The sequence below is a fragment of the Anolis sagrei genome, chromosome 13 (genome assembly GCF_037176765.1).
Source record: "Anolis sagrei isolate rAnoSag1 chromosome 13, rAnoSag1.mat, whole genome shotgun sequence".
NCBI classification, from domain to species: Eukaryota; Metazoa; Chordata; class Lepidosauria; order Squamata; family Dactyloidae; genus Anolis; species Anolis sagrei.
The window spans coordinates 1,554,115-1,687,678 of record NC_090033.1 but is presented as its reverse complement, the minus strand read 5'-3'; the positions used below and the strand labels follow the sequence as shown (position 1 = coordinate 1,687,678).

At 43.2% G+C, this 133,564-nt stretch overlaps 3 protein-coding genes across 3 annotated transcripts in view; 1 reads left to right on the top strand and 2 right to left on the bottom strand.

Moving 5' to 3' along the window:
- Nucleotides 1-5,483, bottom strand: part of NADK (NAD kinase) — a 54,888-nt gene extending 49,405 nt beyond the window's left edge. Inside the window, exon 1 of the mRNA XM_067472953.1 lies at nucleotides 5,306-5,483. The gene's annotated coding sequence lies outside the window, so the exon portion shown is untranslated. The remainder of the gene's footprint in view (nucleotides 1-5,305) is intronic.
- A 6,460-nt stretch (nucleotides 5,484-11,943) lies between these two features.
- Nucleotides 11,944-107,043, bottom strand: GNB1 (G protein subunit beta 1). Its single transcript, XM_067472952.1, has 11 exons — nucleotides 106,654-107,043; nucleotides 46,796-46,903; nucleotides 43,284-43,322; nucleotides 41,316-41,422; nucleotides 37,801-37,864; nucleotides 34,304-34,466; nucleotides 26,218-26,284; nucleotides 22,881-23,082; nucleotides 22,568-22,784; nucleotides 19,612-19,727; nucleotides 11,944-16,986 (listed from the first exon to the last, which is right to left on the bottom strand). The coding sequence occupies exons 2-10, from the start codon at nucleotides 46,850-46,852 to the stop codon at nucleotides 19,621-19,623; spliced, it is 1,023 nt and encodes a 340-aa protein (XP_067329053.1). The 5' UTR covers nucleotides 46,853-46,903; nucleotides 106,654-107,043; the 3' UTR covers nucleotides 11,944-16,986; nucleotides 19,612-19,620.
- An 11,917-nt stretch (nucleotides 107,044-118,960) lies between these two features.
- On the top strand, nucleotides 118,961-129,160 carry CALML6 (calmodulin like 6). Its single transcript, XM_060759042.2, has 5 exons — nucleotides 118,961-119,069; nucleotides 122,080-122,254; nucleotides 124,421-124,565; nucleotides 127,099-127,199; nucleotides 128,844-129,160. The coding sequence occupies exons 1-5, from the start codon at nucleotides 119,067-119,069 to the stop codon at nucleotides 128,888-128,890; spliced, it is 471 nt and encodes a 156-aa protein (XP_060615025.1). The 5' UTR covers nucleotides 118,961-119,066; the 3' UTR covers nucleotides 128,891-129,160.
- Nucleotides 129,161-133,564: the final 4,404 nt, after the last annotated feature.

Genomic DNA, 133,564 nt, shown 5'->3' with positions numbered 1-133,564 from the left:
AAATACGCAAGAATACGCAAGACTATTGCTTCACTTCTCTTTTCCTTCCTCAAATGAGAGGAATTCCAGTTAGGCCACGAGATCTGCAGAAACTTATTCGGATTATAAACAAGCTACGTTTTCGGAATTGGAGAATAAACATTATTTAATATCTTACTCTGTTATTAGTATTATTTTTATTACATGTATTATTTTACTCTATTTATTATTATTATTGCATTTATTATTTTACTCGTTGTTATTACATTATTATTTTACATTATTATTGTTATTATTACATGTATTATTTGACTCTATTATTGTTATTATTACATGTATTATTTTACTCTATTATTGTTATTATTACATTTATTATTTTACTCTATTATTACTGTTATTATTACATTTCCATTATTTTACTCTATTATTATTATTATTATTACGCTTATTATTTTAATCTATTTATTACGGTTATTATTACATTTCTATTATTTTACTCTATTATTATTATTATTACATTATTATTTTACTTTATTATTATTATTATTACATTATTATTTTACTTTATTATTGTTATTATTACATTTATTATTTTACTGTTATTGTTATTACTACATTTATTATTTTACTCTATTATTACTGTTATTAATACATTTCCATTATTTTACTCTATTATTATTATTACATTTATTATTTTACTCTATTATTACTGTTATTATTACATTTCCATTATTTTACTCTATTATTATTACATTATTATTTTACTCTATTATTATTATTACATTTATTATTTTACTCTATTTATTATCATTATTATTACATTTATTATTTTACTCTGTTATTGTTATTATTACATGTATTATTTTAATCTATTTATTACGGTTATTATTACATTTCCATTATTTTACTCTATTATTATTACATTATTATTTTACTTTATTATTGTTATTATTACATGTATTATTTTACTCTATTATTGTTATTATTACATTTATTATTTTACTCTATTATTACTGTTATTATCACATTTATTATTTTACTCTATTATTGTTGTTATTATTACATTTTCATTATTTTACTCTATTATTACATTATTATTTTACTTTATTATTGTTATTATTACATTTATTATTTTACTCTATTATTATTACATTTATTATTTTACTCTATTTATTATTGTTATTATTACATTTTACTCTATTATTACTGTTATTAATACATTTCCATTATTTTACTCTATTATTATTACATTTATTATTTTACTCTATTATTACTGTTATTATTACATTTCCATTATTTTCTATTATTATTATTACATTATTATTTTACTTTATTATTGTTATTATTACATGTATTATTTTACTCTATTATTACTGTTATTATTACATTTTCATTATTTTACTCTATTATTATTATTACATTATTATTTTACTTTATTATTGTTATTATTACATTTATTATTTTACTCTATTATTATTATTATTATTATTATTACATTTATTATTTTACTCTATTTATTATTGTTATTATTACATTTACATTGTTTTACTCTATTATTATTATTACATTTATTATTTTACTCTATTATTATTATTACATTTATTATTTTACTCTATTTATTATTGTTATTATTACATTTACATTGTTTTACTCTATTATTATTATTACATTTATTATTTTACTCTATTATTATTATCACATTTATTATTTTACTCTATTATTACTGTTATTATTACATTTTCATTATTTTACTCTATTATTATTATTACATTATTATTTTACTTTATTATTGTTATTATTACATTTATTATTTTACTCTATTATTATTATTATTACATTTATTATTTTACTCTATTTATTATTGTTATTATTACATTTCCATTATTTTATTCTATTATTATTACATTTATTATTTTACTCTATTATTATTATTATTACATGTATTATTTGACTCTATTATTACTGTTATTATTACATTTCCATTATTTTACTCTATTATTATTACATTATTATTTTACTTTATTATTGTTATTATTACATTTATTATTTTACTCTATTATTGTTATTATTACATTTATTATTTGACTCTATTATTGTTATTATTACATGTATTATTTGACTCTATTATTGTTATTATTACATTTCCATTATTTGACTCTATTATTATTATTATTATTATTATTATTATTATTATTACATTATGTTACTCTCTTTATTCTTATTGGAAGGATACATAAATATGGTGTATTACATTACATTATATTATAAGCTATATAAAAATTTGGTACCAGACTTTTAAAATAAAGCACCACATGAGGATAACGGTTACCAAAACCTTTGTCTCTACAACCATCCGATGCTCCGAAATAAATTCATGCCACAAAGGCAGTGAGTCATAAGAAACAGGAGGAAAATAAACTTAGATAAACACACTTGTGTGGCTCTTTTCCACGGCTCTTGATTTATGTAACTTTGATTAATCCACCCCTTATGCCCAAAGTTAAAAATAGACAAAACTCTTCCACATTCGAGGCCACCGGGCCCACTCAATCTATTGCAACTTTCCTTTTACATTGCATGGTTATAATCTATATAGATAAAAAAAATGTAATGTTAGTTTGTGGGATTCACATAACTCCAAAACCACTGGGCGAACTGACACCAAATCTGGACACAAGACACCTCTCAGGCCAAGGAGTGACCATCACTCATCAAAACACTGAAAAACACAACAGAAGGGATAGGTAGGAACACTGATAGATTAGACAGGATAGATAGACAGGATAGATAGATAGATAGATAGATAGACACATACATACATACATACATATATAGGTAGGAACATAGATAGGTAGGAACACTGATAAGATAGATAGATAGATAGATAGATAGATAGATGATAGGAACAATGATAGACAGATAAATAGGAACATAGATAAATAGGAACAGAGATAGACAGACAGATAGGAATACTGATAGGTAGGTAGGTAGGTAGATAGATAGATAGGGACATAGGTAGATAGGAACATAGGTAGAAACATTGATAGGTTAGACAGACAGACAGACAGACAGACAGACAGACAGGAACAATGATAGACAGATAGATAGGAACATAGATAGATAGGAACAGTGATAGACAGATAGATAGGAATACCGATAGATAGACAGACAGATAGATAGATAGATAGATAGATAGGGACATAGATAGATAGGAACAATTAGAAAGGCAGACAGACAGATAGAAATACCCATAGATAGATAGATAGATAGATAGATAGATAGATACCTAAATAGATAGGAACATAGGTACGAAAACAAATAGGTTAGTTAGTTAGATAGATAAATAGATTGATAGATAGACAGACAGATAGATACGAACATAGATAGATAGGAACATAGGTAGGAACACTGATAGGTTAGATAGATAGATAGATAGATAGGAACAATGGTAGATAGATAAGAACATAGATAGATAGGAACAATTAGACAGGCAGACAGACAGATAGAAATACCCATAGATAGATAGATAGATAGATAGATAGATAGATAGATAGAGACATAAATAGATAGGAACATAGGTAGGAAAACAAATAGGTTAGTTAGATAGATAAATAGATTGATAGATAGACAGACAGATAGATACGAACATAGATAGATAGGAACAGAGATAGACAGACAGATAGATAGGAACATAGGTAGGAACACTGATAGGATAGGTAGATAGATAGATAGATAGATAGATAGATAGATAGATAGATAGGAACAATGATAGACAGATAGATAGGAACATAGATAAATAGGAACAGTGATAGACAGACAGATAGATAGGAATACCGATAGATAGATAGACAGACAGACAGAAAGATAGAGACATCTATAGATAAGAACATAGATAGATAGGAACAATTAGACAGGCAGACAGATAGATAGAAATACTCATAGATAGATAGATAGATAGATAGATAGATAGATGGATAGATGGATAGATGGATAGATGGATAGATGGATAGGGACATAAATAGTTAGGAACATAGGTAGGAAAACAGATGGGTTAGTTAGTTAGTTAGATAAATAGACAGATAGATAAGAACAATGACAGACAGACAGACAGGAACATAGATAGATAGGAACAGTGATACACAGACAGATAGATAGATAATAATACCGATAGGTAGATAGATAGATAGATAGATAGGAATAGTTAGACAGACAGATAGGAATACCCATAGATAGATAGATAGATAGATAGATAGATAGAGACATAGGTAGGAACACTGATAGGATAGATAGATAGATAGATAGATAGATAGATAGATAGATAGATAGGAGCATAGATAGGAACCGTGATAGATAGACAGACAGATAGACAGATAAGAATACCCATAGATAGATAGATAGATAGATAGATAGATAGATAGATAGGACCACGGATGGTAGGAACATATAGATAGGAACAAAGATAAGATTGGTATATAGATAGACGTATGTGTCCAGAGGAGGGCGACTCAAATGATCAAGGGTCTGAACAATCCCTATGAGGAGCGGCTTAAGGAGCTGGGCATGTTTAGCCTGAAGAAGAGAAGGCTGAGAGGAGATATGATGAGAGCCATGTATAAATATGTGAGAGGAAGCCACAGGGAGGAGGGAGTGAACTTGGAGACTAGGATGTGAAACAATGGCTTCAAACTACAAGAGAGGAGATTCCACCTGAACATGAGGAAGAACTTCCTGACTGTGAGAGCCGTTCAGCAGTGGAACTCTCTGCCATGGAGTGTGGTGGAGGCTCCTTCTTTGGAGGCTTTGAAACAGAGGCTGGATGGCCATCTGTCAGGGGTGATTTGAATGCAATATTCCTGCTTCTTGTCAGGATGGGGTTGGACTGGAAGGTCCCTTCCAACTCTAGGATTCTATGAAAGAAATCTGTGAAGCATACTGATTGTGGTGGAGGCTCCTTCTTGTGAAGCTTTTCAACAGAGGCTGGATGGCCATCTGTCAGGGGTGCTTTGAATGAGATTTTCCTGCTTCTTGGCATTCTATATAGATAGATGGATGATAGGCAGGCAGACAGACAGACAGGGAACACAAATAGATAGACAGAAGGCAGACAGATAAACACAGATAGATAAACACAGTCCTGCCATGTAGGAAGACACCATCCAAGCCCTCCCGACAGATGGCTCGCCAACCCAGCCAGGCCTCTCCCTCTCCCTAGGCCTCAGGCCTGCCCTCCCAGATAAGGGACTCCAACTCCCATCAGCCCCTGCCGAGGCAGCCAGCCGCGAGGGACGCCGGGAGATGTAGTCCAAGCTGGGCCCGCCCCGCTCACCGTGGGCCTGGCTCTCTCTCCTCCTCGCTCTCCTTCCCGGGCCTTTTCAGAAGCCTCCCGCCCGCCGGCAACTCCTCCAGCCGGGCCAGGTGAGCCGGCCTCGGCCTGGGAAGCCACAACACTCCGGCCCGCCTCCGCCCTCCATCCTCCGCCCTCTGAGGGAAGGGACCGGCGCGCCCACTGCGCATGCGCGCCTCCCTCCGAGGGCGGGGCGCCTCCTCACGCCACCCCCAACGCGCATGCGCACCGCTGCCAGGGCTCAGCGCGGTGGCACCACGGGAGTCGTAGTCTCGGCCCTCATCGACGCAGAGGGAGGAAGCGCGGGGCAAAGACTACATCTCCCAGGATGCCATCGCGCCTGAGCTGTGCCACTCTCCAAGGGGGAGTCAAACTGCTCCCAGGAGGAGGGTTCTTCCTCTCTTCGCCTTCAGGCATTTCCTCCCTCTTTTTTCCCCCTTTCTTTCCTTCTCCTCTTGCCTTTTCTGATACACCTTTCCCCTCTTCTTTCTTTCTTTCCTTTCTCTTCCCTTTCCTCCCTTCCTTTTCTTCCTCCCTTCTTTTCCTTTTTCTTCCTTTCTTTCCTTCCTCCCTTGTTTTTCTTTCTTTCTTCCTTCTTCCCCCTCCTTTTCCTTCCTTTCTTCTTTTTCTTTTTTTCCCTCCCTCCCTTTTTCTTCCTTGCTTCCTTTCCTTTCTCCTTTTTTCTTCCTTCCTTTCCTCCCACTTTTATTTTTCTTCCTTCCTGTCTTCTTTTTTTCTTCCTTCCTTTCTTTCCTCCCTCTCTTACTTTTCTTCCTTCCTTTCTTCCCTCCCTCCCTTATTTTTCTTCCTTCCTTCCTGTCTTCTTTTTCTCTTTCTCTTTTCTTCCTTCCTTCCTTTCTCCTTTTTTCTTCCTTCCTTCCTTCCTTCCTTCCTTCCCTCCTTTCTTCCTTTCCGCCCTCTGTTATTTTTCTTCCTTCATGTCTTCTTTTTCTCTTTTCTCCCTTTCTTCCCTTTCTCCCCTCTTTGTCTTCCTTCCTTTCCCTCCGCTTTTATTTTTCTTCCTTCCTTCCTCTCTTTTTTCTCTTTTCTTCCTTCCTTCCCATCATCCCTTTTTTCCTTCCTTCCTTATATTTCTTCCTTCCTGTCTTCTCTTTCCTTCCTTCCCTTCTTTTTCTTCCTTCCTTTCCTCCCTCCCTTATTATTCTTCCTTTCTTCCTGTTTTCTTTTTCTTTCTTTTCTTCCTTCCTTCCTTTCCTTCCTATGTTTTTCTTTTCTTTTTCTTCTTTTTCTTTTCTTCCTTCCTTCCTTTCCTTCCTACGTTTTTCCTTTCTTTTTCTTCTTTTTCTCTTTCCTTCCTTCCTTCCCTTCCTCCCTTCTTTTTCTTCCTTCCTTCCTTTCCTTCCTACGTTTTCCTTTCTTTTTCCTTCTTTTTCTCTTTCCTTCCTTCCTTCCCTTCCTACCTTCTTTCCCCTTTTTTTCTTTCTTCTTTTTCTCTTTTCTTCCTTCCTTCCTTTCTCCACCTCTTCACAATGCCTTCATGTCAGCATGGCTCTCCAACCAACCTGCATACATACTCTGAAAGCTTTTCCTTCTGAAAACACAACCGATGGAGCTTCAGAATGATGCCAATGAGGCCCGACAGCTCATCGGGCCACGAAGGCCTATTTTGAGACGGCTCAGCCGGTCGCTTCTAAAGAAAGCGGCCTTGGCCATGAACTCCTTCAGGCTTACTTTCCAGGAAAGGATCAGCGGCTTGCCAGCTGTCTTTATGCAGAGGCTTGGATGGCTATCTGTCAGGAGGGTTTTGATTGTGTCTTCCCAGCAGAATGGGGTTGGACCGGATGGCCTTTGGGGGTCTCTTCCAACTCTATGTGTATGTGTAATATACACTATATATTATGCATATACATATATAAATGAAGTTATGTATGCTACGTATGTATGGGGTGCACCTTTGAATTGGGGAGGGTGATTAATACACAATATATACATACACACACACATATACATATATATATATATACATATATAAATGAAGCCATGAATGCTATGTATGTATGGGGTGCATTTCAGAATTGGGATGATTAATACATTATATATATATATATACACACATACACACACACACATATATACATACATATATAATTGTATATACATATATAAATGAAGCTATGTATGCTATGGGGTGCATCTTAGAATTAGGGAGGGTGATATATATATATATATATATATATATATATATACACATACACACACACATATATATACATATACATATATAAATGAAGCTATGTATGCTATATATGTATGGGGTGCACCTTAGAATTGGGAAGGGTGATTAATACAATATATATATATATATATACACACACACACACACACACACATACGTAATATACATGTACATATATAAATGAAGCTATGTATGCTATATATGTATGGGGTGCATCTTAGAATTAGGGAGGGTGATTAATACATATATATATATATACACATACACACACATATATATACATTATACATATACATATATAAATGAAGCTATGTATGCTATATATGTATGGGGTGCATCTTAGAATTGGGAAGGGTGATTAATACATTATATATATATATACACACACACACACACATATATACGTAATATACATGTACATATATAAATGAAGCTATGTATGCTATGTATGTATGCGGTGCACCTTAGAATGGGGGAGGGTGATTAATACATATTTATATATATATACATATACATATATATGTGTGTGCGTATAATATACATTATATATTACACATATACATATATAAATGAAGCTACGTATGCTATGTACGTATAGGGTTCACCTTAGAATTGGGGAGGGTGCTTAATATATATACATATATATATATCTTATACATATATAAATGGAGCTATGTATGTATACATATATATATACATATATAATATATAAAATATACATATACATTACACATATACATATATAAACAACGCTGTGTATGCTATGTATGTATATATGGATAGATCTATGTTACCCAATCTCGGTGGCACTAAAACCAATGTGCAAGACGTTGGATAAGACGCCCAGCGAGAACTCTCCGGCCCCGTTAAGCAGGGATTTATTTCCGAAGGGCACATTCCCAAGAGCCGTTCTAAGCAGAGATTTGGCCAAGGCGGCCCAAAGCTGTCTCGGGAAGGTCAACAAAAGACGGGGCAGAAAGCCACTTCTGAGAAATGTCTCGTCGTAATAATAGTCCAAGGCGCTTAACTAGCCCGAACAAGCCTTGAGTAAAGAGTGATTTCGCCATAGCACAAAGCATCGCTGTTAGAGCGTAGCAGCATTACAGCATATTGCTTCTCTTCCTCAGAGTAGCGTATTGCTTCTCCGAACTGTATTCTAAAATCCATACAGTTATACCCCAAACATGCTGGCTGACCTACATTACCAGCTGTACAAAATAATTAACACCATAAGGGTTTTCTTTAATGCACACTTGATCCTGCTACGACTTACTGTAATACATACTTCGCACTTTAACAACACAATCGTTCGATACTAAGGCTGCGCCAAAATGGAACTGTAGAGGAGAGTCTACAAAACTAAAGTTCTGGTGGTGAAAATTTCAGAACTCTAACAAAACTTTCAAAATTCAATTATTATTATTTCATTATTGGTGATTTTTATGATAGAATCAATTAGGAACTACCATTTAGAATGAAATTTTGAGAGGTTTGTTAAGAGTTCTGAAATTTTCACCACCAGAACTTTAGTTTTGTAAGTAATTTAGAAACATTTAGAACCATGGATTGACCAGGCCTAATATATATATATATATATATATATATATATATGTTGTTCATTTCTTCAGTCGTCTCCGACTCTTCGTGACCTCATGGACCAGCCCACGCCAGAGCTCCCTGTTGGCCGTCACCACCCCCAGCTCCTTCAAGGTCAGTCCAGTCACTTCATATATATATATATATATATATATATATATATATATACACACACACACACACATACATCGTCTCCGACTCTTCATGACCTCATGGACCAGCCCACGCCAGAGCTCCCTGTCGGCCGTCACCACCCCCAGCTCCTTCAAAGTCAGTCCAGTCACTTCATATATATATATATATATATATATATATATACACACACACACACACATACACACACACACACACACACACACATCGTCTCCGACTCTTCGTGACCTCATGGACCAGCCCACGCCAGAGCTCCCTGTCGGCCGTCACCACCCCCAGCTCCTTCAAGGTCAGTCCAGTCACTTCATATATATACACACACACACACACACACACACACAATATATTATATTATTAGCCTAGTACAATATCAGTCTTATATATTACTATATTGTACTATACCATTATATTGTAATGTTATTAATAATATTACATGAAATACAACTATATTATTATTATTATTATTATTATTATTATTATTATTATTGGCATGACCCCGCCCACCCTTTCCTACTTTTTCCAATTCTGGGCCCTTCCACACAGCTGAATAACATTCCCCATTTTCTGCTTTGAACTGGAATATATGGCAGTGTGGACTCATCTTGAACCCAGTTCAAAGCAGATATTGTAGGATCATAATCATCTATTTTTCTAATTGTCGCTTCGATAAGGAATAGCAAGGCGGATATCAAATAAAGAAGGAATGATGTATTTTTTATTTTAATAGCCTCCCATTCCAATGCTAAATGCAAGCATCTTGCACTGGAGTTTGACACCACTATGGCAGAATGCTATGGTATCCTGGGAGTTGTAGTTTCATTGAACTTGAAATTCCCTTTGGCACAATGTTATGCAATGCAAGGTCCTGCAAAGCATTGAAGGCCAAGAGGGACCTTGAACTTGTGAACACAAGTCAATAGGTGGAGATTGTACAGCACCGCCACCATGTGTCCACGCCTGGAACTACAAGAAGAATGTGAATAATAATAATAATAATAATAATAATAATAATAATAATAATGTATTGTCGAAGGCTTTCATGGCCGGAATCACTGGGTTGTTGTAGGCTTTTTTGGGCTATATGGCCCAAATATGCCTCTAGACCATGGGCATATAGTCCAAAAAAACCTACAACAGCCCAATAATAATAATAATAATAATAATAATAATAATAATAATAATAATAATAATAATCCAATGCAACAGCCAGCAGAGTGATCTTGTCTGCTGTGGACTCATCTTGTTGTGTTTCAAATAATAATAATAATAATAATAATAATAATAATTCCAGCATATAGATCTCGTTTGCTGTGACTTGCTGGGCTTTTGTATCAGTAAAATAATAATAATAATAATAATAATAATAATAATAATAATAACAACAACAATAATCCAATGCAACAGCCAGCAAAGTGATCTTGTCTGCTGTGGACTCATCTTGTTGTGTTTCAAATAACAATAACAATAATAATAATAAATGACACAATCCTAGACACTTGGGAAGTGTTCGACTTGTGATTTTGTGATACGAAATCCAGCATATAGATCTCGTTTGCTGTGACATACTGTGCTTTTGTGTCAGTAAAATAATAATAATAATAATAATAATAATAATAATAAACACAGTCCTAGAAGCTTGGGAAGTATTCAGCTTGTGATGTTTTTATACAAAATCCAGCATATATATCTAGTTTGCTGTGACATAGTGTGTTTTTGTGTCAGTAAAATAATAATAATAATAATAATAATAATAATAATAATAATCCAATACAACAGCCAGCAGAGTGATCTTGTCTGCTGTGGACTCATCTTGTTGTGTTTCAAATAATAATAATAATAATAATAATAATAATAATAATAATAATAATAGCATCACACAGTCCTGGACACTTGGGAAGTATTCGACTTGTGATTTTGTGATACGAAATCCAGCATATAGATCTAGTTTGCTGTGACATAGTGTGCTTTTGTGTCAGTAAAATAATAATAATAATAATAATAATAATAATAATAATCACAGTCCTAGAAGCTTGGGAAGTATTCGACTTCCGATATTGTGATACGAAATCCAGTATATAGATGTCATTTGCTGTGACATACTGTGCTTTTGTGTCAGTAACATAATAATAATAATCAATAATCCATAATAATAATAATTTATTATTATTATTATTATTATTATTATTATTATTATTATTATGGATTATTGATGTTGCAATCCAAAGAGACAGCAGGATTGAAGAGAAACAACTGTAATCACCCTCCTCTGGACACATTCCAGCTTAGATTCTGCCCAGCTCTTTCAGCCACTCCTCATGGGGCTTGTTTCCCAGATCATTTTAGTCACACATTCCAGCTTGTCAACATCTCCCTTCAACTGCAGTGCACAGAATGGGACACAATGTGATTCCAGGTGTGGTCTGACCAAGACAGAATAGAGGGGGGGGGGGGGGGGCATGACTTGCCTGGATGTAAACACTAAATCCAGGCCTAAATCCCATTGGCTTTTTAAGCCGCCGCACGGCATACCTGGCTCATGTTCACCTTCCCATCCAGGTGTGTTCGGCATGATGTCATGGGTGCCTGGACAAGCTTTTCCAGACGCCCTGCTGCCGAGCCAGGCATCGTCCCCCATCCTGTCCCATCGAAACAAAAGGAGCCACCACCGACCGACTCATGTCAAACTGCTTTATTACATCTTAAATAACAGTACATTTTAATATAATCTATCTTGCATCCAGCTTTCTTGAAGTACACTGACTTTAAAATTAAATACAAAAAAGGGGGGAGTGAAGGGAAATACAAGGGCGTGGAGGAGAAGAAAGCTCTGCGGGGATCCGTTCCGCGAAAGGAGGGAGCAAGGAACGGGCTTTGAAAAAAGGCAGAATATACGGTGTGTTTGGCCCCCGAATCTCGGCCGCAAAAAACCCGAAAAGGGACCGAAGAGAAGGGAAATTGCCGTTTGCTGCCTCAACGAGTGTTTTTCCTCCCTTCCTCTTCCGTTCGTTCGGTTTCGCTGCTCGTTCAAACCGAATCGGATCAAACGGGGGAATTTAAAGCCTGACTCCTCTCCCTTCCTCAGGAGAAACCCACAGCGATTGTTGTTATAGTTTTCATACAGTGTTCCCTCGCTTATTGCGGGGGTTACGTCCCTCCCGCGAAAAGTGAAAAACCGCGAGGTAGGGCGCTATGCTTATTTTAATATTTATACATTATTTTAGTAGTTATACGCTATTTTAGGTCTTTGTAAACTTAAAATAAAGTGAAGAAAAGGCCCTTCAAGGATGGAGGGAGCACTGAGGAAGGAAAGCGGCTCGGAGAGCGGTGGCGACAAAAACCCGCAAAACAGCGAAAATACCGCAATATATATTTTAAATCAGTATTTTTTGAAAACTGCAAAACAGCAAAAATACCGCGATATATATTTTAAATTAGTATTTTTTTTGAAAACCGCGAAACAGCGAAAATACCGCGATACATATTTTAAATCAGTATTTTTTGAAAACCGCAAAACAGCAAAAATACCGCGACATATATTTTAAATTAGTATTTTTTGAAAACCGTGAAACAGCGAAAATACCGCGATATATATTTTGAATTAGTATTTTTTTGAAAACTGCGAAACAGGGAAAATACCGCGACATAGATTTTAAATTAGTATTTTTTTGAAAACCGCAAAACAGGGAAAATACCGCGATATATATTTTAAATTAGTATTTTTTTGAAAACCGCGAAACAGCGAGTCCGCTAAAAGCGAACCGCGAAGTAGCGAGGGAACACTGTATACGCATACTTTATTTTTTGTCAAAAGAGAATTTATTAGATCATTCCAAGATTTGCATCGCTGGGGTGTTAATCATCGTTATTATTACTTTCGTAGGTTCCGCACTGAGGAGTGACAGGAGATCAGCAGTGGTTACTTACGGCTTTGTTTACATATACAGTAGAGTCTCGCGTATCCGACGGAAGCCAGCAGAACGTCGGATAAACAAAAATGTCGGATAAACAAAAATGTCGGATAATACAGAGTCATCCGACGCGGTGTGAGAGAGAGAGTTGGGGAGCGCTCCTTTAATTGAAGGGGAAATGATGGAGGAAAACAGGCAAATTAGATATTCTCACAGAATCCGTGAGTAGACCTTGAAGCCCAGGTGTGTTCGGCATGATGTCATGGGTGCCTGGACAAGATTCAAGCCTCTCAGAGGCGTTGGATAAGAGCGTAAGACAGAATGTCGGATAAGCGAAGGTCGGATAAGCGAGATTCTACTGTATATTCCGTTTTTTGTTGTTGTCGTTATTTAAAAAGAAAAGAACAGGTTATTTCTCGAAAAGGAAACACATGGAAAGGACGCGTTGAGTCTCAGATGCACTTTGGAGCATTTCTACAGCATGCGATTCTAAAAAGAGTAATCCAACCGAAACAAATGTATGTGTATTCCCCCCTCCCTTCTTCTTCTTCTTCCCATTGTTCTCATTGAAACTTAAGAAGGATCATTATTATTTAAAAAAGGACATTTTTTGTACACGGTTTCATACACAAAGATTCGATGGAAACAGCCAAGCTTCTGGGCAGGTTTTCCTCTCTCTTTCAACTTCCAATTCTTCTGGGCTGTGACGAGTTTTCCGGGCTGTACGGCCATGCTCTAGAAGCACTCCCTGTTGACGTTTGACAGGCATCCTCAGAAGTTGCGAGGTTTGGTTTGCTGTAGGTTTTTCGGGCTATATGGCCATGTTCTAGAAGCATTCTCTCCTGACGTTTCGCCTGCATCTATGGCAAGCACCCTCAGAGGTGGTGAGGTGGTTGTGACCTCACCACCTCTGAGGGTGCTTGCCATAGATGCAGGCGAAACGTCAGGAGAGAATGCTTCTAGAACATGGCCATATAGCCTGAGAAACCTACAACAACCTAGTGATTCTGGCCATGAAAGCCTTCGACAATACATTGTGAGGTTTGTTGGAAACTAGACAACCAAGTTCTCCAAGAAAAGCTTGGAGAAGACAATGATCCTGGGGAAAATGGAAGGAAAAAGGAAGAGGGGCCGACAAGAGTTCTTTCTCCCACCCTAGACATTATTCCACAGATATATCAACCTCACTTGCTTTGTTTCCAACAGACGTCACAACCTTTGAGGATGCCTGCCATAGATGTGGGTGAAACGTCATGCATTTTCTCCTGACGTTTCGCCTCCATGATAGCGCAATCTCCAAGGGGGTGTTTTTTTGCACTACAAATAAGATATGTTCAGTGTGCATAGGAATTCATTCGTGCTTTTTCCAAATTATAATCCGGCCCTCTAACAGTTTGTGGGACTGTGACCTGGCCCTCTGTTTAAAAAGTTTGTGAATCCCTGCTATAGATAGTCAAAGTAGAGAGAGCAGCGGAAAGAAGGAACTGAGGCGGTAGCAATATTGGCGGAAAGAAGGAACTGAGGCGGTAGCAATAGCGGCGGAAAGAAGAAACTGGGGCGGTAGCAATATTGGCGGAAAGAAGGAACTGGGGCGGTAGCAATAGCGGCGGAAAGAAGGAACTGAGGCGGTAGCAATAGCGGCGGAAAGAAGGAACTGAGGCGGTAGCAATATTGGCGGAAAGAAGGAACTGGGGCGGTAGCAATAGCGGCGGAAAGAAGGAACTAAGGCGGTAGCCTTTCCCACAGGTTATATACCATCAAGGGGAGACTGGGCAGGACATCCACCAAAATGTATCTCATACGAGCTTCTAGAGCAGTGGTTCTCAACCTGTAGGTCCCCAGATGTTTTGTCCTTCAGTATTTTCTAGAGTTCTTTTAAAATAACAACAACCTACTTGCCTAGCTTCTAACAGACCTCACAACCTCTGAGGATGCCTGCCATAGATGTGGGCAAAAGGTCAGGAGACAATGCTTCCGGAACATGGCCGTACAGCCCAAAAAACTCACAACAACCTACTTGCCTAGCTTCTAACAGACCTCACAACCTCTGAGGATGCCTGGCATAGATGTGGGCGAAAGGTCAGGAGAGAATGCTTCCGGAACACAGCCATACAGCCCAGAAAACTCACAACAACCTACTTGCCTAGCTTCTAACAGACCTCACAACCTCTGAGGATGCCTGCCGTAGATGTGGGCAAAAGGTCAGGAGAGAATGCTTCCGGAACATGGCCGTACAGCCCAGAAAACTCACAACAACCTACTTGCCTAGCTTCTAACAGACCTCACAACCTCTGAGGATGCCTGCCGTAGATGTGGGCAAAAGGTCAGGAGAGAATGCTTCCGGAACATGGCCGTACAGCCCAGAAAAATCACAACAACCTACTTGCCTAGCTTCTAACAGACCTCACAACCTCTTGAGGATGCCTGGCATAGATGTGGGCGAAAGGTCAGGAGAGAATGCTTCCGGAACACGGTCGTACAGCCCAGAAAACTCACAACAACCTACTTGCCAAGTTTCTAACAGACCTCACAACCTCTGAGGATGCCTGGCATAGATGTGGGCGAAAGGTCAGGAGAGAATGCTTCCGGAACACAGCCATACAGCCCAGAAAACTCACAACAACCTACTTGCCTAGCTTCTAACAGACCTCACAACCTCTGAGGATGCCTGGCATAGATGTGGGCAAAAGGTCAGGAGAGAATGCTTCCGGAAAATGGCCATACAGCCCAGAAAACTCACAGCAATGAATGCCTTCGACAACACTTTTTGTGTTTTGTCGTCTCGCTTGTTGGCATTATGGGATATTTTTAAATGACTAAATGATGCAAAGGGATGGGTCATAAAAGGCAAAGTAGGGTGGGAAAAAATAAAAATAAAAGACCGTTTTGATTCGCCTAAAAAAACCAAAAACCCAAACAAACCATGATACCATGTACAGCATGTGCTCGTTTATCTTACGTCTTAACATTATTCTATATATGCGACATTTGTGTGTGTGAGTGTGTGTGTGTGTGTGTGCAACAGTTTGTGACACCGACAGAAATTCGTTTGGAAAATAAAAAATAATTCAGGGACTAAATTTACAGCATTAACAACCCCGAACGGGGCTCCGGACACAACTCCCTTGTCTTGGCTCAACAACCAAACCGGAAAGCAAATCGTATTGGATTAAAAAGAAAAAAAAGAAAGGAAAGAAATGGCAAATATGGACAAGGAATTCGATATCGATCCTGCTACAAACACGACTCCGAAGTTGGAAAGTGAGATTAAAACGAGGCCCCTCCCACCCACCCCAAAACGCAAAAATGCAGTAAAACCAATGCTTTCCGCCATATTATTATTATTATTATTATTATTATTTTAAACTACAGTGAAAGTTAAAAGTTTGCTTCACAATTTTTTTTCCCCGTTTGTTTGGACATGCTTTTTTTTTTTACACAAGTGTGTTGTTGTTTTTCTCTTTTAGTTTCCTAGACGAAAAAAGTGGTCCCCAAAGGAATGCACAATTATGATTATTATTAATTTTTTTCCCCCTCGTAACTTCGTTTGCTATTTTTTGTTTTGTTTTTTTGTATATAACCACACAACTTTTTTTTTTCTTCCGTAAATAGAGATAAATTGTGCTCTTCGTTTCAGCAACGGGAGGCGTGAAAGATCGCACCCTTCGGTGGCCGGGGAGGGACGAGGGGCGGGGCGGGACGGGTCAGGACGGGGGGGTGTCCGAGTTAGTACAGTTGTAGTCGAGACAGAATTGGAAACTTTCAACCCTTGGAAAAGTCTTCTAGTCGGCGCAGAGTCCACTGCCATCCTAATAAAAGAACACACACATAGGGAGTTCGGTTTGGCTTTCAAGATATCACAATGCCCTGAAAAAAAATCTTATCCTTTCATTTTTTTGGGAGGGGAGGTGCTATTTACTCCTCTCTCCCTTCCTTCCTTCATTATTTATTTATTATTTATTTATTATACAGCAGATTCTCGCTTATCCGACCTTCGCTAATCTCACCTTCCGTCTTATCCGACGCCTCCCTTTTCCTCTTTCCTTTCCATAACTTTTTCCCTTGTTTCTCTTCCTTCCTTCCATCCATCCTTTTTCTTTCTTATCCTCTCTCCCTTTCTTTATTTTTTATTTACAGAATAGTAGTCTCGCTTATCCGACATTCCATCTATCCAACGCCCCCCTTTTCCGCTTTCCTTTCCATAACTTTTCCCCTTGTTTCTCTTCCTTCCTTTCTTCTATCCTTTTTCCTTCTTATCCTCTCCCTTTCTTTATTTTTTATTATTTTTAGTATAGTAGTCTCACTTATCCGACATTCCATCTTATCCAACGCCCCCTTTTCCGCTTTCCTTCCCATAACCTTTTCCCTTGCCTTTCTCTTCCTTCCTTTCTTATATCCTTTTTCTTTCTTATCCTCTCTCCCTTCTTCCTTTATTTTTTATTTACAGTACAGTAGTCTCGCTTATCTGACATTCCGTCTTATCCGACGCCCCCCATTTCCTCTTTTCTTCCCCTCATAATTTTTCCCTTGTCTTTCTCCTTTCTTTCTTATCCTCTATCCCTTTTCCCTTCCTTCTTTCCTTTATTATTTATTTACAGTACATTAGTCCCGCTTATCCAACCTTTGCTTATCCGACATTCCGTCTTATCCGACGCCCCCCTTTCCTCTTTCCTTTCCATAACTTTCTCCCTTGTTTCTCTTCCTTCCTTTCTTCCATCCTTTTTCTTTCTTATCCTCTCTCCCTTTCTTTATTTTTTATTTACAGTATAGCAGTCTTGCTTATCTGACATTCCGTCTTATCTGATGCCTGTTTCCTCTTTCCTTCCCCTCATAACTTTCCCTTTTATCTTCGTTCCTTGTTCTATCCTTTCTTTCTTACCCTCTCTCCCTTCCTTCCTTTATTATTTATTTACAGTACAGTAGTCTCGCTTATCTGACCTTCCCATATCCAACATTCTGTCTTATCCAATGCCTCCCTTTTCCTCTCATAACTTTTCCCCTTGTCTTTCTCTTCCTTCCTTCCTTTCTTCCTTCCTTCTTTTTTCTTTCTTACCCTCCCTTCACCCATCCTTTCTTTATCATTTCTTTGCAGTACAGTAGAGCCTTGCTTATCCAACATTCCATCTTATCTGGCACTCTTACCCAACCCCCCCCCCCCTTTTCCTCTTTCCTTCCCCTCATTACTTTTCCCCTTGTCTTTCTCTTTTCTTTCTTCCATTCTTTTTCTTTCTTACTTTCTCTCTCACGTCCTTCCTTCCTTTATTATTTATTTACAGTGTAGTAGTCTCACTTATCTAACTGTCACTTATCTGACATTCTGTCTTGTCCAACACTCTTATCCGACCTCCCCCTTTCCTCTTTCTTTCACCTCATAATTTTCCCCTTGTCTTCCTTCCTTCCTTCCTTCCTTTCTTTCTTACCCTCTCTCCGTTCCTTCCTTCCTTATTTATTTACAGTACAGTAGTCTCGCTTATCCAACATTCCATCTTATCCGGTGCTCTTATTTGACACTCCCATTTTCCTCCTTTCTTCCCCTCATAACATTTCCCGTCTTTCTCTCCCTTCCTTTTTTCCATCCTTTTCTCTTTCTTATCCTCTCTCCCTTCTTTTCTTTATTATTTATTTACAGTACAATAGAGTCTCGCTTATGCAACCTTTGCTTATCCGACATTCTGTCTTATCCGACACTCTCATCCGGTGCCCAACTTTTCCTCCAGCATTTCCCTTCAATTAAAGGAGCGCTCCCCATCTCTCTCTCCATTCCCAATAAATGAAAAAGGCAAGACAAGAAGGAGGAGGAGGGAGGAAAGGAGGAAAAGAGGAAGGACCGGAAGTGGAAGTGTCCTCCCTCCTTCCCTCTGTGATTTCCATGCTCCTCTTCCGCATCTGGGCACTTCTTGTTGGTCCTCTCTATCCCCGAGACATTGCCTTGCCTTAACTCTTTGAGTCCCTGTTGTTAGTCTTCTAGGTGTCTAGCGCCGCGTCGGATGGGTAACAGTAGGAGACTCCTGATTATCCGACATTTTTTTATCTGATGTTCTGCCGACCTGTTTATGTCGGATATGCGAGACTCTACTGTATTTTTATTATAATATTTGTGGCTTTCTTTTATTTATTGATTTATGTAGAACATTTGTATCCCGTCCTATTCTCGACCTCCGAAGAGGGATTTTTCCCCGTACGCCTTCTTCCCCCTCTGTCTTTTCCTTCCTTCTTTCCTCCTTTCCCTTGCTTTCCCTCATACACCTTCCCCCTCTTTCTTTCCTTTCATTCCCCCCTTTTTTTCTTCTCTCTCCTTCCTTCGTCCCTCTTTCTTCCATCCTTCGCCCATCCTTTCTTTCTCCTCTCCTTTCTCCCTTCTCCAGCCCTTGTCTCCAGGGTGACGTGCCCACATCCCTCCACCCGTGCAAAACGAAAGAAAGAGGGAAAGGTACCCAAAGACTTTAATTCCAGATCTTGAGGAAACTATCCCACGATCCTGTTGCCACCGCCATCCCGTCGTCAGTGACGCCTAAGCAACTGACACGATTATCGTGGCCAGCTAAGACACCTGGAAATCAAACGCACAGAAAGAGAAACAATAGGAACAAATTTTAGATTTGATAGGACCCAATTTGGCACAAATATGCCTAAATTTGAATACTGGTGGGGTTGAGGGGGGATTGATTTTGTCATTTGGGAGTTGTAGTTGCTGGGATTTATGATTTATTTAAATAAAAAGAGCATTCTGAACTCCACCCACGATGGAATTGAGCCAAACTTGACACACACAACTCTCATGACCAACAGAAAATACTGGAAGGGTTTGGTGGGCATTGACCTTGAGTTTGGGAAGAGGGAGGGAAGGAAGGAAGGAAGGAGAGAAAGAAAGAAAGAAAGAAAGAACAAAGGAAGGAGAGAAGGAAGCATGGAAGCAAAGAGCGAAGGAAGGAAGGAAAGAGGCAGAGAAGGAAGAAAGGAGAGAAAGAGGAAAAGAAAAAGGGGAAGGAAAGAAAGGAGTAGAGAAGGAAGGAAGGAAGGAAGGAAGGAGAGAAGGGAAGAAAAAAAGGAAGGAAGGAAAGAGGGAGCAAAGGAAGAAAGAAGAGACAGAGGGAAGGAAGGAAGGAAGGAAAGAGAGAAGGAAGGATGGAAGCAAAAACTGAAGGAAGGAAAAGATGTAGAGAAGGAAGGAAGGAGAGAAAGGGAAGGAAAAGAAAAAGGGGGAAGGAAAAGATATAGAGAAGGAAGAAAGGAGAAAAAATGAAAGGAAGGAAAGAGGGAGCGAAGGAAGAAAGGAAAGAGGTAGAGAAGAAAGGAGAGAAAGAGGGAGGGAGGGAAGGAAGGAAAGACAGAAGGAAGGATGGAAGCAAAAGTGAGGGAAGGAAAGATGTAGAGAAGGAAGGAAGAAGAGAAAGGGAAGGAAAAGGAAAAGGGGGAAGGAAAAGATATCGAGAAGGAAGAAAGGAGAAAAAATGAAAGGAAGGAAAGAGGGAGCGAAGGAAGAAAGGAAAGAGGTAGAGAAGAAAGAAAGGAGAGAAAGAGGGAGGGAGGGAAGGAAGGAAAGAGAGAAGGGAGGATGGAAGTAAAAACTGAAGGAAGGAAAAGATGTAGAGAAGGAAGGAAGGAGAGAAAGGGAAGGAAAAGAAAAAGGGGGAAGGAAAAGATATAGAGAAGGAAGAAAGGAGAAAAAATGAAAGGAAGGAAAGAGGGAGCGAAGGAAGAAAGGAAAGAGGTAGAGAAGAAAGAAAGGAGAGAAAGAGGGAGGGAGGGAAGGAAAGACAGAAGGAAGGATGGAAGGAAAAGTGAAGGAAGAAAAGATGTAGAGAAGGAAGGAAGGAGAGAAAGGGAAGGAAAAGAAAAAGCGGGAAGAAAAAGATATAGAGAAGGAAGAAAGGAGAAAAAAATGAAAGGAAGGAAAGAGGGAGCAAAGGAAGAAAGGAAAGAGGTAGAGAAGAAAGAAAGGAGAGAAAGAGGGAGGGAGGGAAGGAAAGAAAGACAGAAGGAAGGATGGAAGCAAAAAGTGAAGGAAGGAAAAGATGTAGAGAAGGAAGGAAGGAGAGAAAGGGAAGGAAAAGGAAAAGGGGGAAGGAAGGAAAAGATATAGAGAAGGAAGAAAGGAGAGAAGGAAATAAAAACATGAAAGGAAGGAAAGAGTGAGCGAGGGAAGAAGGGAAAGAAGTAGAGAAGGAAGAAAGGAGAGAAAGGGAAGAAAAAGAAAAAGTGTGAAGGAAGGAAAGAGGTAGAGAAGGAAAGGAAAAAAAAGGATGGAAGGAAGAGGGTGAGAAGGAAGGAGAGAAAGAAGGAGGGAAGGTTGGCCACAGCAATGCATGGCAGGTACAGCTAGTATATAATAATATTAGATAATAATATCTAATAATATATCTAATATATTATTATTATTATTATATTATTATTATCTAGTATTATTAGAAGTATTATATACTTATAAAGTTATATACTTATAATATTACATATTATATATATATAATATTATATATATATATAATATGTAATATTATAAGTATATAACTTTATAAGTATATAATACTTCTAATAATACTAGATAATAATAATAATATTATTATAATAATATAATATATTAGATAATAATATCTAATAATAAATAATACATTTATTACCCATATAAGTATAATATTATAAGTATATAATAATATACTTATAATAATACTAGATAATAACAATAATATAATTATAATATAATATAATATAATATTAGATAATAATATCTAATATTTATTTATTTATTTACTTTGCTTGTATACCGCAGTTTCTCAGCCAATGTCAATGTTGTACGATTGACTTTTTGCTCTTGTTGTGAACTGCGTTGAGTAGGCGACTCAACGCAGTTCACAACAAGAGCAAAAAGTCAATCGTACAACATACAATATTTAAAACCATTAACAGCATAATATACAAAATAATGACACATCAATAACAACACATTAACGTCTCGTAACTAAAATCGTGATCCAATTCGTCATCCATAATTCCCTTTCCTATATTCATCGTTCAATTGCACTATTTATCCGAACGCCTGTTCAAACAGCCAGGTTTTTAGTTTTCTTTGAAACACCATTAACGAAGGGGCTGATCTAATGTCCATGGGAAGGGCGTTCCACAGCCGAGGGGCCACCACAGAGAAGGCCCTGTCCCTCATCCCAGCCAGCCGTGCTTGTGACGCAGGCGGGATCGAGAGCAGGGAATTAGAGTCCTGGTGGGTTCATAGGCAGAGATACGTTCGGATAGGTAGCTTGGGCCAGAACCGTAATAATAATAAATAATACATTGATTGCCCGCTGCTCCTTGCTGCTCGGGACTGGGAACAACATTATCAAAACAAAGCGATGAAGCGCTATGAAAACGCAAGCTCCGCAGAGTTAGGAGGCTGACCTGCTCTATCTGCTTTGAGCGTGTCCCACACGTTGCAGTTGAAGTCGTCGTAGCCAGCGAGGAGGAGGCGCCCGCTCTTGGAGAACGCTACCGAGGTGATGCCACAGATGATGTTGTCGTGGGAATAGACCATCAGCTCCTGGTCGGCGCGGAGGTCAAAGAGTCGGCACGTGGCGTCGTCGGAGCCGGTGGCAAACGCATTGCCATTCGGGAAGAACTGGTGGGAAACACAGAAAGGTTTCGATTGTGTAGTAACGCACGAGAAAGGCTTACAAAGAGGCTTCTACCACCGAGTTTTAACGTTGGCACATACACAAATGGCATTGATGTCTGACTCGTGGCCGGTGAAGGTTTGCCGGCACATTCCTTCTCGGACATCCCACAGCTTAGCCGAGGCGTCGCAGGCGCCGGAAACAAAACACTTGGAATCCGGAGCGAGGGACAGGCTCATGACGTCGCCGGTGTGGCCAGTGAAGGTGGTCGTCTGCTGGCCCGTCTCGATGTCCCAAAGGGCACTGCCAGGCAAAAAAAAAAAAAGCAATTTTTAAAAACAAGAAGGGTGTAATAAGCACACAAGTTTGCACAACATCCAAAGAAGTTGTCTTCTTTTTTTGTTTTCTTTTTGAAAAAATGTTATGTTTAAAACTTAAAATAATTCGATTGGTGAGTTGTTTTGAAACTTGGCAGGCCTGCAGTTGTCAATGGAGCCTACAACTGAGGTACCGTATATACTCGAGTATAAGCCGACCCGACTATAAGCCGAGGCACCTAATTTTACCACAAAAAACTGGGAAAATGTATTGATTCGTTTATAAGCTGAGGGTGGGAAATGCAGCAGCTACTGGTAAATTTCAAAATAAAAATAGATACCAATAAAATTACTGTATATACTCAAGTATAAGCCTGGTTTTTCAGCCCTTTTTTTAGGCTGAAAAAGTCCCCCTCGGCTTATACTCGAGTCAAGGTTATTTATTATTTTACTCTGTTATTATTATTTTCATTTCATTTATTAAGCTTGTTTTCTGCTTCCTTGGAGACTAGGGCGCAATGGAACAATGGCTTTAAACTACAAGAGAGGAGATTCCATCTGAACATTAGGAAGAACTTCCTGACCGTGAGAGCCGTTCAGCAGTGGAACTCTCTGCCCCGGAGTGTGGTGGAGGCTCCTTCTTTGGAAGCTTTTAAGCAGAGGCTGGATGGCCATCTGTCAGGGGTGATTTGAATGCAATATTCCTGCTTCTTGGCAGAATGGGGTTGGACTGGATGGCCCAGGAGGTCTCTTCCAACTCTTTGATTCTAGGATTCTATGATTCTATTATTTTATTCTATTTATTATTATTACATTTATCATTTTACTCTATTATTATACATTTATTATGTTACTGTATAATTGTTATTGCTACATTCATTATTTTACTCTTTTTATTATTATTATTATTATTTTCATTTCATTTATTATTTTATTCTATTTATTATTATTACATTTATCATTTTACTCTATTATTATACATTATTTTACTGTATAATTGTTGTTATTGCTACATTCATTATTTTACTCTTTTTTATTATTATTTTCATTTCATTTATTATTTTATTCTATTTATTATTATTACATTTATCATTTTACTCTATTATTATACATTTATTATGTTACTGTATAATTGTTGTTATTGCTACATTCATTATTTTACTCTTTTTTATTATTATTATTATTATTATTATTTCATTTATTATTTTATTCTTTTTATTATTATTATTATTATTATCATTTCATTTATTATTTTATTCTATTTATTATTATTACATTTATTATTTTACTGTATAATTGTTGTAATTGCTACATTCATTAATTTTCTCTTTTTATTATTATTGTTATTATTACATTTATTATGTTACTCTATTATAATTGGAAGGATACGTAAGCACATTTACATTGAAGAAGGTAAATAATCGTTTAATCAGAGTTGGACAGTCTTATCTTAAATTACCTTTTTTGTAAATATTCAAAAATATATAACCTACTGATTCCTCAATTAATGTAATTTAATTGGTATCTATTTTTATTTTGCAATTTACCCGTAGCTGCTGCATTTCCCACCTTCGGCTTATACTCAAGTCAATCCGTTTTCTCAGTTTTTTGTGGTAAAATTAGGTGCCTCGGCTTATATTCGGGTCAGCTTATACTCGAGTATATATGGTATATTAATTTAGGCATCAGTAGGTTGAATGTTTTTGAATATTTACATAAAACTGTAATTCAAGAGAAGACAGTCCAACTCTGATTAAACCATTATTCTAACCTTCTTCAATGTAAATATGCTTACATGTCCTCCAATAATAGTCCAGGACTTTGAGATCTTCCGGGGAGACCCTGCTCTCGATCCCGCCTGCTTCTCAAGCTCGGCTGGCGGGGACGAGAGAGAGGGCCTTCTCGGTGGTGGCTCCTTGGCTGTGGAACGCCCTTCCTACGGACATTAGACTGGCACCATCTCTCATGGCATTCCGCAAAAAGGTGAAGACCTGGATGTTTGTGCAGGCGTTTGAGTAATTTAGTGCAATCTGGGAATGGAACATAGGAATGGAACAATGGACGACGAACCTGGACTACGCTTGGATCATGAGAAGATTGGGTACGGTTGTTTTTTGCAATAATTGTGCATTGTAATGGCTTATTGGTAATTTATGGATCATGTGTCAAGTCAATTGTTATATGTTGTATGGAACCACTGCTGTTTCTACTGTTTTTACTGTTTGTGAACCGCTGTGAGTCGCCTTCGGGCTTGAGATACAGCGGTATAGAAGCAAAGTAAATAAATAAATAATAAATAAATAATAATAAAGAGAGAAAATAATAATAGAGTAAAATAATGAATGTAATAATAACAACAACAATAAAATAATAAATGTAATAATAATAATGACAACAACAAATAAAAATATATATAATATTGACTCGAGTATAAGCTGGGGGAGACTTTTTCAGCTTATATTCGAGTATATACAGTATGTTTCATACAGATAGGCCTTAAAATGGCTGAAGATCGAGCCTTTAAAGTTTCCCATTGTCACCAATGGGCCGAATTTCCATGGAATGAAATGGAAAACACCCTCCCCTTTCGGGCAACTTTCTGGTAAACGAGTCAGATGGAAACGGACCCGAAAAACAGTATGCCTTTTGGCCCGAATTCACACAACTACTAAATACTGTAAATAAACAAACATGGCTCTCTTTATGGCCCTTTCCTTCCTCCTTCCCTCTCATAAACATTTCACCTTTCTCTCCCAGTGACATGACATGACAGAGGGTCACTTCACTTAGCAATGGCCAATCTAGTGACGTGACAGAAGGTCACTTCACCTAGCAACAGCTTTTGTAGTACAGACAGACATACTTTGAAATTTCTATATATGATAGGTGGACAATAATATAATTCTTTGGGAATTCTTTGGTGACCTCACTGTTGCTACTGTTATTTCCCTTGTTCATCTATGAGAACGCATTCCTATCCCTTTACTATCGGAAATGGCACAGCACTACATGTTCCCTCGCCATCTCTGGGAGATGCAGACCCTAAATGAGTCCCTGCAAAGGGAATATTCTAATTTACAGGACAGCCTCGTGACCTGGGCTTCGGTGCTCTGCTTCTTACCAAGTAGTATCTCCAGAACTGGTAACGATTTGATTATCGTCCACAAAACGGCAACATGACAAGTAGCCTGCGAAGTAGAGAAAAAAAGAGAGAGTGAAATACAATTCAGGAATATTGATACTCAAAGAGCCGTTCAGAAGCTGTTACCCCAAAGGAGATTCATCAGAGAATGCAAGCTGTTTATAGTGATTGTGTTGATGCGAGTACTGTGCATCGATTGGCGAGTCGCCCTAGGGCTGAGAGCGGCAGTTAATAAATGCAAATGCAAGTAAGTTTAAAGATGTTGAGATGACACCTTCTGCTGTCAAGAATTTAATGACAAGTCACACTGACCGACCGTCTGCGCAAGGTTCCATACTTCACATTTTAACAACACAACCGTTCAATAATAAGGCTTCCCACCAAAATGGAACTGCAGAGGAGAGTCTACTGAACAAGCCAGTACCTGCCACATACCAGTACTGCCATCTGTTGAGGAGTTACGAAGGTGGAGGCATTACTTTTCACTTTAACAACACAACCGTTCAATGCTAAGGCTTCCCACCAAAATGGAACTGCAGAGGAGAGTCTACTGAACAAGCCAGTACCTGCCACATACCAGTACTGCCATCTGTTGAGGAGTTACGAAGGTGGAGGCATTACTTTTCACTTTAACAACACAACCGTTCAATCTAAGGCTTCCTGCCAAAATGGAACTGTAGAGGAGAGTCTACTGAACAAGCCAGTACCTGCCGCATACCAGAACTGCCATCTGTTGAGGAGTTACAAAGGTGGAGACATTACTTTTCATTTTAACAACACAACCATTCAATCTAAGGCTTCCTGCCAAAATGGAACTGCAGAGGAGAGTCTACTGAACAAGCCAGTACCTGCCGCATACCAGTACTGCCATCTGTTGAGGAGTTACGAAGGTAGAGGCATTCCTTTTCACTTTAACAACACAACCGTTCAATGCTAAGGCTTCCCGCCAAAATGGAACTGTAGAGGAGAGTCTACTGAACAGGCCAGTATGTGCCGCATACCAGAACTGCCATCTGTTGAGGATGGGTGGAAGGTGGAGGCATTACTTTTCATTCAACCCTCATAGCAAAATAATAGTCTCTCTACTTACAGTATATTCTGGTGTACTTTTTAACCCAAGAAAATATTCTCAAAAGTCAGGGGTCGTCTTATATGCGGGTGTAGTCTTATGCATGGGAATTATCTTAACTCTATTTTAACTGGAAAAGTTGGGGGTCATCTTATACGCCCAGTCATCTTATATGCTGGAATATATGGTAGTTATCAGTAGAATGTCCTCATCTTGCCATAAACAAGCAGTTTCCTGGGCACTCCAAACAGATTCAGTACGCTGCATAACCGCTCCCAGCAACAGCCAAAGGTTTCTACAGCTCAAACAAGCCACCAAGCTAAGCCAAATGAAAAGCTCAAAGCTTGCCAACCTAGTGCCTTGTTATATGCTGAAGCAGATAACACACCCAATTAACTTTATATTTTAATGTTATGTTGTTTATTTTATTGCAATTTGTATTGTTATATTGTAATTCTTGTTCGGGCTTGCCCCCATGTAAGCTGCTCCGAGTCCCCTTTGGGGAGATGGTATTTATTTGTCGTGTCAGAACAACCAGTCAAATTATATTACATTTCTAACAGAACAACGCAACCAAGCAGATTACAAAATTTGTGAGTATGAGAGTTGATTAAATGTCCTTTGACCAGTATCTGGCCCCTTGGAGTGCCTCTGGTGTTGCTGCAAGAAGGTCCTCCCTGGTGCATGTGGCAGGGCTCAGGGTGCATTGCAGCAGGTGGTCAGTGGTTTGCTCTTCTCCACACTCGCATGTCGAGGATTCCACTTTGTGGCCCCATTTCTGAAGGTTGGCTCTGCATCTCGTGGTGCCAGAGCGCAGTCTGTTCAGCGCCTTCCAGGTCGCCCAGTCCTGTGTGCGCCCAGGAGGGAGTCTCTCGTTTGGTATCAGCCATTGGTTGAGGTTCTGGGTTTGAGCCTGCCACTTTTGGACTCTCGCTTGCTGAGGTGTTCCAGCGAGTGTCTCTGTAGATCTTAGAAAACTATTTCTAGATTTAAGTCGTTGACGTGCTGGCTGATACCCAAAGAGGGGATGAGCTGGAGATGTCTCTGCCTTGGTCCTTTCACTATTGGCTGCTACTTCCCGGCGGATGTCAGGTGATGCAATACCGGCTAGACAGTGTAATTTTTCCAGTGGTGTAGGGCGCAGGCACCCCATGATAATGCGGCATGTCTCATTAAGAGCCACATCCACTGCTTTAGTGTGGTGAGATGTGTTCCACACTGGGCATGTGTACTCAGCAGCAGAGTAGCATAGTGCAAGGGCAGATGTCTTCACTGTATCTGGTTGTGATCCCCAGGTTGTGCCAGTCAGCTTTCGTATAATCTTTATTTATACCCCGCCACCATCTCCCCAAGCTGACTGGGGAGATGGTGGCGGGGTATAAGTAAAGATTATTATTATTATTATTATTATTATTATTATCTTGTGGCAGCTGTAATAAAAAAGGTTCTGATCCCCTTTGTTACTTAGAAAACGCCTGTTGTAAACCTCTAGTAGCAACCTTAACATCTGGCAACCAATATTGGGTAAAAAATAAAAGAGTAGCACCTTAAAAAGTATACAGTTGTCCCTCTGTATTAATGGACACTCTGTCCATGGCTTTGATGCCCCGTAGAAAACCACCATTGTTGTGGTCATCAGTAGTTATCAGTAGAATGTCCTCATCTTGCCATAAACAAGCAGTTTCCTGGGCACTCCAAACGGCTTCAGCTTCAGTACGCTGCATAACCACTCCCAGCAACAGCCAAAGGTTTCTACAGCTCAAACAAGCCATCAAGCTAATTTATTTATTTATTTCTTTGGAAGTTTTGTATCCCAGTCTTCTCATCTCCATTCGAGGGACTTAGGCCGGTTTCCAACATCAATATTACAGACCGTCATTAAAACATCATATTCTAAATCACACTAAAACATTAAAACAGCAAAATACAATGATATGATTACAGTGGTCAGTCGTCATCGAAGACATTATTCGTCGTCCTCCATCCATATCACAGGATCATGGCTCATTCGTTGAATGCCAATCCTCAAAGCCAGGTTTTCACCTGTTTCCTGACCGTTAAGATTGAAGGGGCAGTTCTGATCTCCAGAGGAAGCGAGTTCCAGAGTCGAGGGGCCACCACCGAGAAGGCCCTCTCTCTCGTCCCCACCAGCCGCTAAGACAAATCCCCAAAGCCAGGTCTTCACCTGTTTCCTGAACGTTAAGATCAAAGGGGCAGTTCTGATCTCCAGAGGAAGCGAGTTCCAGAGTCGAGGGGCCACCACCGAGAAGGCCCTGTCTCTCGTCCCCACCAGCCACTAAGCCAAATCCCCAAAGCCAGGTCTTCACCTGTTTCCTGAACGTTAAGATCAAAGGGGCAGTTCTGATCTCCAGAGGAAGCGAGTTCCAGAGTCGAGGGGCCACCACCGAGAAGGCCCTGTCTCTCGTCCCCACCAGCCGCTAAGCCAAATGAAAAGCTCAAAGCTTGCCAACCTTGTGCCTTGTTATATGCTGAAGCAGATAACACACCCAATTAACTTTATATTTTAATGTTATGTTATATTTAATGGCCCATAGAAAGCTAAGCAACCATAAGACCGTTGTGGTCCTCGATGGAGATGGGTTTGAAACCCTTGCTGAAGGAAAGAATAGATAGAAAGCAGGAAAGAATAGGCTGAAGGCGTCTTAACATAAACGGTTGCCCCCGCCACAGTCCTGGGTGGCTGGTGCTCTCTTTGTTTCCGTCTCGAGCGCAGAGGCTTCTTCCTCCCGAGGTGGCCAGCTTGGCTCCGGAAAGACCTTTCCCGGCGCTGAAGAGGAAGCCTTGGGGGGGCTCTGTGTCTTGCTGGCTGGCCTCTGCCGCACGGCTTCCCAGGCGCAGACTCAAAGGCATGCTCCACGCACAGCGCACAGGAGGAGGCGCAGGTTCCCCGGCAATAGGCGGCTATTTATAATCCAAGTTCGTGGCTCTCCGTTCAATGTAAAAGGTAGCAGATCAATGCATTTTCAGGCTGGCATTTGGGGTGGGAGGTGGTCCCATGCTTCTACGGGTCCAACCGAAGCAGATCCTTGGTGACAACCAGGGCAGGTTACGATTTCCATAAAATACGGTATTCCTACCATTCTACGATTCATAAATATATCTGAAAATGAGGACCGGGACATCCGTAGAGATACCAAGGTTTATAAAGCCATTGTCCTCCCAACCCTGCTCTATGCCTGTGAAACGTGGACTGTCTACAGATGTCAACATTGAGACTAAAATACAACACCACCTGAGCTCTGCGAGTGCAGCATTCTTCCAAATGAAGCAGAGAGTGTTTGAAGACCGGGACATCCGTAAGGATACCAAGGTGCTTGTTTATAAAGCTATTGTCCTCCCAACCCTGCTATATATACGCCTGCGAAACGTGGACTGTCTACAGACGTCAACATTGAGACTGAAATACAACAACACCTGAGCTCTGCGAGTGCAGCATTCTTCCAAATGAATCAGAGAGTGTTTGAGGACCAGGACATCCGTAGAGATACCAAGGTGTTTGTTTATAAAGCCATTGTCCTCCCAACCCTGCTATATGCCAGCGAAACGTGGACTGTCTACAGATGTCAACATTGAAACTGAAATACAACACCACCTGAGCTCTGCGAATGCAGCATTCTTCCAAATGAAGCAGAGAGTGTTTGAAGACCGGGACATCCGTAGGAATACCAAGGTGCTTGTCTATAAAGCTATTGTCCTCCCAACCCTGCTATATATACGACTGCGAAACGTGGACTGTCTACAGATGTCACATGCAACTCCTGGAACAATTCCATCAGCGCTGCTTCCGGAAAATCCTGCAAATCTCTTGGGAAGACAAGCGGACAAACATCAGTGTCCTGGAAGAAGCAAAGACCACCAGCACTGAAGCGATGGTCCTCCGCCATCAACTCCGCTGGATCGGCCACGTTGTCCGGATGCCTGACCACCGTCTCCCAAAGCAGTTGCTCTCTGGATGTAGGTGAACTACAACTCCCAAACTCAAGGCCAATGCCCATCAAGTCCTTCCAGTATTTTCTGTTGGTCACATGGGAGTCCTGTGTGTCACCTTTGGTTCAATTCCATCGTTGGTGGAGTTCAGAATGCTCCTTGATTGTAGGCAAACTATACATCCCAGCAACTACAACTCCCAAATGACTAAATCAACTCCCCTCCCACCCCCACCATTGTTTGAATTTGGCCATATCAGGTATTTGTGCCAAATTTGGTCCAATGAATGAAAATACATCCTTCATATATTGACTACACATGAGCAACCACCAGGAGGCAGTGTCACTCAATTTCTATCTCTTTGTGATGTGAAATGCACAGCATGCTCCTTTTATGGGCACAGAAGTTGCCTCATCAATCTTTCAGTCTTGCAATTGCAAAAACTGCCACATGATTGGCAGGTCTTGAAAAAGTCCCAATCATTCCTTTAGGATGACCGTTGCCGGCATCCCGCAGTTCCTTTCCCAAGCTTTGGTCGCTCTGTACAAACCTTACTGCAAAAGCAAGATGGAGACACTGGGCTGCTGTGAGTTTTCCCAGCTGCATGGCCAGGTTCCCGAAGCATTCTCTCCTGACATTTCACCCACATCAATGGCAGGCATCCTCAGAGATTGTGACCTCACAACCTCTAAGGATGCCTGCCATAGATGGGGGTGAAATGTCAGGAGAGAATGCTTCGGCAACACAGTTATACAGTCTGGAAAACTCACAGTAGCCCAGTGATTCAAAAGTCCCTTGAATCCATGGATGGAGAATCCGCGGATATAGAGGACCAACTCAGAGATTGTGACCTCACAACCTCTAAGGATGCCTGCCATAGATGGGGGTGAAATGTCAGGAGAGAATGCTTCGGCAACACAGTTATACAGTCTGGAAAACTCACAGTAGCCCAGTGATTCAAAAGTCCCTTGAATCCATGGATGGAGAATCCGCGGATATAGAGGACCAACTCAGAGATTGTGACCTCACAACCTCTGAGGATGCCTGCCATAGATGGGGGTGACATGTCCGGAGAGAATGCTTCTGGAACACGGTTATACAGTCTGGAAAACTCACAGCAACCCAGTGATTCTGGCCATGAAAGTGTTTGACCACACAAGATGGAGACAGCATCTTCAGGAGACGGTATAGCTCAGAGGTATCAACCCCATTTTCCTTGAGTGCCCCATAAGTCTCAGGGTTACATTCAAAAGGCCCTTGAATCCATGGATGGAGAATTCACGGATATAGAGGACCAACTGTAATATTGTTTACATACTGGAAATTACAACTCCCATCGCTTTTGCGAACTGGGGATAATGGGAACTGCAACCCTCCAGAGTTAAGGGGAACGGTCAAAGGACTGTCTGCAATCCTTGTATCTCAATCCAAAACCATTATCCTGGCTAAACAGAACAAACAAGAGGGAGACAGCATCTTCAGGAGATGGTATAGCTCAGAGGTGTCAAACCCATTTTCCTTGAGGGCCCCATCAGTCTCAGGGTTACCTTCAAAAGGCCCTTGAATCCATGGATGGAGAATCCGCGGATATAGAGGACCAACTATAATATTGTTTACATAGTGGTCAGTGCTCTTTAGAGTTCTGACCCAATTTGGGTACCCAGATGTTACTGGATGAGAACTCCCATCGCTTTTGCGGACTGGGGATAATGGGAACTGCAACCCTCCAAGGTTAAGGGGAAAGGTCAAAGGGCATTTTAAAGTCAGACATCCTATCTGCAAGCCTTGTATCTCAATCCAAAACCATTATCCTGACTAAACAGAATACACAAGATGGAGACAGTTTCTTCAGGAGACAGTATAGATCAGAGGTGTCAAACCCATTTTCCTTGAGGACCCCATCAGTCTCGGGGTTACCTTCAAATCCATGGATGGAGAATCCGCGGATATAGAGGACCAACTATAATATTGTTTACATGGTGGTCAGTGCTCTTTAGAGTTCTGACCCAATTTGGGTTCCCACATGTTACTGAATGACAACTCCCACTGCTTTTGCGGACTGGGGATAACAGGAACTGCAACCCTCCAAGGTTAAGGGGAAAGGTGAAGGACATTTTAAAGTTAGAAATCCTATCCGCAGCTCTTGTATCTCAATTCAAAACCATTATCCTGACTAAACAGAACAAACAAGATGGAGACAGTATCTTCAGTAGACGGTATAGCTCAGAGGTGTCAAACCCATTTTCACTGAGGGCCCCATGAAGAATCCGCGGATATAGAGGACCAACTATAAGATTGTTTACATAGTGGTCAGTACTCTTTAGAGTTCTGACTCAATTTGGGTCCCCAGATGTTACTGAATGACAATTCCCATCGCTTTTGCGGACTGGGGATAATGGGAACTGCAACCCAAAGGACATTTGAAAGTCAGACATCCTATCCGCAATCCTTGTATCTCAATCCAAAGCCATTATCCTGACTAATCAAGAACAAACAAGATGGAGACAGTATCTTCAGGAGACGGTATAGATCAGAGGTGTCAAACCCATTTTCCTTGAGGGCCCCATCAGTCTCAGTGTTACCTTCAAAAGGCCCTTGAATCCATGGATGGAGAATCCGCAGACAGAGAATCCGCAGATATAGAGGACCAACTATAATATTGTTTACATGGTGGTCAGTGCTCTTTAGAGTTCTGACTCAATTTGGATCCCCAGATGTTACTGAATGACAATTCCCATCGCTTTTGTGAACTGGGGATAATGGGACCTGCAACCCTCCAAGGTTAAAGGGAAAGGTCAAAGGACATTTTAAAGTCAGACATCCTATCCGCAAGCCTTGTATCTCAATCCAAAACCATCATCCTGACCAAACAGAACAAACAGCAGCCTTCCAGATGTCCCTGTATTCCAACTCCCATCAGCTACAATCATGATGTCTCATGATGAGGAATAAAGGAGTTGGAGTCTAATATGTGCAGTTGACACACGTGGCATACATGGAGGAATCCTTGCATTAATAATGGGGTTCGTGGAACCAAATCGTGCTCACCTGTATGGCCAGCCAGTTCGCGGCTTACGCGCACATTGCCTTCGCGTGTTTTCAGGTTGTAAATGGAGCATATGTTGTCCAGGCCGCCACAAGCCACGTAGTTTCCAGACGGGGCATAAGCGCACGTCATTACCCAGGAAGAGCGCAAGGGGATGGCATGGACCTAAACCAGAGGGGGGAATATACACGTTAAGACAAGATGGCTTCCTCAGACATGACACTCTTGAGCATAAAGCGGAAGAGATACAGGATGAACTTAAGGGGATCCACCCAAATACTATCCTGTACAAATCCAAAGTTCAATCAAGCAAGACAGGGGCGACATAGAGTTTATGAATCATAGAATCCTAGAGCTGGAAGAGACCCCAAGGGTCTGTGGGAAATACTAAAAATTAACTGGGTATTTTTAATTACGAAAGTGTGAGTCAAACACTGAAAGGGTTAAATGGATGCAATTAATCAGCAAAAGCCAAAGTTTAATATAAGCAGGCGTGTCTGTAGCTTAGTAGCCTCAGTCTGTGAGAGAAGGGCCTCAGAATGGTAGTAGGCCTCAGTCTGAGAGAGCCCTCAGTGTGAGAAGGCCTCAGTTGGCCTCAGTCTGAGAGAACCCTCAGTGTGAGAAGGCCCCAAAGTATTAGTAGTCCTCAGTCTGAGAGAGCCCTCAGCGTGAGAAGGCCTCAGTGTGTTAGTAGCCCTCAGTCTGAGAGAGCCCTCAGTGTGAGAAGGCCCCAAAGTGTTAGTAGTCCTCAGTCTGAGAGAGCCCTCAGTGTGTGAAGGCCCCAAAGTATTAGTAGGCCTCAGTCTGAGAGAGTCCTCAGTGTGTGAAGGCCCCAAAGTATTAGTAGGCCTCAGTCTGAGAGAGTCCTCAGTGTATGAAGGCCCCAAAGTGTTAGTAGGCCTCAGTCTGAGAGAGCCCCCAGTGTGAGAAGGCCTCAGTAGGCCTCAGTTTGAGAGAGCCCTCAGTGTGAGAAGGGCCCAAAGTGTTAGTAGTCCTCAGTCTGAGAGAGCCCTCAGTGTGAGAAGGGCCCAAAGTGTTAATAGTCCTCCATCTGAGAGAGTCCTTAATGTGAGAAAGCCTCAGTGTGAGGTAGGCCTCAGTGTTAGTAGGCCTCAGTATGAGAAGTCCTGGTGTGAGAAGCTTCAGTGAAAGAAGCCCCAGGTTATAGGCCATCATTTGTGAAGCTCTAGTATGAAGGCTGCTGTGTGTAAAGCTACTGTGTGAAGCTCCTGTGTAAGTTCTGTGTGAGAAGTGGCTTCTCGCACATTTGACCATTTTAGTTGCCCTTCTCTGGACATGTTCCATCTTGTCCATGGGATTCTTGAACTAGGATTCCAGATTAAGGATTTATTTCCATTATCTGTTCTCCGTCCAGCTATGGCTTTCAGTTACCTCTAATGCGTGCTTATCAAAGCCAGGGGTGCTTCTCACAAGCAACACCTTGACTCACTTCACATACTTCTCTCTCTCTCTGTAACTTAGTACACTTCAGTGTTAGTTGCCCTCAGTCTGAGAGAGGCCTCAATGTGAGGTAAACCTCAGTGTTAACAAGCCTTAGTGTGAGGTAGGCCTCAGTATGTGAGAGGCCTGATGTGGCAAGGCCTGGTGTGAGGAGAGTCTTTTGTTAATAAGCCCCCTCACCCAACACCATAGACTTAAATTAGATAAGGTTTATTGTGTGAGGTAAACCCGTTAGCAGGTCTCAGTGTGAGGTAGGCCTCAGTCTATGTTACATGGCATCATCAGGTTTGTGTCCAGTACATATTTCCCTTTTTTTCAATATAGTGGTGAAAGACCCAGAAGCAACACCTTGACTCACTTCACATACTTCTCTCTCTGTGTAGCTTAGTACGCCTCAGTGTTAGTTGCCTTCAGTCTGAGAGAGGCCTCAGTGTCAGGTAAACCTCAGTGTGAGATAGGCCTCAGTCTATGTTACATGGCATCATCAGGTTTGTGTCCATTACATATTTCCCTTCTTTTCAGTATAGAGGTGAAAGATCCAGAAGTAACACCTTGACTCACTTCACATACTTCTCTCTCCCTGTAGCTTAGTACGCTTCAGTGTTAGTTGCCCTCAGTCTGAGAGAGGCCTCAATGTGAGGTAAACCTCAGTGTTAGCAGCCCTCAGTGTGAGGTAGGCCTCAGTATGTGAGAGGCCTGATGTGGCAAGGCCTGGTGTGAGGAGAGTCTTTTGTTAATAAGCCCACTCACCCAACACCATAGACTTAAATTAGATAAGGTTTATTGTGTGAGGTAAACCCCTGTTAGCAGGCCTCAGTGTGAGGTAGGCTTCAGTCTATGTTACATGGCATCATCAGGTTTGTGTCCATTACATATTTCCCTTTTTTTCAGTATAGAGGTGAAAGACCCAGAAGCAACACCTTGACTCACTTCACATACTTCTCTCTCTCTCTCTGTAGCTTAGTACGCCTCAGTGTTAGTTGCCCTCAGTCTGAGAGAGGCCTCAGTGTGAGGTAAACCTCAGTGTGAGGTAGGCTTCAGTCTATGTTACATGGCATCATCAGGTTTGTGTCCAGTATATATTTCCCTTTTTTTCAATATAGAGGTGAAAGACCCAGAAGTAACACCTTGACTCACTTCACATATTTCTCTCTCTCTGTAGTTTAGTACACCTCAGTGTTAGTTGCCCTCAGTCTGAGAAAGGCCACAGTGTGAGGCAAACCTCAGTGTGAGGTAGGCCTCAGTCTATGTTACATGGCATCATCAGATTTGTGTCCAGTACACATTTCCCTTTTTTTAATATAGAGGTGAAAGACCCAGAAGTAACACCTTGACTCACTTCACATACTTCTCTCTCTCTGTAGCTTAGTATGCTTCAGTGTTAGTTGCCCTCAGTCTGAGAGAGGCCTCAGTGTGAGGTAAACCTCAGTGTGAGGTAGGCCTCAGTCTATGTTACATGGCATCATCAGATTTGTGTCCAGTACACATTTCCCTTTTTTTCAATATAGAAGTGAAAGACCCAGAAGTAACACCTTGACTCACTTCACATACTTCTCTCTCTCTGTAGCTTAGTACGCTTTAGTGTTAGTTGCCCTCAGTCTGAGAGAGGCCTCAGTGTGAGGTAAACATCAGTGTGAGGTAGGCCTCAGTCTATGTTATATGGCATCATCAGTACATATTTCCCTTTTTTTCAATATAGAGGTGAAAGACTCAGAAGTAACACCTTGACTCACTTCACAAACTTCTCTCTCTCTGTAGCTTAGTACGCTTCAGTGTTAGTTGCCCTCAGTCTGAGAGAGGCCTCAGTGTCAGGTAAACCTCAGTGTGAGGTAGGCCTCAGTCTATGTTATATGGCATCATCAGTACATATTTCCCTTTTTTTTCAATATAGAGGTGAAAGACTCAGAAGTAACACCTTGACTCACTCCACATACGCTCCTCTCTCTCTCTCTCTCTCTCTCTCTCTCTCTCTAAAGTATTTTCACCTCCAGCTTTACTTCTCCTCTTGCCGCCAAGATGCAGTTAGAATTGTTCTCACCTTATTTGTGGTGTAGCTGTCCCAAATGATCAACTTGCCATCCTGTGATGCACTGACAAGAAGCCTGAATGGGTGGGGTGGGAAGGAAGGAAGGAAGGAAAAAGAGAGAAAAAAAGAATGATAAAGTACATATCGGCCATTCCTTTCAATTTGGAGGTTTTCTTTGCTTGCAAATATTCTGTCAACCAAGGACAAATGCGAACGTTACTTTTGCTTTACATTGCTCAATTCCTTTAGTATTAAGAGTGCAGCGCTGGGATGAGGAAACTTCCTCTGAACTAATTCCAACTGTGTTTACCTTCACGTAAAGGGGGATATAGGGAGGGCACAAAGGGAACTAAATGACAGGGTGGCCACATGGTGAGAACACACAGGGCCACAAATGTGTGCTATCTTCAAAGGGAGCTCCAAATATAGGTCAGCCATCTATTTGAGGAGACCTTGCATTGCTGCTGCAAAGGGAAGAAGAACGATCATCCCTTGCTGCTTCGCCCATGGCCGCCTCCGTCTCAGGATTAACAAACTACGGGTGGTGGTTTCCCCATTTTTCTCCTTTCATTACTTTCTTTCTACTGCCTTCTAGAACACTGGCCAAGGCACAGGTTGGTGTCTCAAACGTTAGCCCTGTTTCAGGGTATATTTGACCCACTGGTTACAAACATGGCCTCTCTCTCTCTCTCTCTCTCTCTGTACATTTATCTATCTATATCTCTATCTGTACATCTGTCTGCCTCTGTCTCTGGTTGTCTATCTGTATCTCTCTCTATCTTTATCTGTATCACTCTATCTGTACTTCTATTTATCTCTCTCTCTCTCTCTCTATCTATATCTGAATCTACCTCTCTGTGTACCTCTCTCTCTATCAGTCTATACCTGTAGCTCTATGTATCTATCGATCACTATCTGTTATCTGTATCTATATCTCTATCTGTACCTCTCTCTCACTATCTCTTCTGTCTGTCTGTACATCCCTATATCCATCCATCCATCCATCTATTTGTATGTCTATCTGTGTGTGTACCCCTCTCTATCTCTATCTATCTAGTATCTATCTATCTATCTATCTATCTATCCATCCATCCATCCATCCATCCATCCATCCATATGTCTATCTGTGTGTGTGTGTGTGTGTGTACCCCTCTCTATCTCTATCTATCTGTTTCTATCTATCTAGTATCTATCTATCTATCTATCTATCTATCTATCTATCTCTATGTGTACCTCTCTATCTATCTATCTATCTATCTATCTATCTATCTATCCATCCATCCATCCATGTCTGTGTGTATGTATGTGTGTGTGTACCTGTCTCTATCTCTCTCTATCTCTCTATCTCTCTATCTCTCTATCTCTCTATCTCTCTATCTATCTATCTATCTATCTATCTATCTAATCTATGTGTACCTCTATCTCTCCATCTCTCAGTGTTCCTATCTATCTATCTATCTGTCTGTCTGTCTGTCTGTCGGTTGGTCTGTATCTCTCTCTCTCTCTCTCTCTCTCTCTCTCTCTCTCTCTCTCTCTGTGTACCTCTCTCTCTCTATATATATACCTACCTACCTATCTCTATCTGTACCTCTATGTATCTACCTCTCTCTCTCTATCTGTACATCTATCTGTCCGTCTCTACCTCTCTGTCTATCTGTATCTCTATCTATCTATTTATCTATCTCTATCTGTATATCTCTATCGTACCTCTATTTATTTCTCTCTATCTCTCTATGTATATATCTATCTATCTGTCTGTCTGTATCTCTATCTGTCTATCTATATCACTATCTGTATATCTCTCTGTGTGTGTCTCTATATATATCTGTACATCTATCTATCTAGCTATCTTTTTTATACTGATCATAGATGTGTTTGGATTGGCTTTTTACATGATTTTAATATGTTGTAAGCAATTTTGGGTCCCATGAGGAAGAAAAGCAGGATATAAATCATCATCATCATCATCATCATCATCTTTATCTGTACCTCTCTCCGCCCTCTCTGTCTATCTGTAACTCTATCTATCTTTTTTTATACTTATCATTGATGTGTTTGGATTGTTGTTTACATAGCTTTAATATGTTGTAAGCCACTTTGGGTACCAAAGTGGCTCACCTGTCACCAAGGAGGCTGTCCAGACCTTGAACTGATGTTTAGCTGCTGTATCGGACTGGATGAGAGCTAACAAATTGAAACTGAATCCAGACAAGACAGAGGTCCTACTGGTCAGTCGTAAGGCCAATCAGGGTATAGGGTTACAGCCTGTGTTAGACGGGGTTCCACTCCCCCTGAAGACGCAGGTTCGCAGCTTGGGAGTGATCCTGGACTCTTCGCTGAGCCTGGAAGCCCAGGTCTCAGCGGTGGCCGGGAGAGCTTTCGCACAATTAAAACTTGTGCGCCAGCTGCGCCCGTACCTTGGGAAGCCAGATCTGGCCACGGTGGTCCACGCTCTTGTCACATCCCGGTTGGATTACTGCAACGCACTCTACGTGGGGTTGCCTTTGAAGACTGCTCGGAAACTACAATTAGTCCAGCGAGAAGCAGCCAGATTGCTCACCGGGGCGACGTATAGGGAGCACACCACCCCCCTCTTGTGTCAGCTCCACTGGCTGCCGATCCAATTCCAAGCACAATTCAAAGTGCTGGTCTTGACCTATAAAACCCTATACGGTTCCGGCCCGGTGTATTTGTCCGAACGGATCTCCCTCTACATCCCACCTCGAAGCCTAAGATCTTCTGGGGAGGCCCTGCTCTCGACCCCGCCACTCTCACAAGTGAGGCTGGCGGGGACGAGGAGCAGGGCCTTCTCAGTGGTGGCCCCCCACCTGTGGAACTCACTCCCCGGGGAGGTCAGATCGGCATCCTCCCTCATGGTGTTTAGGAAAAGACTGAAGACCTGGATCTGGGATCAAGCCTTTGGTCATTCTGAAGGTTAACTGAAGGATCTGATGATAGACAAGAACAATTGGAATGGAATGGACATATGGACTCTGAACCCGAGCATGAGATTGTTTATGTTTTTTATTATGTTTTCATTATGTTTTTATTATGTATTGATGTTTTAATTAATTGTTGTGATGGTTGTATTTGTATTGCTGTAAATTATTCTGGGCATCTAATTGTGCCCCCACTGTAAGCCGCCCTGAGTCCCCCCTGGGGTGAGAAGGGCGGGGTATAAGTAAATGAAATAATAATAATAATAATACCATGAGGGATAAAAATGGGATATAAAGAATTATTTGCTGCTTTCACACAGCCATATTAACTGAGCCCTGTAAAGATCTCAAAAACCTCTACCCACTCCCACAATTGTATACATATACCCTAATACCACTCCATACAACATCTGAAGACGTGGCTTTATATCCAGGATAATTCATGGTGAAATGAAAGAGCAATTAACCTTAAAGGTGCTGCCAAATCCCTGCCTTCCCCCTCTGCTTCCCTTTCTCTTGAGCAGTTACAATAGAGAGGCTTTTCTCAATCCGAGGGCTGGGCCTTCTCGGTGCCGCGGTGACACTCACCTGGAATCCGTCCCCCAGTGCATTGCATAAATTTTAGCCAAGTGTCCTCTCAGTGTTCTTCTAGTGCGCATCTGAATACGACCAACGGGATCGATGTTGGCGGTGATCTAAATGGGAAGGGGATGGTATAGGGTTGAAAGCGGCAGGCACAAAGATGTCTTCTGGCAGAAGAACTCACAATTAAACTACTCTTCTCGACAACAAACAAAATGAAAACACATTGTTGTGGTGGTCATAGAAGCCTAGAGTGGGAAGAAACTCCAAGTTGAATCCTAGAATCCTAGAATCCAAGAGTTGGAAGAGACCTCCTGGGCCATCCAGTCCAACCCCATTCTGCCAAGAAGCAGGAATATTGCATTCAAAGCACCCCTGACAGATGGCCATCCAGCCTCTGTTTCAAAGCTTCCAAAGAAGGAGCCTCCACCACACTCCGGGGCAGAGAGTTCCACTGCTGAACGGCTCTCACAGTCAGTTCAGATGGAATCTCCTCTCTTGTAGTTTGAAGCCATTGTTCCCTTGCGTCCTAGTCTCCAAGGAAGCAGAAAACAAGCTTGCTCCCTCCTCCTCCCTGTGGCTTCCTCTCACATATTTATACATGGCCCTCATCATATCTCCTCTCAGCCTTCTCTTCTTCAGGCTAAACATGCCCAGCTCCTTAAGCCGCTCCTCATAGGGCTTGTTCTCCAGACCCCTGATCTGCTCCCTCCTCCCTGTGGTTTCCTCTCACATATTTATACATGGCCCTCATCATATCTCCTCTCAGCCTTCTCTTCTTCAGGCTAAACATGCCCAGCTCCTTAAGCCGCTCCTCATAGGGTTTGTTCTCCAGACCCTTGATCTGCTCCCTCCTCCCTGTGGCTTCCTCTCACATATTTATGCATAGCTATCATGTCTCCTCTCATCCTTTTCTTCTTCAGGCTAAACATGCCCAGCTCCTTAAGCTGCTCCTCATAGGGCTTGTTCTCCAGACCCTTGATCTGCTCCCTCCTCCCTGTGGCTTCCTCTCACATATTTATGCATAGCTATCATGTCTCCTCTCATCCTTTTCTTCTTCAGGCTAAACATGCCCAGCTCCTTAAGCCGCTCCTCATAGGGTTTGTTCTCCAGACCCTTGATCTGCTCCCTCCTCCCTGTGGCTTCCTCTCACATATTTATGCATAGCTATCATGTCTCCTCTCATCCTTTTCGTCTTCAGGCTAAACATGCCCAGCTCCTTAAGCTGCTCCTCATAGGGTTTGTTCTCCAGACCCTTAATCTGCTGTTTGAGTCCACAGTGCTCTCTGGATGTAGGTGAACTACAACTCCCAAACTCAAGGTCAATGCCCACCAAACCCTTTTAGTGTTTTCTGTTGGTCATGGGAGTCCTGTATGCCATGTTTGGTTCAATTCCATCATTGTGGGGTTCAGAATGTTCTTTGATTGTAGGTGAACTATAAATCCCAGGAACTACAACTCCCTCTGCGCATGCTCTGTTTGTTTCTGTGATTGTGAGTTTGTTGTAATGTTCTTTTGAATTGTGATGAGTGTTGTGCATACCTTGTGGTTTGAGGTATGTGTACGGCAAGTTTGGTGAGTTTTCGTCCGGGGTTTTTCGCGTTTTGCGGCCCCTAAGGATGCCCTTTTGCATTTTATATATATAGATATTATACTAATAATGTATATATATCAGGCATGTGTTGTGTTTTAAAATTTGACAGATGGGCCAGGCCAGTGGCAGATGTATGGAGAGTGTTTGCGTGAACTAATTGAGAAACAACATGAACAAATTCCTACGCACACTGCACATCTTGTTTACAACGGGAACACTACAATAGTGTGGAAGGAGGGAATTGCAGAGACTCCAAATGCTCCGCAGAGAACACTTTGAGAACCAACCACTGCCTTAAATCATTGTCTTCCCTGCTAAGCAAGCGAAAATAGCCACAAATCGATCCATAGCTTTCAAAACCAAAGAGGATGCACACTCACCTGGGCCAAGGTGGCATCAGCGCATGCTTTCCTTGCATCCTGAGGAAAGAAGAAAGGAAGAGAGGTGAAAAAGGCTCAGGAAGTACCTTAACACCAATTTATTTATTTATTTATTTATTTGGGGTTCTTGTACCCCGCCCTTCTCACCCCGGAGGGGACCCAGGGCGGCTTACAACAGCAAAGGCACGCTTAGATGCCTGCCACGCAAAACAATCATCACAGAAGTACAACAATTCATAGTTACCACAATTCAAGCCATTATCTTGACTACTGCAACGCTCTCTACGTGGGGCTGCCCTTGAAGACGGCCCGGAAGCTCCAGCTAGTCCAGCGCGCGGCAGCCATGTTACTAACAGGAGCGGGACGCAGGGAGCACACAACGCCCTTGTTGTTCCAGCTCCACTGGCTGCCGATCTGCTACCGGGCCCAATTCAAGGTGCTGGTGTTGGCCTACAAAGCCCTAAACCAGTGGTTCTCAACCTGGGGGTCGGGACCCCTGAGGGGGTCGCGAGGGGATATCAGAGGGGTCACCAAAAACCATAAGAAAACACAGTATTTTCTGATGGTCATGGGGATTCCATGTGGGAAGTTTGAGCCAATTCTATCATTGGTGGCGTTCATAATGCTCTTTGGTTGTATGTGAACTATAAATCCCAGCAACTACAACTCCCAAATGTCAAGGTCTATTTTCCACAGACTCCACCCGTGTTCACATTTGGGCATATTGAGTATTCGTGCCAAGTTTGGTCCAGATCCAACATTGCGTGAGTCCCCAGTGCTCTCTGGATATAGGTGAACTACAACTCCCAAACTCAAGGTCAATGCCTATCAAACCCTTCCAGTGTTTTCCATTGGCCATGGGAGACAAGTTTGGTTCAAATCCATCACTGGTGGAGTTCAGAATGCTCTTTGATTATAGGTGAACTATAAATCCCAGCAACTACAACTCCCAAATTACAAAATCAATCCTCCCCCAACCGCACTAGCATTCACATTTGGGTGTATTGGGTATTTGTGCCCAGTTTGGTCCAGTAAATGAAAATACATCCTGAATATCAGATATTTACATTATGATTCACAACAGTAGCAAAATTGCAGATATGAAGTAGCAATGAAAACAATATTATGGTTGGGGGTCATCACAACATGAGGGACTGTATTAAGGGGTCGCGGCATTGGGAAGGTTGAGAAACACTGCCCTAAACGGTTCCGGCCCAAAATACCTGTCTAACCGCATCTCAGCCTATGAGCCCACGAGGACCTTGAGATCGTCTGGGGAGGCCCTTCTCTCGATCCCGCCTGCCTCACAGGCACGCCTGGCGGGGACAAGGGAGAGGGCCTTCTCGGTGGTGGCTCCCCGGCTGTGGAACACCCTCCCTGTAGACATCAGACAGGCGCCCTCCCTTATGACATTCCGCAAGAGACTAAAGACGTGGTTGTTTGAGAAGGCGTTTGAGTAAGTGCTACAACAATTGGCAACGACGATTGGAACGGAATATGGATAACGAGATTGGATTGTGATTCTATGATGAGACGTCGCGAATGATTTAGTGTAATTGTATTATTGATAGTGATGTTGTTATCGTGGTTTGTGATATTGCCTTTATTGTAAATTGTTTTTTATATGTTGTACACCGCCGTGAGTCGCCCTAGGGCTGAGAACGGCGGTCTACAAGTACAGTAAATAAATAAATAATAAATAAATAAATAATAAATATCCCAATAAAAACAATAACAAATCGATAAAATCAATAAAATCAATACAAACCTAATTCTTCCTCCTACCCTATCAGTGTACACTAACTCATAGATCTGTTTTTGATTCCACTTCGACAATCCTGCTGATCTTGCTCGTCTGATTGTCTTATTTAATTGCCTGGTTGCCCAAAGGACTGGTTCCACAACCATGTCTTCACCCGCCTCCTGAAGGAGAGGATGGTGATGCTCTGATTTCCCCCGGGAGTGAGTTCCACAGGTGAGGGGCCACCACTGAGAAGGCCCTGCTTCTCGTCCTCACCAGCCTCACTTGTGACAGTGGTGGGGTCGAGAGCAGGGCCTCCCCAGATAATCTCAAACTCCGAGGTGGGACGTAAAGGGAGATACGTTCGGACAGATACACTGGACCGGAACCGTACAGGGTTTTGTAGGTTAAAACCAGCACCTTGAATTGTGCTCGGAATTGAACCGGCAGCCAGTGGAGCTGGCATAGCAGTAATACACCAAGCTAGTATTACAAGAGGGTTCAGTTCATCTTGGAGGAGGTGGCGTTCGCAGATTCTTTTTGCTACCAGCATTAAAAAACTCTAAAATTAGAACAGCACAACAACAGAGAGGAAGCAAACAAGGATACCTAATTACCTCTCAACAAAAGATTGCCCCAGGCACTGCCAGGCAATCAAATGCTAATCAAGGTGGTCAGTTGAAACATTCACATCTAGCTCCAGCAGACAAGAGTCCTTTGTCCCACCCTGGTCATTCCACAGATATATAAACCCTTTTTCCTAGTTCCAACAGACCTCACTACCTCTGAGGATGCTTGCCATAGATGCAGGCGAAACGTCAGGAGAAAATGCCTCTAGAACATGGCCATATAGCCTGAAAAAACCTACAACAACCCAGTTTTCTAACTGTTACTATCACTATTATTGTTATACTTTAAATTATTGTGATACTTAAACTTATTGAAAAGTCATTCATGACAGGCGGATCTAATTAAGTTGGTTAGGAAGTTCCACAGCCAAGGGGCCACCACCTAGAAGGCCCTGTCTCTCATCCCCACCAGTCGTGCCTGCGAAAGGGGTGAGATCGAGAGCAGGGCCTCCCCGGACTATCTTAATCTCCAAGATGGTTCATAGGAGGAGATATGTTTGGACAGGTAAGCTAGGCCGGAACCGTTTAGGGCAGGGGTCAGGAACCTTCGGCCCTCCAGGTGTGGTGGACTTCAACTCCCACAATTCCTTGAGGCTCGGCATTCGCCCCAAAGGCTTACCTTGGCCTCAAGGAATTGTGGGAGTTGAAGTCCACCACACCTGGAGGGCTGGCCCTCCAGGTGTGGTGGACTTCAACTCCCACAATTCCTCGAGGCTCGGCATTCGCCCCAAAGGCTTACCTTGGCCTCAAGGAATTGTGGGAGTTGAAGTCCACCACACCTGGAGGGCCGAAGGTTCCCCATGCCTGGTTTAGGGCTTTATAGGCTAAAGCCAGCACCTTGAATTGTGCTCAGAAGCAGACTGGCAACTAATGGAGCTGGCGCAGCCAGGGAATGGTGTGCTCCCCGTGTCCCACTCCAGTTGGAAAGCTAGCTGCCGACTGTTGGACTACTTGAAGCTTCCGAACAGTCTTCAAGGGCAACTCCATGTAGAGTTGGTTGTAGTAGTCTATTCAAGATGTAACAAGTGTATTAAAAGGGAGAGACAAGGAGAAGAGGTGGGCAGGTGGAGTATTGGACTTGTGGATTTCTCCACAAATCCAATACTAGGGAAAGCAAACTCTGGTTTGTCTGAAATACATACTCGGATTTGGTTTTTCAGTTGCTCCGCCTCCTGGCGTAGCTGGTCAAGTTCACTCATTCTCTCGGCCTAAAGGTGTTCTTCTGCAACACCCTCCCGATGCTCAAAAACCTGTGGAGAGGGGAACAAAACGAGTGGAGGTCAGGATCTAAACGGCATCTTATGCGTAGTCAGAAGTAATCCCCAGCAAGTCCCCAAAAATTGCATTTTTCAGTCTACATTCCTCCTAGCATGCAATGCTATCGGCTGTGATGGTGAACCTATGGCACGTGTGTCAGCACTGACACGCATGGCTATTTTTGATGACACACGGCCACATGCGGTCACATACAGAGAAGTACGCCTTATAAGAGCCAATCTAATTCCATCCTTAAACTTGCAAAAGGCTCTAAAAATGTCACATCTGCACATTTGAGCATTGTTCACTCCGTAACTCAGCATGGAATATACATTTTTCTCATTGAAACTATAAATATTGCAAAATTATGGGGTTTTTTTTCTCTCGAAGTTGACACCCCACCCAAGTTAGGCTCAGGTTTTTGGCCAATTTTGACACACCAAGCTCAAAAGGTTGCCCATCACTGGTTTAGGGCATAGCGCTGCGTGTATATTCGGCTCTCAAGACACATCGATCCGAGGCAGTCCCAATTCTGCCGTAAATAAAATGCATAATGAATACATTATGTAACGGCGCACCTCCCATATTTTGCACAACTTTGTTTGGAGGGCAAGAAAGCACTGAACTCTCACCCTGAAAGCGAAGGCTTTGGAGATTTATCTATAGAAATAAAAATGTCATGTTCGTTTGTGGGATTGACATAACTCAAAAACCACTGGACAAATTGACACCCAATTTGGACGCAATTCACCTCTCAGGCCAACGAGTGACCGCCACTCATAAAAACACTGAAAATCACAGAGGAAGAGACTTAAAAAGCCAAAAATTGAAAAAATACATTACAACGAGAATCGGGATGAGTGTCAGCTGCATTCAGATCACTCTGACCAAAAGGTCATGAGTTCGAAGCCAGCCCGGGTTGGAGTGGGTTTCCAACCAATTGTGCGTAGCCTGTTGTCAACCTTTGCAACCCGAAAGACAGTTGCATCTGTCAAGTAGGAAAATTAGGTACCACCTTAAAGTGTGGGGAGGCTAAATTAACTGATTTATGAGGCCATAAAGAAGACTCCAGCAAAGGATTCCAGCAGGGAAGCATGCGGGGATTGCGGAAGTGCTTCATCAGCCCAGGTTGGAGTGGGTTTCCAACCAGTAGTGTGTAGCCTGTTGTCGACCTTTGCAACCCGAAAGACAGTTGCATCTGTCAAGTAGGAAAATTAGGTACCACCTTAAAGTGTGGGGAGGCTAAATTAACTGATTTATGAGGACATAAAGAAGACTCCAGCAAAGGATTCCAGCGGGGAAGCATGCGGGGATTGCGGAAGTGCTTCATCAGCCCAGGTTGGAGTGGGTTTCCAACCAATTGTGCGTAGCCTGTTGTCAACCTTTGCAACCCGAAAGACAGTTGCATCTGTCAAGTAGGAAAATTAGGTACCACCTTAAAGTGTGGGGAGGCTAAATTAACTGATTTATGAGGACATAAAGAAGACTCCAGCAAAGCATTCCAGCGGGGAAGCATGCGGGGATTGCGGAAGTGCTTCATCAGCCCAGGTTGGAGTGGGTTTCCAACCAATTGTGCGTAGCCTGTTGTCAACCTTTGCAACCCGAAAGACAGTTGCATCTGTCAAGTAGGAAAATTAGGGACCACCTTAAAGTGTGGGGAGGCTAAATGAACTGATTTATGAGGCCATAAAAAGACTCCAGCAAAAGCATTCCAGCGGGGAAGCACGCGGGGAATGCGGAAGTGCTTCATCAGTGTTGCAGATGGACGAGGAAAGCGACAGCTCCCCTGGCGGCCAGAAAAAGTTAAATAGCCTCTGTGTATGTCTGTCTATGTTTGTATGTCAAACATTGGCATTGAATGTTTGCCATATATGTGTACACGGTAATCCACCCTGAGTCCCCTGCGGGGTGAGGAGAAGGGCGGAATAGAAAAGCTGCAAATAAATAAATAAACGAATGCGCAAAACCACACACACACACACACACACGTAAACACACACACATATATGTAAACATACATATATACACATATACACAAATATATACACATATACAAACACACAACATACATATACACAGACTAGGCCACAGCAACACGTGGTAGGGGACGGCTAGTTGAAAAATAAAAATCAAAGTCACCTAGATGCCAATTTCTGCATCAAACAAAATAAAAAAAAACTCAATCAGTGTTCACATTTGGGCATATTGAGTATTTAGGTTAAGTTTGGTCCATCACTCTTTGAGTCCACAGTGCTATCTGGATGTAGGTGAACTACAACTCCAAAGTTCAAGGTCAATCCATACCAAACACTTCCAGTGTTTGCTGTTGGTTATGGGAGTTTGTGTACCAAGCTTGGTTCAATTCCATCGTTGGTGGAGTTCAGAATGCTCTTTTAATTGTAGTTGAACTATAAATTGAGGTTCAGAATGCTCTTTGATTGTAAGTGAACTATAAATCCCAGTAACTACAACTCCCAAATGTCGAGGTCATTTTTGCCCAAACTCCACCAGTGTTCCCATTTCGGCATATTGAGTATTCGGGCCAAGTTTGGTCCAGTTCCATCATTGTTTGAGTCCACAGGGCTCTCTGGGTGTAGGTGAACTACAACTCCAAAACTCAAGGTCAATGCCCACCAAACCGTTCCAGTATTTTCTGTTTTGTGTGCCAAGCTAGGTTCAATTCCATCGTTGGTGGACTTCAGAATGCTCTTTCACTGTAGTTGAACTATAAACTGGGGTTCAGAATGCTCTTTGATTGTAGGTGAACTATAAATCCCAGTAACCACAACTCCCAAATGTCGAGGTCATTTTCCCCCAAACTCCACCAGTGTTCACATTTCGCCATATTGAGTATTTGGGACAAGTTTGGTCCAGATTCATCACTGTCTGAGTCCACAGTGCTCTCTGGGTGTAGGTGAACTACAACTCCAAAACTCAAGGTCAATGCCCACCAAACCGTTCCAGTATTTTCTGTTTTGTGTGCCAAGCTAGGTTCAATTCCATCGTTGGTGGACTTCAGAATGCTCTTTCACTGTAGTTGAACTATAAACTGGGGTTCAGAATGCTCTTTGATTGTAGGTGAACTATAAATCCCAGTAACCACAACTCCCAAATGTCGAGGTCATTTTCCCCCAAACTCCACCAGTGTTCACATTTCGCCATATTGAGTATTTGGGACAAGTTTGGTCCAGATTCATCACTGTCTGAGTCCACAGTGCTCTCTGGGTGTAGGTGAACTACAACTCCAAAACTCAAGGTCAATGCCCACCAAACCCTTCCAGTGTTTTCTGTTGCTCATGGGAGTTTGTGAGCCAATCTTGGTTCAACTCCATTGTTGGTGGAGTTCAAAATGCTCTTTTGATTGTAGTTGAACTATTTATTTATTTATTTATCGTGTCATCAGCAACCATTGTATTACAATTCTAACAAAGCCAAACAAACACACAGATTAAAAAGAAAAAGGGAAAAAAAACACACACACACATTTTGCGAATTTGGTATTTGGTTAAATGTCCTTTGACCAGTATCTGGCCACTTGGAGTGCCTCTGGGGTTGCTGCAAGAAGGTCCTCCATTGTGCATGTGGCAGGGCTCATGTTGTATTGCAGCAGGTGCTCAGTGGTTTGCTCTTCTCCGCACTCGCATGCCGAGGATTCCACCCTGTAGCCCCATTTCTGAAGGTTGGCTCTGCATCTCGTGGTGCCAGAGCGCAGTCTGTTCAGCGCCTTCCAAGTCGCCCCGTCTTATTCTGTGTGCCCAGGGGGGAGTCTCTCATCTGGTATCACCCATGAATTGAGGTGCTTTGTTTGGGCCTGCCACTTTTGGACTCTTGCTTGCTGGGGTCTTCCAGCGAGTGTCTCTGTAGATCTAAGAAAACTATGTCTTGATTTAAGTCGTTGACGTGCTAGCTGATACCCAAACAGGGGATGAGCTGGAGATGTCTCTGCCTTGGTCCTTTCACTATTGGTTCCAACTTCCCGGCGGATGTCAGGTGGAACAATACCGGCTAAGCAGTGTCATTTCTCCAGTGGTGTAGGGCGCAGGCACCCCGTGGTAATGCGGCATGTCATTGGCCACCTTGATTAGCATTTAATGGCCTGGAAGTTTCAAGGTCTGGCTTCTTACTGCCCGGGGGAATCCTTTGTTGGGAGGTGACTAGCTGGTCCTGATTTTTTCTTGTCTGGAGTTCCCCTGTTTTTGAGTGCTGTTCTTCATCTATTGTTATGATTTTAGAATTTTTTGTAATGATGGTCACCAGATTGTGTTCATTTTCATGGCTTCCTCCTTTCTGTTGCAATTGTCCACATGCTAAGCAGTGTAATTTCTCCAGTGGTGTGGGGCGTAGACACCCTGTGATAATGCGGCATGTCTCATTAAGAGCCACATCCACTGTTTTAGTGTGGTGAGATGTGTTCATCATCACACTGGGCATGCATACTCAGCAGCAGAGTAGCCTTGCGCAAGGGCAGATGTCTTCACTGTGTCTGGTTGTGATCCCCAGGTTGTGCCAGTCAGCTTTCGTATGAACTATAAATCCCAGCAACTACAACTCCCAAATGACAAAATCAAATTTTTGAGTGAAGGACATACATTGGGATGTTAGGTGTATGCTGTCCAAATTTGGTGTCAATTTGTCCAGGGGTTTTTGAGTCCTGTTAATCCCACAAACGAACATGACATTTTTATTTATATATTAAGGCCCATTCACCCTCACTCCTCAGGATGTCTGGTTCTAATTCACTACACCGTCAAAACTATCCTCTGTATTATTATCCTTCCTACACTCCATTTGATAAGAGGCATAGAGAACAAAAAAAGGTCAGTCAGCTTTCGTATGAACTATAAATCCCAGCAACTGCAACTCCCAAATGACAAAATCAATCTCCTCCCCCCCCCCCCCCCCAGCCACACCAATATTCCAATTTGGTATTTGTGCCAAATTTGGTACATCCTGCGTACCAGATATTTACATGATGATTCATAACCGTAGCAAAATGAGTGTTATGAAGTAGCAACGAAAATAATGTTATGATTGGGGGTCACCACAGCATGAGTGACGGCATGAGGAAGGTTGAGAACCACCGCTATACTATGTGCATATTACGCATATCTATTAGTGTACACAAACAATGTGCATATGTATTCGTTTATACAAGCTAATACAATGAATGGATTACACTGCACAGATTAAAATGTCATAACAGGATCAACCAGATAAAGCCACCGACGGCAGGAACACCATTTCCATGCCTTTCTGAACAAAAATAGTCTGCCAGCAGCTCAACAAACAAACGGGGAGCCGGCCTACTCTCTTTTGACAGAGTTGGAGAGCAGCTATCACTCATCTACCGTCACTCTTGCTTCTGATTTTGGCAAATCTTAAGACCTGAAAACGTGGGCAAAATCCTATGGGAGAAAGCTGCCTCCCAACCTTCTGATCTTTATATAAGGCCCAAACCAAGCACTACGAACGGTGCGGGAAAGCAGCACGGTTGCAAGCCAAGCTCTTGAAATGTAGTTCTCCACCTTCCTAATGCCGCGACCCCTTACGTAGTGGTGACTATAGGCAGCCCCAAACCAATTACTGAGATATATTTTCTGTTCGTCGTGGGAGTTCAATTCCATCATCGGTGGAGTTCAGAATGCTCTTTGATTGTAGGTGAACTATACATCCCAGTAACTACAACTCACATATGTCAAGGTCTACTTGAAGGCATTTAAGCAGAAGCTGGATGGCCATCTGTTGGGGTGCTTTGAATGAGATTTTTCTACATTCGTGGATGGTCCACGAGGTCTCTTCCAACTATGATTCTATGACCATAAGAGCTGTTCTTAAGAGGAATATGAAGCCTGGTGGATACTCCTTCTTTGGAGGCTTTTAAGCAGAGGCTGGATGGCCATCTGTTGGGGTGCTTTGACTGTGCTTTTCCTGCATTTGTGGATGGTCCACGAGGTCTCTTCCAACTATGATTCTATGACCATAAGAGCTGTTCTTAAGAGGAATATGAAGCCTGGTGGATACCCCTTCTTTGGAGGCTTTTAAGCAGAGGCTGGATGGCCATCTGTTGGGGTGCTTTGACTGTGCTTTTCCTGCATTTGTGGATGGTCCACGAGGTCTCTTTCAACTCTATGATTCTATGACCACAAGAGCTGTTCTTAAGAGGAATATGAAGCCTGGTGGATACCCCTTCTTTGGAGGCTTTTAAGCAGAGGCTGGATGGCCATCTGTTGGGGTGCTTTGACTGTGCTTTTCCTGCATTTGTGGATGGTCCACGAGGTCTCTTCCAACTATGATTCTATGACCATAAGAGCTGTTCTTAAGAGGAATATGAAGCCTGGTGGATACCCCTTCTTTGGAGGCTTTTAAGCAGAGGCTGGATGGCCATCTGTTGGGGTGCTTTGACTGTGCTTTTCCTGCATTTGTGGATGGTCCACGAGGTCTCTTCCAACTATGATTCTATGACCATAAGAGCTGTTCTTAAGAGGAATATGAAGCCTGGTGGATACTCCTTCTTTGGAGGCTTTTAAGCAGAGGCTGGATGGCCATCTGTTGGGGTGCTTTGACTGTGCTTTTCCTGCATTTGTGGATGGTCCACGAGGTCTCTTCCAACTATGATTCTATGACCATAAGAGCTGTTCTTAAGAGGAATATGAAGCCTGGTGGATACCCCTTCTTTGGAGGCTTTTAAGCAGAGGCTGGATGGCCATCTGTTGGGGTGCTTTGACTGTGCTTTTCCTGCATTTGTGGATGGTCCACGAGGTCTCTTCCAACTATGATTCTATGACCATAAGACCTGTTCTTAAGAGGAATATGACGCCTGGTGGATACCCCTTCTTTGGAGGATTTAAGCAGAGGCTGGATGGCCATCTGTTGGGGTGCTTTGACTGTGCTTTTCCTACATTCGTGGATGGTCCACGAGGTCTCTTCCAACTATGATTCTATGACCATAAGAGCTGTTCTTAAGAGGAATATGAAGCCTGGTGGATACCGCTTCTTTGGAGGATTTAAGCAGAGGCTGGATGGCCATCTGTTGGGGTGCTTTGACTGTGCTTTTCCTGCATTTGTGGATGGTCCACGAGGTCTCTTCCAACTATGATTCTATGACCATAAGAGCTGTTCTTAAGAGGAATATGAAGCCTGGTGGATACCGCTTCTTTGGAGGATTTAAGCAGAGGCTGGATGGCCATCTGTTGGGGTGCTTTGACTGTGCTTTTCCTGCATTTGTGGATGGTCCACGAGGTCTCTTCCAACTATGATTCTATGACCATAAGAGCTGTTCTTAAGAGGAATATGAAGCCTGGTGGATACCGCTTCTTTGGAGGATTTAAGCAGAGGCTGGATGGCCATCTGTTGGGGTGCTTTGACTGTGCTTTTCCTGCATTTGTGGATGGTCCACGAGGTCTCTTCCAACTATGATTCTATGACCATAAGAGCTGTTCTTAAGAGGAATATGAAGCCTGGTGGATACCGCTTCTTTGGAGGATTTAAGCAGAGGCTGGATGGCCATCTGTTGGGGTGCTTTGACTGTGCTTTTCCTGCATTTGTGGATGGTCCACGAGGTCTCTTCCAACTATGATTCTATGACCATAAGAGCTGTTCTTAAGAGGAATATGAAGCCTGGTGGATACCGCTTCTTTGGAGGATTTAAGCAGAGGCTGGATGGCCATCTGTTGGGGTGCTTTGACTGTGCTTTTCCTGCATTTGTGGATGGTCCACGAGGTCTCTTCCAACTATGATTCTATGACCATAAGAGCTGTTCTTAAGAGGAATATGAAGCCTGGTGGATACCCCTTCTTTGGAGGCTTTTAAGCAGAGGCTGGATGGCCATCTGTTGGGGTGCTTTGACTGTGCTTTTCCTGCATTTGTGGATGGTCCACGAGGTCTCTTCCAACTATGATTCTATGACCATAAGAGCTGTTCTTAAGAGGAATATGAAGCCTGGTGGATACCGCTTCTTTGGAGGATTTAAGCAGAGGCTGGATGGCCATCTGTTGGGGTGCTTTGACTGTGCTTTTCCTGCATTTGTGGATGGTCCACGAGGTCTCTTCCAACTATGATTCTATGACCATAAGAGCTGTTCTTAAGAGGAATATGAAGCCTGGTGGATACCGCTTCTTTGGAGGATTTAAGCAGAGGCTGGATGGCCATCTGTTGGGGTGCTTTGACTGTGCTTTTCCTGCATTTGTGGATGGTCCACGAGGTCTCTTCCAACTATGATTCTATGACCATAAGAGCTGTTCTTAAGAGGAATATGAAGCCTGGTGGATACCGCTTCTTTGGAGGATTTAAGCAGAGGCTGGATGGCCATCTGTTGGGGTGCTTTGACTGTGCTTTTCCTGCATTTGTGGATGGTCCACGAGGTCTCTTCCAACTATGATTCTATGACCATAAGAGCTGTTCTTAAGAGGAATATGAAGCCTGGTGGATACCCCTTCTTTGGAGGCTTTTAAGCAGAGGCTGGATGGCCATCTGTTGGGGTGCTTTGACTGTGCTTTTCCTGCATTTGTGGATGGTCCACGAGGTCTCTTCCAACTATGATTCTATGACCATAAGAGCTGTTCTTAAGAGGAATATGAAGCCTGGTGGATACCGCTTCTTTGGAGGATTTAAGCAGAGGCTGGATGGCCATCTGTTGGGGTGCTTTGACTGTGCTTTTCCTGCATTTGTGGATGGTCCACGAGGTCTCTTCCAACTATGATTCTATGACCATAAGAGCTGTTCTTAAGAGGAATATGAAGCCTGGTGGATACCGCTTCTTTGGAGGATTTAAGCAGAGGCTGGATGGCCATCTGTTGGGGTGCTTTGACTGTGCTTTTCCTGCATTTGTGGATGGTCCACGAGGTCTCTTCCAACTATGATTCTATGACCATAAGAGCTGTTCTTAAGAGGAATATGAAGCCTGGTGGATACCGCTTCTTTGGAGGATTTAAGCAGAGGCTGGATGGCCATCTGTTGGGGTGCTTTGACTGTGCTTTTCCTGCATTTGTGGATGGTCCACGAGGTCTCTTCCAACTATGATTCTATGACCATAAGAGCTGTTCTTAAGAGGAATATGAAGCCTGGTGGATACCGCTTCTTTGGAGGATTTAAGCAGAGGCTGGATGGCCATCTGTTGGGGTGCTTTGACTGTGCTTTTCCTGCATTTGTGGATGGTCCACGAGGTCTCTTCCAACTATGATTCTATGACCATAAGAGCTGTTCTTAAGAGGAATATGAAGCCTGGTGGATACCGCTTCTTTGGAGGATTTAAGCAGAGGCTGGATGGCCATCTGTTGGGGTGCTTTGACTGTGCTTTTCCTGCATTTGTGGATGGTCCACGAGGTCTCTTCCAACTATGATTCTATGACCATAAGAGCTGTTCTTAAGAAGAATATGAAGCCTGGTGGATACCGCTTCTTTGGAGGATTTAAGCAGAGGCTGGATGGCCATCTGTTGGGGTGCTTTGACTGTGCTTTTCCTGCATTTGTGGATGGTCCACGAGGTCTCTTCCAACTATGATTCTATGACCATAAGAGCTGTTCTTAAGAGGAATATGAAGCCTGGTGGAGACCCCTTCTTTGGAGGCTTTTAAGCAGAGGCTGGATGGCCATCTGTTGGGGTGCTTTGAATGAGATTTTTCTACATTCGTGGATGGTCCATGAGGTCTCTTCCAACTCTATGATTCTATGACCATAAGAGCTGTTCTTAAGTCGAATATGACGCCTGGTGGAGGCCCCTTCTTTGGAGGATTTAAGCAGAGGCTGAATGGCTATCTGTTGGGGTTGCTTTGATTGTGCTTTTCCTGCATGGCAGAAGGGGGTGGGACTAGATTGCCTCTGGGTTTTCTGCTGCTGCTATTATTATTATTATTATTATTATTATTATTATTATTATTACTACAAAGGCTGGATGGCCATCTGTTGGGGTTGCTTTGATTGTGCTTTTCCTGCATGGCAGAAGGGGGTGGGACTAGATGGTGCATGGGGTCTCTGCTATTATTATTATTATTATTATTACTACAAAGGCTGGATGGCCATCTGTTGGGGTTGCTTTGATTGTGCTTTTCCTGCATGGCAGAAGGGGGTGGGACTAGATTGCCTCTGGGTTTTCTGCTGCTATTATTATTATTATTATTATTATTATTATTACTACAAAGGCTGGATGGCCATCTGTTGGGGTTGCTTTGATTGTGCTTTTCCTGCATGGCAGAAGGGGGTGGGACTGGATGGATGCTACGATTCCATCTTCTACGATTCCATCTTCCTACTACATCAACCTATAGTTCCACTATGTATATTTTCCATAACGACAACAACCGATCTGACTTTTAGGTTGTATACAAAAGGATGCCTGGAGGTATCAGAAATGGTGTGATGATGATGTGTTAGACGGTACCCAAAATCACATTCAAAGACAACGGGTTTCCTGGGTAACATACGGAGAAAGGCTGGCCGGTGTCAGGTCACCTGAAGAGAAAGCCTGCTAATCTGCTAATTGAAATCCTGTTACAGAAACTGATAAACGGATCACAGGCTTTCCCATCTAGCACAACCTGCTCGGCAAAGAAGGCCGGCGCGGCTTCACTTTCGGTCCAAATCCTGGTCAATCAAGATCGAGGAATTCACAGGCTCCCTTTCTAATCCTTTCCTCGGTATCCCGAGACTCAGTGATTCTAAGGTGAATGGGAAATGCTTATTAATATTATTATTACCATATATACTTGAGTATAAACCAACTTTTTCAGACCCTTTTTTACGCTGAAAAAGTTTATTTTTTATTCTGCTATTATTATTATTATTATTGTTATTATTACCACATATACTTGAGTATAAACTGACTTTTCAGACCCTTTTTTACGCTGAAAAAGTTTGTTTTTTATTCTGCTATTATTATTATTATTATTGTTATTATTACCACATATACTTGAGTATAAACTGACTTTTCAGACCCTTTTTTACGCTGAAAAAGTTTGTTTTTTTATTCTGCTATTATTGTTGTTGTTGTTACCACATATACTTGAGTATAAACTGACTTTTTCAGCCCCTTTTTAGGCTTAAACCCCCCCCCCCCCCAGCTTATACTCGAGTCAAAGTTATTTATTCTTTTACTCTGAGAGGAGATTCCACCTGAACATTAGGAAGAACTTCCTGACTGTGAGAGCCGTTCAGCAGTGGAACTCTCTGCCCCGGAGGGTGGTGGAGGCTCCTTCTTTGGAAGCTTTGAAACAGAGGCTGGATGGCCATCTGTCAGGGGTGATTTGAATGCAATATTCCTGCTTCTTGGCAGAATGGGGTTGGACTGGATGGCCCATGAGGTCTCTTCCAACTCTTTGATTCTATGATTCTATTATTATTATTATTATTATTATTATTACTACATTTGTTATTTTACTATATTTATTATTTTACTATATTCTTTTACTCTGCTATTATTATTATTATTATTATTATATTACATTTGTTATTTTACTATATTTATTAATTTAATATATTTTTACTCTGCTATTATTATAATTATATTTATTATTGCTATATTTATTTTTTTACTATATTCTTTTACTCTGCTATTATTGTTGTTGTTTTTGTCGTTATTATTACTATTATCATTATTTCTTCAGTATCCTGAAACTCAGTGGTTCTGATGAATGAGAAATGCTTATTAATATTATTATTACCACATATAATTGAGTATAAACCGACATTTTCAGCCCCCCTCGGCTTATATTCAAGTCGAAGTTATTTATTCTTTTACTCTGCTATTATTATTATTATTATTATTATTATTATTATTATTATTCAATACTAATCAAGCTGGCCAGTTGCAAAATTCACACTTGCCTCCAACAGACAAGAGTTCTTTCTTCCACCCTGGATTTTCCAGATATATATAAACCTCACTTGCCTAGTTTTCAGCAGACCTCACAACTTCTGCGGATGCTTGCCATAAATGTGGGCGAAACGTCAGGAGTGAATGCTTCTGGAACTTGGCCAGACAGCCTGGAAAACTCACGGCAACCCAGTGATTCCGGCCATGAAGGCCTTTGACAACACAAAGATGGCAATGTTGTTTGTCCATGATAATATGTGGCCGAAAGGTCGACTTGACAAGTGAATCTTACTACTATTGCCTTACTGAATAGTAAATCTTACACCTTCAGACCGTGAGAAGCATATGGAGCTTATCTATACATCTGCAATAAAAGTCAAAGGCACGCATCACTTCTGCATGCTTTTCTCTCTCCGCAATGTTGTTTTAACGCACCCAAGCCTCTTGAGTTAAGGCATAAATACTTCAAAGCAATATAGCTTTTAAGCAAGGAATGCATTCTTTCTTCAGGATGAAATACTTACAAGCCTTTTACTACATGCAACAACTCTATGAATCCAAGACACTGAGAAACGCTAGCAACCACTACAAAGGAAGCAATACACAGCTTTCCAAGGCATTTTAAGGAGACTTCCCAGGGAAGGAAGAGGGATGACCTGGAGCTATCCTACCCTAGGCTTCCTTTAAAAAACCCTCTCTTTTCTTTTGATTTGCTTGGAGTTGTGTCTGCCTTTCCCCCCCGCTCATATCTTTCTGCTTCGGGTTTAATGCTTCCTTAAAGCTGTTTCTACTCTAGAGGAGACAGGCGCTATAGATGCTACAGGCTCACACGCTCTCTCTCTGCACACAGCTTTCCAAGGCATTTTAAGGAGGCTTCCCACTTCCCAGGGAAGAGTGATGACCTGGAGCTATCCTACCCTGGGCTTCCTTAAAAAAGCCCTCTCTTTTCTTTGGATTTGCTTGGAGTGGCGCCTGGCTTTTTCCCGCTCACAACTTTCTGCTTCGGAATTGTTGCTTCCTTAAAGCTGTTCCTGCTCTAGAGTAGACAGGCTCTATAGGTGCTGCAGGCTCAGACGCTCTCTCCCTGCACACAGCTTTCCAAGGCATTTTAGAGATGGCTTCCCACTTCCCAGGGAAGGAAGAGCAATGAATGTAGGTTGCTTACCTGTAAACATAGTTTCCCGAGTGGTCGCCTGTGAATTCACACATTTGGTAATCCCTGCGCTCACGCAGGCAGCAACGGACACTCTCAAGCTCAATCCAACCGTCCGTTAGAGTAGCCCCGCCCTCCTCTCTCCACTCCTATAAATAGCCCGGCCGCGGGGCTACGGACCAGTTCTTCCGCCGCAAAAGCAGCCAGAAGTCCAGGCATGGCCATATGAGTGGGGAGGAAGGGCGGGGATGTGTGAATTCACAGGTGAAGGAAGAGCAATGACCTGGAGCTATCCTATCCTGGGCTTCCTTTAAAAAACCCTCTCTTTTCTCTTGATTCGCATTGCAGGTCCTGCCTGAAGTGGTGCCTCCTTTTTTCCCCTCACGCCTTCCTGCTTCAGGTTTAATGCTTCCTTAAACCCTAGAGGAGACAGGTGCTACAGGTGCCACATGCTCGCACGCTCTCTCCCTGCACACAGCTTCCCGAAGCATTTTAAGGAGGCTTTCCATTTCCCAGGGAAGGAAGAGAGATGACCTAGAGCAGGGGTCCTCAAACTAAGGCCTGAGGGCCAGATATGGCCCTCCAAGGTCATTTACCCAGCCCTCGCTCAGGGTCAACCTATGTCTGAAACGATCTGAAAGCACACAACAACAACAACAAAAACAACAATCCTATCTCATCTGCCAAAACCAGGACCACACTTCCCATTGAAATACTAATAAGTTTATATTTGTTAAGATTGTTCTCCATTTTAGTTATTGTATTGTTTTAAAGTGGGGTTTTTTTTTTGCACTACAAATAAGGTATGTGCAGTGTGCATCGGAATTCATTCATGCTTTTTTCAAATTATAATCTGGCCCAACAGTTTGAGGGACTGTGACCTGGCCCTCTGTTTAAAAGGTTTGAGGACCCCAGACCTAGAGCTATCCTACTCTGGGCTTCCTTAAAAAACCCCTCTCTTCTCTCCAGATTTGCATTGCAGGCCCTGTCTGGAGTGGTGCCAGCCTTTCTTTCCCCTCACGCCTTTCTGCTTTTGGGTTTAAACCCAAAAGCAGAAAGGCATGAGGGGAAAGAAAGGCTGGCACCACTCCAGACAGGGCCTGCAATGCAAATCTGGAGAGAAGAGAGGGGTTTTTTAAGGAAGCTTCCTCCAAGCTGTTTCTACTTTCTATTCTAAAGGAGAAGTAACTAGGTGGTAGTTGTTCTCTGAGAATGAGGCTTTTAATTTTGTTTACTGGAATTATTATTATTATTATTATTATTATTATTAATCTTTTAGAAGTATTTTCTGAAGGAGAGGAGGGGAAGAGAAAAAGAATATTAGAATCCTAGAGCTGGAAAGGACCTCGTGGGCCATCCAGTCCAACCCCATTCTGCCAAGAAGCAGGAATATTGCATTCAAAGCACCCCTGACAGATGGCCATCCAGCCTCTGTTTAAAAGCCTCCAAAGAAGGAGTCTCCACCACACTCAGGGGCAGAGAGTTCCACTGTTGAACAGCTCTCACACTCAGGACGTTCTTCGTAATGTTCAGATGGAATCTCTTTTCTTGTATTTTGAAGCCATTGCTCCCTCCTCCCTACGACTAAAAGGGTGACTCTCCCAAACCCCCAAACGCTCGTGCACCCCACCCCACACGTTCCCAACTCCAAAGTCAGTCCCACTAAATTAAAAAAAATCAAGAAAATAACGGAAAATAAAAAAATATTCTGAGACAGGCCAAGACAAAAAAATAAATAAATACTGAAGTCAGGATGCAACTGTGATGCTGAATTGGGGGGGGGGGGGGGGGGGAGCCGTGATCAGCTGCCACGTGATCCCATTACGGACGGGAAAATGTGATGGTTGGGCAAAGGCGGCCCTAGGTAATTTTCAACGGTAAGCAAACAGTATTTTGGCACCCCGCCCCCCAACCAATCACTGATATATATTTTCTGTTCGTCGTGGGAGTTCTGTGTGCCCTATTTGGTTCAGTTCCATCATTGGTGGAGTTCAGCATGCTCTTTGATTGTAGGTGAACGGTACATCCCAGTAACTACAACTCGCATATGTCAAGGTCTATTTTCCCCCAAGAGTGCCCCTGGGCAAAATCAACTCTACCGCAAATGCTTACTTTGCGTAATGGGTTGAGCCGCCCTTGCGGCTGGGTCCTTGCCGTTACGGCCATCCGGTAGAGCCGAAGAAGTAAAATGGCTAAAACGAATCCGTGCACAAGCCTGGCCTTCAGGTATCAATCAAGCATTCAAATTGGGGACAGCTATGAAGATGTGCCAGCTCTGATGCAAGTTCTATCTGCTGGTATGTTATTTGCCTCAAGGTAGGAAAACATGCTTCTCAGGTGTCTCTGGGCAGCCGCACAAGGTATGCAAAGAGGTGTACCTGTTAACCCACAACTGCTCCAGGAATGAGGAAGTATGTTGCAGATAAGCGCGATAATGTTAGTTGGGTTGTGTATGTCTATGCTGATTGCGTTTTGCATTTGTTATGTGTATTTTAAATAAGGAGCGGCAGAAAATAAATTATTATTATTACTATGGTTATAATCCATACACATAATAAAAAGATAAAATGTGTATGTGGTGAAGGTGTCCACTTAAACAGACATACTCCCACTTCCACAAACAGCTTTAACCCACAGGACATCCCAGGGTTCCTTTCTCTCTCTTTTCCCCGAGAATGGACATCCCAGGGTTCCTTTCTCTCTCTTTCCCCCGAGAATGGACATCCCAGGGTTCCTTTCTCTCTCTTTCCCCCAAGAATGGACATCCCAGGGTTCCTTTCTCTCTCTTTCCCCCGAGAATGGACATCCCAGGGTTCCTTTCTCTCTCTTTTCCCTGAGAATGGACACCCCAGGGTTCCTTTCTCTCTCTTTCCCCCGAGAATGGACATCCCAGGGTTCCTTTCTCTCTCTTTCCCCCGAGAATGGACATCCCAGGGTTCCTTTCTCTCTCTTTCCCCCGAGAATGGACATCCCAGGGTTCCTTTCTCTCTCCATGGGTTTTGTAATTTGCATAATCCCACCTACTGCCTCTCCATTAATCCTTTCCTGTTCTTTTCAACGCCACACATCAAACAGGAATCAATCAGCATCTGAACATACTAGAGAAGTTTGGGAAGAAATCACTATGATTTCTAGGGAGTTGTAGGTCCTGGGATGTATAGTCCACCTGGAATCTAAGAGCACTCTGAACTTCAACAACGATGATCCTGGAACTAACTTGGCACACAGAAACCCCATGACCAACAAAACATACTGGAGGTCTTTGGAGGGATTCGTGGGAGTTGTAGTTCACCTACATCCAGAGTGCACTGTGAACCCAAACAATGATGGATCAGGACCAAACTTGGCATGCATACCCGATATGCCCAAATTTGAATACTGGTGGGTTTTGAGCGGAATTGGCTGGATATTTTGGAATTCTAGGGACTGAGATTTATAGTTCACCTGCAATCAAGGAGCACTCTGAACTCCACCAAAGATAGAATTGGACCAAACTTGGCAGACAGAGCCCTCATGACTACCAAAAATACTGGAGGTGTTCAGGGGGAGTTGTAGTTCACCTACAACCACAGAACACTGTGAACCCAAACACAAATGGTTCTGGACCAAACTACGCATGCATACCATATATATCGAAATTTGATAACTTGGGGGGGGGGGGGGTTGGGAGGAACTGACCTTCCTTTCTGGGAGGTGTAGTTCACACACAATTGGAGAAACAGTGACCTCCACTGATGACGGATATGGACCTGACTTGGCACACAGAACACCCATGACCAACTCAACCTACTGGAGGGGTTTGAGGGGACTGACTCACCATAGTGGGAGTTGTAGTTCACCCTACAGCCAGAGAGCACACTGAACCCCACCAATGATGCATCTAGAGCAAAGACGCCCAACATAACAAACTTTAAGTACTGATGGAATTTCTTAGGGTTAGCCTGGCATGATGGGAGTTTTAGTTCGCCCACAACATTATGCATTTTGGACAATAAAAAATTTGACACTTTTTCAAATAACTCAGGCAACATTGGGGACCCAAGCTAGCTTTTATTATAAAAATTAGATGTACCTGCCTCTCTACTCTAAGAAGAACAAGATTTACGAGGGTTGAATGAAAAGTAATGCCTCCACCTTCGTTACTTGGGTTTGGATGGGAATATTTTAATAAATCAAATGCAGAAATAATCCTTAGAATGTGCTCTTTAACTCCCACTATTCACTTTCCCACACAATCACCGGACAATTGGATACATTTCTGCCAACAATGAACAAGTTTTCTGAAACCGTCACGGAAGAAGTCAACACTCTGTTTCCACAATCAGTGTCTCACAGTTCTCTCATCCTGGGTACCCATCGTGCACAGATCTTCTGATAGCCAAGCAAAGCAATAATGTGACCCACATTTAATCACCAGACAATTGGATACATATCTGCCAACGATGAACAAGTTTTCTGAAGCCATCACGGAAGAAGTTGACACTCTGTTCCTGCAACCAGCATCTCACAGTTCTCTCATCCTGGGTACCCATCGTGCACAGATCTTCCAATAGCCAAGCAAAGCAACAATGTGACCCACACATTCTTGTGAAATGCCGATTACGCTTGAAATTGCTCTCTGGGTGATACAACAACCATTATGAATCAATCTGTCTACATTTTGCTTTTGAAACTCGGTGGTTGCTGTCACAGGATGTCCAACACTTTTTTTGTCACGCAAGTCAGATGTTCCCACCTCTACATCTTTAAACTTAACTCGCCCAACGACGCACAGTACTCACATCAACACAATCCCCATAAACAGCTTGCATTCTCTGAAGAAGCTCCTTTGGGGTGACACCTTCTGCTCTCAGGAATTCAATGACCGCACGTTGCTTAAGTCACATTGACCAATCGTCTGTGCAGGGTTCCATACTTCGTACTTTAACAACACAACTGTTCAATGCTAAGGCTTCCCGCCAAAATGCAACTGTAGAGGAGAATCTACTGAACAAGCCAGTACCTGCCACATACCAATACTGCCATCTGTTGAGGAGTTACCAAGGTGGAGGCATTACTTTTCACTTTAACAACACAACTGTTCAATGCTAAGGCTTCCCGCCAAAACAGAACTGTAGAGGAGAGTCTACTGAACAAGCCAGTACCTGCCGCATACCAGTACTGTCATCTGTTCAGGGGTTAAAAGGTGGAGGCATTACTTTTCACTTTAACAACACAACCGTTCAATGCTAAGGCTTCCCGCCAAAACAGAACTGTAGAGGAGAGTCTACTGAACAAGTGAGTACCTGCCGCATACCAGTACTGCCATCTGTTGAGAAGTTACGAAGGTGGAGGCATTACTTTGAACTTTAACAACACAACCGTTCAATGCTAAGGCTTCCTGCCAAAATGGAATTGTAGAGGAGAGTCTACTGAACAAGCCAGTACCTGCTGCATGCCAGTACTGCTGTCTGTTGGGGAGTTACGAAGGTGGAGGCATTGCTTTTCATTCAACCCTCGTAAAGATTGCACATTACATTCTCCACATAATATGTCAGTCATCTGCTTCCCGTTTTGTGTACACGTCCCCTTCTACATCTCAGTTATAACTATGTTAGTCCTGCATTTCTTTATCCCAGGCATAACTACCACCCTTCTCTTTTACTACTCGTATCCTACTAGATCATTAGAGAGAGCAAGCAAACAAAAGGCGAAACAGTCGAAGAATCCAGGGCGACTCCCCAAAACACAGCCCCGCTTCTGCTCTATTCTCAGGGAACACGTATTTGCAGAAAGTAGGGGAAATGACTAGCTTTGCGTTGCTATCGAAGAACGGCATTCTTGCCTTCTCACTTTCTGGAGGAAAAAGACGAGAGGATTTAGAGACGTTACTTACACCAATAGCCATCTGGACAGCTGGCTGTCATCCAGATGTCCGACTCGCCCTCATTCAAAAGATTACGCTGAGGGCCCGGCACTTCCATCACTGTTTCTGCTTTATTTATCTAAACCCTTTGGCTTGCTTCCTGTTGGTTCTCCTTGCTGAGCAAGAAGAGAACAGGCCTGCCCTTCCTCTCTCTTCAGGAGGCCAAAGAAGACTCTTCTCTTCCCCAAAGTGAACATGCAGAGTTCCTTCAGCATTTCTCTCCTCCTTTTTTTTTTGTTCTCTATGCCTCTTATCACATGGAGTGTAGGAAGGATAATAATACAGAGGATAGTTTTGACGGTGTAGTGAGTCAATTAGAACCAGACATCCTGAGGAGTGAGGTTGAAGGGGCCTTAATAATCTATCTACATCTATAATAAAAGTGAATGTTTGTATATATGTATGCGGAGGGCGGAAGGGCGGAAGTGTACTTTCACAGGCCACAGAGACTTGCACGAGCGACACACCTGGACCAAACTTAGCACACATAACCCCCATGATGCATTTTACATCCTGGTGCGGTTTGGGAGTGGACAGACAACGGATGATGGGATTTGTAGTACTTTCAAACCCTTTGGGGACCACTGTGGTCCCCAACAAAGACCAAACTTGGCACACAGAGCCCCCATAGCCCACTCTACGTCCTACTGGAGGGTGGACCATGGATGATGGGACTTGAAGTACCTCCACTCGCTTGCCGAGACTGCTGCGATCCTCATCCAGTGACTGATTAAGACCAAACTTGGCAAACATAACCCCCATGACCCCCTTTATATGCTCCCGAGGTTTGGGGGAGGCTGGACAATGGATGGGATTTGTAGTACTTTCCAACCCTTCGATTCCCACAGACTACTGTGGCACCCAACAAAGACCAATAAAGACCAAACTTGGCACACAGAGTCCCCATGACCCATTCTACATCCTGGTGCACTTTCGAGGAGGATAGACCATGGATGATGGGACTTCAGATACCTCCACTCCCTACCCAAGACTGCTGCAACCCTATCTAATGACCAATCAAGACCAAACTTGGGACACAGAGGCCCCATGACCCACTCTACATCCCGGTGCTGTTTGGAGGAGGATGGACCACTGATGATGGGACTCGCAGTACCTTCATTAACTTCCTGAGACCACAGCGAGCCATATAAATAACTAAAAAAGCCCAAACTTGATACACAATGTCTATCTCAAATAACCCGGGCAGAGCCGGGTCCCCAAGCTAGCAATAAATAATAATAAAACTTTATTTATACCCCGCTCCATCTCCCCCAAGGGGACTCGGTGTGGCTTACCTGAGGCCACGCTCATCAGTACATTACACAAACAATATAACACAAGAACATAATAAAACCAAAAAAATAAAATACATAAATGCAAAACAATATAATAGCCTTAAGAAGCATTGCTAATAACAAGGGGGCAGGAGACGATGGGATCCCAGCGGAACTGTTTAAAATCTGGAAAGATGATGCTGACGAGGTGATGCATGCCATATGCCAGAAGATATGGAAACACAAGAATGGCCATCAGATTGGAATAATATTATATATATATATATATATATATATATACACACACACACACACACACACACACACACACATATATTCGTTTTGAGTGACATCATAACTCAAAATCCGCTGGACAAATTGCCGCCACATTTTTTCACAAGACACCTACTAACCTACAAATGTCTGGTTGCTGATGACACGATAAATAAATAGAATAATAACCTACTAACCCAAGGAGTGACCATCACTAAAAAAAAATAGTTTTGTCATTTGGGAGTTGTAGTTGCTGGGATTTATAGTTCACCTACAATCAAAGGGCATTCTGAACTCCACCTATGATGGAATTGAACCAAACCTGGCATACAGAACTCCCATGACCAACAGAAAACGCTAGAAGGGTTTGGTGGGCATTGACCTTGAGTTTGGAAGTTGTAGTTCACCTACGTCCAGAGAGCACTGTGGACTCAAACAATGACGGATCAGGACCAAACTTGGCACAAATATTCCATATGCCTAAATATGAACACAGATGGAGTTTGGGGGAAATAGACCTTGACATTTGGGAGTTGCAGTTACTGGGATTTCTAGTTCACCTACAATTAAAGAACATTCTGAACCCCACCAACGATGGAATTGAACCAAACTTGGCAAACAGAACTCCCATGACCAACAGAAAACACTAGAAGGGTTTGGTGGGCATTGACCTTGAGTTTGGGAGTTGCAGTTCACCTACGTCCAGAGAGCACTGTGGACTCAAACAATGATGGATCAGGACCAAACTTGGCACAAATATTCCATATGCCTAAATATGAACACAGATGGAGTTTGGGGGAAATAGACCTTGACATTTGGGAGTTGTAGTTACTGGGATTTCTAGTTCACCTACAATTAAAGAACATTCTGAACCCCACCAACGATGGAATTGAACCAAACTTGGCACACAGAACTCTCATGACCAACAGAAAACACTAGAAGGGTTTGGTGGGCATTGACCTTGAGTTTGGGAGTTGCAGTTCACCTACATCCAGAGAGCACTGTGGACGCAAACAATGATGGATGTGGACAAAACTTGTGCACAGCGGCCAATTTAAGGGGGGAAATTTTCTCGCACCGGGACTGTGGTGCAGCTGGCTGGGAGTCAGCTGCACTAAAATCACTACTGACCGAAAGGTCATGAGTTCAAAGCCAGCCCAGGTTGGAATGAGCTTCCAACCAATTTGTGTAGCTTGCTGTTGACCTTTGCAGCCTGAAAGACAGTTGCATCTGTCAAGTAGGAAATTTAGGTACCGTGTATGCGGGGAGGCTAATTCAACTAATTTACGACGCCATAAAAACCTCCAGCAAGCATGCAAAGAATGAGGAAGTAGTTCATCCGTGTCACAAATGGACGGTGAAGCGACAGCTCCGCTGATGGCCAAAATACCTTCATCAAAAGCTGGAATGTTAAGTAGCCTCTGTGCGTCTGTCTATATACTGTATATACTCGAGTATAAGCCTAGTTTTTCAGCCCCTTTTTAAGGCTGAAAAAAGTCCCCTTGGCTTATACTCGAGTCAAGGTTATTTATTATTTTACTCTGCTATTAGTATTATTTTTATTAAATTTATTATTTTACTCTATTATTATTATTATTATTATTATTATTATTATATTTACATTATTTTACTCTATTATTATTTCATGTACGTTATTTTACTCTATTATATTTATTGCATTTATTATTTCACTCTATTATTGTTATTATCACATTACTTTATTATTATTACTATTACTAAATTTCCATTATTTACTCTTATTTTTTATTACATGTTATTACGTTTATTATTTTATTCGATCATTATAGGTAATAGGTAAGCACATTTACATTGAAGGAGGTTAGAATAAGGGTTGAATCAGAGATGGGCAGTCTTATCTTAAATTACAGTTTTGTGTAAATACTCAAAAACATTTAACTTAATGATGATTACCAGTAGCAGCGACATTTCTCACCCTTGGCTTATACTCAAGTCAATACGTTTTCCCAGTTTTTTGTGATAAAAAATTAGGTCCCTCGGCTTATATTTGGGTCGGCTTATACTCGAGTATATATGGTATGTTGTGTGTCTATGGCATTGAATGTTTGCCATGTGTATGTACATTGTAATCCGCCCTGAGTCCCCTTTGGGGTGAGAAGGGCGGGATATAAATACTGTCAATAAATAAATAAAATAAATTCTAAACAACATCTCAGTGTTGACCAGCACATGTTGAATCAGTGCAAGAATGCAGTAACATACCAATGCACCCTCCATTTTTAATACAATCCTCCCAAAATATGTGGCAAGGCTCCTGCTCTCAGAATACACACATACACAGGGCATAGGGTTACAGCCTGTGTTGGATGGGGCCGCACTCCCCCTGAAGACGCAGGTTCGCAGTTTGGGTGTGATCCTGGACTCATCGCTGAGCCTGGAAGCCCAGGTTTTGGCGGTGGTCAGGGGAGCTTTTGCACAGTTAAAGCTTGTGCACCAGCTGCGCCCGTACCTTGGGAAGTCTGACTTGGCCACGGTAGTCCACGCTCTGGTTACATCCCGTTTAGACTACTGCAACGCTCTCTATGTGGGGTTGCCCTTGAAGACAGCTCGGAAGCTCCAACTAGTCCAACGCTCGGCAGCCATGATTTTAACAGGGAGCATACAACCCCCCTGTTGCGCCAACTCCACTGGCTACCGATCTGCTACTGGGCTGAATTCAAAGTGCTGGCGTTGGCCTTTAAAGCCCTAAACGGTTCCGGCCCAAGCTACCTATCTGACCGCATCTCTGCCTATGAACCCACCAGGACTTTGAGATCTTCCGGGGAGACCCTGCTCTCGATCCCGCCTGCTTCTCAAGCTCGGCTGGCGGGGACGAAAGATAGGGCCTTCTCGGTGATGGCTCCTCGGCTGTGGAACGCCCTTCCTACGGACATTAGACTAGAACCATCTCTAATGGTATTCCGCCAAAAGGTGAAGACCTGGCTGTTTGAGCAGGCGTTTGAGTAATTTAGTGCAATCTGGTAATGGAACATAGGAAGGGAACAATGGACGACGAACCTGGACTACGCTTGGATGAGGAGAAGATTGGGTACGGTTGTTGTTTTTTGTAATAATTGTGCATTGTAATTGCTTATTGGTAATTTATGGATAATGTGTTAAGTCAATTGTTCTATGTTGTATGGAACCACTGCTGTTACTACTGTTTTTACTGTTTGTGAACCGCTGTGAGTCGCCTTTGGGCTTGAGATACAGCCGTATAGAAGCAAAGTAAATAAATAAAGTAAATAAATACTTAGGTGCGGCTGGCGGGTACGAGAGACAGGGCCTTTTCTGTGGTGGCCCCGCGACTATGGAACGCCCTGCCCTTGGAGGTAAGATCTGCCCCCTCACTGATAGTATTCCGGAGAAGATTGAAGACCTGGATGTTTAAGCAGGCATTTGGTTAACTCAGTGCAATGAATGGTAACTGACTAAGGATTGGCAATATGACGACGAACTGGATCACGTTTTTAGTTAGGAGTTGAACTGGATTGGTATTGATGTATGAATTGTGTATTATGTTTTTTATGCTTTTGAACTGTATATTGTTGTTTGTTATACTATGTTGTAAACCGCGCTGAGTCGCCAGCTAGGCTGAGAAGCGGCGGTATACAAATATAGCAAATAAATAAATAAATAAATAAATACACGCACGTTCACTTTAAAACTGAAGGGTAATAAAATGCAAGTTATTTTTGTGAGTTACAGAGCTTTCCAGAGATCCCTCCCCTCCCCTGAGCTACAGAAGGCCTTCTTTTCACCAAGATGTATTTTCGGATTCCTTTGTTTTTTTTCGGATCGCGTTGAAAGGTCCTGCTGCGTACATTCCAATCCTCCAAATTACGGGTTTGTGCCGTGTTCCAATACAAGCGGTTTGATAAAGCAGCTGCAAGGGAGAAGAGCGCCGTGGGTATTCGTATGTAGGCGAGCACTCCAAAGGCTTAGCTGCCATTCAGATTTCCCTCCCTCTCCAAAAAAGCTCTCGTCCCTTTATGACACTCAAACCATCCAAGTTCAAGATCAGCAACTGGATTTCAGGAACCCAAGGTAAGGAAACCCCACCATACTTTAGTAATCGTACTAAATCAATGTTATTTACTCATAATACAGTTATGAAATCATGAAGTCAAACTCTGGCAATGATTATCAGATATTACCAGGAAAGGATCCCCCAAATTTGGACTGTTTAGACCAGGCATGGGGAACCTTCGGCCCTCCAGGTGTGGTGGACTTCAACTCCCACAATTCCTTGAGGCCAAGGTAAGCCTTTGGGGCGAATGCCGAGCCTCAAGGAATTGTGGGAGTTGAAGTCCACCACACCTGGAGGGCCGAAGGTTCCTGACCCCTGGTTTAGACACACTCTGTTCATCCTTTTTGGCCTCCCCTGAAATACATTTTTTTCTACTCCTACCTCATCCAGGGTTTTATCATTTTACCTTGTCCATTTGGCCCGCCCAATGTGTTCGATTTTATATTATGTTGCTAGCCGTCCCCTGCCACGCGTTGCTGTGGCCCACTGGTGGTCATGTGGGTTCTATGTGGGAGGTTTGGCCCAATTCTATCATTGGTGGGTGGGGTTCAGAACGCTCTGTGATTGTAGGTGAACTATAAATCCCAGCAACTACAACTCCCAAATGTCAAGATTCTATTTTCCCCAAACTCCACCAGTGTTCACATTTGGGCATATTGAGTCTTCATGTAGAGTTTGGTCCAGATCCATCATTGTTTGAGTCCACAGTGATCTCTGGATATAGGTGAACTACAACTCCAAAACCAAAGGACAGTGCCCACTAAACCCTTCCAGTATTTTCTGTTGGTCATGGGAGAACTGTGTGCCAAGTTTAGTTCAATTCCATTGTTGGTGGAGTTCAGAATGCTCTCTGATTGTAGGTGAACTATAAATCCCAGCAACTACAACTCCCAAATGTCAAGATTCTATTTTCCCCAAACTCCACCAGTGTTCACATTTGGGCATCTTGAGTATTTGTGTAGAGTTTGGTCCAGATCCATCATTGTTTGAGTCCATAAGTGCTCTCTGGATGTAGGTGAACTACAACTCCAGAACCAAGCTAGTGTTGTCCTGAGGAGTGTGAGGTAAACCTCTGTGTGAGAAAGCTCCAGTGTGAAGGCTGCTGTGTGTAAAGCTACTGAAGCCTGTTAGGGTTAATGGGCTGAAAGCTAGTGTTGTCCTGAGGAGTGTGAGGTAAACCTCTGTGTGAGAGAAGCCTCATGTGAGAAAGCTCCAGCATGAAGGCTGCTGTGTGTAAAGCTACTGAAGCCTATTAGGGTTAGTGGGCTGAAAGCTAGTGTCGTCCCGAGGAGTGTGAGGTAAACCTCTGTGTGAGAGAAGCCTCATGTGAGAAAGCTCCAGCGTGAAGGCTGCCATGTGTAAAGCTACTGAAGCCTGTTAGGGTTAGTGGGCTGAAAGCTAGTGTTGTCCTGAGGAGTGTGAGATAAATCTCTGTGTGAGAGAAGCCTCGTGTGAAAAAGCTCCAGTGTGAAGGCTGCCGTGTGTAAAGCTACTGAAGCCTGTTAGGGTTAGTGGGCTGAAAGCTAGCGTTGTCCTAAGGAGTGTGAGGTAAACCTCAGTGTGAGAAAGCTCCAGTGTGAAGGATGCTGTGTGTAAAGCTACTGAAGCCTGTTAGGGTTAGTGGGCTGAAAGCTAGCGTTGTCCTGAGGAGTGTGAGATAAATCTCTGTGTGAGAGAAGCCTTGTGTGAAAAAGCTCCAGTGTGAAGGCTGCTGTGTGTAAAGCTACTGAAGCCTGTTAGGGTTAGTGGGCTGAAAGTTAGCGTTGTCCTAAGGAGTGTGAAGTAAACCTCAGTGTGAGAAAGCTCCAGTGTGAAGGATGCTGTGTGTAAAGCTACTGAAGCCTGTTAGGGTTAGTGGGCTGAAAGCTAGTGTTGTCCTGAGGAGTGTGAGATAAATCTCTGTGTGAGAGAAGCCTCATGTGAAAAAGCTCCAGTGTGAAGGCTGCCGTGTGTAAAGCTACTGAAGCCTGTTAGGGTTAGTGGGCTGAAAGCTAGCGTTGTCCTGAGGAGTGTGAGATAAATCTCTGTGTGAGAGAAGCCTCGTGTGAAAAAGCTCCAGTGTGAAGGCTGCCATGTGTAAAGCTACTGAAGCCTGTTAGGGTTAGTGGGCTGAAAGCTAGCGTTGTCCTGAGGAGTGTGAGATAAATCTCTGTGTGAGAGAAGCCTCATGTGAGAAAGCTCCACTGTGAAGGCTGTTGTGTGTTTGTGGGCTGAAAGCTAGTGCTGTCCTGAGGAGCGTGAGGTGGAGAGGTGTTTTACGGCACCATAAAAAAGGAAGTACCTGAAAATGCTGGCGATCAAAGGAAGGAGGAAGTCTATAGTCAAGGACTCTGCGTCATAGAGGACAGAGTGACAGCACCCCCCCCATGGCCAAAATCGAGCACAACTTCCACGATACTGAAAGCTAGTGTTGTCCTGAGTGTGAGGTAAACCTATGTGTGAGAGAAGCCTCATGTGAGAAAGCTCCACTGTGAAAGCTGCTGTGTGTAAAGCTATTGAAGCCTGTTAGGGTTAGTGGGCTGAAAGCGAGTGTTGTCCTGAGGAGGGTGAGGTAAACCTCTGTGTGAGAGAAGCCTCTTGTGAGAAAGCTCCAGTGTGAAGACTGCTGTGTGTATGTTTATTTGTGTTATGTAAATAGTGCAACCATATTATTTTACTACAAAGCAAAGCCTCCTTTGGAAGAGAACCCTATTTAGCCACTTTCCAAAAAGGTTTGCATAAGATATAGTTGTATGATTGAAGACACCGTTATAAAATGCCAATCCAAAATGTATATTGTAGATATTGTCTTGGGCAAAGACCTTTCTGTTCTTAATAGCCTTGTGTCTCCGGAGCTTTATTCCTCAACAACAATTAATCCTCTAGTGAACAAAACTACCAATTAAAACATAATGCCTGACTCCTGTTTACCACTCACAAAGAGAGAGAAAAATATATTGGAAAAACAAGTTGTAAAATGTTTTTCCAGCTCTAAAAGGGCTTCATTTCACCGACCAACGTATGCATCGTAATAGATCTTCCATCATTATTTTCTACTTGATTCCAACCCATCAGCTCATAACACTAAAATCCTACTTTTAATACACTAACACGCACAATGGCTAGGTTGCTGTCAGTTTTCTGGGCTGTATGGCCATATTCCAGAAGCATTCTCTCCTGACATTTCACCACATCTATGGCAGGCATCCATAGAACTTCATTCCAAGCCACCAGCGAATAACACTAAAATCCTACTTTTCATATACACACAACACACACACAATGGATAGGTTGCTGTGAGTTTTCTGGGCTGTATGGCCATATTCCAGAAGCATTCTCTCCTGACATTTCACCACATCTATGGCAGCCATCCATAGAACTTCATTCCAAGCCACCAGCAAATAACACTAAAATCCCACTTTTCATATACACACAACACACACACAATGGATAGGTTGCTGTGAGTTTTCTGGGCTGTATGGCCATATTCCAGAAGCATTCTCTCCTGACATTTCACCACATCTATGGCAGGCATCCATAAAACTTCATTCCGAGCAATCGGCTAGTAACACTAAAATCCTACATTTCATATACACACAACACACACACAATGGATAGGTTGATGTGAGTGTTCTGGGCTGTCTGGACATGTTCCAGAAGCATTCTCTCCTGACGTTTCATTCACATCTATGCCAGGCATCCATAGAACTTCATTCCAAGCCACCAGCTAGTAACACTAAAATCATACTTTTCATACACACACACACACACTGAATAGATTGCCATGACTGTTCCGAGCTGTATGGCCATGTTCCAGAAGCATTCTCTCCTGACGTTTCACCACATCTGTGGCAGCCATCCATAGAACTAGTGTTATTAGCTCATTCCAAGCCATGAGCTAATAACACTAAAATCTTACTTTTCATATACACACACAATACACACAATAGATAGGTTGCTGTGAGTTTTCAGGACTGTATGGCCATATTCCAGAAGCATTCTCTCCTGACGTTTCACCCACATCTATGCCAGGCATTCATAGAACTTCATTCCAAGCCAATAACACTAAAATCCTACTTTTTAAGAGACAAACACAAATCTGGAACATGTCCATACAGCCCAGAAAACTCACAGTAATCCATTGATTCCGGCCATCAAAGCCTCCGGCAATGGATAACTGTTTTCAAATGACTTTTTAACATGGAAGCCACCAAATTATAAATTAATGACTTGTTTTTATGGAATAGTTTACTTTCAAAAGGGAAGCCAGTATAGAAAAAATACGGAACGTTTAGAGGGATAAATAAAACAGGTACAGGCCAATTTCTCTCGGCAGGACACACCAAAATTTGCATGAGCCTCTTCTGAGTCAGTGCTGTAGGGTTCGCCTCTCTCTGCCCAGTGCATTGGCGTTTGCTAGAGAAGAGAGCCTGAAATGTGGCTACATGCAAATACTCTGAGTTAATATTCTTTTCTCCTCCGAACAAAAGCAAATTAGGCGATAACAGTACTGTACAGGAGAAGCATGGCGCAAAAAAGAAAACACATTGCTCTTTCATCCTAGAACAGAGCAGAATAGCACAAAGAAATGCTTCCCACAACATGGAGAAAACTGGCATTAGCATGGGCTATTTCGAGTGTTCAAAAGTCTAGCCTGATAAGGCTGAAAATTGAGCCAGTTTGATTGCCTGACACCACAGAGCTTCCCGGTCTTTTCCTTGGCTAATATATGGCACAAGTGGATTGTCAAAGGCTTTCATGGCCGGAATCATTGGGTTGCTGTAAGTTTTTCGGGCTGTATGGCCATGTTCCAGAAGCATTCTCTCACACTGCAGAATAATGCAAACAATTCACAAAGGACAACCTCTCAAAATGCCGGGCTTTAGCACAGCAGGTTAACCACCAGCTGCCCATTAGATACAGTGGATCTCCTGGAAACAGTCCACCTGTGGATCAGTTTACATGTTGCTCCTCTCTATTCATATTGCAGAATAATGCAAGCAATTCACAAAAGACAACCCCAAAATACCAGCCTATAGCACAACACGTTAATTGCTAGCTGCCCATTAGATACAGTGGATCTCCTGGAACCGATCTACCTGTGGATCTGTTTACATGCTGCATCTATCTATTCACATTGCAGAATAATGCAAGCAATTCACAAAGGATAACCCCCCAAAATACCAGGCTATAGCACAGCAGGTTAACAGCCAGCTACCCATTAGATACAGTGGATCTCCTGGAACCGATCTACCTGTGGATCTGTTTACATGCTGCATCTATCTATTCACATTGCAGAATAATGCAAGCAATTCACAAAGGATAACCCCCCAAAATACCAGGCTATAGCACAGCAGGTTAACAGCCAGCTACCCATTAGATACAGTGGATCTCCTGGAACCGATCTACCTGTGGATCTGTTTACATGCTGCATCTATCTATTCACATTGCAGAATAATGCAAGCAATTCACAAAGGATAACCCCCCAAAATACCAGGCTATAGCACAGCAGGTTAACAGCCAGCTACCCTTTAGATACAGTGGATCTCCTGGAACCGATCTACCTGTGGATCTGTTTACATGCTGCATCTATCTATTCACATTGCAGAATAATGCAAGCAATTCACAAAGGATAATCCCCCAAAATACCAGGCTATAGCACAGCAGGTTAACAGCCAGCTACCCATTAGATACAGTGGATCTCCTGGAACCGATCTACCTGTGGATCTGTTTACATGCTGCATCTATCTATTCACATTGCAGAATAATGCAAGCAATTCACAAAGGATAACCCCCCAAAATACCAGGCTATAGCACAGCAGGTTAACAGCCAGCTACCCATTAGATACAGTGGATCTCCTGGAACCGATCTACCTTTGGATCTGTTTACATGCTGCATCTATCTATTCACACTGCAGAATAATGCAAGCAATTCACAAAGGATAACCCCCCAAAATACCAGGCTATAGCACAGCAGGTTAACAGTCAGCTACCCATTAGATACAGTGGATCTCCTGGAACCGATCTACCTTTGGATCTGTTTACATGCTGCATCTATCTATTCACACTGCAGAATAATGCAAGCAATTCACAAAGGACAACCTCTCAAAATGCTGGGTTTTAGCACAGCCGGTTAACCGCCAGCTGCCCATTAGATACAGTGGATCTCCTGGAAACAGTCCACCTGTGGATCTGTTTACATGCTACATCTATCTATTCACATTGCAGAATAGTGCAAGCAATTCACAAAGGACAACCCCCCAAAATACCAGGCTATAGCACAGCAGGTTAACCGCCAGCTGCCCATTAGATATAGTGGAGTTGAACTATATAACTAAAATTGTAATGTTTGTTTGTGGGATTAACAGAACTCAAAAACCACTGGACGAATTGACACCAAATTTGGACACAAGACACCTAACAACCCTATGTATATCCTTCACTCAAAAAAATTGTCATTTGGGAGTTGTAGCTGCTGGGATTTATAGTTTACCTACAATCAAAGAACATTCTGAACTCCACCGACGATGGAATTGAACCAAACTTGGCACACAGCTCTCCCATGACCAACAGAAAATACTGAAAGGGTTTGGTGGGCAGTGTCCTTTGGCTTTGAAGTTGTAGTTCACCTACATCCAGAGATCACTATGGACTCAAACAATGATGGATCTAGACCAAACTCTACACGAATACTCAATATGTCCAAATGTAAACACTGGTGGAGTTTGGGGAAAATAGAATCTTGACATTCGGGAATTGTAGGTGCTGGGATTTATAGTTCACCTACAATCACAGAGCATTCTGAATCCCACCAACAATAGAATTGGGCCAAACCTCCCACACAGGACCCCCATGTGGGCCACAGCAACGCACGGCAGGGGACGGCTAGTATCAGATAAGAATATTCCACTATTCCCTTTGGTAATGAACAAAAAACACTAAGAACGTCCTTTAGTAGTAATTCTGTTTCCTGCTTGAGATTTCCACCCCGCTTTCTACTGTCCGATTAGCGTTAATGGCAATCTCTAAACAATATGGACTGCCATATGGCTGCATCTGGATATTAAAATTGAGAATATCAATTACCAATCCACTAATGCAAAGCCAAAATCCACAGACAGTAAGAATTTAATCCAATTCAGGGACTGAAACATGAGCCAACTGAAGCATACAGGAAGCAAAACCGACAGTGATTTCCAGCATAAGTGTGATCACGCCATTGGAAGTTTTCCATTTACAGTAAAAAAAATTTTAATTCTCTTCCATCTTTGAATCAATGGGGGAAAGAATAGCAAAGAACAAAAGCAGTGACACATTATTGACGAAATGGTATCAATAGAAAGTGAGGCTGTAGAATCAATACCCTTCTTAAATGCAGCCTCACACAAAGCATGCTACTTTGAAATGTATTTTAGAGCACAGATTAGCAATTTACACCTCAAGCTATCACGCTAAACCAGTGTTTCTCAGCCTTTCTAATGCCACGACCCCTTAATACAGCTCCTCATGTTGTGCTGACCCCCAACTATAACATTATTTTCATTGCTACATCAAAACTGTCATTTTGCTGTTCGCTTCTCACACTCTGAGGCCTTCTCACAGACGCCCTACCTCACACAGAGGCTTCTCTCATAGTCTAAGGTCTACCTCACACTCTGAGGCCATCTCACAGACGCCCTACCTAACACAGAGGCTTCTCTCACAGTCTTAAGGCCTACAACACACTGTTGGGCCTTCTCTCACAGACTAAGACAGTGGTTCTCAACCTTTCTAATGCCACGACCCCTTACTACAGCTCCTCATGTTGTGCTGACCCCCAACTATAACATTATTTTCATTGCGACATCACAACTGTCATTTTGCTATTGTTAGCTTCTCACACTCTGAGGCCTTCTCACAGACGTCCTACCTCACACAGAGGCTTCTCTCACTGTCCTCCCAACCCTGCTCTATGCCTGTGAGACGTGGACTGTCTACAAACGTCACATGCAACTCCTGAAACGATTCCATCAGCACTGCCTCCGGAAAATCCTGCAAATCTCCTGGGAAGACAGGCGGACAAAAGTCAGCGTGCTGGAAGAAGCAAAAACCACCAGCACTGAAGCAATGGTCCTCCGCCATCAAATCTCCGCTGGACCGGCCACGTTATCCGGATGCCCGACCACCGTCTCCCAAAGCAGTTGCTCTACTCCGAACTCAAGAACGCAAAACGGAATGTTGGAGGACAGGAAAAGAGATTGAAAGATGGGCTCAAAGCCAACCTTAAAATCTCTGGCATAGACTCTGAGAACTGGGAAGCCCTGGCCCTTGAGCGCTCCAGCTGGAGGACAGCTGTGACCAGCAGTGCTGCAGAATTTGAAGAGGCACGAATGGAGGGCAACAGGGAGAAGCGTGCCAAGAGGAAGGCGTATCAAGCCAACCCCGACAGAGACCGCCTTCCACCTGGAAACCCATGCCCTCACTGCGGAAGAAGATGCAGAGCAAGAATAGGGCTCCACAGCCACATACGGACCCACAAGAACATTGGAAGACAATCATATTCGGAAAACGAGGGATCGCCTAAGTAAGTAAGTAAGTAATCTCTCACTGTCTAAGGCCTACCTCACACTGTGAGACCTTCTTTCACAGACTGTGGTTCTCAGACTTTCTAATGCCGTGACCCCTTAATACAGCTCCATGTTGTGCTGACCCCCAACCATAACATTATTTTCATTGCTACATCACAACTATGATTTTGCTAGTGTTACAAATCGTCATGTAAGGCCTTCTCACAGACGCCCTACCTCACACAGGGGCTTCTCTCACAGTCTAAGGCCTACCTCACTCTGTCAGGCCTTCTCTCACAGATTAAGACAGTGGTTCTCAGCCTTTCTAATGCCGTGACCCCTTAATACACCTCTTCATGTTGTGGTGGCCCCCAACCATCACATTATTTTCATTGCTACACCACAACTGTCATTTTGATACTGTTAGCTTCTCACACTCTGCGGCCTTCTCACAGACGCCCTACCTCACACAGAGGCTTCTCTCACAGTCTAAGGCCTACCTCACACTGTGAGGCCTTCTCTCACAGACTAAGACAGTGGTTCTAATGCCACAACCCCTTAATACAGCTCCTCATGTTGTGCTGACCCCTAACCATAACATTATTTTCATTGCTACATCACAACTGTCATTTTGCTACTGTTATGAATAGTCATGTAAATATCAGATATCCAAGATGCATTTTCATTCACGGACCCAATTGGGCACAAATACCTGATATGCCCATATCTGAATGCTGTTGGGGTTGGGGGATATTTTGTCATATGGGAGTAGTAATTGCTGGGATGTATAGTTCACCTACATCCAGAGAGCACCAAGGACCAATAAACAATGATGGATCTGGACCAAACTTGTCTCAAGTAGTAAATATGCCCAAATGTGAATACTGGTGGAGTTTGGGGGAAACAGACCTTGACATTTGGGAGTTGTAGTTGCTGGGATTTATAGTTCACTTACAATCAGAGAGCATTCTGATCTCTGCCAATGATGGAATTGAAGCAAACTTGGCACACAGAACTCCCATGACCAACAGAAAATACTGGAAATGTTTGGTGGGCATTGACCTTGAGTTTTGGAGTTGTAGTTCACCTACATCCAGAGAGCACCGTGGACCAATAAACAATGATGGATCTGGAACAAACGTGGCACGAATACTCAGTATGCCCAAATGTGAACACTGGTGGAGTTGTGGGGAAAGTTGCAGTTGCTTGGATTTATAGTTCACCTACAATCAAAGAGCATTCTGAACTCCACCAACTATAGAATTAGGCCAAACTTCCCACACAGAATTTTCATGGCCAACAGAAAATACTTACCACAAATCCTCAATATACCCAAATGTGAACACTGGTGGAGTTTGGGGAAAATAGACCTTGACATTTGGGAGAATACTGGAAGGAGTTGGTGGGCACTGGCCCTGAATTTTCGAGTTGTAGTTCACCTACATCCAGAGAACACTGTGGACTCAAACAATGACAGATCTGGACTACACTTGGCTCAAATACTCAATATAACCAAATGCGAACACTGGTGGTGTTTGGGGGGAAAAAGATCTTGACATTTGGGAGTTGTAGTTGCTGGGATTTATAGTTCACCTACAATCAAAGAGCATTCTGAACTCCGCCAATGATGGAATTGAACCAAACTTGGCACACAGAACTTCCAAGACCAACACAAATACTGGAAGGGTTTGGTGGGCATAGACCTTGAGTTTTGGAGTTGTAGTTTACCTCCATCCCAAGAGCAATGTGGACTCAAAGAATGATGGATCTAGACTAAACTTGGCACAAATACTCAATATGCCCATCTGTGACATTTGGAAGTTGTAGTTGCTGGGATTTATAGTTCACCTACAATCAAAGAGCATTCTGAACTACGCCAATGATGGAATTGAACCAAACTTGGCACACAGAACTTCCAAGACCAACACAAATACTGGAAGGGTTTGGTGGGCATCGACCTTGAGTTTTGGAGTTGTAGTTTACCTCCATCCCAAGAGCAATGTGGACTCAAAGAATGATGGATCTAGACTAAACTTGGCACAAATACTCAATATGCCCATCTGTGACATTTGGAAGTTGTAGTTGCTGGGATTTATAGTTCACCTACAATCAAAGAGCATTCTGAACTACGCCAATGATGGAATTGAACCAAACTTGGCACACAGAACTTCCAAGACCAACACAAATACTGGAAGGGTTTGGTGGGCATCGACCTTGAGTTTTGGAGTTGTAGTTTACCTCCATCCCAAGAGCAATGTGGACTCAAAGAATGATGGATCTAGACTAAACTTGGCACAAATACTCAATATGCCCATCTGTGACATTTGGAAGTTGTAGTTGCTGGGATTTATAGTTCACCTACAATCAAAGAGCATTCTGAACTATGCCAATGATGGAATTGAACCAAACTTGGCACACAGAACTTCCAAGACCAACACAAATACTGGAAGGGTTTGGTGGGCATCGACCTTGAGTTTTGGAGTTGTAGTTCACCGACATCCAGGGAATTGGGCCAAACTTCCCACCCAGAACCCCTATGCCTTGAAGAGAATCACTGGTGCAAGCCTCCCTCCAGCCTCACATGCTCTCCCTTGCCATCATATGTGCACTATGCTGCCATGCGCCGAACACGCCTGCTCTCCCCTCCCCACATGGAATCTCAGCTGACAGGCAGGCTGAGAGACCTGCCAATCACAGCAGAAGGAGGGCTTTAGTGGGAGGATTTGGGGTCTGTTTCCAAAAAGGAAGAAAAGGACTAGCAGAGAGATCTTCAGCCTTCTCTGCCAAAGAGGTTCCTACGACCATCAGAAATAGATGTTTTCTGGTGGTCTTTGGCGACCCCTCTGAAACCCCCAGGGGTCCCGACCCCCAGGTTGAGAAACACTGCTCCAAACTATGGTTGAGGAAGCATGTTCGCTGCTCCTTTACTGACCTAATTCTAGTTCCTAGTTTCCAAGTTTAATACACTCAACAGCCAACCATGAAATGGGTTAGTCTGGAGGGAGGGATGTCTGCAAGCACAAGATTTGGGTTAACGTCAATCTATTACAGACAAGGCACTCTTGTTGTTCTTATTCAACCAATTATTAAGATGTGAAAAATCAAAAATAGCAATAAATAACCTTGGTGTCCTCCTGGGACTGTTTTCCACCTTATCTCCCATCAGAACGACACCAGATGGGCTACACGTTGCAGTTTAATACCAGGCCAGGGAAGGCAGTTTTACACCAAATGCTAGTTTTAGCTTTACTTTCACCCTCCCTGTCCTAAAACTTTAGATTATAAATTCCCATTGAGCTTGCTAGCATCACTGCAAGACTGCACTTTCTTTCTCGCAACGTGAGCTGAACAGAGAAAACGTTGACACTACATCTCCATCTGAACATGAGAAAACGTTGACACTACATCTCCATCTGAACATGAGAAAACGTTGACACTACATCTCCATCTGAACATGAGAAAACGTTGACACTACATCTCCATCTGAACATGAGAAAACGTTGACACTACATCTCCATCTGAACATGAGAAAACGTTGACACTACATCTCCATCTGAACATGAGAAAACGTTGACACTACATCTCCATCTGAACATGAGAAAACGTTGACACTACATCTCCATCTGAACATGAGAAAAGTTGACACTACATCTCCATCTGAACATGAGAAAACGTTGACACTACATCTCCACCTGAACATGAGAAAACGTTGACACTACATCTCCACCTGAACATGAGAAAACGTTGACACTACATCTCCATCTGAACATGAGAAAACGTTGACACTACATCTCCATCTGAACATGAGAAAACGTTGACACTACATCTCCACCTGAACATGAGAAAACGTTGACACTACATCTCCACCTGAACATGAGAAAACGTTGACACTACATCTCCACCTGAACATGAGAAAACGTTGACACTACATCTCCATCTGAACATGAGAAAACGTTGACACTACATCTCCATCTGAACATGAGAAAACGTTGACACTACATCTCCATCTGAACATGAGAAAACGTTGACACTACATCTCCATCTGAACATGAGAAAACGTTGACACTACATCTCCATCTGAACATGAGAAAACGTTGACACTACATCTCCATCTGAACATGAGAAAACGTTGACACTACATCTCCATCTGAACATGAGAAAACGTTGACACTACATCTCCATCTGAACATGAGAAAACGTTGACACTACATCTCCATCTGAACATGAGAAAACGTTGACACTACATCTCCATCTGAACATGAGAAAACGTTGACACGACATCTCCATCTGAACATGAGAAAACGTTGACACTACATCTCCATCTGAACATGAGAAAACGTTGACACTACATCTCCATCTGAACATGAGAAAACGTTGACACTACATCTCCATCTGAACATGAGAAAACGTTGACACTACATCTCCATCTGAACATGAGAAAACGTTGACACTACATCTCCATCTGAACATGAGAAAACGTTGACACTACATCTCCATCTGAACATGAGAAAACGCTGACACTACATCTCCATCTTCCTGACTGTGAGAGCCGTTCAGCAGTGGAACTCTCTGCCTCAGAGTGTGGTGGAGGCTCCCTCTTTGGAAGCTTTGAAACAGAGGCTGGATGGCCATCTGTCAGGGGTGATTTGAATGCAATATTCCTGCTTCTTTGCAGAATGGGGTTGGACTGGATGGCTCATGGGGACTCTTCCAACTCTTTGATTCTATCTATAGACCTAAGGTATGTGTGTATGTGACTGGGGTGCCCACTTCCACACACAGGCTCCCACTTCCACACACAGTGCTGAGGAGCCACCAAAAGCGTGCCCTCAAATGACATTTCTGGTTATAGTGAGCACAATGTCCTCCCCAAACACCCAAGGGGACAATTTCATCAATTTCATCCTATTTATATTATATGTGTGTGTGTGTGTGTGTGTGTATGTATATGTATGTGTGTATGTATGTATGTGTGTGTGTGTGTGTGTGTGTGTGTGTATATATATATATCCCCTAGATTTTACGTGTTTCCTCCACCACAGGCATCCCAGTGTTTCTTACTCTCACCACTGGTGTGGAATTTGCATGATCCCGCCCACTGCCTCTCAGAGTAGAACAAACCATACCAATCCCTGCCAATGTCCTCACCAAACACCATGATGCCCAGCACCCAAGGAATGCTTTCATTCGGGGACAATTTCATTCTAGATTTTATGTGTTTCCTCCACCATAGGTATCCCAGTGTTCCTTACTCTCTCCACTGGTGTGAAATTTGCATAATCCCACCCACTGCCTCTCCCTTAACCCTTTCCTACTCTTTTCAACTCTGTCTGCACAACAAAACAGAGCAGAACAAATCAGACCCATGTCCTCACCAAACACCATGCTGCCCATCACCAAGGAATGCTTTCATTCGGGGACAATTTCATGCAAGATTTTACGTGTTTCCTCCACCACAGGCATCCCAGTGTTCCTTACTCTGTCCACTGGTGTGAAATTTGCATGATCCCGCCCGCTGCCTCTCCCTTAACCCTTTCCTACTCTTTTCAACTCTGTCTGCACAACAAAATGATTGTTTTATTGCTTATGGATGTATTTTTAATTTTAATTTATGTCTAACTGTAGTGTATAATTGTAATTTGTTGTACTGGCATTGAATTTTTGCCATTACTTGAAATTACAATTATACACTACAGTTAGACATAAATTAAATTTAAAAACTTACTTTGAGCCACCCTCGGGGTGAGAAAAGCGGTATACAAATACAGTAAGTAAGTAAGTAATAAGTAAGTAAATACATAAACAAAACAGAGCAGAACAAATCAGACCAATTCCTTGCCAATGTCCTCACCAAACACCATGCTGCCCATCACCCAAGGAATGCTTTCATTCAGGGACAATTTCATGCTAGATTTTACGTGTTTCCTCCACCACAGGCATCCCAGTGTTCCTTACTCTCTCCACTGGTGTGAAATTTGCATGATCTCGCCCGCTGCCTCTCCCTTGACCCTTTCCTACTCTTTTCAACTCTGTCTGCACCACAGGCATCCCAGTGTTCCTTACTCTCTCCACTGGTGTGAAATTTCCATGATCCCACCCGCTGCTTCTCCCTTGACCCTTTCCTACTCTTTTCAACTCTGTCTGCTCAACAAACAAGGGCAGAACTAATCAGCAACTAAACATACTGGAAAAGTTTGGGTGACTGACTGCACATGATGGAAGTTGTAGTTCACCCTACATCAAGTCAGAGCACAGTGAATGAAAATACATCTTGCATATCAGATATTTACCGTATATACTCGAGTATAAGCCAACCCGAATATAAGCCGAGTCACTTAATTTTACCACAAAAACTGGGAAAACGGATTGACTCAAGTATAAGCTGAGGGTGAGAAATTCAGAAGCTACTGGTACATATCAAAATAAAAATAGATACCAATAAAATTACATTAATCGAGGCATCTAATTGAGGCATCAGTAGGTTAAATGTTTTTGAATATTTATATAAAATTGTATAAACACCGTGGAGTTTGGGGGAAATAGAATCTTGACATTTGGGAGTTGTAGTTGCTGGGATTTATAGTTCACCTACAATCACAGAGCATTCTGAACCCCACCAACGATAGAATTGGGCCAAACCTCCCACACAGAACCCCCATGTGGGCCACAGCAACGCGTGGCAGGGGACTGCTAGTAGCCAAATAAACATTTGGTTCATGCCCATTTGCATTTATGTTTCATTACAACAATGTTGGGCAAATATGGATAGAGAAGCTGCTACATACGAAGGAAAATGTTGCTAGTTAACACCTCCCAACAAAGGATTCCCCCAAGCAGCAACCAGCCAGGCATTGAAGCTGCAATGCTAATCAATGTTGCCATTTGCAACATTCACACCTGCCTAAAGAATACAAGAGTTGGGTTGTTGTAGGTTTTTTCGGGCTATATGGCCATGTTCTAGAGGCATTCTCTCCTGACGTTTCATCTGCATCTATGGCAAGCATCCTCAGAGGTAGTGAGGACTGTTGGAACTAGGAAAAAGTGTGAATTGTTGGAGAACTCTAAAATCAGAACAGTAAATAAAGAGCAACACTCAAAAAGCAGGGCACTTCCAGACAAGAATCAATCAGGGCCAGTTAACACCTCCCAACAAAGGATTCCCCCAAGCAGCAACCAGCCAGGCATTGAAGCTGCAATGCTAATCAAGGTTGCCATTTGCAACATTCACACCTGCCTAAAGAAGACAAGAGTTGGGTTGTTGTAGGTTTTTTTGGGCTATATGGCCATGTTCTAGAGGCATTCTCTCCTGACGTTTTGCCTCCTTTCAATCTGGGGTTGGATTCTCTTTCCCTACGTACCGAAATAGATCCCATCAATAATAATAATAATAATAATAATAATAATAATAGCCAGCAGAGTGATCTTGTTGTGTTTCAAATAATAATAATAATAATAATAATAAAGTACAACAGGCAACAGAGTAATCTTGTCTGCTGCAGACTCATCTTGTTGTGTTTCTAATAATAATAATAATAATAATAACCTCACAACCTCTGAGGATGCTTGCCATAGATGCAGGCGAAATGTCAGGAGAGAATGCCTCTAGAACATGGCCATATAGCCCGAAAAAACCCACAAGAACTGAGTGATTCCGGCCATGAAAGCCTTCGACAATACAATAATAATAATAATAATAAAGTACAACAGGCAGCAGAGTAATCTTGTCTGCTGTGGACTCATCTTGTTGTGTTTCTAATAATAATAATAATAATAATAATAATAACCTCACAACCTCTGAGGATGCTTGCCATAGATGCAGGCGAAACGTCAGGAGAGAATGCCTCTAGAACATGGCCATATAGCCCGAAAAAACCCACAAGAACTGAGTGATTCTGGCCATGAAAGCCTTCGACAATACAATAATAATAATAATAATAAAGTACAACAGGCAGCAGAGTAATCTTGTCTGCTGCGGACTCATCTTGTTGTGTTTCTAATAATAATAATAATAATAATAATAATAATAACCTCACAACCTCTGAGGATGCTTGCCATAGATGCAGGCGAAACGTCAGGAGAGAATGCCTCTAGAACATGGCCATATAGCCCGAAAAAACCCACAAGAACTGAGTGATTCTGGCCATGAAAGCCTTCGACAATACAATAATAATAATAATAATAATAAAGTACAACAGGCAACAGAGTAATCTTGTCTGCTGCGGACTCATCTTGTTGTGTTTCAAATAATAATAATAATAATAATAATAATAATAAAGTACAACAGGCAGCAGAGTAATCTTGTCTGCTGCGGACTCATCTTGTTGTGTTTCTAATAATAATAATAATAATAATAATAATAATAACAACCTCACAACCTCTGAGGATGCTTGCCATAGATGCAGGCGAAACGTCAGGAGAGAATGCCTCTAGAACATGGCCATATAGCCCGAAAAAACCCACAAGAACTGAGTGATTCTGGCCATGAAAGCCTTCGACAATACAATAATAATAATAATAATAAAGTACAACAGGCAACAGAGTAATCTTGTCTGCTGCAGACTCATCTTGTTGTGTTTCAAATAATAATAATAATAATAATAATAATAATAATAATAATAAAGTACAACAGGCAGCAGAGTAATCTTGTCTGCTGCGGACTCATCTTGTTGTGTTTCTAATAATAATAATAATAATAATAATAATAATAATAACAACCTCACAACCTCTGAGGATGCTTGCCATAGATGCAGGCGAAACGTCAGGAGAGAATGCCTCTAGAACATGGCCATATAGCCCGAAAAAACCCACAAGAACTGAGTGATTCTGGCCATGAAAGCCTTCGACAATACAATAATAATAATAATAATAATAAAGTACAACAGGCAACAGAGTAATCTTGTCTGCTGCAGACTCATCTTGTTGTGTTTCAAATAATAATAATAATAATAATAATAATAATAATAATAATAATAATAAAGTACAACAGGCAGCAGAGTAATCTTGTCTGCTGCGGACTCATCTTGTTGTGTTTCTAATAATAATAATAATAATAATAATAATAATAATAATAATAACAACCTCACAACCTCTGAGGATGCTTGCCATAGATGCAGGCGAAACGTCAGGAGAGAATGCCTCTAGAACATGGCCATATAGCCCGAAAAAACCCACAAGAACTGAGTGATTCTGGCCATGAAAGCCTTCGACAATACAATAATAATAATAATAATAAAGTACAACAGGCAACAGAGTAATCTTGTCTGCTGCAGACTCATCTTGTTGTGTTTCAAATAATAATAATAATAATAATAATAATAATAATAATAATAATAAAGTACAACAGGCAGCAGAGTAATCTTGTCTGCTGCGGACTCATCTTGTTGTGTTTCTAATAATAATAATAATAATAATAATAATAATAATAACAACCTCACAACCTCTGAGGATGCTTGCCATAGATGCAGGCGAAACGTCAGGAGAGAATGCCTCTAGAACATGGCCATATAGCCCGAAAAAACCCACAAGAACTGAGTGATTCTGGCCATGAAAGCCTTCGACAATACAATAATAATAATAATAATAAAGTACAACAGGCAGCAGAGTAATCTTGTCTGCTGCGGACTCATTTTGTTGTGTTTCTAATAATAATAATAATAATAATAATAATAATAACCTCACAACCTCTGAGGATGCTTGCCATAGATGCAGGCGAAACGTCAGGAGAGAATGCCTCTAGAACATGGCCATATAGCCCGAAAAAACCCACAAGAACTGAGTGATTCTGGCCATGAAAGCCTTCGACAATACAATAATAATAATAAAGTACAACAGGCAGCAGAGTAATCTTGTCTGCTGCGGACTCATCTTGTTGTGTTTCTAATAATAATAATAATAATAATAACCTCTGAGGATGCTTGCCATAGATGCAGGCGAAACGTCAGGCGAGAATGCCTCTAGAACATGGCCATATAGCCCGAAAAAACCTACAACAACCCAGTGATTCCGGCCATGAAAACCTAGTTTCCAATAGACTCCTCAACCTATGAGGATGCCTGCCATAGATGTGGGCAAAAGGTCAGGAGGGAATGCTTCTGGACCATGGCCATACAGCGACCCAGTGATTCCGCCCATGAAAGCCTTCGACAACACAAATCTCCGTATTTTTATTTGAGGGATAAAATGCCCTGACTGACACTTGGCAGCCCTCATAAACAAACGTATTATTAAATAGGGCAAAGTTAACAAAGTCAAGACAGATCTTGATCTGCAAGGTATGTAATTCGGAGGAAACCCAACAACGTTAGGGTTGGAAACGAAGAAGAGTTGCTTTCCTGCAAACTCCATCTTGTTGCAGTTCCCCGGCCCTGGCACAAAAAAAGATTCATTCATTCTCAGGGGGGGAAAGGCGGAACGCTCGCACACACAGACACTCCACAATGTGCAGCCATTAAAACACGTTATAGAAGACTTTTAAGACAATTGACATCTCATCTCGACCGCTGTTTTCCAATTTGCGCTTCCCGCATCACCACCAGTGGCATTTTGGCCTTATTTACAAGCAGAAAACCTCCAAAAGGAGCCACAAACCTGTCCTCAAGGCTATGTACACAAGCAGCCAAGCCTCCTTTCAATCTGGGGTCGGATTCTCTTTCCCTACGTATCGAAATGGATCCCATCAATAATAATAATAATAATAATAATAATAATAATAATAATAATAATGTTGTAATAATAATAATAACAACAGCCAGCAGAGTGATCTTGTTGTGTTTCAAATAATAATAATAATAATAAAGTACAACAGGCAACAGAGTAATCTTGTCTGCTGTGGACTCATTTTGTTGTGCTTCTAATAATAATAATAATAATAATAATAATAATAAAAAGTACAACAGCTAGAAGAGTGATCTTGTCTACTGCGGACTCATCTTTTTGTGTTTCTAGTAATAGTAATAATAATGATGATGATGATGATAATGTAGAACAGGCAGCAGAGTAATCTTGTCTGCTGTGGACTCATCTTGTTGTGTTTCTAATAATAATAATAATAATAATAACAATAATAATAATAAAGTACAGCAGGCAGCAAAGTAATCTTGTCTGCTGTGGACTCATCTTTTTGTGTTTCTAGTAATAGTAATAATAATAATAATAATAATAACAATAATAATAATAATGTAAAACAGGCAGCAGAGTAATCTTGTCTGCTGCGGACTCATCTTGTTGTGTTTCTAAAAATAATAATAATAATAACAATAATAATAATAAAGTACAACAGGCAGCAAAGTAATCTTGTCTGCTGTGGACTCATCTTTTTGTGTTTCTAGTAATAGTAATAATAATGATGATGATGATGATAATGTAGAACAGGCAGCAGAGTAATCTTGTCTGCTGTGGACTCATCTTGTTGTGCTTCTAATCATAATAATAATAATAATAATAATAATAATAATAAAGTACAACAGGCAGCAGAGTAATCTTGTCTGCTGTGGACTCATCTTTTTGTGTTTCTAGTAATAGTAATAATAATAATAATAATAATAATAATAATAATAATAATGATAATGATAATGTAGAACAGGCAGCAGAGTAATCTTGTCTGCTGTGGACTCATTTTGTTGTGCTTCTAATAATAACAATAATAATAATAATGTAGAACAGGCAGCAGAGTAATCTTGTCTGCTGTGGACTCATCTTGTTGTGCTTCTAATAATAATAATAATAATAATAATAATAATAATAATAATAATAAAGTACAACAGGCAGCAGAGTAATCTTGTCTGCTGTGGACTCATCTTTTTGTGTTTCTAGTAATAGTAATAATAATAATAATAATAATAATAATAATAATAATGATAATGATAATGTAGAACAGGCAGCAGAGTAATCTTGTCTGCTGTGGACTCATCTTTTTGTGTTTCTAGTAATAGTAATAATAATAATAATAATAATAATAATAATGATAATGATAATGTAGAACAGGCAGCAGAGTAATCTTGTCTGCTGTGGACTCATTTTGTTGTGCTTCTAATAATAACAATAATAATAATAATGTAGAACAGGCAGCAGAGTAATCTTGTCTGCTGTGGACTCATCTTGTTGTGCTTCTAATAATAATAATAATAATAATAATAATAATAATAAAGTACAACAGGCAGCAGAGTAATCTTGTCTGCTGTGGACTCATCTTTTTGTGTTTCTAGTAATAGTAATAATAATAATAATAATAATAATAATAATAATAATAATGATAATGATAATGTAGAACAGGCAGCAGAGTAATCTTGTCTGCTGTGGACTCATCTTTTTGTGTTTCTAGTAATAGTAATAATAATAATAATAATAATAATAATAATAATAATGATAATGATAATGTAGAACAGGCAGCAGAGTAATCTTGTCTGCTGTGGACTCATTTTGTTGTGCTTCTAATAATAACAATAATAATAATAATGTAGAACAGGCAGCAGAGTAATCTTGTCTGCTGTGGACTCATCTTGTTGTGCTTCTAATAATAATAATAATAATAATAATAATAATAATAATAAAGTACAACAGGCAGCAGAGTAATCTTGTCTGCTGTGGACTCATCTTTTTGTGCTTCTAATAATAATAATAATAATAATAATAATAATAATAATAATAATAAAGTACAACAGGCAGCAGAGTAATCTTGTCTGCTGTGGACTCATCTTTTTGTGCTTCTAATAATAATAATAATAATAATAATAATAATAATAAAGTACAACAGGCAGCAGAGTAATCTTGTCTGCTGTGGACTCATCTTGTTGTGCTTCTAATAATAATAATAATAACAATAATAATAATAATGTAGAACAGGCAGCAGAGTAATCTTGTCTGCTGTGGACTCATCTTGTTGTGCTTCTAATAATAATAATAATAATAATAATAATAATAATAATAATAATAAAGTACAACAGGCAGCAGAGTAATCTTGTCTGCTGTGGACTCATCTTTTTGTGTTTCTAGTAATAGTAATAATAATAATAATAATAATAATAATGATAATGATAATGTAGAACAGGCAGCAGAGTAATCTTGTCTGCTGTGGACTCATCTTTTTGTGTTTCTAGTAATAGTAATAATAATAATAATAATAATAATAATAATAATAATAATAATAATAATAATGATAATGATAATGTAGAACAGGCAGCAGAGTAATCTTGTCTGCTGTGGACTCATTTTGTTGTGCTTCTAATAATAACAATAATAATAATAATGTAGAACAGGCAGCAGAGTAATCTTGTCTGCTGCGGACTCATCTTGTTGTGTTTCTAGTAATAGTAATAATAATAATAATAATGTACAACAGGAAGCAAAGTAATCTTGTCTGCTGTGGACTCATCTTGTGTTTCTAATAATAATAATAATAATAATAATAATAATAATAATAAAAAGTACAACAGGCAGCAGAGTAATCTTGTCTCCTGTGGACTCATCTTGTTGTGCTAATAATAATAATAATAATAATAATAATAATAATAATAATAAAGTACAACAGGAAGCCAGTGGGCCAATGGACACCAAATTTGGACAGCATAGACCTAACAACCCAATGTATGTCCTTCACTCAAAATTTTTTGATTTTGTCATTTGGGAGTTGTAGTGGCTGGGATGTATAGTTCACCTACAATCAAAGAGCATTCTGAACTCCACCAATGATGGCATTGAACCAAACGTGGCACACAGGACTCCCATAACCAACAGAAAATACTGGAAGGGTTTGGTGGGCATTGATCTTGACTTTGGGACTTTTAGTTCACCTACATCAAGAGAGAGCACCGTCGACTCAAACAATGATGGATCTGGACCAAACTTGGAACAAATATTCCATATACCCAAATATGAACACAGATGGAGTTTGGGGGAAATAGACCTTGACATTTGGGATTTGTAGTTACTGGGATTTATAGTTAACCTACAATCAAAGAGCATTCTGAACTCCTCCAACAATGGAACTAAACCAGACTTGGCACACAGAACTCCCATGACCAACAGAAAATACTGGAAGGGGTTGGTGGGCATTGGCCTTGAGTTTTCGAGTTGTAGTTCACCTACATCCAGAGAACACTGTGGACTCAAACAATGATAGATCTGGACTAAACTTGGCCCAAATACTCAATATAACCAAATGTGACCACTGGTGGAGTTGGGGGGGGGGGGGGAAGAGACCTTGACATTTGGGAGTTGTAGTTGCTGGGATTTATAGTTCACCTACAATCAAAGAGCATTCTGAACCCCACCAAGGATAGAATAGGGCCAGATTCCAGCACAGAACTAGGAACTAGGAAGGTTGAGAACCACTGTCTCGAGAGTTGAACTGAATAGTCATTGGGAGTATCTTCTATCTATCTATTTATCTATTTACTTTTCAAGGTTGGGCTGGATGGTCTTTGGGGTCCCAACTCTGCATTGAATAATCTTTGGGGTCTCTTCTATCCAACTATCTATTTATCTATCTACTTTTGGAGGTTGGCATGGGTGGCCTTTGGGGTCCCAACTCTGCAACGAACATAATGTTATGGTTGGGGGTCACCACAACATGAGGAAATATTTTAAGGGGTCGTGGATTGGGAAGGTTGAGGAGAACTGTCTTAAGAGAGTTGAATTGAAGAGTCATTGGGGTCTCTTCTATCTATCTATCTATCTACTTTGGGAGGTTGGGCTAGATGGCCTTTGGGGTCCCAACTCTGCATTGAATAATCATTGGGGTCTCTTCTATCTAACTATCTATTTATCTATCTACTTTGGGAGGTTGGGCTAGGGTTAGGGTTAGGGTTGGGCTAGATGGCCTTTGGGGTCCCAAATCTGCATTGAATAATCATTGAGGTCTCTTCTATCTATCTGTTTATCTATCTACTTTTGGAGGCTGGGCTGGATATTCTTTACAGTGCCAACTCTGCGATGAATAGTCATTGGGGGTCTCTTCTATCTAACTATCTATTTATCTATCTATCTACTTTTGGAGGTTGGAATGGGTGGCCTTTGGGGTCCCAACTCTGCAACAAACATAATGTGATGGTTTGGGGTCACCACAACATGAGGAACTGTATTAAGAGGTCGCAGAACTAGGAAGGTTGAGAACCACTGTGTTAGAGAGTTGAATTGAATAGTCATTGGGAGTATCTTCTATCTATATATCTATTTACTTTTCGAGGTTGGGCTGGATGGTCTTTGGGGTGCCAACTCTGCATTGAATAATCATTGGGGTCTCTTCTATCTATCTCTCTATCCCTCTATTTTGGGAGGTTGGGCTAGATGGCCTTTGGGGTCCCAACTCTGCATTGAATAATCATTAGGGTCTCTTCTATCTATCTATCTATCTATCTACTTTGGGAGGTTGGGCTAGATGGCCTTTGGGGTCCCAACTCTGCATTGAATAATCATTGGGGTCTCTTCGATCTAACTATCTATTTATCTATCTATCTACTTTTGGAGGTTGGCATGGGTGGCCTTTGGGGTCCCAACTCTGCAACAAATATAATGTGATGGTTGGGGGTCACCACAACATGAGGAACCGTATTAAGGGGTCGCAGAACTAGGAAGGTTGAGAACCACTGTCTTAGAGAGTTGAATTGAATAGTCATTGGGAGTATCTTCTATCTATATATCTATTTACTTTTTGAGGTTGGGCTGGATGGTCTTTGGGGTGCCAACTCTGCATTGAATAATCATTGGGGTCTCTTCTATCTATCTATCTATCTATCTATCTATCTACCTACTTTGGGAGGTTGGGCTAGATGGCCTTTGGGATCCCAACTCTGCATTGAATAATCATTGGGGTCTCTTCTATCTATCTGTTTATCTATCTACTTTGGGAGGTTGGGCTGGATGGCCTTTGGGGTCCCAACTCTGCATTGAATAATCATTGGGGTCTCTTCTATCTAACTATCTATTTATCTATCTACTTTGGGAGGTTGGGCTGGATGGCTTTTGGGGTCCCAACTCTGCAACAAACATAATGTGATGGTTGGGGGTCACCACAACATGAGGAACTGAATTAAGGGGCCGCAGAACTAGGAAGGTTGAGAACCACTGTGTTATAGAGTTGAATTGAATAGTCATTGGGAGTATCTTCTATCTATTTATCTATCTACTTTGGGAGGTTGGGCTAGATGGCCTTTGGGGTCCCAACTCTGCATTGAATAATCATTGGGGTCTCATCTATCTATCTATCTATCTATCTATCTATCTATGGTTGGGCTAGATGGCCTTTGGGGTCCCAACTCTGCATTGAATAATCATTAGGGTCTCTTCTATCTATCTATCTATCTATCTATCTATCTACTTTGGGAGGTTGGGCTAGATGGCCTTTGGGGTCCCAACTCTGCATTGAATAATCATTGGGGTCTCTTCTATCTAACTATCTATTTATCTATCTACTTTGGGAGGTTGAGCTAGATGGCCTTTGGGGTCCCAACTCTGCACTGAATAATCATTGGGGTCTCTTCTATCTATCTATCTATCTATCTATCTACTTTGGGAGGTTGGGCTAGATGGCCTTTGGGGTCCCAACTCTGCATTGAATAATCATTGGGGTCTCTTCTATCTAACTATCTATCTATCTATCTATCTATCTATCTATGGTTGGGCTAGATGGCCTTTGGGGTCCCAACTCTGCATTGAATAATCATTGGGGTCTCTTCTATCTATCTATCTATCTATCTATCTACTTTGGGAGGTTCGGCTGGATATTCTTTACGGTGCCAACTCTGCGATGAATAGTCATTGGGGTCTCTTCTATCTAACTATCTATTTATCTATCTAATTTTGGAGGTTGGGCTGGATGGCTTTTGGGGTCCCAACTCTGCAACAAACATAATGTGATGGTTGGGGGTCACCACAACATGAGGAACTGTATTAAGAGGTCGCAGAACTAGGAAGGTTGAGAACCACTGTGTTATAGAGTTGAATTGAATAGTCATTGGGAGTATCTTCTATCTATATATCTATTTACTTTTCGAGGTTGGGCTGGATGGTCTTTGGGGTGCCAACTCTGCATTGAATAATCATTGGGGTCTCTTCTATCAAACTATCTATTTATCTATCTACTTTGGGAGGTTGGGCTAGATGGCCTTTGGGGTCCCAACTCTGCAACACACATAATGTGATGGTTGGGGGTCACCACAACACGAGGAACTGTAGTAAGGAGTCATGGGATTGGGAAGGTTGAGAAGAACTGTCTTAAGAGAGTTGAATTGAAGAGGCATTGGGGTCTCTTCTATCTAACTATCTATTTATCTATCTACTTTGGGAGGTTGGGCTAGATGGCCTTTGGGGTGCCAACTCTGCATTGAATAATCATTGGAGTCTCTTCTATCTATCTATCTACTTTGGGAGGTTGGGCTAGATGGCCTTTGGGGTCCCAACTCTGCACTGAATAATCATTGGGGTCTCTTCTATCTATCTGTTTATCTATCTACTTTGGGAGGTTGGGCTGGATATTCTTTACGGTGCCAACTCTGCGATGAATAGTCATTGGGGTCTCTTCTATCTAACTATCTATTTATTTATCTATCTATCTACTTTTGGAGGTTGGCATGGGTGGCCTTTGGGGTCCCAACTCTGCAACAAACATAATGTGATGGTTGGGGGTCACCACAACATGAGGAACTGAATTAAGGGGTCGCAGAACTAGGAAGGTTGAGAACCACTGTGCTAGAGAGTTGAATTGAATAGTCATTGGGAGTATCTTCTATCTATATATCTATTTACTTTTCGAGGTTGGGCTGGATGGTCTTTGGCATGCCAACTCTGCATTGAATAATCATTGGGGTCTCTTCTATCTAACTATCTATTTATCTATCTACTTTGGGAGGTTGGGCTAGATGGCCTTTGGGGTCCCAACTCTGCATTGAATAATCATTGGGGTCTCTTCTATCTATCTATCTACTTTGGGAGGTTGGGCTAGATGGCCTTTGGGGTCCCAACTCTGCAACAAACATAATGTGATGGTTGGGGGTCACCACAACATGAGGAACTGTATTAAGAGGTCGCAGAACTAGGAAGGTTGAGAACCACTGTGCTAGAGAGTTGAATTGAATAGTCATTGGGAGTATCTTCTATCTATCTATCTATCTATCTATCTACTTTTCGAGGTTGGGCTTGATGGTCTTTGGGGTGCCAACTCTGCATTGAATAATCATTGGGGTCTCTTCTATCTATCTATCTATCTATCTACTTTGGGAGGTTGGGCTAGATGGCCTTTGGGGTCCCAACTCTGCATTGAATAATCATTGAGGTGTCTTCTATCTATCTGTTTATCTATCTACTTTGGGAGGTTGGGCTACATGGCCTTTGGGGTCCCAACTCTGCATTGAATAATCATTGGGGTCTCTTCTATCTATCTATCTATCTATCTATCTATCTATCTATCTATGGTTGGGCTAGATGGCCTTTGGGGTCCCAACTCTGCATTGAATAATCATTGGGGTCTCTTCTATCTATCTGTTTATCTATCTACTTTGGGAAGTTGGGCTGGATATTCTTTACGGTGCCAACTCTGCGATGAATAGTCATTGGGGTCTCTTCTATCTAACTATCTATTTATCTATCTACTTTGGGAGGTTGGGCTAGGGTTAGGGTTAGGGTTGGGCTAGATGGCCTTTGGGGTCCCAACTCTGCATTGAATAATCATTGGGGTCTCTTCTATCTATCTGTATATCTATCTACTTTGGGAGGTTGGGCTGGATGGTCTTTGGGGTGCCAACTCTGCATTGAGTAATCATTGGGGTCTCTTCTATCTAACTATCTATTTATCTATCTACTTTGGGAGGTTGAGCTAGATGGCCTTTGGGGTCCCAACTCTGCAACACACATAATGTGACGGTTGGGGGTCACCACAACATGAGGAACCGTATTAAGGGGTCACGGCACTAGGAAGGTTGAGATACACAGGCCTAGCATATTATATAAAAGGTGCCCCAAGAAGCAGTTTTGCAAAGGCGTTAGTCACAACCAACAACAACAACGAAATTTACATGTTATCTCGTCCGTGCAAGCCATATTCCGATAGCCTAGGATAACCTCTCTCTCGCCCTACTTTTTCCTTTTTGACACAAAAACGGCCTTCCCTGTCCTTTAATGTTCCAAAAGGATCTCCACGCCCCTTTCTCTCAATATACCAAACTTTAAAAATTGATATATACACACACACACACATACATATATATATACATGGCTTCCCCCCCCCTTCTCCTCGCCCCTTTCTCTCAATATACCAAACTTCAGAAATCGAAATAAATAAATAAATACATAAATATACATGGCTCCCCCCCCCCCGCGCTTTGAAATCGTAGGCAGAACGTTCACTGTATTGTGCGGCATCCGACGTTCACGAGCTGCACACGAAGAAGAAGGGCAAAATTACACAACACCCCGGAAAAAGCGACCCGAAAATGGTAGAGAAATCTTTCACAATTGTGACCGGTTTGAATAATAATAATAACAACCAAACAAAACCTCATTTTTGGAGTCTTTGCTTTAACCAACCTCACCCTTCCTCCTCCTCCAAGAGTCCACCATTACGGTATCGAGCGAACACAAACAACAGGACTCACAACAGGACTCACAACAGGACGTTACATTTGAGCCTCTCTTTGGCCTTTCAGTCTTTGGATTTAGACTCAAAAGCAGGAGAAATAACATCAAAAAAGCAACCCTCCAGCGGCAAAGAGGAACACTCCCATTTGTGATGTTTGGGGATGGGTGGGACGCGGGTGGGACACAATGGAAGCAACAACAACAACAACAACCACCCCAAAACCCCCTCCAAAATGGTTATTTGTTCATCCCCCCCCCCCTTTTCCTCAATGTCAGCAGACTGCAGAAAAAGGGCTGGGCACCTCCGAGCCTTAGAGAGGAAGCCATGGCATTGTTGGGGGAGAGGAAAGGAAGAGGAGGAAGGAAGGAAGGAAGGAAAGAGAGAGCGCAAAATGGAGGGAGCCCAGAGAGAAAGGATACGAAGCAGCGGAAAGGGAGGGGAGGGGAGGGGGGAAAGCAGAAGTAAGCAACAGGGAAGAAGAAGAAGAAGGGTGAACCATTGTGGCATGGGGGGGGGGCTTGGTTTCGAGCCGTGAACTGAAAAAAGAAAATACAAAAATAATAATAAGGCTGAAAAAATATGAGGAAAAACACCGTTATAGAAAAGAGATTTTTAGGGAGGGGAGAGCTGAAAAAATGACTTGGGTGGGGATGGGCTTGGTTTCGAGTCGTGAACTGAAAAAAGAAAATACAAAAATAATAATAAGGCTGAAAAAATATAGAGAAAAAACACCGTTATAGAAAAGAGATTTTTAGGGAGGGGAGAGCTGAAAAAATGAGGAGAGCGATGGTTTCGAGCCATGAACTGAAAAAAGAAAATACAAAAAGAATAACAAGGCTGAAAAAATATGAGGAAAAACACCGTTATAGAAATGAGATTTTTAGGGAGGGGAGAGCTGAAAAAATGACTTGGGTGGGGGGTGGGCTTGGTTTCGAGCCGTGAACTGAAAAAAGAAAATACAAAAAGAATAATAAGGCTGAAAAAATATGAGGAAAAACACCGTTATAGAAAAGAGATTTTTAGGGAGGGGAGAGCTGAAAAAATGAGGAGAGCGATGGTTTCGAGCCGTGAACTGAAAAAAGAAAATACAAAAAGAATAATAAGGCTGAAAAAATATGAGGAAAAACACCGCCTTTGTCTTTCGCTATAGAAAAGAGATTTTGAGGGAGGGGAGAGTTGAAAAAATGACTTGGGTGGGGCGCTCGTCCTTCTTGAGAGCCCACCATCATTCGGGTGTAGATGTCATGCAAGATGGGGAGGACAAGGAGGCTGATTTTGTCACAAAAAAATAAAAATGGGGAGGGGGTGTGTGTGTGATAGGAACAACAACAAGGAAGTCATGCAAAGGGGAAAAGGGGTGACCAACTTCCAGGGGGAACATGGGAGGAGTCTAACGAATGGGGTGCAAAATGAGGAGGTGTGCGGAGAGGAAAGGGGATCCCAGGGGAGGGGGTGGGCCAGAAGATATTTGCAAAGAGGGAGGTGTTCTAAGAGAGATGGAGGCTTGTATAAGAGGCAGGGAGGTGAGAAGAGGGGTTTCTATGGGGGCCTTATTAGCAGGGGGCTTTCTATGAGGGAGGGGGCTTGGTCCCATGTAAGCTGCCCCGAGTCCCTTCGGGGAGATGGTGGTGATATATGAATAAAGCTATTATAATTATAATTATTATTTTCTAATAGGCAGAAGGAGGGGGTTTTATAAAGACGGAGGGAGTAACTGGGGGCTTTGGTAAGAGGGAGAGAATTTATGGGGGGGGGGGGGGGGCTTGGTCCCATGTAAGCCACCCTGAGTCCCTTCAGGGAGATGGCGGTAATATATGAATATTATTATTATATTATTTTCTAATAGGCAGTAAGAAGGGGCTTTATAAAGACGGAGGAAGTAGCAGGGGGCTTTGGTAAGAGGGAGAGAAGTTATGGGGAGGGGGCTTGGTCCCATGTAAGCTGCCCCAAGTCCCTTCAGGGAGATATTGGTGATATATGAATAAAGTTATTATTATTATTATTATTATTATTATTATTATTATTATTATTTTCTAATAGGCAGAAGCAAGGGGCTTTATAAAGACAGAAGGGGTAACTGGGGGCTTTGGTAAGAGGGGGAGAAGTTATGGGGGGGGGCTTGGTCCCATGTAAGCCACCCCGAGTCCCTTTGGGGAGATATTGGTGATATATGAATAAAGTTGTTGTTGTTGTTATTATTATTATTATTTTCTAATAGGAAGAAAGAAGGGGCTTTATAAAGACGGAGGGGGTAACTGAGGAAGAGACGTTATGGGGGGGCTTGGTCCCATGTAAGCCACCCCGAGTCCCTTCGGGGAGATATTGGTGATATATGAATAAAGTTGTTATTATTATTATAATTATTATTATTTTCTAATAGGCAGAAGGAAGGGGCTTTATAAAGACGGAGGAGGTAACTGAGGGAGAGAAGTTATTGGGGGGGGGGGGGCTTGGTCCCATGTAAGCCACCCCGAGTCCCTTCGGGGAGATATTGGTGATATATGAATAAAGTTGTTGTTATTATTATTATTATTATTATTATTATTATATTCTGATAGGCAGAAGGAAGGGGCTTTATAAAGACGGAGGGGGTAACTGGGGGCTTCGGTAAGAGGGAGAGAAGTTATAAAGGGGGGGGGGGTTGGTCCCATGTAAGCCACCCCGAGTCCCTTCGGGGAGATATTGGTGATATATGAATAAAGTTGTTATTATGATTATTATTTTGTAATAGGCAGAAGGAAGGGGCTTTATAAAGACGGAGGGGGTAACTGAGGAAGAGACGTTATGGGGGGGGGGGCTTGGTCCCATGTAAGCCGCCCCGAGTCCCTTCGGAGAGATGGTGGTGATATATGAATAAAGTTGTTATTATTATTATTATTATAATTTTCTAATAGGCAGAAGGAAGGGGCTTTATAAAGACGGAGGGGGTAACTGGGGGCTTTGGTAAGAGGGAGAGAAGTTATAAAGGGGTGGGGGCTTGGTCCCATGTAAGCCGCCCCGAGTCCCTTCGGGGAGATATTGGTGATATATGAATAAAGCTATTATTATTATAATTATATTATGATTATTATTTTCTAATAGGCAGGAGGAAGGGGCTTTATAAAGACGGAGGGGGTAACTGTGGGCTTTAGTAAGAGGGTGAGAAGTTATAAGGGGGGGGGGGGCTTGGTCCCATGTAAGCCGCCCCGAGTCCCTTTGGGGAGATATTGGTGATATATGATGATGATGACGATTATTATTATTTTCTAATAGGCAAAAGGAAGGAGCTTTATAAAGACGGAGGGGGTAACTGAGGGCTTTGGTAAGAGGGAGAGAAGTTATAAGAGGGGGGGGGGCTTGGTCCCATGTAAGCCGCCCCAAGTCCCTTCGGGGAGATATTGGTGATATATGAATAATGTTGTTATTATTATTATTATTATTATTATTTTCTAATAGGCAGAAGGAAGGGGCTTTATAAGGGGGGGGGGGTAACTGGGGGCTTTGGTAAGAGGGACAGAAGTTATAAGGGGGGGGTGTTACTATTAAGAAGTGTTTTCAAAAGTAGGCTCATAAGAGGGGGGAGCCTTTCTCATAGGGAGGGGGCCTTTCTAGGAGGACAGGGGGCTTTTGGGAAGAGGTTTTAAGGAGAGGAAGGGGGCTTTTGTAACAGGCAGAGGTTCCTATAGGAGGGAAGGGGCTTTTTCAAGAGGGAGGGGGGCTTTTTTTGCAAAAAGGAGGGGCCTTCCTAAGAGGGATGGGGCTTTTATAAGAGGGAAGGGTCTAAATAAGAGGAAGAGGGCCTTTCCAAGTGGGGGGGGGGGCTCCTATGAGAAAGAAGGGGCTTTTCTAAGTGGTGGGTGGTTTATATGAGGGAGGGGGCTTTTACAAGAGGGAAGGGGCCCAATGAGGAGGAGAAGGGGGCTTTTTAATAAGGAGAAGGCCTTTCCAAGAGGGATGGGGGCATTTATAAGAGGGAGGGGGGAGCCTTAAAAGGAAAAGTCTAAATACGAGGGAGGGGGCCCCTTTATAAATAGGTTTTATGAAGAGAGAGGGTCCTAATAAGAACCAAAAGGGAGGGGGGCATTACTAAGAGGGGGGGGGTTCATATGAGAATGGGGCCTTCCTATGAGGAAGGGGAGGGGGTGTCAGAAAGAGGTTTTAAGGAGTGGAAGGGGGCTTTTGTAATGGGAGGACGAAGGCCTTTCCAAGAGGGAGGGGCTTATTTGAGGGAGGGGGCTTATATGAGGGAGGGGGCCCCTTATAAAGAGGTTTGATAAACAGGGGTGTCTAACAAGGACTTTCCAAGGGGAAGGGGGACTTTTTCGAAGAGGGAAGGGTCTAAATAAGAGGGAGGGGCCTTTCTGAGAGGGAGGGGGGCTCCTCTGATAAAGAAGGGGCCTTTCTAAAAGGGAAGGGGTCTTTTCTAAAGAGGTGGGGTCTAATAAGGAAAAGGTCTTTCCAAGAGGGAGGGGGGTGTTCTGAGGGAAGGGCCTAAATAAGAGGGAGGGGGCTTTTCTATGAGGGAAGGGTCTACATAAGAGGGAGGGATGCCTTTCCAAGAGGGAGGGGGGGTTCTTATGAGAAAGAAGGGGTCTTTCTAAAGAGGTGGGGGGGGGGGTCTAATAAGGAGGAGAAGGCCTTTCCAAGAGGGAAGGGGGCTTTTCTAAGAGGGAAGGGGGGCTCCTATGAGAAAAAATGGGCCTTTCTAAGAGGAGGGGGGTGTTAACTGAGGGAGGGGGCTTTCACAAGAGGGAGGGGGCCCAATAAGAAGGAGAAGGCCTTTCCAAGTGGGAGGGGGTCCTATCTAAAGAGGGGATGGTCTAATAAGGAGAAGGCCTTTCCAAGAGGGAGGGGGCTTTTCTATGAGGGAAGGAAGGGCCTAAATAAGAGGGAGGGGACTTTTCCAAGAGAGGGGGGCTCCTACGAGAAAGAATTGGCCTTTCTAAGAGGACAAGGGGGGGAGGTTATATGAGGGAGGGGTCCTTTCACAAGAGGGAGGGGTCCAATAAGAAGGAGAAGTCCTTTTCAAGAGGGAGGGGGTTCCTATGAGAAAGAAGGGGCCTTTCTAAGAGGACGGGGGGGGGGTAAATGAGAGAGGGGCTTTCACAAGAGGGAGGGGGGTCTTTTCTAAAGAGGGAAGGGTCAAATAAGAAGGAGAAGGGTCTTTTCTAAGAGGATTGGGGCGGGGGTTAAATGAGGGAGGGGGCCCAAAAAGAGAAGGCCTTTCCAAATGGGAGGGGGTCTTTCCTAAAGAGGGAAGGGTCTATCTAAATAAGAGGGAGGGGGCCTTTCCAAGTCGGAGGGGATCCTTTTTAAAGAGGGAGGGGTCTCATAAGGAGGGGAAGGATGGGGGGGTCCTATGAGAAAGAAGAGAACAGGGGAGGGGGGTTATATGAGGGAGAGGGCCTTTCCAAAAGGGAGGGGGTCCTTTCTATGAGGGAAGGAAGGGCCTAAATAAGAGGGAGGGGGTCTTTCCAAGAGAGTGGGGGTCTCCTATAAGAAAGAAGGAGCCTGCCTAAGAGGAGGGGGGTTATATGAGGGAGGGGGCTTTCACAAGAGGGGGGGGCAATAAGAAGGAGAAGGCCTTTCCAAGAGGGTGGGGGTCCTTTCTAAAGAGGGAAAGGTCTCATAAGGAGGAGAAGGCCTTTCCAAGAGGGGGGGGGCTTTTCTAAGAGGGAAGAGCCTAAATAAGGGGGGGGGGTAGGCTCCTATGAGAAAGAAGGGGCCTTTCTAAGAGGATGGGAGGGGGAGGGGGGAGGAAATCGGTTGAATGAGGGAGGGGAATCTAAATAAGGGGGAGGGCCTTTCCAAGAGGGAGGGGGTCCTTTCCTTTCTAAAGAGGGAGGGGGCTCTTCTGAGAAAGGGGCCTTTCTAAGAGGATGGGGAGGGGGGGAATGGGTTAAATGAGGGAGGGGGCCCAATAAGAAAGTGAAGGCCTTTCCAAGAAGAGGGGGGGGGGCTTTTCTAAGAGGGAAGGACCTAAATAAGAGGGAGGGTGGGTTAAATGAGGGAGGGGGGGTCTAAATAAGAGGGAAGGGTTTCATAAGGAGGAGAAGGCCTTTCCAAGAAGAAGGGGGGGCTTTCCTAAGAGGGAAGGGGCTAAATAAGAGGGAGGGGGGCTCCTATGAGAAAGAAGGGGCCTTTCTAAGAGGGGGGGTGGGTTAAATGAGGGAGGGGGGTCTAAATAAGGGGGAGGGGGCCTCCTAAGGAGGAGAAGGCCTTTCCAAGAAGGGGGGGGTCCTTTCTAAAGAGGGAAGGGTCTCATAAGGAGGAGAAGGCCTTTCCCAGAGGGAAGGGGGGCTTTTTTATGAGGGAAGGGCCTAAATAAGAGGGAGGGGGTCTTTCTAAGAGGAGTGGGGGAAATGGGTTAAATGAGGGAGGGGGCCCAATAAGAAGGTGAAGGCCTTTCCAAGAAGAGGGGGGGGTCCTTTTCTAAAGAGGGAAGGGGCTAAATAAGAGGGAGGGGGGCTCCTAGGAGAAAGAAGGGGCCTTTCTAAGAGGGGGGGGGGGTTGGGTTAAATGAGGGAGGGGGGTCTAAATAAGGGGGAGGGGGCCTTTCCAAGAGGGAGGGGGGCTTTTCTAAGAGGGAAGGGGCTAAATAAGAGGGAGGGGGGCTCCTATGTGAAAGAAGGGGCCTTTCTAAGAGGATGGGGGGGAATGGGTTAAAAGAGGGAGGGGGCCCAATAAGAAGGTGAAGGCCTTTCTAAGAGGGAGGGGGTCTTTCCAAGAGGGAGGGGGCCTTTTCTAAAGAGGGAAGGGTCTCCTAAGGAGGAGAAGGCCTTTCCAAGAAGGGGGGCTTTTCTAAGAGGGAAGGGTCTAAATAAGAGGGAGGGGGGCTCCTATGAGAAAGAAGGGGCCTTTCTAAGAGGAGGGGGGAGGGGGAAATGGGTGAAATGAGGGAGGGGGGTCTAAATAAGGGGGAGGGCCTTTCCAAGAGGGAGGGGGGTCCTTTCAAAAGAGGGAGGGGGCCTCCTAAGGAGGAGAAGGCCTTTCCAAGAGGGGGGGTCCTTTTCTAAAGAGGGAAGGGGCTGAATAAGAGGGGGGGGGGCTCCTATGAGAAAGAAGGGGCCTTTCTAGGAGGAGGGGGGAGGGGGAGATGGTTGAAATGAGGGAGGGGGGCCTAAATAAGGGGGAGGGGGCCTTTCCAAGTGGGGGGGGGGTGGGGGGAGCAACCGGGGTCCTTTCCCTCGAGGCGGCCTCTTCCTCTTGCTCACCTCCTTGCTGGCGCCGTCCTTTGCGGGCCTTGCTGGCGACCCTGTCGGGCCTGGTCCTCCTTCCTCTCCTCGGCCTTGCCTTCCTGCCTTCCTTCTCCCTTGGAAGAGGCCTGCCTGCCTGGAGGGGCGCGACGAAGGCGAGGCGGCGGCGAAGAAGGCCGCTCCGTGCCGTCCCCTCAGCCCTGAAGGAAGGAAGGAGGCAGGCTTGGCTGCGCCGTCGGGGGTGGGGGAGAGGGGGGAGAGGGGCCTGCTCCTCCTTTCAGCTGCCTGGCGCGGCCATCCGGGCTGGCTTCCCTTCTTCCTTCGCTTCCTCTGCTTCCCTCTCTTCCTTCCTTCCTTCCTGGCTCCTCTCAGGGTCTCTCTCTTCTCTCTCTTTCTCCTCCTCCTCCCTCCCTCCTCCCTTCTCGGCCCCTGCGGCCCAGTCCGGGAAACCCCGCGCGCCGCCCCGCCCGCCTTGCCTGGCTTGGCTTCCCTTTGGCTTTGCTTTGGCTTTGGGGCCTAGTCCGCCTGACTGGATTTGGCCTCCCTCTCTCTCCCTCTCTGACAGGAAAAGGCCTCAGCGAGCGGGCGGAGAGGGGTGGCCCCCTCTCTCTCTCTCTCTCTCTCTCTCTGGGAAGGAAGAGAAGGAGAAGGGATACAAAGGGAGGAAGGAAGGAAGGAAGAGACTCCCTTTTGACAGATGAGGAAGAGAGGGGAGGGAAGGAAGAAAAGGAAGAGAAGAAAGGGAAAAGGCGGAAGAAAAGGAACAAGTAGGAAGAAACTGAAAGGAAAGGAAGGAAGGAAAGAAAGGGAAAAAGCGGAAGAAGAGGAACGAGTAGGAAGAAACTGAAAGGAAGAAAAGGAACGAGTAGGAAGAGAAGGAAGAAAAGGAAAGGAACGAGTAGGAAGAAACTGAAAGGAAGAAAAGGAACGAGTAGGAAGAGAAGGAAGAAAAGGAAAGGAACGAGTAGGAAGAAACTGAAAGGAAAAGAATGAGTAGGAAGAAACTGAAAGGAAGAAAAGGAAGAAACTGAAAGGAAAAGAATGAGTAGGAAGAAACTGAAAGGAAGAAAACGAAGAAAAGAAAGCTTTCCTTTGGCTTTGGGGCCTAGTCCGCCTGACTGGATTTGGCCTCCCTCTCTCTCTCTCTCTGGGAAGGAGGAGAAGGAGAAGGGATACAAAGGGAGGAAGGAAAGAAGGGACTCCCTTTTGACAATACGAGGGAAGGGAAGAATGGAGGAAAAAGAAGGGAAGGAACAAGTAGGAAGAAAGTGAAAGGAAAGGAAGAAAAAGAAGAGAAGGAGGAAAAGAAAGGGAACAGAAGGAAGGAAAGGAATGAGTAGGAAGAAGAAAGGAAGGAAGAAAAGAAAAGGAAGAGAAGGAAGGGAAGAAACAAGTAGGAGGAAACTGAAAGGAAGGAAGAGAAGGAAGAAAAGAAAGGGAACAGAAGGAAGGAAAGGAATGAGTAGGAAGAAAGTGAAAGGAAAGGAAGGAAGAGAAGGAAGAAAAGAAAAGGAACAGAAGGAAGGAAAGGAATGAGTAGGAAGAAAGGGAAAGGAAGAGAAGGAAGGAAGAAAAGAAAAGGAAGGGAAGGAACAAGTAGGAGGAAACTGAAAGGAAGGAAAGAAAGGAAGGAAGAGAAAGAAGGAAAGGAAGGAAGGAAAGGAAAAGGCCTCCGCAGGCAGGCAACAAGGGGTGGCCCTCTCTCTCTCTGGGAAGGAGGAAAAGAGGGGATACAAAGGGAGGAAGGAAGGAAAGAAGAGACTCCCTTTTGACATATGAGGAACAGAGGGGAGGGAGGGAAGAAAAAGAAGAGAAGAAAGGGAAAAGGCGGAAGAAAAGGAACAAGTAGGAAGAAACTGAAAGGAAGAGAAGGAAGGAAAGAAAGGGAAAAAGCAGAAGAAGAGGAACAAGTAGGAAGAAACTGAAAGGAAGAGAAGGAAGAAAAGGAAAGGAATGAGTAGGAAGAAACTGAAAGGAAGAAAACGAAGAAAAGAAAGCTTTCCCTTGGCTTTGGGGCCTAGTCCGCCTGACTGGATTTGGCCTCTCTCTCTCTCTCTCTCTCTCTCTCTCTCTCGGAAGGAGGAGAAGGAGAAGGGATACAAAGGAAGGAAGGGACTCCCTTTTGACACATGAGGAAGAGAGGGAAGGGAGAAAAGGAAGAGGAGAAAGGAAAGGAAGGGGAAAGGCGGAAGGAAAGGGACAAGTAGGAAGAAACTCAAAGGAAAGGAAGGAAGAAAAGAAAGGGAAGAGAAGGAAGGAAAGAAAGGGAAAAAGCGGAAGAAGAGGAACAAGTAGGAAGAAACTGAAAGGAAGAAAAAGAACGAGTAGGAAGAGAAAGGAAGAGAAAGAAGAGAAGGAAAGGAACGAGGAGGAAGAAACGGAAAGGAAGAGAAGGAAGAAATGGAAGAGAAGGACAGGAAAGAAACAAGTAGGAAGAAACTGAAAGGAAGAAAGGGAACGAGTAGGAAGGAAAGAAAAAATAAGTAGGAAGAAACGGGAAGGAAGAGAAGGAAGGAAAGAAAGGGAAGAGAAGGAAAGGGAAGAAACAAGTAGGAAGAAACTGAAAGGAAGAAAAGAAAGGGAAGAGAAGGAAGAAAAGAAAGGGAAAGGAAAGGAAGGAAAGGAATGAGTAGGAAGAAACTGAAAGGAAGAAAAGAAAGGGAAGAGAAGGAAAGAAACAAGTAGGAAGAAACTGAAAGGAAGAGAAAGAAGAAAGGGAAAAGAAGGAAAGGAAAGAAACAAGTAGGAAGAAACTGAAAGGAAGAAAGGGAAGAGAAGGAAGGAAAGGAAAAATAAGTAGGAAGAAACTGAAAGGAAGAAAAGGAACGAGTAGGAAGAAACTGAAAGGAAAAAAGGGAAGAGAAGGAAGGAAAGGGGAAAGAAATAAGTAGGAAGAAACTGAAAGGAAGAGAAGAAAGGGAAGAGAAGGAACAAGTAGGAAAAAATGAAGGGAAGGAAGAAGAGAAAGAAGGAAAGAAAGAAAAGGAACAAGTAGGAAGGAAGTGAAAGGAAAGGAAGAACAAGAGAAGGAGGGAAAATGGAAGAGAAGGAAGGGAGAAGTGAAGAAAGGGAAGGGATGGGGGGAAGGAATGAGTGGGAAGGAAGTGAGGAAGAAAAGAAACAGAGGAAGGAAGGAAGGGAAGGAACAAGTATAGGAAGAGAAGGAAGAAAAAGTGAAGGGAGGAAGGAAAGAAACAAAAGGATTGAGTGGGAAGAAGAGGAAGAGGGGAAGAGAAGGGGAAAAAGGAAGAAAGGGAACGAAGAAAATGAATGAAAGGGAATTGAAGGAAGGAAGAGAATGAAGGGAAAGATGGAAGAAAAGGAAGGAAGAGCACCAGCATGGAGCACCAACCTAGAGGAATTGCAAAAGGATCATCTCAACCAAAAACAAATCCATTCCTTAAAACACTTCTGTCCACACTGGCCGTTTTCACGCAGCTTCGCACCAAATGTCGAAGAGTATGGTTGAAAGGCATCACATTGCAGCGAGGTGCATAGATTATAGATAGAACATAGATTCCTTGGAAGAGTTGTGCAATGAGTGCATGCCAACCAGCATCAGAGGAGGAGGAGGAGAAGCACAGAATCGCATTGGCCCTTTTAGCTGCCGCATCCCACTGCCGGCACGTGCTCAGGGTGTGATCTTGCGGATCTTCGTGCCCGTCTTCACCCTGCGCTTCCTCGTCATGGATTGCCGAACCAAAGTTGCTTCACTCTGTGAGCAAACCGCCCGCCTTGCGGATCCCAAGCCTTCCTCTTTCCCCTCCGAATGGCTCCCTTCCAGGAAAGACGGTGTTTAGTTCACTGTCTTAGGTGGTAATCTTATTTGCAGATAAGCCTACTTTACCATCTAGCCGTGCGGTAAACCAAGCAGATTAAAAATCCCTGAACCTGGCCACTCCCTCCGTTCAAAACAATTCTTAGTAAAATATTCATATAACACCCCCCCCCCCATATATACATATATATTTATTGTTGCCATTGCAGTAACTTGTCTTTTTAGTAATTTTTACCTATTTATCCATCTATGGTCTCTCTATCTGAGGAGGTTGGACTGGATGGCCCTAGGGGTCTCTTCCAATTCTGGGATTCTATCATGTTGTCTAGCTAGCTTGCTGTCTAAAGAGGTTGAACTGGATGGCCCTTGAGGTCTCTTCCAATTCCAGGATTCTATCATCATCTCTATTTATTTATCTATGGTCTATCTATCTGAACGGGGTTGGACTGGATGGCCCTTGGGGTCTCTTCCAATTCTGGGATTCTATCTATCTATGAATTATCTATCTATTAGGGCTGGGCGGTTTCGTTTCGTTAATTCGTAATTCGTTAATAATTCGTTAATTTTTTCAATTACAAAACGACAACGAACCATTCTGGAGCAATTATTTAAAAAAACGAATTTTCAAAACGTTTTGTAAATGCTTCGTATTTTGATATTGTATTCGTTTCGTTATTGTTTTGAGGTCGTTTCGTTATTATTTCCGCATGTCTGGGCCAGTTTTATGGTTTAATTAGTGAAAAAAAATTATAATATCACACCAACAGTCAACAACAGAGGGAGAGGGAAGCTTCAGAAGGTTTTGGAGGTTTTTTAGCGTATTTCGCGGTCGCATCCGCCATTAACGAATCGATTCGTTATTGTTTCGGAAATTGATTCGTTAATTTTTACCATTTACGAAACTTCGTAAATATCGAACTTTTTAAAAGGAAAATTTTGTAATTATTTTAAATATCGAAACAAAAAAACGCCCCAAATACAAATCGATTTTAGAAACAAATTTTTCCGTTGTTACCCAAGCCTACTATCTATCTATCTATCTATCTGAGAAAGTTGGACTGGATGGCCCTTGGGATCCCTTCCAATTCTAGGTATCTATCTATCTATGAATGATCTGTCTGTCTCTCTATTTATCTATCTATCCATGATTATCTATCTATCTGATCTATCTATCTGATCTATCTATCTGTTATCTATGAATGATCTATCTATCTATCTATCTTATCTATCTGAGAAGGTTGGACTGGATGGCCCTTGGGGTCTCTTCCAATTCTGGGAATCTGTCTATCTATGGTCTCTCTCTCTCTGAATCATCTATCTATCTATCTATCTATGATCTGTCTAAGGGGGTTGGACTGGGTGGCCCTTGAGGTCTCTTCCAATTCTGGGATTCTATCTATCTATCTATCTATCTCTATCTATCTATCTATCTATCTATCTATCTATCTATCTGAGAAGGTTGGACTGGATGGCCCTTGGGGTCTCTTCCAATTCTGGGATTCTATCTATCTCTATCTATCTATCTATCTATCTATCTATCTATCTATCTATCTATGAATTATCTATCTATCTGTCTGAGAAAGTTGGACTGGATGGCCCTTGGGATCTCTTCCAATTTTAGGTATCTATCTATGAATGATCTATCTATCTATCTATCTATCTACCTATCTATCTATCTATCTATGATCTATAGATATCTATGATATATCTATCTATCTATGAATGATCTATCTATCTATCTATCGGAGAAGGTTGGACTGGATGGCCCTTGGGGTCTCTTCCAATTCTGGGATTCTATCTATCTATCTATCTATCTATCTATCTATCTATCTATCTATGGTCTCTCTCCCCCTCTCTCTATCTCTGAATGATCTACCTATCTATCTATCTATGAATGATTATCATCTATCTATCTATCTGTCTATCTATCAATCAATCTAAGGGGGTTGGACTGGGTGGCCCTTGGGGCCTCTTCCAATTCTGGGATTCTGTCTGTCTGTCTGTCTCTCTCTCTCTCTCAGGGGGTTGGACTGGGTGGCCCTTGGCTTCTGTTCCTGCTCCAGGATTCCATTCTTCTTCCTGGAGCCAGGCAGTAGGGCATTCTTCTGGGTGGAGTGTTCATCTTTTATTTAACACAGATCCTGTATCCAAACCTTAGCTTGCCATCTTGTGGAAAACAGGCGATATTACAGCAGTGGCGGGCATTATTCAGCTGTTTCCATGACCACACATACATGTATACATACATACATTAATGCATACATACTCACATATGCAACCTCTCTTTCAGAGGGGCCTACAGAAATCACGATAAAGCCAGCCACTAGCAAACAGCATTCAACAACAAAAGGAGCAACAGATAAATAATACAATATTTGTATAATAATAATAGTAACAATAATAAATTTTATTCGTTCCCTGGCTCAAGATAAGGTATGGCAGAGGGTTGGACTAGATGGCCCATGGGACCTCTTCCAACTCTGTGATTCCATGAAATGCATGGCCATATTGCATGTCAGTGTACATAGGCATGTTTTGGAGACACGTAAACATACGTGTTGGCCTATTAGCATTGAAAACACGTCTGCTCTGCTTCTCAGTGAACTGGAACTGAGCTGGTCCAGAGAGACTTTGCCAGTCGAAAGGAAAGCGGTGTGCGGAAGAGAGAGCTATTTTGAGCCTGCTGGCAAATAGGCAGCCTGCACCTCTGTGTGTGTGTGTGTGTGTATGTGTGTGTACATACATTTACAGGCACCAGCCACACAACAGGCATTTGATTCAGACCCCTGTCTTGGTAGAAAGAACAGCAAAGGGGTGGATGTGCAGGAAAAGATGGGCGCCCGGCCAGCAGAAGCAAGCGGTTGGAAACGGATCTCAGGAACAGAAAAATCCGCCAAAGGAATAGGAAGGCATCCAAGGGAAGAAAACAAACGGCAAACACATGCATCACACCTGTGTCCTGCCACCCGTGTGGCTGTTTCCTCGCGTCACAAACGAGGGGGCGATAATAACACCCTTTCTCGCAAGGAGAAACAAAGGAAAAGTAATATAGTTATCACCCATAGCGGAGCAACTGACGAACCAACCTGGGCACAGCGTATTATTTGAGAACACGGAAATGTTGCACCGCTCTCACAACCACCATGTCGGACTACACAAAGAAGCCACGGCAATCCACAAGCATGTGGACAATTGCAACAGAAAGGAGGAAACCATGAAAATGAACACAATCTGGCGACCATCATTAAAAAAATTCTAAAATCATAACAATAGATGAAGAACAACACTCAAAAACAGGGGAACTCCAGACAAGAAAAAATCAGGACCAGCTAGCAACCTCCCAACAAATGATTCCCCCAGGCAGTAAGAAGCCAGACCTTGAAACTTCCAAGCCATTAAATGCTAATCAAGGTGGCCAATGACATGCCACATTATCACGGGGTGTCTGCGCCCCACATCACTGGAGAAATTACACTGCTTAGCCGGTATTGCTCCACCTGACATCCGCCGGGAAGGAGCAGCCAATAGTGAAAGGACCAAGGCAGAGACATCTCCAGCTCATCCCCTGTTTGGGTCTCAGCCAGCACATCAACAACTTAAATCTAGAAATAGTTTTCTAAGTTCTACAGAGACACTCACTGGAACACCCCAGCAAGCAAGAGTCCAAAAGTGGCAGGCTCAAACCCAAAACCTCAATCCATGGCTGATACAAAATGAGAGACTCCCCCCTGGGCACACAGAAGACGGGGCGACTTGGAAGGCGCTGAACAGACTGCGCTCTGGCACCAGGAGATGCAGAGCCAACCTCAAGAAATGGGGCCACAAAGTGGAATCCACGACATGCGAGTGTGGAGAAGAGCAAACCACTGACCACCTGTTGCGATGCAACTGGAGCCCTGCCACATGCACAAGGGAGGACCTTCTTGCGGCAACACCAGAGGCACTCCAAGTAGCCAGATACTGGTCAAAGGACATTTAATAGAATGCCAAGCTTGCAAACTTTGTGTTTTGTTTGTTTGTTTGTTTGTTAAAAAATGCAATACAACTGTTTGGTTTGCTCCTGACACGATAAATAAATAAGGTGGTCAATTGAAACATTCACACCTAGCTCCGACCACATTGGAATGGATGATGCCAGTTTGTGACTCCATCCTATGTTGGGGAATCCTCACCATCGACCTCTTCCATCTCATCCAACGCCTCCTTTGGTGTGCGGACTTTCGAGTAAAGGAACTTGAGGACTGCTCTGTCTTCCATCTTATGGTAGGACATCCTCACCATCAACGTCTTACATCTCATTGAACGTCTCCTTTGGTGTGCGGACTTTCGAGTAAAGGAACTTGAGGACTGCTCTGTCTTCCATCTTATGGTAGGACATCCTCACCATCAACGTCTTACATCTTATTGAACGTCTCCTTTGGTGTGCGGACTTTCGAGTAAAGGAACTTGAGGACTGCTCTGTCTTCCATCCTATGATGGGGAATCCTCACCATCAACCTCTTCCATGTCATCCAATGTCTCCTTTGGTGTGCGGACTTTCAAGTAAAGGAACTTGAGGACTGCTCTGTCTTCCATCTTATGGTAGGACATCCTCACCATCAACGTCTTACATCTCATTGAACGTCTCCTTTGGTGTGCGGACTTTCGAGTAAAGGAACTTGAGGACTGCTCTGTCTTCCATCCTATGATGGGGAATCCTCACCATCAACCTCTTCCATGTCATCCAATGTCTCCTTTGGTGTGCGGACTTTCAAGTAAAGGAACTTGAGGACTGCTCTGTCTTCCATCCTATGATGGGGAATCCTCAACATCAGCCTCTTCTATCTCATCGAACGTCTCCTTTGGTGTGTGGACTTTCAAGTAAAGGAACTTGAGGACTGCTCTGTCTTCCATCCTATGATGGGGAATCCTCACCATCAACCTCTTCCATGTCATCCAATGTCTCCTTTGGTGTGCGGACCTTCGAGTAAAGGAACTTGAGGATTCCGCTGGGTCCATTCTCAAACCTCACTCCACTTCAGCACCTGTAAAATCAAGACCGTTCTCTGTTCTGAGTTGTAAATTGGCACGTAACCTACAGAGACCTATATCATTACACATGTGCAGTTTCAGCATCCTGTGATAAATAGAAGTGGGTCGTATCATTACAAAAAGAGGGCGGCAGTTCAGAGGAAATGGGGCTGCTTTGTGCTATTTTCCCACTCAAATTAGCAACGGAGCCAAGGCTGCAGGGAGCAAAAGTGACCGCCTTTCCTGCCCGCGTTGCATCCTCAGCGTGCCTTCCCTTTACACCAAGCGAGGCTGAGCTAATAGCTTGCAACCCCCTGGACAATATTCGAAATACATTTGCCCTCTGGTATAGCTCCCCTTATTTGGAGCGCGGCTCAGAAGGACGGTGCTCTTGGGAGAACTGCAATCTCCTTGGCAGGAGAAACCTTGAAGAGGCAACAACAGGTGCTCCACTGCAAGCCGTATCCATTTCCTCCCCTCCCCATAGAACAGGGTTTCTCAATCTTCCTAATGCCACAACCCCTTACTACAGCTCCTCATATGATGGTGACCCTGAACCATAACATTATTTTCGTTGCTACTCCATAACTCCAATTTGGCTTCCGTTATTAATCATAACATAAATATCTGATATGCAGGGTGTATTTTCATTCACTGGATGAACACAAATACTCAATATGCCCAAATTTGAATACTGGTGCAGTTGGGAAGGAGATTGATTTTGTCATTTGGGAGTTGTAGTTTCTGGGATTCCTAGTTCACCTACAATCAAAGAGCATTCTGAACTCCACCAACAATGGAATTGAACCTTGAGGTTTGGAGTTATCGTTCATCTACATCTGGATGGAAATGGACCAAACTTGGCATGAATACTCAATCTGCCGAAGTGTGAACACTGGTGGAGTTTGGGGAAAATAGACCTTGTTATTTGGGAGCTGTAGTTGCTGGGATTTCTAGTTCACCTACAATCAAAGAGCATTCTGGACTCCCCCAACGATGGAATTGAACCAGACTTGGCACACAGAACTTCCAAGACCAACACAAATACTGTAAGGGTTTGGTGGGCATCAACTTTGAGTTTTGGGAGTTGTAGTTCACCTACATCCAGAGAGCACTGTGAACTCAAACAGTGATAGATCTGGACCAAACTTGGTACCAATACTCAATATGACCAAATGTGAACACTGGTGGATTTGGGGGAAAATAGACTTTGATATTTGAGAGTTGCAGTTGCTGGGATTTATAGTTAACCTACAATCAAAGAGCATTCTGAACTCCACCAATGATAAAATTGAACCAAACCTGGCACACAGAACACGACTGGGATTTCTAATTCACCTACAATCAAAGAGCATTCTGAACTCCACCAATGATGGAACTGAACCAAACTTGGCACACAGAACTTCCAAGACCAACACAAATACTGTGTTTGGTGGGTAACAACCTTCAGTTTTGGAGTTGTAGTTCACCGACATCCAGAGAGCACTGTGTACTCAAGCAGTGATAGATCTGGACCAAACTTGGAACCAATACTCAATATGACCAAATGTGAACACTGGTGGAGTTTGGAGAAAAATAGACCTTGACATTTGGGAGCTGTAGTTGCTGAGATTTATAGTTCACCTAAAATCAAAGACCATTCTTCGATTTTGGACACCATCTCTCCTGCTTCCATTGGGTGGGTCATGGTTCATCCTCTATCATCTTACTTTTCAGCTGCTTCTCAAATGTCCCGATCTTTCTCTCCCTTTTCCTTTTGTCCGCAACTTGCGTCAACTGGATTCAAAGTGGAGAGGAAGGAGACATATGTGAGACTATTTGCCATATAGGCTGTCCCATTGAGGAGGGGATAAGCTTGTTTTTTGCTGCTCCGGAGGATTCAAATTGCAGGGAAAGAAACTCCACCTTAACATTGGGAAGAACTCCCTGATGGTGAGAAGTGTATGGCAGTGGAATATGCTGCCTGGGAACCTGGTGGTGGCTCCTCCTCTGGAGGTTATTAAGCAAAAGCTGTTTGGCCATCTGTCGGGAGGGCTTCAATTGTGTATTCCTGGCAGGCAGCAGGGGGTTGGACTCAATGGCCTTTGGGCTCTCCTCCAACTGTAGGAATCTATCATATTATCATGTTCAACATTTACAGAAATGATCAGCCACTGCCAGAAGGAAGAGAGAGTTTCATCTATGCTGACGATCATGCCATCACTGCCCAAGCAGAGAGTTTTGAAATGGTTAAACAGAACCTCTCCGAAGCTTCAGATGCTCTTACTGCCTATTATAGGGAAAACCAGGTTGCTCCATCATTGTTTAACATTTTCACAAATGACCAACCACTGCCAGAAGGGACAGAGAGTTTCATTTACGCTGATGATCATGCCATCACCACTCAAGCTTTGAAATGGTTGAACAGAAGCTCTCTGAAGCTTGCTCCATCAATGCTTAATATTTACTCAAATGACCAGCCACTGCCAGAAGGGACAGAGAGTTTCATCTACGCTGACGATCGTGCCATCACCACTCAAACAGGGTGCTTTGAAATGGTTGAAGAGAAGCTCTCCAAAGCTTTAGGTGCTCTTACTGCCTATCACAGGCAGGGGAAACCAGGTTGTAACATCAATGTTTAACATTTACAGAAATGACCAGCCACTGCCAGAAGGGACAGAGAGTTTTATCTATGCTGATGATCATGCCATCACCACTCAAGCAGAGAGCTTTGAAATGGTTGAACAGAAGCTCTTCAAAGCTTGCTCCAATGCTTAATATTTACACAAATGACCAGCCACTGCCAGAAGGGACAGAGAGTTTCATCTATGCTGACGATCGTGCCATCACCACTTAAGTAGAGAGCTTTGAAATGGTTGAACAGAATCTCTCTGAAGCTTTAGGTGCTCTTACTGCCTATTACAGGAAAAACCAGGTTGCACCATCAATGTTTAACATGTACACAAATGACGAGCCACTGCCTGAAGGGACAGAGAGTTCCATCTATGCTGACGATCATGCCATCACCGCCCAAACAGAGAGTTTTGAAATGGTTGCACAGAATCTCTCCGAAGCTTTAGGTTCTCTTGTTGCCTATTACAGGGGAAATCAGCAGATTCTTAATCCATCTAAAATACAGGCGTAGGCTTTTCACCTGAAAAAGAGACAAGCATTGACCTCTAAAGATCACCTGGGAAGGAATTGCAGCACACCCAAATACTTGTGAGTTACCCTGGACCGTGCTCGGAATTATTCAATATATTACCCTTCCTAGGGCACTCGAGCAAAAGCAAACTGCTGTATCCTCCGTTAAGGAGTCCTCACTGGACTCCAAGGCAGTGAGTTCCATTGTTGAACAGCTCTAAGTGGAATCTCCTTTCCTGTCCTTTGGACCCCTGGCTCCAAGTCCTGCTCTATCTACACGGGTGGGACCAATGGGCAATGTCTTGGGCTGGTCCGTTGGAGGGAAGAACTCTCCCAAAATAAGGCTCTCCCACTTTGCTTCCATAAAAGGTGGCCAAGATCCTTGTTCCCCGGGGGTCTCCTCGAGTGCTGAGCATTCTCTTTCCAGAAGTAAAAGGGAGTGGCTCCACTCTCTTCCCTATCTTTTCACTCCGCTCGGCCACCAGCAAGTCCAGGGGTTGCTTCTCCAAAAGCCGAGAAAATGGTGAGTCCCGAACGGCTGCTCTTTGCTCGTCTTTGAGAACGCGTCTCTTTTCCCCAGCGTAGATGGAGGAACAGATCAGCTCGTTTCAAGGTCCTAGACTGGGAGTTGGGACCCCTGGGGGAGGTCGCAAGGGGGTGTCAAAGGGGTCGCCAAAGACCACCAGAAAAGTCAGTATTTTCTGTTCGTTCTGGGGGTTCTGTATGGGAAATTTGGCCCAATTCCATCGTTGGTGGGGTTCAGAATGCTCCTTGATTGTAGGTGAACTATAAATCCCAGCAACTACAACTCCCAAATGTCAAGGTCTATTTCCCCCAAACTCCACCAGTGTTCACATTTGGGTATATTATTTGTGCCAAGTATTTTATGTTGGCCATGGAAATTCTGTGTGGGAAGTTTGGCCTAATTCTATAGTTGGTGGAGTTCAGAATGCTCTTTGATTGTAGGTGAACTATAAATCCCAGCAACTGCAGGTTTCCCCCAAACTCCACCAGTGTTCACATTTGGGCATACTGAGTATTCGTGCCATGTTTGTTTCAGATCCATCATTGTTTGAGTCCACAATTCTCTCTAGATGTAGGTGAACTACAACTCCAAAACTCAAGGCCAATGCCCACCAAACCTTCCAGTATTTTCTATTGGTCATGGGAGCTCTGTGTGCCAAACAGGGTTCAATTCCATTCTTGTGGAGTTCAGAATGCTCTTTGATCGTAGGTGAACTAGAAATCGCAGCAACTGCAACTCCCAAATGTCAAGGTCTATTTTCCCCAAAGTCCGCTAGTGTTCATATTGAGTATTCATGCCAAGTTTGGTCCAGACCTATTATTCTTTGAGTCCACTGTGTTCTTTGGATGTAGGTGAACTACAACTCCCAAACTCAAGGTCAATGCCCACCAAGCCCCTTTAATATTTTCTCTTGGTCATGGGAGTTCTGTGTGCCAAGTTTGGTTCAATTCCATTGTTGGTGGAGTTCAGAATTATCTTTGATTGTAGGTGAACTAGAAATCCCAGCAACTTCAACTCCCAAATGTCAAGGTCTATTTCCCCCAAACTCCACTAGAGTTCATATTGGGTATTCATGCCAAGTTTGGTCCAGATCCATCAGTGTTTGAGTCCACAGAGCTCTCTGGATGTAGGTGAACTACAACTCCAAAACTCAAGGTCAATGCCCATCATCATTATCATAAGCGGTCCCTCTTCTAATATTTTCTCTTGGTCATGGGAGTTCTGTGTGCCAAGTTTGGTTCAATTCCATTGTTGGTGGAGTTCAGAATGGTCTTTGATTCCGCAATTCTCTCTGGATGTAGGTGAACTACAACTCCAAAACTCAAGGCCAATGCCCACCAAACCTTCCAGTATTTTCTATTGGTCATGGGAGCTCTGTGTGCCAAGTTTGGTTCAATTCCATTGTTGGTGGAGTTCAGAATGGTCTTTGATTGTAGGTGAACTAGAAATCTCAGCAACTACAACTCCCAAGTGACAAAATCAACCCCACCAGTATTCAAATTTGGGTGTATCGGGTATTTGTGCCAAATTTGGTCCAGTGAATGAAAATGCATCTTGCATATCAGACCAATGATCCGATATGCAAGATGCATCTTTTCTAGTTGAAGCACATGAGGGACTCTGAGCTGAGCAACACCTCCCTCTACTGGCCTCCTCAGAAGTAGCCTTCATGTTGAAAGTAGGCAACTCAGTGTAGATCCATATAATGCCTTTCAAATTGCATTCCATGGGTCCGTATACTAACGATATCATCATCATAAGTGGCCCATAAATCTGATTGTCTTCTAGAAGCAGAGTCTTGGTGGTGGTTCCATCAGTGACTGTAGGAACCTAATCTGGATTAGCATGGTCCATCACATTCATGGGCAACCTTCAGCCCTCCAGGTGTTTTGGACTTCCACAATTCCTAACAGTCAATCTAAGCTTGACCAAAAACTGATTTGTAACCCTTTTAGTACTAATGTTGGAGAGTGGTCCCTGGTCAAAGTGGTTCCTGGTCAAAGTGGTCCCTGGTCAAAGTGGTCCCTGGTCAAAATGGTCCCTGTTAAAGTGGTCCCTGGTCAAAGAGGTCCCCAGTCAAGTGGTCCCTGGTCAAAGTGGTCCCTGGTCAAAGTGGTCCCTGGTCAATGTGGTCCCTGGTCAAGTGGTCCTTGGTCAATGTGGTCCCTCATCAGTGTGGACCCTGTTAAAATGGTCCCTGGTCAAAGTGGCCCCTGGTCAAAGTGGACCCCGATCAAGCTGTCCCCGATCAAGTGGTCCCTGGTGAAGTGGTCCCTGGTCAAAATGGTCCCTGTTAAAGTTGTCCCTGGTCAAAGAGGTCCCCGGTGAAGTGGTCCCTGGTCAATGTGGTCCCCATTCAAGTGGTCCCTGGCCAAGTGGTCAATGGTCAAAGTGGTCCCTATTAAAGTGGTCCCTGGTCAAAGAGGTCCCCAGTCAAGTGGTCCCTAGTCAATGTGGTCCCTGGTCAAAGTGGTCCTTGGTCAAAGTGTCCCTGGTCAAAGTGGTCCCCAGTCAAAATGGTCCCTCATCAAAATGGTCCCTGGTCAAAGTGGTCCCTGATCAAGTGATCACTGGTGAAGTGGTCCCTTTTCAAGTGGTTCCTGTTCAAGTGATTCCTGGTCAAAGTGGTCCCTGGTCAATGTGGTCCCTGGTCAAAGTGGTCCCCATTCAAGTGGTCCCTGGCCAAGTGGTCAATGGTCAAAGTGGTCCCTGTTAAAGTGGTCCCTGGTCAAAGAGGTCCCCGGTCAAGTGGTCCCTAGTCAATGTGGTCCCTGGTTAAAGTGGTCCTTGGTCAAAGTGGTCAAAGTGGTCCCTGGTCATAGTGTCCGTGATCAAAGTCGATGATTTTTCTGAACCAATGGGTTTAAGGTGTGCTAAATGTTTGATTGCAAAGCCTATCAATTCTGTATTCGTGTAGTAACCTCCCGTTCTGAGAATGCCAAACTGTAATACTCAACTCTGGGTCAGCATTGCCAAATCGTCCTTAACCTATGGCTTTCCTCTGCAGACAGAGGCGTTGACGCCAGCGCAGATCACTGAGTACAAGGGCATCTTTGAGATGTTTGACGAAGAGGGGAACGACTTGGTGAAAACGTCCGAGCTGGAGCGGCTCATGAGCCTGATCGGCATCAACCCAACCAAGAGGGAACTGGTGACGATGGCAAAGGATGTGGACAAAGACAGTAAGCGAACCGGCACGTGCCTCCGAGCCCCGAGCCCTTCTCTCTTGGCTTCTCTAGAAAGAGGTTTGGCCCAAAACTAGGCCGGTGAAGCCCTATGGAGATGCCGAGGGCCAGATCCAACCGTTCTAGATTCAGATAAACATGTATCTCCTTTGCCCAGTACATAAGTGTTGGTAGTATCTCCATTTTAAGTACTTAGAATCATAGAATCATGGAAGAGACCTCCTGGGCCATCCAGTCCAACCTCCTGACAAGAAGCAGCAAAATTACATTCAAAGCACCCCTGACAGATGGCCACCCAGCCTCCAAAGAAGGAGCCTCCACCACACTCCAGAGAGTTCCGCTTAGCTTAAACAGGAAACACTCAACTGCTAGCTTCAAAGAAAAGGGGACAATCACTCACTTAGCTGCTGACCTGAGTTAAGAGGGAGCACAAGAGGGAGCGCTAGTGTGGGGCTCCAGGGCTTTAGGGTTGCAAGGGAGTAGCCTCTGAGCCTCGTGCTCTTATCCACTTTGGGAGATTGCTCTTGTTACATCCCAAATAGATTACTGCAACACGCACTATGTGGGGCTGCCTTTGAAGACTGTTCGGAAACTCACTGGAGTGTCATACAGGGAGCATACCACCCCTTTTTTGTGTCAGCTCCACTGGCTGCCAGTCCAGTTCCAAGCACAATTCAAAGTGCTGGTTTTGACCTATAAAACCCTATACGGTTCCGGCACAGCGTACCTGCTGGCTTCAAAGAACAGGGAACCATCACTCACTTAACTGTTAACCTGAGTTAAGTGAGTGAGGGAGCAAGAGGGAGCGCTAGAGCGGGAGTCCAAGGCTTTAGGGCTTCAAGGGAGCAGCCTCTGAGCCTCGTGCTCTTGTCTGCTTTGGGAGATTGCTGTGCCCTTTGCTCTTGTCTGCTTTGAGGAATTTGGATTAGTTGATTTTGTGTGGTTTTTTATTCCTGGTTTGTTTGGCTTCATGAAGTGAGAGAGTAAGAGGGGGAGGGGGACTGGAATGAGGACATGAGGAAGAAAAGGATGTTTAGAATCAGAGAAACATAGAGTTGGAAGAGACCTCGTGGACCATCCAGTCCAACCCACTGCCAAGATGCAGGAAAATTGCATTCAAAGCACCCCTGACAGATGGCCATCCAGCCTCCAAAGAAGGAGCTTCCACCACACTCCGGGGCAGAGAGTTCCACTTAGTATCTTAAACATATATCTTAAATCATAGCTTAAACAGGAAACAACACTCACTCAACTGCTAGCTTCAAAGAAAAGGGAACCATCACTCACTTAACTGCTGACCTGAGTTAAGAGGTAACGCAAGAGGGAGTGCTAGTGCAGGAGTCCAAGGCTTTAGGGCTTCAAGGGAGCAGCCTCTGAGCCTCGTGCTCTTATCCACTTTGGGAGATTGCTGGCCCCTTTGCTCTTATCCGCTTTGAACAGGGAACCATCACTCACTTAACTGCTGACCTGAGTTAAGAGGGAACGCAAGAGGGAGCGCTAGTGCAGGAGTCCAAGGCTTTAGGGCTTCAAGGGAGCAGCCTCTGAGCCTCGTGCTCTTATCCACTTTGGGAGATTGCTGGCCCCTTTGCTCTTATCCGCTTTGAACAGGGAACCATCACTCACTTAACTGCTGACCTGAGTTAAGAGGGAACGCAAGAGGGAGCGCTAGTGTGGGAGTCCAAGGTTTTAGGGCTTCAGGGGGGCAGCCTATGGGCCACGTGCTTTTGTCTACTTTTGTCCACTGGCTGCCGGTCCAGTTCCGAGCACAATTCAAAGTGCTGGTTTTGACCTATAAAACCCTATATGGTTCCGGCCCAGCGTACCTGTTCGTATCTCCTTCTATGTCCCACCTCAGAACTTAAGATCTTCTAAAGGAGCCCTGCTCTTGACTCTGCCTGTGTCGCAAATGCGCTTGGTGGGGATGAGAGACAGGAACTTTTCGGTGGTGGCCCCCCACCCGTGGAATTCGCTCCCCAGGGAAATTAGGTCATTTTCATCCCTCCTCTCCTTTAGAAAGAAGTTAAAAACATGGATGTAGGACCAGGCCTTTGAGTAATTATGTGAACAATGACAACGACAACAATGACTTTGATAATTGACTGCGGACAAGTTTGGAATCCATCGAAATCCTTCCCCGCCTTCACCTCTCCTTCCTTCCCCCAGATAAAGGCACCTTCAACTGCGACGCCTTCCTCGTTTTGATGGGAATCTACCACGAGAAGTCCAAAAACCAAGACGAAGAGTTGAGAGCGGCCTTCAAAGTCTTCGACCAAGAACACAAAGGCTACATTGAGTGGAACACCTTGAAGTAAGTGGCAGGAGGCATTCGGAAGGTATCCAAACGTCGAGGACATCCCCAGAACTCCAGAGTGAATGGAGTAGCAGGGAGGAAGAGGAGGGTTGCATCTCCACCAGGCATGGGCCAACTTGAGTCCTCCTGGTGTTTTGGACTTCAACTCCCACAATTCCTAACACTCTCAGACCCCTTCCTTTCCCCGCTCAGCTGCTTAAATGGAGACCCCAAGTTTGCCCATGCTTGTTTTAGAACCTAGGTAACAACCAAACAATGGTAGGGCCTGAGCTTCCCTGATCTACGAGGGTTGAATGAAAAGTAATGCCTCCACCTTTGTAACTCCTCAACAGATGGCAGTACTGGTATGCAGCAGGTACTGGCTTCTTCAGTAGACTCTCCTCTACAGTTCCATTTTGGCAGGAAGCCTTAGCATTGAATAGTTGTGTTGTTAAAGTGAAAAGTAAAGCCTCCACATTCGTAACTCCTCAACAGATGGCAGTACTGGTATGCTGCAGGTACTGGCTTCTTCAGTAGACTCTCCTCTACAGTTCCATTTTGGGGGGAAGCCTTAGCATTGAATGGTTGTGTTGTTAAAGTGAAAAGTAAAGCCTCCACCTTTGTAACTCCTCAACAGATGGCAGTACTGGTATGCAGCAGGTACTGGCTTCTTCAGTAGACTCTCCTCTACAGTTCCATTTTGGGGGGAAGCCTTAGCATTGAATGGTTGTGTTGTTAAAGTGAAAAGTAAAGCCTCCATCTTCGTAACGCCTCAACAGATGGCAGTACTGGTATGTGGCAGGTACTGGCTTGTTCAGTAGACTCTCCTCTACAGTTCCATTTTGGCAGGAAGCCTTAGCATTGAATGGTTGTGCGAAGTATGGAACCCTGTGCAGACAGTTGGTCAATGCAACTTAGGCAACGTGCAGTCATTGAATCCTTGACAGCAGAAGGTGTCAGCCCAAAGGAGATTCATCAGAGAATGCAAGCTGTTTATGGTGATTGTGTGGATGTGAGTACTGTGCGTCGTTGGGTGGTTAAGTTTAAAGATGTTGAGGTGGGAACATCTGACTTGCGTGACAAACAAAGAGTTGGACGTCCTGTGACAGCAACCACTGAGTTTCACAAGCAAAAGGTGGACAGATTGATTCAGGGCGATCGTCGTATCACTCAAAGAGAAATTTCAAGCATAATCGGCATTTCACGTGTGGGTCACATTATTGCTTTGCTTGGCTATCGGAAGATCTGTGCACGATGGGTACCCAGGATGCTGATGCCTGAAATGAAAGTGCTCAGACTTGAAACTTCAGAGACCGGATCTCACCACCCTACGGCATCCTCCATACAGTCCAGATTTAGCACTGTCTGACTTCCATCTGTTCCCGATAATGAAAGAAGATCTGCCGGGACATCATGATGCTTCTGATGAAGACGTTGAGAGAACTGTGAGATGCTGGTTGCGGAAAGAGAGTGTCGACTTCTTCCATGACGACTTCAGAAAACTTGTTCATTGTTGGTAGAAATGTATCCAATTGTCTGGTAGTTGTATGGAAAAGTGAATAGTGGTAGTTAAAGAGTACATTCTAAGGATTATTTCTGCGTTTGGTTTATTCAAACATTCCCATCCAAACCCAAGTAATGAAGGCGGAGGCATTACTTTTCATTCATCATTGGTAGAAATGTATCCAATTGTCTGGTGGTTGTGTGGAAAAGTAAATCGTGGTAGTTAAAGAGCACCTTCTAAGGATTATTTCTGCGTTTGGTTTATTAAAACATTCCCATCCAAACCCAAGTAACGAAGGCGGAGGCATTACTTTTCATTCATCGTTGGTAGAAATGTATCCAATTGTCTGGTGGTTGTGTGGAAAAGTAAATCGTGGTAGTTAAAGAGTACATTCTAAGGATTATTTCTGCGTTTGGTTTATTCAAACATTCCCATCCAAACCCAAGTAACGAAGGGGGAGGCATTACTTTTCATTCATCGTTGGTAGAAATGTATCCAATTGTCTGGTGGTTGTGTGGAAAAGTAAATCGTGGTAGTTAAAGAGCACCTTCTAAGGATTATTTCTGCATTTGGTTTATTAAAACATTCCCATCCAAACCCAAGTAACGAAGACGGAGGCATTACTTTTCATTCATCATTGGTAGAAATGTATCCAATTGTCTGGTGGTTGTGTGGAAAAGTAAATCGTGGTAGTTAAAGAGCACCTTCTAAGGATTATTTCTGCGTTTGGTTTATTAAAACATTCCCATCCAAACCCAAGTAACGAAGGCGGAGGCATTACTTTTCATTCATCGTTGGTAGAAATGTATCCAATTGTCTGGTGGTTGTGTGGAAAAGTAAATCGTGGTAGTTAAAGAGTACATTCTAAGGATTATTTCTGCGTTTGGTTTATTCAAACATTCCCATCCAAACCCAAGTAACGAAGACGGAGGCATTACTTTTCATTCATCGTTGGTAGAAATGTATCCAATTGTCTGGTGGTTGTGTGGAAAAGTAAATCGTGGTAGTTAAAGAGCAAGTAACGAAGGTGATCTCTGTTTTCCTTAGGTATGTGCTGACAAATGCTGGAGAGCCATTGGATGAACATGAAGCGGAGCTCATGATGAAAGAAGCCGACAAGGACGGGGATGGGACCATTGATTATGAAGGTACTGGGAATGGAAACAAGTGGCAAAGGCAAACCTTCTCTGAATATATCTTAGCAAGAGAATCCTATAATCCAGCGTTTCTCAACTTAGGGGTCGCGACCACTGGGGGGGTCGTGAAGGAGTTTCAAAGGGGTCGCCAAAGACCACCAGAAAACATCTATTTCTGAAGGTCTTAGGAATGCTCTTTGGCCGAGAAGGCTGAAGATCTCTCCACCTTCTCTTCTTCTTTGGAAACAAGGGTGAATCTGCCCACCAAAAGTCCTCCTCCGCTGTGATTGGCTGGCCTCTCAGACAAGGGGGGGGGGGCTGTTCCCGAGACTCCAAGCGGGGAGGGGAGAGCAGGCGTGTTCAGTGTGCATGTGTGGGCGAGGGAGAGCGTGCGAGGCTGGAGGGAAGTTCACGCCAGGGAGTCCCTCCAAGGCATGGGGGTTCTGTATGGGAAGTCTGGCCCAATTCTATCGTTTGTGGGGTTCAGAATGCTCTATTCTATAAATCCCAAATGTCAAGGTCTATTTCCTCCAAACTACACCAGTGTTCACACTTGGGTAAATTGAGTATTCATGCCAAGTTTGGTCCAGATCCATCATGGTTTGAGTCCACAGTACTCTCTGGATGTAGGTGAACTACAACTCCCAAAACTCAAGGTCAATGCCCACCAAACTCTGTTGGTCATGAGATTTCTGTGTGCCAAGTTTGGTTCAATTCCATCGTTGGTGGACTTCAGAATGCTCTTTGATTGTAGGTGACCTATAAATCCCAGCAACCACAACTCCCAAATGTCAAGGTCTGTTTCCCCCCAACTCCACCAGTGTTCACACTTCATGCCAAGTTTGGTCCAGATCCATCATGGTTTGAGTCCACAGTACTCTCTGGATGTAGGTGAACTACAACTCCCAAAACTCAAGGTCAATGCCCACCAAACCCTGTTGGTCATGGGATTTCTGTGTGCCAAGTTTGGTTCAATTCCATCGTTGGTGGACTTCAGAATGCTCTTTGATTGTAGGTGAACTATAAATACCAGCAACTACAACTCCCAAATGTTAAGGTCTGTTTCCCCCGAACTCCATCAGTGTTCACACTTGGACAGACTGAGTATTCATGCCAAGTTTGGTCCAGATGTATCTGGATGTAGATGAACTACAACTCCAAAACTCAAGGTCAATGCCCACCAAATAATTCCAGTATTTTCTGTTGGTCATGGGAGTTCTGTGTGCCAAGTTTGGTTCAATTCCATTATTGGTGGACTTCAGGATGCTCTTTGATTGTAGGTGAACTATAAATCCCAGCAACTACAACTCCCAAATGTCAAGGTCTAATTTCCCCAAACTCCACCAGTATTCATATTGAGTATTCATGCCAAGTTTGGTCCAGATCCATCATAGTTTGAGTCCACAGCACTCTCTGGATGCAGGTGTACTACAACTTCCAAAACTCAAGGTCAATGTCCACCAAACCCTGTTGGTCCTGGGAGTTCTGTGTGCCAAGTTTGGTTCAATTCCATCGTTGGTGGTGTTCAGAATGCTCTTTGATTGTAGGTGAACTAAAAATCCCAGCAACTACAACTCCCAAACGACAAAACCAATTCCCACCAGGATTCAAAGTTCCTGTTATCCACACGTGTGTGCCTGTGCTTCTCTCTTCCAGAATTCGTGGCCATGATGACTGGTGAATCTTTCAAACTGACCCAATAAAGCTCGCCGGGAGAAAGGAATGATCGGGAACGATTCTCTGGATGATTCGCCGTATTTACTTCTCGAAGTGGAAATGCACAAAATGGGTCGCCTTTTCCTGAGGCCGAGGTGTAATGAAAATATCGCTCTCCAATGGCAAAAGTCAGCAAAGAGGAATGACAGCTCGCGACTGCAATCTCACTTCGCCATGCAACGGATTTCTTTTCCACGCTCAGAACGCAAGCGGTAACCGTTCCTCAAGGGTTTTTTTCAATAAAACAAAACAAAACAAATTATTTTTAAAAAGTAATTGTCCAAATTGTGGGGAAAACGTTCTACTTTACTTACTTACTTAGGCGATCCCTAAGTAGTGGGCAGGGTCATGCAAATTCTACACCAATGGAGAGTCAGGAACACTGGGATGTCTGCGGTGGAGGAAACACATATAATCTAGGATGGAATTGTCCCCATTTGAAAGACTTCACTTAGGTGGTGGGCAGTGTGATGTTTGTTGACAGGGCTCTTGGACATGTTCATGGTGCCACCAATGGAGAGAGAAAGGAACACTGGGATGTCTGTGGTGGAGGAAACACATATAATCTAGGGTGGAATTGTCCCCGCTTGAAAGCCTTCACATAGGTGGTGGGCAGTGTGGTGCTTGTGGAGGGCATTGGCAGGGCTCTTGCACATGTTCATCGTGCAACCAATGGAAAGTCTCAGAAACACTAGGATGTCTGTGGTGGAGGAAACACATATAATCTAGGATGGAATTGTCCCTGCTTGAAAGCCTTCACTTTGGTGTTGGCGGAGGACACTGACAGGGCTCTTGGTGCCACCAATGGAGAGAGTCAGAAACACTGGGATGTCTGTGGTGGAGGAAACACATATAATATGAATTTGTCCCAGCTTGAAAGCCTTCACTTGGGTGGTGGGTAGTATGGTGTTGGTGGAGGGCACTGGCAGGGCTCTTGGACATGTTCATGGTGCCACCAATGCAGAGTCAGAAACACTAGGATGTCTGTGGTGGAGGAAACACATATAATCTAGGATGAAATTGTCCCCGTTTGAAAGCCTTCACTTGGATGGTGGGTAGTATAGTGTTGGTGGAGGGCACTGGCAGTGCTCTTGGACATGTTCATGGTGCCACCAATGCAGAGTCAGAAACACTAGGATGTCTGTGGTGGAGGAAACACATATAATCTAGGATGGAATTGTCCCCGCTTGAAAGCCTTCACTTGGGTGGTGGGTAGTATGGTGTTGGTGGAGGACACTGCCAGGGCTCTTGGACATGTTCATGGTGCCATCAATGGAGAGAGTCAGAAACACTGGGATGTCTGTGATGGAGGAAACACATATAATCTAGGATGGAATTGTCCCCATTTGAAAGCCTTCACTTAGGTGGTGGGCAGTGTGGTGTTTGTGGAGGGCATTGGCAGGGCTCTTGCACATGTTCATCGTGCCACCAATGGAAAGTCTCAGAAACACTAGGATGTCTGTGGTGGAGGAAACACATATAATCTAGGATGGAATTGTCCCTGCTTGAAAGCCTTCACTTTGGTGTTGGCGGAGGACACTGACAGGGCTCTTGGTGCCACCAATGGAGAGAGTCAGAAACACTGGGATGTCTGTGGTGGAGGAAACACATATAATATGAATTTGTCCCCGCTTGAAAGCCTTCACTTGGGTGGTGGGTAGTATGATGTTGGTGGAGGACACTGGCAGGGCTCTTGGATATGTTCATGGTGCCACCAATGGAGAGAGTCAGAAACACTGGGATGTCAGTGGTGGAGGAAATACATATAATCTAGGATGGAATTGTTCCCATTTGAAAACCTTCCCTTGGGTGGTGGGCAGTGTGGTGTTTGTGGAGGGCATTAGCAGGGCTCTTGGACATGTTCATGGTGCCACCAATGGAGAGAGTCAGAAACACTAGGATGTCAGTGGTGGAGGAAACACATATAATCTAGGATGGAATTGTCCCCATTTGAAAGCCTTCACTTGGGTGGTGGGCAGGGTGGTGTTGGTGGAGGGCACTGGCAGGGCTCTTGGACATGTTCATGGTGCCACCAATGGAGAGAGTCAGAAACACTGGGATGTCAGTGGTGGAGGAAACACATATAATCTAGGATGAATTTGTCCCCATTTGAAAGCCTTCACTTGGGTGGTGGGCAGGGTGGTGTTGGTGGAGGGCACTGGCAGGGCTCTTGGACATGTTCATGGTGCCACCAATGGAGAGAGTCAGAAACACTGGGATGTCTGCGGTGGAGGAAACATAATCTAGGATGGAATTGTTCCTGCTTGAAAGCCTTCACTTGGATGGTGGGCAGGATGGTGGAGGACACTGGCAGGGCTCTTGGACATGTTTACGTCGCTCTCTATAACCTGCAATGTCATTGGAGGGAGGGCCATTTGCTGTTCATGGAGGCAGGAACTTGTCTGTGTATGTGGACATCCCAGCCACACACACATACATATGTGTGTGTGTGTGTCAGTGTATGTCTGTGTATAAGGTAAAGATTTCCCCTTGACATTAAGTCTAGTCGGGTCCGGCTCTGGGGGTTGGTGCTCATCTGTTTCTAAGCAGAAGAGCCGGCGTTGTCCATAGACACCTCCAAGGTCATGTGGCCAGCATGACTGCACGGAGCTCCGTTACTTTCCCGTCGGAGTGGTCCCTGGTTTCCCGTGACATTAAGTCTAGTCGAGTCTGACTCTGGGAAGTGGTGCTCATCTCCATTTCTAAGCCAAAGAACCGGCATTGTCCATAGACACCTCCAAGGTCATGTGGCCAGCACGACTGCATGGAATGCCGTTACCTTCCTGCTGGAATGGTCCCTGGTTTCCCCTGACATTAAGTCTAGTCAAGTCCGGCTTTGGGGAGTGGTGCTCATCCCCATTTCTAAGCTGAAGAGCCAGCGTTGTCCGTAGACACCTCCAAGGTCATGTGGCCAGCATGACTGCACCGAGTGCCGTTACCTTCCCGCCGGAGCGGCATGTATTGATGTTCTCACATTTGTATATTTTCGAACTGGTAGGTTGGCAGAAGTTGGAGCTAACAGTGGGAGCTCACCCCACTCCCCGGATTCAAACTGCCAACCTTTCAGCAAGTTCAGAAGCTCAGCGGTTTAACCTGCTGCACCATCAAGGGCTCCATATATATAAATGGTGTGTCACCAACATGATATGTTTGGGAGGCTGTGTCAAGTCTTCTCTTAACACGTATGTGACGATCACGTCGCTTTTCCTTCCAACTCTATGGGGAATACAAAGGCATTTCCCCAAGAGCTGAAAAAGGGAAGCTCTTCTTCGGGGGGCGGCATCTCCACGCCTTGGTTGTTTTTGCTTAGACTACGCTGACCAAACTGCTGACGGCCCTGGAAATTGCCGGCTTGACTTTGAAAAGCATCATGGACTCACGTGCTTTGAAACCAGAGCCGCCCAGGAGAGACCGAGGAGTCAAACGGACGAGGATTATGGACGCTAGTTATTCTTAGACAACGTTTTCAGTGAGGATGTCGAAACACCTGCCACGCAAGGGAAGGGAAAGCTGGGTTAAAAAAAACCAACCCCCAAGGATCCTACCGTAGCCTTCCCTCAGTGGGGCGCCCTCCAAAAGTTTGGCGAGTCCAACTACAATGCCTATCAGACTCAGCCAATTGGCCAGGGATGATAATGGATTTAATTCAAGCACTTTGGAAGGTGTTGGAGAGACGTAAACAAGAAAGACAGGTCTATATATTCTGGAATAATATTTCGTGTTCCCTGGGCTTCCACGTGTTTGTGCACATTATTTTTATTTGATGTGCGGAGCCCTAGACTAGAACTTATATACAAGAGCACGAGGCTCAGAGGCTGCTCCCTCGAAGTCCTAAAGCATAGGACTTTCATGCTAGCACTCCCTTTGGCGCTTGCTCTTAACTCAAAAATATTTCATGCTCCCAGGGCTTCCACGTATTTGTGCACATTATTTTTATTTAATGTGGGGAGCCCTAGACTAGAACTTATATAAAGAGCACGAGGCTCAGAGGCTGCTCCCTCGAAGTCCTGAAGCACTGGACTCCCTCTGGCGCTCACTCTTAACTCAAAAATATTTCATGCTCCCTGGGTTTCCATGTATTTGTGCACATTATTTTTATTTGATGTGGGGAGCCCTAGACTAGAACTTCTATACCTTATATATATAAGCATACAAGAGCACGAGGCTCGGAGGCACGGACACACGACTCTCCCTTGAAGTCCTAAAGCACTGGACTCTCATGATAGCACTCCCTCTGGCGCTTGCTCTTAACTCAAAAATATTTCATGCTCCCTGGGCTTCCATGTATTTGTGCACATTATTTTTATTTGATGTGGGGAGCCCTAGAATGAATATACCTTATATATATAAGTGGACAAGAGCACGAGGCTCAGAGACACGGACACACGAGGTCCAGAGGCTGCTTCCTCAAAGTCCTAAAGTACTGGACTCTCATGATAGCACTTCCTCTGGTGCTCGCTCTTAACTCAAAAATATTTCATGCTTCTTGGGCTTCCATGTATTTGCGTACATTATTTTTATTTGATGTGTGGAGCCCTAGACTAGAACTTATATACAAGAGCACGAGGCCCAGAGGCTTCTCCCTCGAAGTCCTAAAGCACTGGACTCTCATGCTAGCACTCCCTCTGGCGCTCACTCTTAACTCAAAAATATTTTATGCT

What these genes read in the sequence shown, in the direction of transcription:
- GNB1 (XM_067472952.1), bottom strand. Translation starts at nt 46,852, where the DNA reads ATGAGTGAACTTGACCAGCTACGCCAGGAGGCGGAGCAACTGAAAAAC. An exon ending in CACTGGGGGACGGATTCCAG is followed by an intron (nt 37,865 to 41,315) that starts GTGAGTGTCACC and finishes CCACCCATTCAG; the next exon opens with GCTTCTTGTCAGTGCATCAC. An exon ending in CAGACATCAATGCCATTTGT is followed by an intron (nt 22,785 to 22,880) that starts GTATGTGCCAAC and finishes GTTTCCCACCAG; the next exon opens with TTCTTCCCGAATGGCAATGC.
- CALML6 (XM_060759042.2), top strand. An exon ending in AAAGGATGTGGACAAAGACA is followed by an intron (nt 122,255 to 124,420) that starts GTAAGCGAACCG and finishes TCCTTCCCCCAG; the next exon opens with ATAAAGGCACCTTCAACTGC. An exon ending in ATTGAGTGGAACACCTTGAA is followed by an intron (nt 124,566 to 127,098) that starts GTAAGTGGCAGG and finishes TGTTTTCCTTAG; the next exon opens with GTATGTGCTGACAAATGCTG.